This window comes from Cygnus olor, chromosome 13 (assembly GCF_009769625.2).
Source record: "Cygnus olor isolate bCygOlo1 chromosome 13, bCygOlo1.pri.v2, whole genome shotgun sequence".
Taxonomy (NCBI): Eukaryota; Metazoa; Chordata; class Aves; order Anseriformes; family Anatidae; genus Cygnus; species Cygnus olor.
Window position 1 is genome coordinate 6,735,556 of NC_049181.1, and position 113,043 is coordinate 6,848,598.

Sequence of the window (113,043 nt, forward strand, 5' to 3'; positions counted from 1 at the left end):
TAGATTAGATATTAGGAAGAAAACGTTTGCTGTGAGGGTGGTGAGGCAGTGGCACACGCTGCCCAGAGAAGCTGTGGATGCCCCATCCCTGGGAGCGTTCAAGGCCAGGTTGCACGGAGGGCACCCAGGTGCAGCAGGAGGTGTCCCTGCCCGTGGCAGGGGGCTGGAACTGGGTGGGCTCGGAGGCCCCTTCCAACCCAAACCACCTGCGGTTCTGTGATTCGTGTGGACAGGCCTCAGTTCTGCATGAGCTGTTGCAGTTTGAGGAAAACAGCATTTCTGCGGTAAGAATAAAAGAGGAATGCAGCATGTCTGTCATACCGTGCCTGTAGCCTGGCACACGGCTGTTTTATAACCACGTTTAGTGCTGTGCACGAGCTGTTTTTTTCTTGATGAGTAACTGCACATGAACTCTCCTCCCTCTTGCACAGGACATGCTTTATGACCAAAGAGAAAACTGTTCAGACTGTGAAGCTAGTGAGAATCTGCTGTGTGACAGACAAGGAGCACTGACTGAATGGGCAGTTTTTCCTTGAAAAATTCTGTATCAGTGCAAGAAGGGACAAGGTCTACCAAAAAAAGATGGTGTTTTTCACATTACCATTGTTAGGCCTTGGGTCCTAAATTAATAGCCCTGACTGCTGAAGTGTTGGAAAAAGGCTGCTATTATAGTAAGGAGCATAATTAAAAGGTTGTTTTGGAAAAACAGGAACATCCACTTCTCTGTGCTGGCTTCCTGGGCAGCTCTGGCTGCTGCTGAGAATGAGCTGGCATCGTTTGAACCTCAGCATCGGGGAGCTGAGGAGTGATGGGTCAGGCCGGCCTTGGCTGAGGTCTGGCCAGCTTTGGCCATGGCATAGTTTAACACAGTTCTCAGATACTGTTCAAGGAATTCGCTAGAATACTTCTTGCAGAGGATGAAAACACTTTTTTTTTTTTTTTTTTGGGGGGGGGGGAGGGTTGTGTCAAGCGAAAACCCGATGTATGGTTTTGTAAATGCCACCAGGCAACGCAGCAGGAACGTAATTTAGGAGCTATGACTGGAGGGACTGCGGTCGGCCTGCCTGCGCCGGTGGGTGAACTCGGGGCCACAGCACCCCTGGCCCGAGCAGGTCCCCCCAGGGGCTTCGGGGAAGCTCGCCCCCCGCAGCCCCCGCGCTCTGTCCCAGCCGGTGCCCGGGCCGGGCGAGGAACCCAGCCGCGGCCTGGGCGCCCCTCGCCGCGGGGCAGCAGGCGGCAGCCGCCGCCTCAGCCGGGCGCGGGCAGCGGGGGGGGGGGCGGGCGCGGGGCGGGCGGAGGCGGCTCCCCCCTTTCCCCGGCCCCGCCTCGGCGGCGGCGGCGGCGGCACGGGCCCGGGGCGGCGGAGCGCGGCCGGCGGCGGAGCGCTGCCGCGGGGCATGGCCCTGGCCCCGGCCCCGGCCGGCCCCCCGCCGGGGGGCACCTCGGCGGGGGAGATGGAGCGCTACTACTGCCTGCTGCGGGCCGCCGCGCTGCTGGAGGCCGCCGCCGCCGGTGAGTCCCCCAGCGGGGCCCGGGAGGGGGCGCGGGGAAGGGCCCCCGGGGGGGTGCCGGTGACCCGGGTGTCCGGGACGGGGCCGGGGCGGGGGGAGCCCGCTGGTCCCTGCCGGTGCCCGCCGGCCGTGCGGGGCGGCTCTGGGGCCGTGCCGCGCCGCGCCGCGCCGGCTCGGTGGCCCCGCGGGCCGGGGGTCCCGGGGGCTTCCCCTCGGAGTTGCGCCCCCCCCGCCCGCCTCTCCGCCGGTCCGTGCGCGGGGCTGCGCTGTTGCGCTCAGCCCGGGAGCCCCAAGGCAGCCGGGGGCGCTGGGGCCGGGCGGCGGAGCCCACAGGTGCCCGACTTCTCGCCTCGCGAAACTCGCGGTCCGGTCTCAGGCTGCGGAGCCGGCGTGCGAAGGCTGCGCGGGCTGAGCTCCACCTGCCAAGGAAGCCTCCGGTGGGGGTTGTAGCACGGTTCCTCTTGAGGGCTCTGGGCATTTATTTTATTTTATTTTATTTTATTTTGGATGGATCGCGTTAGCAGTGTGGAATGGCCTCGGTTTTTTTTTTTTAAAGGAGAGGCTGTTTCACACTGTGCTGCCGACATCCCTTTTTTGTTATTGGAAAGCGGCGCTCCAAATGAATCCAAAGCAAGAAGAGCGGTTTTGGTAAGCAATAGGGTGTTCGCCGGCGGTTGTCCCCTTCTCACATTTCCCGTGGCTACAGCTAAAGAAGCCTTCCCTGCAAAGCTGCGTGTCAGCCTGATGTCTGCGACGTGCCCTTTCCTAGTTTCCAAAGTAGAAAAGCGGTGGGTGTGTGTGAAGCGTGCGTGGCTGTGAGACAGCCCCTCTCCCTTCTCCCTGGCTCTTACAACATCGCTTAATCGCGGCGGTGCTGGGGATGCCTGGAGCTGCGGTGATGTTGCTGTGGTTATGTGGCCGCGCACCCTTAATGCAGCGCGCCGATGAGAAGCAAACGCAATCCGATCTGCTACCCTGGGGCTGCGAGCTGCTCTTGTGCCTCAACAAGGTTTCCTTTGATGGACAATGATCTGCTCATAAACTGTTCGGAGCCTTGACTTTTTCTTGTTGTTATTTTGTGCGTTTGTGGGGAGGACTGTTTTTTTTTTTTTTTTTGCAGCGAGGCCCTTAATAACCTGGGGAAGGTGGTGGCATCCTGGGTGACTCCGTCGCCACCAGAGGATGCATACCTTGTCGGAAGGCGAAGGTGCTCATTATTCCTTATTAGCTCACGGCTGGCAGCGCACCTGGAGCCACGCCAGGCGCAAGAAAGACACACTGACCCAAAAAAGCTTGCAGTCTTAATCCCCGTTTCCTTGACCTCTTTGCAAAGCACGTCTTAGGGAGCGGGAGGAATTTATCAGGGGGAAGTCGCAGGTGCGGACTTATCAGAGCATCACCTGCTTCTGGGATGCTGCTGCCCCGTGCCCACGGCCGCAGCGCCCGGGCACTTCCCGGCAGGGGCCGTACGCTGCCTGCCCACCGTGCCTGCGCTGGCCTCGTCGTTCATCCGCACCTGCAAATGGAGTAGGGAGGTGCGGAAAGAGGTGAACGTGGTCAGGCAGCAAAGGATGCTGCTTGAATATGCGTGGTTTAAGAAAATAATAATAAAAACCCTGTTCCTCCTTGCTCTGGCATCAGAACAGGGATGGGGACGCCGATGGTGAGCGTGTTCTAGGAGAGATGTTATGGAAAAGGGGCGAAACCGGGCACCGGGTTTCTCGTGAGCGTGAGCCTTGTCTTCTAACCCCTCTTGGCAGATGACCTTTGTGTAATGCTCGCACGAAATGAAAATATCTCCACAGAAGCACAAAGGCACACTTGTGTGGTTATAGCTGCGGGGTCTGGACACATGATTTGGGATATACATAGATTCTTAAAATGAAACAAAAAAATGAGTAAGGTTCTCCAAATCTTGACATGATAAATAGGTTTTTGCCTTCATCACTGATTCTGAGCGTTCAGCCCGATCTGGGGTCATGCTTTAGCAGTTTCTCTTCGCACATCAGTACTGGAAACTTGTTGGGTGTTTCCAGCACAAGGTGATTTTTCCCCTATATTTGCCTCACAGTGAGATTTACGCCTATAAACATCCCAAGACTTCTTTAGCTACTCCGACCTTCAAAAAGGCTTGGACTCCCTCAGCGAGGCGCGGCACCAGGGGACCAGCACCCTCTGAGAGCTGCACGCTGTTATGGTCCGAGCCTCTGCAGGTGCTGCAGCCGCGGGGGGACCCCAGGGGAATAGTAGCGGGGGAGCGTCGGTAGTACGTGGGACGTGCTTCCTCTTCAGCAGTCACGCTTGCTACAACTGCAGTTTAATCGTTTATCATTCATTTACGGTGACAAAAGTGAAGCGACAGCAGGGCTGTGTGGGAGGGAAGGAACTGAAGTGTGAAATACGGTGGGGGAAAGAAAGTCTTCCAAAATGCTCGCTTTGCCAGGGAGCTGCAGGATGCTTAGAGGCGCGTCGCTTCCCCGGAGCTCCTGGGGACGGGGTCACGCAGGAGCACGGAGCTCGGACGTCGCCGCCACGGGACTTGGAACGGGGCCCAATTGTTGGTTGTGGCAAGTGGGGCTTGTAGGGCAGTCTGGGAGCCAGAAGTCAAGCGAGTGCCCTCAGCCTCCTGCTGCGAGCGGGCAGCTTCGTGCCGATGCGTGTCGCGGCGAAGGTGGTCGCTTCGGCACGCGTGGCAATCGCAGCTTGGCTCCCACGCCGCTCCTCTCCCTGCTTGCTCGGCTGCCAAAGCCTCAGTCGTCTCATCTGACAGCTTCCCCAGCGCAGCCAAATTGAAGGCCGTTGCAAATTGGGGGGCAGAGGAGCAGGAGTGGGAGGACCGGCGTGCAGATTGCCGTGTTGTGGTGGAAGCGGCGGGGTGGGGCTGCCCTGGCTCCCGAGCCCCTTTTCTCCCAGGCGATGCTAGGCTTGGTTTTGCAGCGCGGCTGAGTCAGGAGCTCTGGCTGACGGCAGCTCCCGGGGCAGAGTTGTAGCTCCCTGGGAAGCTGCGCTGGCTGAGCCACCTGCAAGGTGCAATTATCCATCTGCTGCTGCCTGGACGTCTGTCCGAGGGCTGGGTGCTGTGAGGCAGGCAGCGAGCGCTGGCAGCGTCCTCCCCACCTCCATTCCCATGCCACTGACTTCTTCCTGCCCCAGGAAAGCGGCTGGCTGGATTTGGATATGTGCTTTTGCTCATCGGTGGAAGGACAAAATGGCATGTTTTCATTTTCAGCTCAGGAAAATTGTTTGTAGTTTCCTTAACTTTGCAGCAGACTTTCCAGGTTCTGCCACTGTGGGAACCTGGCCGTGCAATTTAGTTTCCTGGCTATGTGGGCAGTGAAAGGAAATAAATCTTTCCGGTGACTTCAGCGAGCTTAAATCCAGGTTTCTAAGCAGGTGTCCTTGGGCCCAAGGATTTACCGCAATTACGTGTGCGATGAGTTACTTTGTGCACGAGGCTGGAATTTGGCCGGGAAAAAGCAACACTTCAGTGGTCTTGAATGATGATGTGAAAGCTATTGACGCGTGCATGCTTTTATTTGGCTCGGCAGCAGCCTGCTTTTGAAGTCTTCTGCGCTGAAAGTGATCTGCTTTGGAGGCCGGTGGCACTGGCTGGGGAGGTGCATTCTGATGGCAGATGCTGAGCACACCTTCCTGCGCGCTGCTGGCAAGCACACCGCAGAGCTGATGTGCAAAACACCTGCATGCTCGTCCCGGAGCCTCCCAGAAGTGAGAAAGGACTGAAAGTGGGAATAGCAGAGAATTAAAAGTACATCGAGGCTCGTAAGTATTAGGAATTCAACAAACTAGATTTTCTCAGCTCCCACACTGAGTTTGAATCCACACGGGTGGGCGTTGAGAAACTTTTATTACATTTCCTGCAAGAGATGCAAATTCATGGATAGTTGAGCTGGCTTTTATCCTTCCCAATTTTTGCTTAGTTAGGGGTGATACGAGGAGCAGATTGCCTGCTCGGACGTGAGCAGATCAGAGCATCCAGTATTCTGTTCCTCGCGCTAGGAGATTAGCCGCAACGATAGCAGGAGATAGTTCGTAAGCCTTGCCGTCATTGAGTTTTCTCTAGGCTAGCCTTTTCTGAGCGAAGCTCCTGCGGTTTGCCTGCTGTCACCTCTAGGCTGGAGGAGACTCACCCACGAGAAACCCCTTGGTCCCCAGCGTGCAGGGATGCCCCGAGCTTTTCAGCGTCCCCTGAGCATCCTCCTCCTCGCTGGCAGCACGGCTCGACGTCAGCCACCAGCAACCTCTCTGGTCACTGGCTCCCAAAATTGTATCAGAGGACAGCGTTCCCGTGGGTGCCAGGTCCCGAGGTAGCTGCACCTCGCCCGAGAGCCTCAGATGGCTGCAGCCTGTCCTCACAGCGATGGCCGTGGTCAGCAGGAATGAGGTTTCGCTGGTTTCCGATGTTAATGAGCGGCTGTAGCCGGGACGTGTGGGTGTCCGGATGGACGGCGTCCCCTGCCAGAGGGCTGCCCAGGGCTCGGTGGTGCGGGATCCTTGGTGCTGCTCTGCACAGGGCGGCCTCCACACGGTGCCATCCGATCCTGTGCGGCCGAGCACCTCCTCTTGTAAGGTGATGATTCGGCTCCTCCCGTAAGGATCAGCTGCGGGGACATTCCTTGCGGGTCGGCAAGCTGCCTGCGTGCTGGTCCACAAGCCTCGGCTGTGCTGTCTTAATATTACCTCCCTATTTGTTACCTTTATTTCTTTCCCAGCGTTTTCTTTTACATTTTTACGCTTATCATCAGTCTGTATAAACCTCAGCCTTTTGAAAAGGTCATTTGAGTTTTACAGAAGCTTCCCTTTTTTTTTTTTTTTGCGCTGTATGGTTTCTTAGATACTGGTAACTGCAGATGCTTCCAGGTTTGGGTGATGGGGATCTGTGCCTGAGCTGAAGCATCGTCTGCAGAGAAACCCTGGAAGGCCCTGGAGAAGAAGCGCAGCCACCAGGTCAGAAGAGAGGACCATCTGGTGCCGTATCCTGCCTCCCACACTCTGCCGGGGTGGGTGCTTAGGGAAAGATAAAGGAACAAACTTGCAAATGGAGCAAGCCTTTCCTGAAAAAATCCTCCCCAGTCTGGCAAAAGATAATTTAAGGCGTCCTTGAACCAGGCATGGTGACCAAGGCATCCTACAGAGCAGTGCACTGACCCTCCTGGGGCTTTGTAAGGCTTTTTGAATCCCTGGGCGGTTTTGTCGTGCTCCTGCCAGATGTCACTGCCTCAGCTCCCCACCTGTGAAACGAGACAAGACTTCTGGTGAGGTCCGTCCCGTCTGCCACCCCGCGGGCTCGGAAGCAAGTGTCTCGCCCCGCAGCGCTGCGGCAGCGCTCCGCCGGCTCTGCGCCGTCCCCACTGCTGGTGCTGGACACGCGCCGGTGTGGCTCCTTCCTCCGTCAAACCCGTGGGAGCCACGTGGATCGAGAAGCTCTCTGGGGATTAGTTGCCGGCAAATTGTTTTTGAAAGGGTTTTTTTTTTTTTTTTAGAAGGGGTTTTGCAAGAGTGTCTGCTGCCTCAGGGTTTTACTGTGAGGTTCACGTGTGACGTGGAAGTTTGCCGCCAATAGCCTTATCAACAGGACTGGCCGAGGAGATGAATCCGTCACATCTTACAGAAAAACAGGCATTTAAAAATCTTACCGAACCACTAATCTTTCCCTCCAAATGACAGTCTGGTTTCGACTGGCCCTTGCCCAGGGACACGGATGCTCCCGTGGTGCCCACGGCTGCTGCAGGACACGAGCTGTCCCCACGCAGGATGGTCGTGCTGCCGGACAGCGGGGCTTGCAGCAGTCAAGGGTATTGAAGCCTTCTGCCATAAGTATTTGAATGGGTCTTTCGGGTCTCTTGCTTGGCAAGGGGAGTGGCTGCACCGCTTGGAAACTGCTGGACGTGTGTGGTTTTAGCACAGCAGCAGAAACTGCTGTACTCCCAGCTACGTGACTAGAGGTGGATTTGGTCCACGAGGCTCCCCGTTACACAACGGTGCCGCGACTGCGCAACGTTCACCCCCAGCAGCTTCCCTGGAAGAACATACGTGTGTCAGGGCAGGTCGTGAGAGCAGCTGGACGTGTTCTGCTGCTTACAAAGCTGTGTGCTGTTAGAATTGACCGGGGATTACATACATAGCTAATGCAAAGTGTCTTTGATTACTTGCAAACGCAGAAGAGGACCGCAGCAGTTCCCACCCGTTGCGGAGTCAGCTCTCTAAGTTCCTTTTGCAACTGAATTTCTGGGCTGTGGACAGAAGGAAATTTGATGCGGGCGCTGCTTTATTGCAGGGTATTCATCACATGGGGAAGAGTTTCCCATAGGTCTCAACCTGTGGTCAGGCAGTTACCTCGGGAATAAGGGTGTAATTCTGGCATCCGGCTGCTAAGCTGCGCGTGCTCTGCAGCTCCGAGGCCGTTGGTGGAACTGAGTGGAAACGTGTCTCGCTAGCAGGCCCCTCTGGTCTTTTACCCTGTGAATTTTGGAGGCCACTGCTGTACGACCCACAAGCCCTGTGGGCCTGCTTGCCACAGACCTGGTTACCAGAGGGAATGGTGCCTGGGCCTCTGGTCCCCAGGGAGGAGGCAGCAATGGCTGGTGGAATTCACGTCCGACCCCGAGAGCTTCGGTTCTCTGATGTACCCAGAAGCTGGTCCCGTGGGCTGTGGACAAGTCTTCCTACCCAGATGCCCAGGTTATCCCAAAGCCATCCCACACCTGGGCTGTTTGAAACGCTCGCCCGTTGATGCCGGTTTTTGCACGGACACGAACTCCTACATCAGCCGGCAGGACGGGGGCTGCAGCCTTTCCATTCCTGTCGCCAGCCACGCTTGTGACCCTTTGGCAGTGCCGAGTGTTGCTAGTGTGTGGCCACGGCCTGCCTGCTCCTGTCTGCAAACGAGGAACTGGAGCGGGGGGAGACGCGATTTACTCCCAGCTACTGAAGAATTTCATCTGAAAACCAGGAAGGAGCCTCGGGACCTTGGCTGTCAGTCCCCTGCTCAGACCAGGTCCTGCAAATAAGCCTTTTGTAACTACAATGGGCCTTGTGTTCCGAGGAGTACAATGTCCTATTCTTCAATATATGTTCTTTAACAGAGACATTGTGCTGAACAGCACGGGCAGAACCACCAGCTTCACGGCGGCTGGCCCGCGGCCAGGAGCCCTGGCTGCCGGGTGTGTTGGGCTCAGCCTCGCGCAGGTGCTGCTCCTCGGGGGGACGGTGGCAGTCGGGATCCTTCTCCAGGTGTAAGCCGCCTGAGGAAGCTGCCGGGAGGACTCCTCGTGCAAGCGTCTTGTTCACGGTAGGGCAGTTTGCAAACAGGATGAAGTGGTATTCTTTTTTTCTAGTAACTCCCTCTACCTTGCCTTCTGGACATGATGTGCTGGTGGAAAGAACGGCGATGGTTCTTGTCGTGTGTTGGATTGAATTCAAGGTCTTTTCAAATTATTCCGCGAGAAGGCCGAGAGCGGCTCAGCAGCTTGCTGCTGGGGCGATGGAGGCTCGGGTTTCCTGCAGCAAAGTGAGGCTCTGTCCGCTGCTGTGGCTTGGATTTTTTTCCGTTCTTCCTGATGGAGCTCTTAGCTTTTGCAGATGGTTATATTTCAAGTGAAACTTCTGCTTATCCAGAGTGAGCGCCCTGAGTGATGGGCTGCAGGCTTGCTCCTTTTGAGTGCTTCTTTATAGCTACGAAGTGGGGTAAAACAGTCCGGACTGAGTTAGAGGGGCAAATTGCAGGCTGGTGCATCGGTCTTTCTGCCCGGATGTAGGACTGTGTTTCAGTTCTTTGCCCCAGTGAATATTTAATTTTGCGAAGAGGAGAAAATTCAACAGGAAAAGCTGAAAGGGCGTTCGTTGCGTTGCATTGATTAATACTTGGGGTGCTCTGCCGTAAGGGATTTCTGTTCCGACTCCTGTGCAAAGCAGGTGAGACGAGGGTGACTTAATCCTCACGGCCCAGCTGAGCTGGTGCTCTGTCGGCTGTCCCGGGAGGCTCACGGCGATGCTGGCCGTGGAGAAGCAGTTCCCGTGTCAGCCAGGAGAAACCCAGCTCATCGCTGCTGCGCGTGCACAGTGCCTTCCTGCCGATGCTTTATGCAGGTCTGCGTTACGGGTGGTGTTGGCCTCAGAGAAAAATTTGAAGCCGGTGGGTCTTCCTGCGGTGGGGTGTCCTCTGTCAGATGCAGGCTGATGGCCCCAGTTAACCTAGAAAGTCACCGCGGGGTATGGAAGTAGGTTACAAATGTGCTCGTTTACAGGCTCCCTTGACACCAAATAACCGCTTCTTCTTTGGGTGCAGACGTCCAAATGGACAAAAAGCAGAGAACAAGCGGATCATGGAGAAGCTCAACGTGATCCTTTACGCTTTTTTCTGGCGTGGTTCGGTTTTGTTTCCTAGGCTACGGCAGCAACCCTCAAATGGAAAGCTATTATTCTTCATTCACAACAAAGCCGTCTCCAAGTGTATTTTATAGCTGCAAACAATATTTGGCCGGCGTTGTAAAATGTGAGGCACTGTTACATCAACTTGGCAGATGTGTTGCACAGCTGCTGCTGGCAGATGCAGTGAGCCTGCGAAGTTTAGAATAGAAAAGAAAACAATGGTTACCAGAGAGCAAAGCACTTCAGAGTTTAATTGAGTCCCTTGGCTGCTGCGTTTTGTGAGTGAGCTTGGACTCGGACGATAGCCGTGCTCTCTCCGAACGTCACTGCAGACCTCCACCATACGCAAGCACGCCTCTGTGCTCAAATCGCCTCGAAAGGGACAACCTCTAAGAATAAGCATCGGCCTTACACCTGCAGTCTGTGCACTGGCCGCGAGGTGCCGTGCTACGGGGAGGACCCGGCAAAACCTTCTGGTCGGTGTAAACCGAGTGATGGGACAGGATAGAGTCAGCAGGTTCCCCGCTGAGCCCACATTAGTTTTCCTCCAAAGGGCAAAGAGCTCTGCATTTTCCCCTTGTCTTCTCCCTGCTTGGCTTCACCCATCCTCTGAAACTCCGTGTCACGGTGACAATGTGCTCTGCAGAGGAGCCTTTCAGTTACGTGCCTCTGAATGTAGTAGTTGCAGCAGCATTTTGTAAATACCCGCCTTAGAGCCTATATAAAAAATGTGATTACACTGTTACGGCCATTTATTACCCAGGAGCTGTTTGTTTCATAAGACCCTAAAACCCGAGGTCACACCAGCTGTGCAGGTGTAGTTTGTGAAGTGCTCTGGGATACAGTAATGCGAGGGGTTCAGGCATGATTTGGTAACGGCACTGCTCTGTCCTACCGTAACTGATGAACACAAAGCCTCTTTTTAAGAGAAACGAGCGGACTTGCATGAAACCTTGACATCTTCCACCGCGTGTGGGCTGGCTGAGCTGTTCATAGCCACTGCTCAGCAGTGCCCTGCGGTTTTGTCTGTACTGTCAATTAAGAAATCACCGGTTTGCTAATGAACATCAACTGAAGCCTTGTTTGAGAGGCAGGTATCTTTGTTGCCCCGCTGCCTTTCACCGCTCTTTTTCCAGAGATGAATATTTGATGACGAAGGTCGCTCTTTTGTATAGGATTGTAACATCCAATCGACGTGTTGTAGGCACAGCAACGTGCTCACGAACCCGATGCCAGCACTTGCTTTTCCTTGATGTTTGTCCAGGAAGTTGAATTTGATGACAAACGCGGACCGAGCACAGGGATGAATTGGCCAAGGAGAGGCTCCAGTGAGAACACAATCAGCCTGCTGTGCTCTGACCTTACCAAAGGGCAGTGCTCCTGCTCCTCTGGCCTGCGATGAAGCCTCCTGCCCGCAGGAGATGGGGAGGGTTTGTCAGGGAAATGCTCCCCGAGCCTTCACTGCCTGAAGCAAAGTCCTCCCGCCTAGTTCTTCCTCAGATGGGTTATTTTGGGTGCTCAACTTGAGACTGCCCGCAAGGGCCTGATTTTTCTGAAGGTGCTGAGTGCCCCCTTCCAAAAATGTGGTCCCTTGAAAAGCAAGAAACTCAGATTTGTGAGGATGCTGTAGGAATCTGGGTCTCCACCTCCATGCTGAAGTCAAGGATGAAGCCTTCTGTGGACAAAGAATGTTCGGGAGCAAAGTCCTCGCTGGAAACCACGATCCCCAAAGTGGTCACTCCTGAGCGTGGAACGGCCCCCGTCCTATGATGCTTTGCACGTCAAAACCAAAACTGCTCCGTGCATTGACCTCCTTTTTTCAGCCTCTTTACTGGACACCTGTTAATAAGCCAGCATTTCCCTTCCGTGTCACTACACAACAGCAGACAAAAGCGGCATTATTGTAAACTTCGAACTGCCTTTGGTTTTACTGTTGTGCATGCGAGTCACGCGAGGGCATTGTATTACCGGGCAAAACTTTGCCCAGCTTCCCCATGGCCGCATCTTCAGGAAGGCGAACACGAGGTGTGGTCCGCAGGGGTGAGCTGGCTTTAGGGAAAGGCTTTACTGAGCTGGAAGTGTACACGTTGCTGCTGAACAGCCCCACTCCTCCTTGATGTTGTGAGGACAAACGTGTGTGCACAGCCTTGGGGCTTTTGTCTTCTGTTTTCAAAGACCGACATGTTTATTATTATATATTCCGTGTGTTGGAGCTTATTAACTTATTCATGTGATTTTTATCAGTTAGAAGGTTTTGACATGGAAAACAAATGAACAAATACAGAAGAAAGTCATCACCCCTGTTTTTCCTCCAGTTAGGTGAGGCAGTTAGTTAAGGGAGAACTATTTGAAGTGTCCTTGCTGAACAAGCTTCTTCCTTACCAAGACCAGTTCTGAGGCCTGTTAAAATCAAGAACGTTGCTGCGAATGCCAGTCCTTAATGAACAGCAATAATATTGTTATCTACAAGAGAAGAAATAACAGTGCACACATAAAAGGAGAGCAGCAGGTGGCTGGTGTGGATGGCAGAAGGCAGAGTACCGTGCACTTGGGGGCCGTCATGGTGCGGCTAACAAAATGCTTGAAAAATCCTTAGATAAAGTGTAAGTGACCAGAAAGCTTTTGGGAAAAAGTAAAATAGAATAAATATTGATTACGGTGAAGTGTTCTGAAGTATTCGCCTGTGTGATTTAGAACAGCCAACAGATTGCTCCCTAGGACTGACTCCGTAAAACAATCGGTGTTTAAAATGTAATTATCAGAAAGCAAAATGACCTTAATCTGTATAGATGTGTTTCAAAACATCTATTTGCAGGAACAAGGATGTTTAATTTTTAGCTTTCATGCCATTTATAGATAATCTAGAATAATGTCCACCAGCTATAAGCTCCCATTGTGTTTAGTGAGTCTGCTTTATGTTTGCTTCTCCCAGTGAAAGGTAAAATTATATATATTGTTCTGATGTGCATCATTGCCACTGAAATGGTAACAGTGTGCTAAATATGGTATTAAAACAGCCTCTCCCATTATTTAATTAAAAAGAAATCTAATAGTGAGCATAAGAACAACAGCCTTTCCAGTGCGTGTGGCCCCAGGCCAGCTGAAAACAGCCGGGCTGATTTCAGAAGCTTATTTACTCAGAGTTAAAGACAATCCGAAAACCCAAATTTGTTCGCAGTGCAGCAGTCCTGGCTGTTGCTGTTCCCAGCAGAAACCTCAGCCCATTATACTGCCAAGGCTGGAAAGCACTGAAGGAGTTTGCAAAATGGGGGCAAAATTCGTAACTGCAAAATATAAAAATTGTATTGGATATACACTGGTGAGGGGAGAAGGCTCAAGCTCCCCAGCAGTTCTCCCTGAGTACACCTGATAGAACACATTTACTAATGACGTAGGGCATTTGCCCTGTTGGAGTCAATAGCAATACTGGAGAGCTATATGTTCTTTGTTACTTATCTTTCACAGATAGTTCAGGGAAGGTGCGTTGGGTTTGAGTCCCACCGTTGAGTTAACACATTGCTAAATGTGTTTGCTTTGGAGTTTTGCTTCCTTTTTGACTGCTGCTTTACTTTTTTTTTTTCTTCCAGAAACTGCAATACCCATCTGTGCAAAGGACATCAGTGATGATTTGATGAAACAGTTTGCTTTTCTTTCTGGTGTGTACGATGAACTTTTCCATGTTCTCTCTCTGTGTGGTAATTAAATACTCCAGATGAACTGTTTGGCAAAACGATACTGCATACGGGATGTTATCCATCAAGTAGTCTCCATTGCCACTAGAAATGTTGTTAATAAAACATTGGGGTGGTTTGAAAGAGCATATTAAATTTCTCTCTCAAGCCATGCTGTAAAATATTCTTACCTTCAGAACACTCAACGCATTAACAATCATTTTGCTATGAAATGTGTAAGTTCAAGAATAGCTTGTTTGGATTTTCCTTGGGACTTCTTTTCTTTCTCGTGTAAAGTATGCTCAGTAAATAAAGGAAATATCTGCTACCAGATAGTTTTGCTTCTGCCACCTGTGTATGTGTGTTGTGCTTGAAATCAGTGCCAGAATCTGACCTATTTTGGCTTTTCTGGTGGTGTAAAAAGCCTCTGTAAAAAGGACAGGCTAATGGCTGCTGGGGTGGTTTTTGACCTGAATTATGCACCTGGGTGTTGCTGCTGCCCTCCTAGAAAACACATCCAAAGAAGCATTCTTGTCTTCATTCCAGGTGGCCGAGGGAAGGATAAGGCTTGGATTATCACCTTCCCCGACAACTCTCGGTTCAACGACGTGCCCGAGGAGACTGTAACTAAAGTCTTAACGTACCTAACGTCAGTCCCAAGGTATGTGGCTCCCTTCTCGCTCTCACCCATGATGGGCAGTGTCAGTCCGACCAGGGTCGGGCATGGGATCTTCAGTGCAACACCGCACGTGAGGGCAAGGGATGTCTTCAGCTCCCAGAGCAAGGGAGAAGACAAGCAATTAATTGCAAGTTCTTGAAGTGTCCAGGTGTGGTATTTAATGTGTCAGTATCTGCAGAGTCAAAACGGACATCATCCCTATTACTTTTCAGCCTGCATGTATCATAAATTCAGTTTATTAAGTTTCTAATTAGCAGCAAGCTTTCCCTAAGCTTTGACATGTGTCATCACTTAAATACGCCAGGTCTCTGCAGAGTAATATTTTGACGTCTACAAATAGAGAGTCATTACTGTGGAAAAAGAGAAATGTAACCAGAGGAAGAGAATAATTACAGGAACAAAACCATTTGGGGTCCCAATTATACACGATCGCTCAGCAGCGTGCTGCAGCTCCATTATGCTCCTGTATCTCAGGGTTAAGCAGCTGGCAATCTGTCTGTACCACATGCAGGGCTGTATACTTAGATTAATGGCCCTCCCATTTCTTGCTGCTGAGTCTGGTGACTCAGTTACCTGGAATGTTTAATTTCCTTGAATAATGCCTATTTTGGCAAATTCCTTCTTTCAGGGAGAACAGGTTGACAGCAGCTAGATGGGAGCTTTCCATCAGCAGCTGCCTTGGAAGAAGTACCATATTTTGCCACCTCTGCAGGAATAAAAAGAGCGCCCGGTTCCTCCATCCTCTTTTTTGACCAACTATGAAATTCTGTCGGCTCCTGGGTCAAGCTCGTGGCTTGCATGCACATGGTGGTGCGTGCAGGCCAGAGAGGTCTCTCCCCTCTACACACTTTGGCAGCAGCTCACCTTCTTGCTGTGCAGGTTGCCCATGTCCATGTGTGCGTGCTTCTCAGCCCTGCTTGGTTTCTTCAGGGCTTTTTATTCCGTGTGACTGTAAACAGCCCGGCATTAGCATGATTAGCAGTCTTGCTGTCCCTGTAATAGGTCAAACTCAATCAAGAAACTAATGAGAGCTGCAAGCTTGCTGGTGATTCAAACATGCTCAGCATGTTATTTGCAAAACCACTTTAATCGTGCTTCTGTGGTCCTCTACCACCATAGCAGCCTGCTTCGATGCCTGACCGTCTGAACACTGTGTGCGTTTTAACACTTTGGAGTCTGAAAGGCGGTGGTGTCAGGGAGCAAGGAGAAGCGTCACAGCAGTGATGTTGAAAGGGCTACAAGGCACGTGTCAGCTCTGCTGCCCCGGGTGATTGTCTCACAGCAGCATCGCAGCATGGCACTGGGGCTCAGGTTTTGGGCCAGAAGTTCCCTAAAGGAGGGAGATGCTTGATGTGCATGTCAGAGTCAGCTGTAGATGCACTGACACCTCCCTGATGCATACCTATGGACCGGCATGGGTTTATCAAAACCACACACACTGCCTTTCCTATGCAATCAGTAGCAAGGACTGCGAGTTGTCCTGCTGACACTGGTCTGAGGGAATCACATGGAATGCTAGGTCCATAGTATTCTGGGGACCTGAATTTCACAAAGTCCTTTTCTCCTGGAGACGACTGTAGGTACAGGAGATGGCTGCTGTAAGCTATTCACTCAGCAAGGTGAGCACGTTAATGATAGAGCCAGGAGGAAGCTGAGTCTTGTAGTCAAGCTAATTTTACTTTGGGATTCCTGGGAACCATACTGCAGGACGTGGTTGTATGGAAGAGCTGCACAGAAGAATAAGTAGGGTGTCCCCACATTCATGACCCCTGCACCCCAGTCAAAGTGCTTGTGGTGGGCTGCGTGCCGCGGGGCTGCCCGCTGGCACTCGGGTGGGCTTTGTTGAATAGCACTGCAGGGCGGCGTGCTGGAAGGAGAGGTGCAGGAGAGTGGCAGACCCTGATCTTTGCAGAAGGGAGACCCTAACGGGGATCTCAACTCTACAGTTTTTTAGGTATTTAGATAAACTTTGCCTATTTTACATCATCACATTGGAGTAAAGTGATTTACAGCCCCAGCTGGTGACACAGAGTAATGAAACAGCGATAATTCAGTCGAAGTATCCTGCTGCGAGTCCTGGGGAATACTCCGATCTCACCAGCAGCCTCCCGGCCCTGTGAAAAAGCTCACAGCTGCAGAGTCAGCGATCCGATTTCAAGTCCTCCTGCAAAACATCACAAGTCTTTATTTTTAGTCTGGTGAGTCCTGCACCATGTACAAAATTAGGGGTAAGGAAAAAAGTGACAAGAAGCACCTGGAGAGAACTAAGTCTTGATCCAGTTATCTGTCTCCATCTTTCTGCTGCCAGATGCAAATGAACTTGCCCCCTGCAAGCAATTGTGAGAACGCATTGATTTATTTTTATTGTCAGTCTAAAAGGTACATTGCGGGACTGGAAATCTGATAAACCTACAAGGCCTGATTGCAAGTAGGCATAGACTAGTTCCACTTCCCCCAAAATAAATTAAAAATTTCCCATAGTAGATTTCAAGGTTTTTGTACAGCTTGGAACTTTCTTTTTGTGACTGTAAGGGAACCAATAAAAGTAAATTAAATTGCAGAGAGGCTACTCTCTGAATGTAACCTTGTCCTGAGTAAATAACGCGCTTAGGCGTACTTTTACAAACTGACAACACATTACGATCTGGCTGCCCTTTCTAAATTGCTTGGGTTCTGGGTTTTTCTTTGGGATTTATTATAATGACAGCAGTGTGTAAATGCTGTATTTTTCTCAATTGCAGCCTGTTGTGTAATATCATGGGGAGTTGGGAACTTAATTCTCCTTGGACAGAGACCTACCTTGTAAAGTTTTAGGGTATGTTGAAAAATCGAGCAGTTTTATCCTCATTATCAAAATGATCCTCATATAAAAAGATCATTTTGACCCCCCTCTCCCACCGCCACTGTTGTTAAACTCTTGATTGGGGTTTGCTGGCAAGTCACAGAGCTGACATAAATGTGCAGAATCTTCTAATGCTGCCAAAACTGTTTTGACTGAAAAAGGCTTAGGCTGAAAAGTTGTGCCCGATTCCAGATGACAATGTGTAAGTTCACCTCAGATTTTATTATATTCAGAAGTTTTGTGTATGACCCACGTGTAAAACAGTTTTCATTTTCTCTGCTCTTTTCTGGTATGCCTCAATGACAGTACATAAATAGGCACGAAACCTTTGCTCTTTGAGTATGGCATTACAGATCCATAAGGTGTATTTGTCGGACAGGTTGGGAGCTGGATGCCTCTTCGTATTTCAGCTAATTGCTGTTGTGGGCCAAAAAGGATTTTTTCATTGTTACTGTCAGCACCACGGCTAATTTTTTTCAAATGTATTTGTAAAAGGTGTGGATAGAGTAGTAAGATGTGCACTGAATGAATACTCCTGCACTGGCTGTAAGTGTCTTTTCTCTGCACTGGAGTTGCCAAGTGTTGTCTGCCATGTGATACTTGTGAGTAATCCCTCGTGTTTGCACTTGCCAAACTCCAGGGCTGCTGAAGCCAGTGCTTGTGGCAGACTGCTTGCGTGGGGTCGTGCCCGGTGCCAGCAGCCAGCAGAGCTCTCGGGAAGAGCACGGGTACCGGAGCTTCTCTGCGGCACTGAGGTGCCCCAGTGGGGTGGCATGGGACACAGCTATCCTGTTTCAGCATCTGCCAAATAAATATTGTAAATATGGCCTAAGCGTCCTGTAAATACACTCACATCAGAGGGCTTGGTTACAAGGTGGTGTGCCTTTACCTGCGTACAACACGACTCCAGTTTGCAGCTCTGGCTGTCCTTTGTGTGTCTGTTGTTGGAGTTGTAACCAGATAGCCCGATGAGGCCGTATTTGAGTTAGAGGCAGGGTGTATTTGAGTTACTGACTCCTGCGCATTAGGTAACCTGCCAGGATGCAGATCCCTAGGGCTGCTTGCTTGCTTAGCAAGACCGGGGATTTCAAATCGACTTGGAGAATTTGGATGTCAAAAGGGGTGTCACGAAGCCTGCACTTGCAAAATGAACCAGGGCTCAGTGGGTGCCAGTGACACCCCGAAGGGCTGTTTCACCATCAACTCCCTGTCTCCATCCAGGCTGGCACAGCCCTTCCCTGGGGGTGCTGTCGCCTGCCAAAACAAACCAGGGGGCTTCGCTTGGTTGCTGTAACCCAGGCAGGTGGGTAGCAAGCTCCCTCGGAGAGAGGAGCTCAGCGGTGAGGGCAGGGACGTGTATCCTGGGCGGCTGGTCGCCTGGCACTCCTGCAGCTCCCACCGGAGCGCCAATAGCGTTGTCCGTGTCAGAGGTGATGCTTAGCCCTGGGCTAACCACGAGATGGGCTTCCCAAATTTCTTGCTGGAGTCTGCTCTAGGAAATACTTCCAAATGGATTTGACAACTGCAGAAGTGTCAGAATAGGCTTTGCTTTCTTTGTTCTTTTTTTTTTTTTTTTTTGGTTATTTGGGCGGGTGGGAGGGAGGAAGGGCAGGGAACAGAGTCACATTCCCTCAAAATGTTATCTGGCTGCTTGGTGTTTTCTTATTTCATAGTCAACATGAGCCTGACACCAAATTTATCCTAATCCTGGATAGAAGATTGGACACGTGGACATCCGTCAAAATGACTCTCCAAAAAATAGCAGTAAGTCCTCTTTAATGATAGTTTCTTTTAGTGTACTAAGTCATCGTTCCCGTTACATATCACTTTCAGAAAACATCAGGAATCAGGAACAATGATGCTCATGCTTTCTCTCTAGGTGGTATTCTGCTTTATGGCCCTAAAATTAATTCAGTCATGGCTCTGTGCCTCATTTGAATGCGTAAATGGGCTGTTTGAGCATTAACTGATTCATTTGCTTGTTTTTGTACTTCCTCTTAGCGGTCCAAATGTGTTTTGTGCCATTTTGATGGGTGGAGAATTTGGCTTCATATATGTTCTTTCTAGACACTGTTTATTAGTGTGACTATATTTTACCTAATTGTCGGTGACTGAAAGTGTTAGATTCTTAAAACAGGCTTCACAATCATTTGTTTGTGGGCATGGGTGGAAAAAAAATCTGTCTTAAAATGTATGTATGCATTCATGTTTTTTAAATATCTTTTACAAGTGTTTATTTACATCATTAGAGTCTGAGCATAACTCAAAAGTAAGGTTTTTACAACTCAACAATGCATTGTGTCTTCAGAAACTACAGCGTGGTATTACAGTAGTGTATGCATGTGTAGGAAAGTCACTGTTATGGGTGCACGAGTATATAGGAACTAACTGATAAAGGCTTTTCCACCCGGACCATGCCATGTGGGTAAGTTGATGAAAATTTTGTGGGTGTATTGTTATTGCCTTTGTTTCTTCCTGTAACTATTGAACAGCTACATGCATTGATCCATCTGACAGAGAATTAAAGTCAACAATATGTACTGAGAAAGAGGGCTCTTACCTGATTCTGCTTAGATCTGGTAGAGTTAGATCTCCTCCTAAGTTAAGAATTTGGTATTGGTCCGGCTGAACTTGGCATTAAAGATGTGTGAGCTGTAATGGCATTTTGCCATAGGCATTTTGCCATAGGCAATGCTCATAGGCATCCAGTGGAAGGAAGAGAGGATTACCTATTGCCTTTTTGCAGGGTGCATAAAATACTGCTGTCAATATTTGGGGCACTGATTTTTTTTTCCCTCAACTTTACAAAGTGAATTTCCACGTATGGTAACCATTAGAGAAAAAGCAGCATTTGAAAAGGAGTTCTTTAAAGGGATCATCAAAATTCAGTTCTGCTGCCAGTGTTTGAACCAGTATTAGTACTAAGAGCTTCCTTTAAGGATGATGTAGGTGCTTTGCATAGTTTGGAAGTTTCAAATATGAAAAATCCTGTCTGTCCTAATTTGTAGCTTCTACAGAAATGTCATTCCTTTTGTGTTTAATAAGAAAATATAATAATTGTGTGACCTTTGAGCACACACCCTGTTTGTGTACCTGTGTCCACATAGGGAAGTGACTTTGTCTGTAGTATCAGGGCTGTCCGTGTAAATAATGTGGGGGAGCTCTGTACAAAGGGGAATGAGAAGCAGGAAATGTGCCCACTGAATCTTAAGACTTGGGAATCTTGCCTTAAAACGTAGAGGGTCCAGCCCTAGAAGGCTGTCCTCGTCTGCAGGAGGTCTTCTGCTGGACTTGCCTTCGTAACACAAAAGTTTAGACCTTGATTTATTTCCAATTGTAAATCATAACCCATCCTGCAATAGAAAAATCTGTTCTTTTTTTCTGATCTTTGTATAAGTTTAGAATAGAGAAGTGCAAATAAGCTGCATTTGGAATACAGTGCCCTATTTTTTCAGTGTAAGAAAATGCAATGGCAGCTCTGCAGTCCTGCATCTGATCCAGATTTTTCTTTTTTTAAAATCAGAACACAGATTTTTGTTTAACTCCTTGTGTATGGTGCTGGTCCCTCTCAGAGCTGTACTAACAACATGGGCAAAACAGGCTCGTGCTTGTACTGTTGCTTTGGCAAGCGAGACCCCAGTGCCAGGGTCAAGCTTTGGCTTTTGCCATGGGCTTTCCTTCACACACAGAATACTGAACAACTTTAGCATGCACATTGCAGATCAAAGCAGGGGGAAAAAAGGGGGGGGGGGGAGGGAAGAAAAAAAAAGGGAGGGGGAAAAGGGGAGAAAAAAGGGGAAAGGGAAGAAAAATGGGGGGAAAAATGGGGAATAAAAAATAAAAGGGATGGGAAAAAGGGAAGAAAAAAGGGGGGAAGGGAAGAGAAATGGGGGGAAAAGGGGAAAAAAGGGGGAATAAGAAAAAATAAAGGGGAAAAAGGGGGGAAAAGAGGGAAGGGAAAAAAAAAAAAAGCGACTAGCTGTAGACTCAGTGCTCAGGCTCAGCCCTGGCGGAAAGGAGCCGGCCCCGCAGAGCGGCTGATTTTTGGCACTCCACCTTAAATCGAAGCCGGCGCTGGGGAGCGGAGCGGCGCGGAGCGGGGCTGCCAGCCGGGGGCTGCCAGCCGGGGGCTGCCGGGCCGGCCCGCTGCCTGCCCGCTGCCCGCTGCCTGCCGCCTGCCCGCTGCCAGCCCGCGGGGGGCCGGGGCTGCGGGAGCGCCTTGAGGGAGCCTCCGCAGCGCTGCCGGGGGGGGGGGGGGCACCCCGCCCGCTGCTCCCGCTGCTCCGCGGCGGGCCCGGGGCCATGGCCGAGGCGAGCCCCGCGCGGGGCGTGCGGAGGGCCCGCAGGACTGCGGTAAGGCTCCGCCCGGCGCCGCGCTGCGGCAGGGAAGCGGGCGGCCGGCGGGGGAGGCCCGGGCGGGGAGCCTCGGGGGGAGCCTCGGAGGGCAGCGGGCTCCGGGCCGCGTGCGCCGCGGTCCCGCAGTGCTGCGAGGGCGGCGAGGAGCCGCGGCGAGGGGTCTGCCCGCCGGGCGGGCTGCACGGGGGGGGCCCTGCGCCGGGAGGGGCCCTGCTCGGGCTGGCGCGCCGGCGGCTCTGGGGGTTAATTATGCAGCCAGCTGAAACGAAGGCGGCCGAAGGCCGTGGGGTTTTCCTTCTGGCTCTCGGGGAGGGGAGAGCTCAAATCAGCTATACCTGGCGTTTTGTTGTGGGACGTTGCCCTCGAGGGACGGGAGAAAGTCATGAACTTGAGCATCCCCGTAAGGACCGCTGGCGTCAATTTCCGTTGCTCGGGACCAAACTTAGAGATGCTACTTTTTCTGTAGGCCTATTGATTTCCAGCCTCACGCGTAGCCATGGGAACTGCAAAGAAGAATATTCGCTGCAAACCAAATTCCTAAAATTAGGAAAAATCGCACTGGCTATGTTAAGAAGAGGTATTCACTAAGGAGTTAACAACTGCGATGCTCTCAGTGTGTGCCCTTTCTTGTGCTGTATTAGCCCAGTTCGTCTACCTTGATTGCAGCAGGGTTGTCAATGTGGCTGTAGTTGAGCATGCATTTAAACGAGTTGCTGAGCTGGGGCCGTAAGGCACGCGCATCTGCATCCTCAGGACAGAAGGAATTTTCTGAACATGTTCTTTGGTCAGTGAATTAATAGCAGTGAAATGTTGCCAAGTGCCTGATTTAGTGGAATCGTGCCGATAGTTTTCTGTCTTCCCTAATATGCTGCAGAGGAATGCCAGAGGGCAAAGGGTTTAGAGGGTTCTTTTAGGTAGTTTATCATGCACGAGATTCTTTATAGTGTTATAAAAAATAAGATGAAACAATGCAATGTTAAGGACCCTTTTGTCTTTTCTTTCTTCGGTATATTATGGGGAAAATTGTTTGTTTTTTGTTTTTTTTTTTCCTCCCCCCAGCATTAACTTCAGTATTATTAGAGCTCAGTTTGCAGGTAACTGCTCTAGACTTCATTCCTTAGATGAACTGGAATTGTAGTAGTGATTAAAAATATATAGTCCCTTCAGGAATGCTATCCAGGGCATTACTGGTCTGTCTGAGTATCCATATTTTTAACTTTTCATCCTTTCTCTTAAGTCTGCAAGAGGGCACAGGACATGGGTTAATTGCTAGCTGTCTTTCAGCAAGATTATATTTTTGCTTGTTTGTTTTTTCCATGCTGGAAATGCATTAGGTATGATTTTCAAAGCTCTATTTCTTGTTTTTTAGCTACTTATAAAATCAAGGTCAGGACTTACATGTATAAGATCAGCTAAAAATTCCCCAGGTGCTTTCTAAACTAAATGGAAATCAAGTAACCTGTCCTGGAAACGCAGCTACCTCAGAGGCGAAGCGTATCAAGCAGCAAAAGGGATACAGCTGTGCATGCACGGGGCATAAAGTCATGTTGGGGCAGAATTTGCCCCTGTAGCGGGGATGACAGAAGGACGTGAGTGTCAGGTTATGGGCCCTTCTTGTATGTTGTACGCAACGTGCTGGCATCCTGCAGTCCTGCAGCCAAAGGCGTCCAAAGGCACCTTTGCTCTCAGAAGGGTGTTCAGTGCCCTATGCCTGTTGCAGGGTAGTTTCGGCAGGTGGCTCTGCTTGCCTCCTGGTCACCGGTCCACCTTCCTGAAGCTGTGGGTTTCCTACCCAAGGGCATGTATGAGAAGTTCAAACTCTGCAGCTTCCCATAGGGAACCACGGTTTGGAGAGCCAGACCCTTCTTCCCAGGAGTCTGCCCAGCACACGGAGGGTGTGTGTGAGAGAAGGCGAGGGAGGGAGGGCAAACCAGGCCCATCTCTGCGTGAAGTGCCAAGCAGGGCTGAAGGGGACTGGTCATCCTGGGGGATAAGGAGATGAGGCCAAGGGAGGATGCATCTGTGGCTGGTTGTTGTTCTCAGAGATATTCCTGACAGTTCAATAAGCTAGGAGCCTAAAGTTAGAGGCCTGAACGGCCTTTTGTGTTCCTGAGCTAGAAACAGTGACTGTCCTCAGACGGTGTGGGGCTTCACCGTTGGGTTCACCTATGAGGGACTGATGACCATACAGAAGGACCTAAAATTACATCCTCCAGGCTCCTTTAAAGCACTATAAGACCGCTGGCCTCACAAAGCTTTGGCTCAAATCAGTTTGGGCAATTAATGTCAGGGCCTGTCATGGACCAGAAATGTCCAGTCTTTCAGGGTTTGCAGCTCCTGGCGGCTCCTTGGTGATATCTTTGAAATTTTGTTGGTGGCTACTGCTGTTGTCTTGTCTGGAGAGGAATGCCCGTTGGGAAATCACCAGGCTGCAAAATGCAGAAAACCGGGACATGAGGGCAGAAGGGAAGGAATGCCACGATATCCTCGCAGCTCTGCAGGGATGTTGTTGCCACAAACACAGGTTGACAAGCCTCTTCCTGGGACTTCCTTGTGCCAGGGGATGTGCTGGAGCAAGAAGAGTGTCAAGGACCAGCCAGGCCAGCCACAGACCTGGACAGAGCAATAGCAGCATTGACTGGGACCAGCGGGCAGCCAGCGCAGCGGGGTGGGAGAGGCAGCCAGCTTCTCAGGGACACACTGGAGGATAAGTGTTGAGCTTGCCAGAAACTTTCCAGTGAAATATTCATGCTGTAAATTTTCAGTCCATTCAAAACGTTTACAAGGCTGTGCCAGTTCTGGTGGTGCTTTCCTCAATGAAGGTTTTCTGCATCCCAGATGGAGATTTTTCTCAATCTCAACGTGAGGAACCAGTCCAGGTCCTTGGACATATCCAAGGGATATCCAGTAGCCTGGGTATGATTTTCTCCCTAGTAATATGGGAAGCTCAGGTTTAAAAATCCCAAGCTGAGCAGGGTCTCAGAGGTGTGGCCCTCCTCAGACAGAGCTGTGTCCTCTCTAGTGGGGCCTGTCTGTGGTGGTCTTGCAGCAGAGCTGATCTTCCCTTCAGAGGTAATGAAATAGGCACTGACGCAGGGAGCTGAACCCGCATCTCCTGCAGCCTCTCAGCCACACTTCCTTAGACGAGACCTGTCTCCAAGCTGCAACGGGCTGGCCACGTTCAGACCTTAGGCCATCTGCAGGCTTGACAGGGGTGAGCACAGGTTGCTCAGGTTTCCTGTGCTGCAACCATCACTGCTCAGAGGGGGCTGGCAGCCATTTCAGAAACGCTGTGTGCTCAGCGAGTGCTGTGTGGCGGGGGTACAGCACCCAGGGCCTGGAGCCAGCACAGACTTCTTCGGTATTTAATGGTTTACTCTTGATTCTAATGCCAAGTCTTTGTCCCTGGCACAGTTCTTGTTGACTTCCAAAGGGTAATAATTTGGTGCTTCATTCACATTCATTCATTTATGGTTTTTCTGCTCCTACTCAAAATAGCTGCAGATCAATGTATTGAATGTAAGTGGCTTATTTGATCCTAAAAGTCACTGTTTCTAAGTAGAGTTGTGGGCGATCCACAACCTGACCTTTCCTACAAAAGAAAACATAGTGAGTGAGTTATAGTGCAATTCATGGATATCAGATCTCAACTGTAAATCGTGGCCTTTTTGAACACACTAATGCATGTTTATGGGAACAATCCTTGTTTTGAAGGCATAGAGTAAGTGTCCTGCAGTGCAAAATATCTAAATATGTGCAGTACTCTTGCCCTTGGTGTAGGCACTGCTACCACATCTGGCATGTAGGGACTTTGGGAGGGAGAACGTGATGTACAACAGGGTCTTGCTGTTGGAGAGCAGGAGATGGGGAATTGCCTATATGGTCTTGCTCTTGGCATGCACACGTTGCACTTGTGTAGTGGGGGGGGGGGGCTTAGAGTGCCCTTGCATGAGATTTAGGTGTTTATCTGCTCAAGGAAAACTTTTCATATGAACATACAGGGCGAGAACTCTGATATTATTTAGTGGCCAATGGATTACGTTTGCACCGTAATATGTGTGGGTCTGACAGCTTTAGTGATCTTAAATTTGAATGAAAAAATAAATGAGGAGGAACATATTGAGAAATCTAACCTGGCCTGGCTGGATCTCAGAGAAAATTGTACATCGTAATTAACTCAGCTCTTCGCATCATGTGCTTATCCATTATTTAATGATATGACTCCTAGTTTCTTAAAAATTCTTTTTCATTCTCAAGCACCCTTTTCACAGATCTATTTAAAAATGCACCTGCCAACCGTATGCTTGAAAAAGTTGCTAGCAACATAGACAGGAAATTCTGAAATCTTACCACAAATTAAATGGTGCCTGATAATGAGCAGGGACAAGCACAGCATGCTTGGTGCAGCTATGGGGTGATTAGTGAGTTTGGAAATAAATTTTGCATTCCCCATTTGTCTGTCATTCCCCTTGAAATTTCAGACCTCTGTTCTCTTCTAAGTCATAATTTCACTCCCTAAGTTATAGTCCTGACTGCAATATGTAGTTTTGGAGTGTATTATCAGCAGCCCTTCGAGGTGCATGGCCGATCACTTGCTTGTTCCAAAGGGAAGTGGGACTGCATAGATCTCCTGCAATGAAATCCTGTATCTCTAAACCACTTAAGTGTCTCCCTCTCATTTTGAAAATACATAGCTGTGAGCCTGCAGAAGCATTGCTGACATGCAGTGGGATTGCAGCCCAGCAGGCAAACTCTTGAGCTGGCCCGACATCAGTAGACGTCATGTTACACCTGTCTTAGGAAACACGTAGTCCAACCTAGTGTAGACAAGAATCAGAAAAGGCTGTCAGGGGCAAACAGAAAAAAAAACGCTAAGGTTTGAATAATTTCTCATCTTTTAAAGGTGTTTGAAAGCAGTTGTTGGACATGCTGAATGCCCAGGTTGAATGTCATCTCTGTTTTCTTGCAGGCGTCGTTCCCGGGGAACCTGCACTTAGTGATGGTTCTTCGTCCTACGGGTTTTTTCCAGCGCACCTTCACTGACATTGGATTTCGGTTTAGTCAGGAGGATTTTCTGCTCAAGTTACCGGTATGAGTATGCAGAGGCGTTTTGCCTGTGTGTGATTGGTGGCTGCCTGTGTGCCTTGGGCCAGCTCTGCAGGCACTGACTTGAAGAGTAACTGGAGCATCTCTGCCAGTAATGTCTACTACTACCAAATCTCTCCTGTAGCATTTTTCAGTTTACTTGTGCACGGTTTGTTGTTTGCCGCAGAGCACGTCAGTGGTAGTAGGTGGTGGGCTTATCAGCCCATCCTCACGCCTCAAAGAGGGTACATGCCTCTGTAAAGGATAAAGGCGTGCTCAGAAATTTTTTTGTTGTCTGAAATGTCAAGACACACATCCAGAGAAGCTTTTGCTATGAATTCCACCCGTAACCATCATTTTCATCTCAGTGTAAACACCATACCAGCTTTGTGTTGCTATTTGTGTCTAAAATAGCAACTGAAATGGTTTTATGTTCTGAAGTCAAAGTTTCCAAGACTTCTAAAGCCACCTTGATTAATGGACATAGTAAGAATAACTAAGGAAAGAAAAGTACTTTTATGGAATATAAGGCTAACACAGTTACAAACCCAAAAAGCAAACAAATGTTTTCCTTTAGGAAATAATACAATTTTTACAAACTGTGCGTTTTTCAGTCTAGAATGATTGTCACTTCCACAGTTTTGAAAATTCATGACTTATCACAGGAAAGATCAAGATGCACAGAAACTCATATTAAAAACTATGTTTTTAGGTGAAGTTGGCCAGTGCTTCATGATAGTAAAGTTTGTGTATTTTTCCAGATTACTGGTAATCTCTTGCAAAAACCTGCATTTCTTCTGCTTTCAGCTCTTATGGGCGGTTAGATACTGCAGCATCTCGCTGTACTTTTCATTTAAGGAAGAAAGCACCTGGGAGATCAGGGTTTGCTTACAAAAATGGGCAAATGTGTAAAACAAAAGCTGCGTTAAGCCATAAGCGTAAGAAGAAAGCTATGCTGTAGAACAATATATAGAGCAAACCCAATTTGTACATACATAAAATATTTCTAAGCTTGCTATGTGTATTGCCTAGGTGGAAGTGATCAGCCAACTCACAATGTTGCTTTGTTTGTAGGTGGTTATGCTGAGCTCGGTTAGCGATCTGCTGACATACATTGATGAACAGCAGCTGACCCCGGAGTTCGGAGGCACCCTGGAATACTGCCACAGCGAGTGGGTCATCTTCAGGACTGTACGTACTGGGGCTCAGCGCTGGGTGCTCGGGCTTTGGGGATCCACTGATCCTTCTGACCATGCTAAACATTTCCTATAAGGCAATGAGCATTGCGTAGCTGAAAGTAACCCCTGGAGCAATTACCTTTCCTTGATAAGATTTACAAAGGAATCAGGTGGAGTTAGACACTTAATGGATTTATAGGGGAATTGGATGGTCAACTCCCCTAGGCTCCTTCTGAAGCTGCTACTTAAAGATGTCCTCTTAAATCTTTATTAACTTTCCCTTAACGGCAGATACAAAATAGGCTTTTTTAATAATGTTTGCTTCGTGTGATTAATATCACAAATGTGTTTGGGAACTAGGGCAATAAGAATGCTGTCTGCATACTGAATTCAGACACCCCTCTCCCCCTTTTTTTCCTTTGCACGAATTTTCCTTTAATGTTGCCAGGATGTTTGTGGAATTGGTCATTTAATTCCCTGAGCTGCATCTTGCCATGCATTTCTGTCCTTCCTGTACGCTCTTAGTTTTTACTGTGAGTTTGTCTATCAGATTAATGGCAGGTCAAGTTCCCAGTTACCTTTACTGGTAATAAAACAGTAATGAAGAAAACTACTAAACTAATCCTTGTGCCCCATGTCCTGCAACAACAGGACGTAGATCTCAGTATGGAGACAAGAACCCAAGACATTGTTGCTGGAATGGTTCAAGCTATTGCTTCTGCCATTAACTTTTTGCCAAATTGCACTGACGCATTGCCACTTCCATGATTTTTTAAGATTTTTGGCTCTTAGTTTTGTTCTTTTGCACGATGTGTTACAGTGACAATGACATAGCTCTCACACTTTGAGACAGAAGTGACAAAATGAATGACAAAAATGCTAGGGTTAATCTAAGAAAAAGATGAGCTTCTAGAACATATCTGCGTGTGTTAAGATAAGTGTCCATATTAAAAACATCTTCTAAAATGTCCTTATAAGGTGCTCATAAAACATTTCCTGAAATTTCCAAGGGAAATACATGCTGTTTAAATAAAATACAAATGCAGTCACTTCTGTTTGAGTTTATTATCCTGTTTCCAAAAGCAGAGACAAAGCTGTTTGCGTGTCCCTGATGGACAAGGTTTCAAGCCCAGGGTGACCATTTGTTTTTGTAGCCATGCCACTTGTCACGTAGCATGGCTGTGGAAGGTGGGTCTCACGCAGCACGCTCCAGGCATGCCACAAAGAGGTAATTTTTTGCCAGCTGAGCAGGAGATGGGCAGCTCCTCACTGATGTAACCGTCTGGTGGCAGCTGAGGCAGCGAGAGGTTTCGCCCTCTCCTTTTAGTGTAACCAGTGGGAAGATCAGAGCAAAGAACGGGACTGGGAGCGCCCCACCTCGCCCTGCAGCGTGGGATCTGGCTGGCGTGCACAGCTCCCAGCAGCACTCATTTCCATCCCAATGTCAGTGTCTGCAGTTTGTCTCCAGTGCGCGGCTTAGCTCCCTGCCGCTGGGGCTGCGGCTCGCCAGGAGCTGGGGTTGCACAGTGTCAAACGGAGATCGGTCTCACCAGGGGGCTGGGGCAGCTCTGCCATCCTAACAGCACGTAGCTGTGGCAAGTCTGTGCCCATGCCTGAGGGAAAGCTGGGGTTGGCTGTTTGGGCAGATCTACCTTGTCTTCTTGGTGAAGCTGCGAATGAGGTGGCTGTGATGTAACTTGCTAGTTTGGCTTGCAGAGTTGGAAACATCCATCACCAGGAAGCCAAAGGCATCTCCTAAGTCCTTCTGTCTGGAAGTGGTTCCAGGTGTGGGTTAACTGGAGGAAAATGATGGTAGAAAAGGAATTTGTGAGATGGACCCTATGGTGGCTTCTGCCATAAACCTCTAAAGCATGGTAGGAAAAATCTCACAGTGCACAAGAACAGGCAGCAGAAAAAGTATGGGGTATTTGTCCCCAATATTAATTTAAGTCCCTGCTGTGGATTCAGACTGTGCTAAAAGCCATCTGGCCATGTGTTGGTGGCCACTAGCTAGCGCACCGCAGCACACAACAGCTCCATCAGCAGTGGACCTCCCACCCACCTCCTAGCAGGCTGCTAGACTCACCTGCAGCCTTGGCGCTTAGTGCACTCTTAACGAGCTGTAGGAATATCCCGAATGCCAAGCTGATTGCAGTTATTGTCTCCCACCAGGCAATAGAGAGTTTTGCACTAACTGTGAAGGAAATTGCACAGATGTTACAATCTTTTGGCACGGAGCTGGCAGAGACCGAACTACCAGACGACATGTATTCAATTGAGCGCATCCTGGCTCTGCGCACAGAAAAGTACTACCAGCTCAAGGTATGTCTCATCAGCAGCTCAGCCGCTGTTTGCATAGCACAATAGGATTTCTGGGGTTGGACTGCCTATTTGTTTGATGCCCACTCCTCCGTCCCTCCCAAGCATGTGTACGTGTTGACAGACAAAATAAAACAGCATGACTGTCTGTATATTATACGTGCATTTGCCATGCATCCAAGTAAATTACCATCCAGAAAACAGTCTCAGCTGACGCCTCCTTACTTGATACAGAAGACGATGTCTAAAATGTGCTGCTCCTCTGGGGTTTGCTTGCCCCTCTGGCAGCAAGGCAGCTGGGAGGTTTCACTGCCTGCCCCAGCTGGGGTTCCCTCCGCTTCACTCCCACTGCTGAAGAAAGTTGCAAGCAGAGATCATCAGCAGGTCTAGAGGGATGGGTTGTCCCCAGCTCCCTCCACCTTCATGCAGGGCTGCACACTTACTGCGTGTTGCTTCCCCAGGGGGACTTAAGGAAACTGTTTGAGAGCATGCAAGGTGAAGATTTTTTGTGAGTGTATAGTACAGAGCACTCCTGACATGACCCCTGTGAGCCTTCATGTTTCATATTAAACAACATTTTTTCTTTAATATTTTGATTTTTTTCAACTATTTTGACTGATTAAATTTTTTATAGGATTTAGTGGAAGCTGTAGAATATCAGCTGCTGCTATCACGCTGTTGTTTTTGCTGCTCCTGCGTCTTTCTGGGGACAGCATAGGCACGTCCCCAAGCCCTCACTTCAGAATGATTCTCGTGCTAATAGCAGTGCTGTGCAGTTGAAGAATGAGGTTCTCTGCTTTATGGCAGGATGTGTTCACGTAAATCAAAGAAGTGCATCTATTTTCATTTATAATCATTTGTCGTCCAAGTGACAGTGTTTTCCCAGGAGGCTACCAGTTAGAAATATGCAAAATGACATCTGAAGGGTTCTGTGTGTAGGTATGGGCATGTGCATATGTACAGGAAGTGAGATTATAGATAATGAGAGGTCCTTGTTCATTTCCAAAGAAGAAATAAGAGTTGTCATAAAACAGCAGCTACATGTGTTGGTGTATGACTGACTTAGACTTTGTGCTTAGGATTATGTCCAAAGTGTAGGGAGGAAATATGGATTACACAATTTAGTCCTGTATATAAACAAGTCAGTAATATATACTTTTCTCTGTGGTGAAATAAAACACGTCATGTGTTTTCATTTGCATATAAAGCACAGCAGTGCTCAATACAAAGCATCTGTTGCTTTTAATGCCTCATCTATTAATTTAAAATATAGAAAACATTCTTTGGCTTCCGACTAAAATGAGTTCCATTGACTTTTTTTCTTCTTTTGTTCCTTCTAAGACCACGAAAGATGAAAGCAGATGAGAAACTGCACAGATTGTGGTGACAGCAAGACATGGGATCTTTGTATCTCTCTTTACAACCAAAAGATTGGTACAGCTGATTCCTGAATTCAAGTAATGAGTAGATCAGGATAATTTATGTAGCTGTGATATTGAACAGAAGCTAGTTGAAAACACAATGAAGAATTGACAGAAATTAATTAAACAGAGTAACTGAGAAATTAACCTCTTTAATATACTGAATGGGACAAAATCCAGTTAACACCTGTTTGACAGTTCAGCTACTTTGTCTGAGATCTAATGAAAGGCTTTGAATCAAAAGCAGAATTTTGGTCTCTGAGAGTGAGATGTAACACGATGAAACAGCAGCTACCCATGGTCTAAAGAATACTGGGCAACTCCTCTTTGGAGTCTGCTGTACATGGTAGTGTCAAAAAGATTAGCTGTTTTTCCTTGCGGTCATCTTCCATGAAGTTTTACTGACAGGGATGGAAACTGGCAGTGGACACTTCATGTGCAGGAGAGGAGAATCTCCTGTGGCCATGGCCTTCTACTCCTGGGCTGCTGCGTTCAGAAGAAGGCTGTGCTGCCCTGAAGATGCTTGTATGTTTAGGTTGCTGTGAGCAATCTGGGGCAGGCAGAAGTTTAAGTAAGATGGTGCTTTCCGAATCTTCTCCCAAAAGTTGTTTTGCCATTGTTTCTCTTGCAATAGAAGTCTGGTCATTGTCTCCTCCTCCACGAACTAGCAATCTCAGTGGTTCCTCCAGCTCAGTTCATCAACCACATCTGTTTTCTGCTTCCTTCTCATCTCTGAGTAGATCTCTTATTTCTGAAAATAATTGAATAAATTGCCACGTTTGCTTTGGGGCTGTGCTCATGGCAGGACACAGTGCCTCATCTGATACTGATGAACACACTAAGTTTTTGAATTTTCCCTAAGAGTAGGTTACACTGAAAGTGCTGATTTGCTCTCTACATAGAGGCTCTGTCTCTGTCCCAGCATTACACCACTATGGGATGCTATTCTAGCAACCTCCTGTGAAGACCTAGATGGAAAAGCACATTCCTAACCTGCAGAAATACTTGCTTGGAAACATGAACTTGTAGATAGATAAACCCTCCTGCTCACCGAGACAGACTGGTAGTAGTGCTGCCCTCCGGCATCGTGAATCATTTTGTGGCCTCATGGTTTTATGCATGCCAGTTCCCACCCAGCATGGTGACGAGTTCATAGTTCAGCCTCCCCCCAGCTCCAAGGTTTAAGGGAACTAAAATGTTTGCTGGGAGTCCTTTGGTCTGATGGATACCAGTGCTCTGCTTTATGTCAGGGAAATGGAGGCAAGAGCAATGTGAAATGACTTACCCTTACCTCACAAAAATAACCTGAGCCAGAAATGTTTTGTATTACACAGGAAGATATTACGGCAGTCACAAAAGAAGGAAACTTGCTTTTAAGCAGTTTAGAAGAGCCTGAGGTGGGTGAATGCAGTCAGGACCAGCACCGCGAGAGGCCTGGGGACTGGGAGACTGTGAATCGGTGAGTGCAGCTTGTTGCTAATTTGCCCGTTTTTTCAATGGAAACACTCAATTTATTTGAATACAGATGTGTTGGTTAGGTAACCTATCAAAAAGGTACAGACAGAAATACCAGAGTTTTGCTCCAGACCCATTGAATTGCTGGATAACTTCTGTCAAGCACCTTTGACTTAATCTGATATTTTTTCCAATTTATATGATGGGGCTGTGGGGTAGATGAAGGGTTCTCCCATGCAAGGCTCTCGGATATTATTCTGATAAAACAGAGATAGCAACAACGTCTTCACCCAGGTACTGTTATCTGCAGGTGATTTCATGAAAAGTCTCTGAGATCTTCACAAGCCATATACGCATGTCTGTTGATTTCTCCTGAGAGATTAAGTGGGGTCCTGAATAGATGATCTTTCTATTGTTTGCCCATCTGTTTGTCCTCTTTTTGCAAACTGTTCTAATCCTGTCCTTTTTCTATACTTAAGGCTACTTGGTCAGTTGCGTGAGATGGAGACTGCTTTCGATGGTTTCTGGGAAAAACATCAGTTAAAAATGGAGCAATATTTACAACTGTGGAAGTTTGAGCAAAGTTTTCAAGAGGTACGATCAGATGCACTACTTCTGTTGGAAGAAGTAGTTGGGAAAGAAAAGGAGGGGAAAAGAGAGAGATTTTTTTTCACTTTTTATTTTGAGTGTTTAATTTATGCTGCTGCTCCTTGAGTCTGAGTAGCAGCGCTAGCTAACTTGGCAAGACCACTGTGTTTCTTCATTCAGAGCTAATTTAGGTATCACTGCCCTGCAGTCACATAGATTTAGCTGACAGAAGCATCTTTGAATTTAGAAATTAGCTCTTGGACACTAGTTTCATTACTGGATTTAACAGTCAGCTAAAGTGTGATTAATTTTGGTCTGAGAATGATTCTCTGTCTGTGCTTTGTATAATTTTGCAGCAGTCTTTTTCTTCATGTCTAGGTCAAGAATGCCATTGAATTTTTAATGGGTCAGCAGGCGGAACTGCCCGACACTGGAGACAGTGTCTCCCAAGTGAAACAGAGGCTCAAGGACTTGAGTCATTTTGATGGTATGGCTCAGGTGAGACAATCTGCCACAGAAAGATACACTAATGAAACAAAAGAGGCACATTCTATGTTTGTGGTAGGTGTTTTTCTAAAACGACCTGATTCTGGTGTAATTTGTTGGTAAGTGGCTGCAAGACAGGATTGATTTCATGTCTCTCTGTTCTGTGCAGCAACACTGTGATCACACTGAAAACCAGGAACAGGGTATTTAATTATCACAGTTAAAATAAATTGCTGAGCCACCACGAAAATCCAGAGCAGATAAATGTCTGAACATAGGGGAGGCGTGGGAGTTAATGAGCTGGAAGAAGAATTATTTATATGTTAAGTGCTTTTAGCAGTGCTAATAGGCAGACTTGTTACCAGGCACATGGAGAGGCAAAAAAGTTGCTATCTTGAAGTGTCTGCAATTTGAACGTAACATATGGATGAAGGCTAAGAGATGTAGCAGAGAGAACAGTGAAGTGAGATGATTCACAGGAGCCAAACTGAGGATGTGACTTCTGCAAAGGGCGGTGCTTGGCAAGCGGGCCGGGGCAGTGAAAATGTGAGGGATTTGGACACAACCCCCAGAGGTTCCTTTGAAAATGGGAGTCATGGGAGAGGAGGTGTCTAAGACTTTTGGCCATTTGGAAGAAATTTTGTTGAGAGAGTGAGGAGGAACAAAAGGCCTGGCAGACAGCGTGCAACAGGGAAGCAGCCTCAGCAGAAAGCCAAGCCTGGTGAAGACGTAACCATTATGCTGACCAGGAAGTGCAGACAAGACAGCATGTTCTTTGCATCAAGCTTTGCTGTAAAGAACCTGGTTTGTTTTCACCACAAACCTTAGCTGCTCAAATTCCCTTTCTTGCTTATGAGCATATTGTGCCTAAACTGGACATCAGCTACATTTTTTTTAGAATGCAGTTCCTGGAAACGGCAGCTATACGTTGCCAGCAGCCATTTGCAGCATTGCTGGCTTGGTGAAATACTGTCGTCTTCTTCATCCTCCTTTTGGATAGCAAAAGTTTTTTTTTCCCAGATGATGGGTGCCATTTTATCCTGCATAAGCCACCCATTCTGGCTACTCCTAATGGCAGTCATCTCCATGCGTACCTGAAATCTGGTAAGAAGAGCAAGTGCATGTTGTTATATGTAGGTATTTTGGCATTATTTCAGTAAGTGTGCAATCTATTCTCTCCCTTTCGCTAAAGGATCTGATAGGGAAGGCTCAGGTTGTGATACTACATGGACACCAGCTAGCAGCAAATCACCACTACGCACTCAACTTAATCTGCCAGCAATGCAACGAGCTGCGGCACCATTCTGATGTCTTGTCTGATGAAATCAAAAGGAAGCAGATGCGACTGCAGAAGACCTTGGATCTTCATACCCGCCTTCAGCAGGTAGAGCTCAGAGATTTGGTGTCTTGTGAAGTGGATGGTTAGCATCCGAAATTTGCAGCTTCGCTTCAGCAGTTCGTATTAGGAAAGTGTTCCTCCACTGTGAGACTGACAAGTGCTTTGCTCCTCGCTAAGTTAGCAAACAGGTGTCTGCTGCTCCTATGAATCGTCAATAGAAAGATGTGAGCATCTCCAGGGGGCAATTCAGAACGCCAAAAATTAGCTTTTGTTGCTCACACTTCCATGGAACATTGATGTATAAATTGACTTTCAAGGTTTCCATACCCAGTGCAATAGAGGTAATGTTTTCAGATAAACTATCCCTTTTTTATTAGCAATTTATTAAGAATGAACACAGCTGACTGTGAACTAAGATGACAGATAGGTAGATAGGCGCAGCTGCTGTCTACTAGTGTGGAAGTGGAGTCATGTGGCTCCAGCACTCTTTGATATCTTAATCAGCATAAAGAATTCATTTAAGGAAATTAATGCTAATTAGGCCAGAAGGCACACAGCTGTAGTATGCTTAAGGCCACTGAGAGAAGCAGCGACGTTTGACCCTGTTCCATTTCACTGTTTAGGGTGATTAAGGAACTTGTTTTTTCCCTGTGTTCTTCACTTCAACGTTGCATTAATCTGCAGGGATTTGTTGGCAGCCTCTCTGCCGCAGGCGGTGTCCTCTCCTGGGCTCCTTGCGCTCCCAGTTGGTGCTGGTGGTCAGTTCATGGGCCCTGCTGGAGCACAGTGTGGTTCCTGCTGCCTGCCCGCTAACAACCCTTGCACTGGGAGTCCCCTGTAGTTCCTGACTGCAGCATCTTCTCACACCAGTGTGTGCCACTGTGCGAGGGCTGGCCGAACCCCAAGCCTGGCGTTCATCTGGTACCTGCGTGTGTTACTGTGGTGGTTTTACCTTGCTAGGCAGCTGAACTGCCACACACACCACCACAGTTACATTACACGTAGAACTGTCGACCAGTTTAAAATCCCTATTTTTTCTTTTAAACGTGAATGATTTTGATTATTCCTCACAGTTCAGGTGTGCAGCCACCCTTCAGAAAAAAAACAACATGGTCTTTCTTCCTTATCAAAATGCAATAGCTGCTTAGGTTTTTATGAGTACTGATTAGCTCCATGTTGAAGATGGAGATCCAGTAAATGATATTTGTCACGAGTACCTTGATTTAGTAGGGGCTCACAGTCTCACTCCCTGTGTTTGCCCCCAGGCCCTGCAGTGCTGTGATGAGGGTGCCTACCTGCTCGCCAACCAGCAGATGGACAAGTGCCAGTCTAAAGAAGGTGCTCAGAAAGCTCTCCAGGACATAGAAAGATTTCTTGAAAGCTCTTCACCATACTTAAACTATGATCCCCAAGCACTACAATATGACTTTGAGTCAGTCTTAACACCTGAATTAAAGGTAGGCAACCCCCCCCAGATTCCTCATTACACAAGTAAAAAGTAAGATCAGACTGTGCTGTGGTGTTGTCAGTTTTATAGTTCTATGTTTTGGGTCAAAGTGCATAATAACGGTAGTTATGTGATCACAGAAGTCTTTTTCACTCTACAGTGCCAGATACAGTCAGTGCAGGTCAAGCTTGAAAATGTTCGAAGCATGTTTGAGAATCGGCAGTCTTGCTTCAAGAAGCTGTTGGATAAACACGTGCGTCCTGTCCAGTTAGTAGCCCCTCGGCCAGAAAATCCTCCACGATCAAAATCACCATTATTCTCTCCTAAACATGGTAAAATATCTTTAAGTTTATGGTGTTTTCAGATAGTAATTTTGCTTTCAGCCAGGAAGAGTAACGCAGCTTGATAAGCCAACCAGCCCTTGCTCTGGCTGATGCAGAGTTGTGCAATCATAAATGTATGAGATGGTTTATTATCTTTCCAATTTTTGTGTTTAGCTTCCCATTTCTGTGTGAGGAATGAGATGTGGAACCCAAATATTGGATGCACGGGCTAGTTGGTCATGAGCTGCTCTGTGCTGTTGTGCTAGCTTCGTTTGCACTTCCTAGCTACGAGAAGGGCTTGAGTGGTTTCTCAGGTGCTGCTTGTTTTTCCAAACTGTGAAGTATCAGAGCTTCCAAAATTCTTAGGATATTTTCTTTTTTTTATGAGATGACCACACAGAAAGGAGAAAGATGAGTGGATAAAATGAATGCAATGTTTTTTGCGCTCCATGTGTAGAAATGCGTGATGCACATTTTGCAGCTCACGTTGGCTCAGTGGGACTGGTTGCTTGGTATTTGTTTTCACTTTCTACTCAGTGAAAAAAGGCAGCTGTAAGCAGTGCATCTCCTGCTTTCTGAGCATCTTACTGGTATGAACTGGGGAATTAGTACTGCAGGACAAAAAGACAAAAAGTAGTATGAATTCTTCAGCCCATTCTGTAGCCTAAAGCCTATTTATATACCTATTCTCAGTGACAATCTCCATAATTGTCTTGAGCTGGAACTGACATAAAATTAGACTGACGTTTGCAAAGGAGCCTGGAGAAATGAGAAGCTCAAATCTCATGAACATAAATGAGAAGCTGGATGCTTAACTCCCTTTGATTCTTTGAGAATGTCTTCCTTAAATCCCAATTATGGAATAATTAATACCCATAAAGGTACCAATTCTGATTGAACTGATGTCACCGAATGTTCTGCCTTGATTTTGTTAATGGGATGTGGCACAATGTTAGATTTAATTGATAACATTAAAACCTCCATCCTTAACAGCCCTGTATGTATCAGAATTCAGAAGTATTTTAAAGTAATGTTCACATTTTAAATAAGTTATTTGGGGACATTAAATTAGGTGTTCTGACTGCATAAAACAATTAAACACTGGTGATTTGCTTTAATACAAATATGTTTATGATGAATTAATAAATATTGGTTATGGTGGATATTAGGTGCTATGAAAACAGTGAAAGTGGTTCCAATTCAGGGAGCTGCTAAGGTAAATAACCATGCTGGTGGAGGGATGGAAACAAAGCTAGATGGAGTGGGATGGAGCACAGGTCAGTGCAGCAAATAAATCTCAGATTTTCTTTTTCCCCAGCCAGTACCACATTCCCTGCCCTCTGAACCCCTTTCAAACAGGAAAAAAGTTCCAAGTCTTTAAAATGTTGCCCTAACAGAACTTTTTCAGCTTTCTAAACACAAGAAAGTATTAAGGAGGAATCCGTGGTTTAAATATTAGGGGTAAATGGATGGCCACCTCCATGGGATGCTGTGAGGCCATCGTTACTTGGCTGATCTTATTTGATGCACCTTTATGCAACGCATGCTTTTTTAGCAAAGACACTCAATCACCTGCAAAACACAGGTATCCTCCATTAATCGTATTCCTGAAAGACGTGATCAAGTATGTTGAAATGAGCATAGCCAGCAAGAGGGGAAAGACAAAAGGCCCTTCTCTGCATAGATCATGCCAAGAGAGCTTTTTAATAAGGCCTCCTCCGTTTGACACAGATCATCAAAAGGCTGCAGTCCTGCTGGTGTGATGTGCAGTGTCAAAGATGCATGCTGGGCTCCGCCGGGAGTGCTTTGAGATGTGTGGGTTTTATGGTGTGGATTGAAACCAAACCACCTCTGAGCATGTTACTTTTGCCCTCTTTTCCTTTCTTTTTATTCTTTTTTTTTTTGTCTGAAGACAGACACTTCCTCTTTCATGTTTGCCATGGATTTGAAGCCCTAGCTGATAAGTGCGGTTCTAAGTTTGAAACCTGTTTTTTTTTCTGGGGGGAGGAAATAAACCCACCCCACCCTGAGCCATAAAACATAGTGAGGTGTGTGGCAGCAGTACAGCAGGCTGCAGCAAAGCCTGAGCGCTGTAGTAAAGTCCCTCTGTTGCAGGAGGAGCTCCCCAGCCAGCCAAACAGAGCTGCAGCTGATGGCTCTCTCATCTGCCCTGTTTATCCGTGCTCCCAGAGGGTGTCTCCCAGGAGGACCGCTGGCAAATCCAGGCTTCTTTTGGGTCTTTGGGTCTGTGGTGGGACACATCCCACGCACATCTCCGACCTGCTCTCCAGCGGTCCGCTCCTTGAGCATTCAGCATGCTCACAAGTGGGGGTTTAAGTCCCCGTTGGTGTGATGATATGTAATGGTTTGTATTTAACCAGCACAATCTGAAGTTGGGGTGCCTGCTCTCCACTGCAGTTTGCGTTACGCTGTGTGCATTTCTTTCACTGCATCTTTTGCTCATTGCTTTACAAATGTGGCTCTTCTGCGTCAGCACTGTTCAAACAGTTTTTACCAGCTGAGCATCTCATCCTCTGTTAATAAAAGGGCTTTAATACAGTATCCCAGTAGGTGGTATTCTGCTAGTTGATTTGATTTTATCATTCTCTGTCACTCGCAAAAGCTTCACAGACTTTGTTAGATGTTGATTACAGTGTTCCCTTTTGGGAAAAATGTACAGTTTGTTTCTTCTGATTAGATTTTACTTTATGGCCTTTATGTCCATCCATGTGACCTGCGTTATTTGGTATTCAGTATTGTTGTTTGAGATTCCCTTTGCCTCGTCACTTTGCTTGTAGTATTAGCTAACTAATCATTCGTTCCTAAAATGTATCCCATTTTTCTTTGTGACTTATTAGTTTCTCTCTGAACCATCTCCATCACTATAAAAGTACATTACGGAATTCTTATTTTCTCTACCCAAGGTGTGGATTTTAATTCCAGTTTGAAATTTTCATTTGACCTCTCTCTTCCTGGGAAGAAAACATCAAGAAAAACTCCAAGTTCTCGCAAGGTAAAAATTATTAGTGAAATCTGAATGAATTTTATAGATTAAGATCCCAGTTGAAATCCTTCTAAAAATTGAGCTTACACTTTGGATTTGAAGGTGTTTTTTTTTTCTTAATATTATTTTTTTGTTTGTTTTTTAAATAATATTTACACTTTCATATCCGCGTGGTTTATTTTGATTTGTCCAGCATCTCAGATCTATCTTGGATTGTTTTGCCTAGTCACAGATAGTGATAAGTGCGTATATGTGTTATTGCCTGCATTTGCATAACAGTGATGTCTGTTTGGAAAACTCCACATCTGCAAATACTTCCCCTGTGGAAACTGTTCCCTGGTCTCTGCATGAATGAATGTTGCCAGTGTGTCCAGATTTTATGTAGCAGAGTAATTTCTAGGAATATTTGGCTACCCAATATAGGCTATGCCCTTTTAAAGTTCTGTGGCACAAAGGATTTCTTAAAATGCAGTGTATTTCATCCTATCCCCTCGAAGTTCCTATACATCAAGGGCTGGGCTCATCCTGCCCCTGCAGTGACTCCTCTGCAGCTTTTTCTAGTGCATCCCATTTCTTTTATCCCATTTCTTTTCCAGATTGAAGTAATGCATGACTATCAGGAAAAAAGGAATTCTTTACAATCGTTTATTTCAGACAGTGATGACAACTTAGATATACTAAAAGGGTAAGCTTTCACCATGTTTAAGTCACTCAAAATTATGGCTATTTGTGGCCAGCTCGTACACCATCCATCTGGTCCTGGATGTCACCTCTTGCCCGTTTGCCTATTCTGTCGTCCCCACATTGGTTGTTAATGAAATCACAGTACGTTTTGGGCTTGTTTAACTGCAGATTGCTTGTGCTTTTTTTTTTTTTACAGACATAGAAATAATATACTTCTATTTTTTTCTTTGCTATAGCCATGTCATAAATGAGCTTATAGAAACGGAGAGAGTTTATGTAGAGGAGCTATTCACTGTTCTGACGGTGAGTGACTTCTTCAGATTGCTCACTACTGTTCCCTGGTGATTTGTACAAAAGGGCACCTGCCACTCTGTCATACTAAGCAAAAATGTGATGGGACAGGTTTCTACCAAACTGTCAGATCCCCAGCCAGTCATGAATTTTCAAGTTTTCTCCCTTTTATGTCTGAGTTGGAGGCATCTGCAGGAACAGTTGGTGTCAGGATGAACTTTTCATCTAAAATGAGGAAGAAGCCTTCTGTTTGTACACAAATGCACTGGTAATTAGTTTTATCAGTGCTTGTAAAAATGTACAAAAAGCTGGTATTTTTAACTGCTCCCTGATTTCTTTTGCCTTTTGGAGACAAAAGAAAGAAAGTTGTATTTTTGAAAGGTTTTTTTCTCAATGCTGTGAGGTTTGAGAATGTATAAAGCACATTTCTTAGTTTAGAAACCAGATTATAATTTCTTGTACTGCCATTTTAGACACTTGTACTGTATTCCACAATGACGCTTGCTGATGACCAAAACAAATCTCTGTTAATTACCTCTTCCCCCGTACATTCCTTTGGCTCAAGAGCAAACAACATGTAAATCTGTTCAACTGCAGGTAATTGCATGTAATTGCCCTGCACTGATTGTTTTTTATTTTGTTAAACCACACTTGATGTGATAAAGCAGTTGGCAGGTATGCAGATTTATTGCTGTGTTTATCAAGTCCAGATAGAAAAAAAATTTACGGGTAGACTTAACTTTTCTGAAGATAGCATTTCCTTTAAAGAGTGAAGCCTCATTGCAGTGGTTAAATATAAATGACTACTTTTCCAGATACTTATCTTCTACTGCACCCTTAATCAACTGCAGAATGCCTGCTTAGTAGAGGGAATACTGATTCCAACCGTAATTAGTATAAGAGATTAATTAGAAAAGCCGAAGAGGATACGCTGTACATACTAAATACATTGTTGCAAACATACGCTACTTGTGTGAAATTGACCTCGCTTTTGTGCAGCACTTGGTGACTAGCATTATCTGCCTGAGCTGGAGCCAATAGCTTTTTGATGTTTTCTTTGCAGAGACAGTCCTGAGCTCTGGCTCTGCCTCCCTCCTGTTCTACATTTAGGATATTTACCACATCTGGTAACTGTTTTTGCATTGGTGTAGTAATGTGATTTTCCTGCAGGGAGCTTTGCATTGTTTCCCAGTTCCACCCAGCAGTACGTAGTGTAATAATGTCCCTTACAACTCTTCCCTGGTACGTAGCGGGGGCTGTGATTTCAAGAGGCAGGTGGAGCGAGAGGACAGGAATCCTGAGGCAGCAAGAATCAAAGAACAGTGAGATCCTGGTGTTCAGTGTGTCTTGTGCTGAAGCAAAAAGCTCATTGATTTTCGTGTAGGATCTCAAGCCATCTCTGCTTTGTAACAAATCACCTTGTAAACCAGATCTCCTGAGAGTGTCTGTAACTGCACATTCTGTACAAACAAGATACCACTTGTGTCCCATGGTCATAACAGCAGAAGCATTTAACACAGACAAGTATTCCTTCAGGACCTCTCCCGCAGTCAGGCTGTAGTGAGCAGAAAGTGGCTACAGTTTGCCTTTTGTGAACAGAGAGCATCTCTGTGGTGTTTGCCCACCCTGTGGGAGCCCTTCCTCTGCTGGTCCACAGCCCCAGATGCCCATGGACTGAGGGGTGATGTGCTAAAAGACAGGCATTTAGAGAGACAAACAAACAAAACAAAACAAAACAAACAACAACAAACAGAAATAAAAGGGATGTTGAAATTTGAAACAAAGTATATTTTACTGAAAGTCTGCTCACATCCATTTTTCATCTGCCTTCGAGTAGATTCTAATCTAAGGCCTTAAAAATGTAGTGATGAACCCCTTTTGCCTCCTGCAGGGCTACAGAGCAGAGATGGACAACCCTGCCATGGTCATTCTCTTGCCTCCCGTGTTGAGGAACAGGAAGGATGTCCTTTTTGGAAACATGCCTGAGATATATGACTTCCACAACAAGTATGATGCTGGCTCCGTTCCCCATCTTTGCCACACTGATTTCCTATAATGATTAAATACTCAAGTAGTACCTTGCTCACAGCTGCGTTTTGTCTCTTCCCCTGTCTCTTGCAGAATTTTCCTGCACAGTTTGGAAAGCTGCCTGGGAGCACCCGAGAGAGTGGGATTTTGTTTCCTAGACAGGGTTGGTGACTCATTTTCACATATAAGGCAGACTTTAAGGCCAATGTTTCTGCTGTGCTTTGCACTCTGCAACATCTCAGTTGTGTCAGTTGAGTGAGGTGCTTTTGATACGTAATACCAACAGCAAGGCAGGGAATGCAACTGTGTGGACAGCAGCAGATGGGGGAAAGCGGCAGTCATGGCTACACCGTGGTTTGCTGTGAGGAGCCTTCTGGTTCCCAGCAGTGGTTCTTTTACCCAAACTCTGTGACTTTTGGATGTTACAGTTGGCAGCAGAGAGAAAAGCAAATTTACAGTTTGGGTGCTCACCCTCTTTAGCTGCCTGGCAGATTTGCATGCCTGTCTCTAACTTGCATTTTGGTTTTCCTTACAGCGAGAGGATTTTCAGATGTATGAGAAATACTGTCAGAACAAGCCCCGGTCGGAGTCCCTGTGGAGGCAGTGCTCTGAAAGCACCTTCTTCCAGGTGAGCTGTTGGTTCCTATCAAGACAGGCATCATCCTGGGACATTTGTCCTAAACACTGTCCTCAGCATTCCACTGTTTTTGCAGCATATTCTGTTTACCATTGCATGGAAGCCTGACAAAAATAGCAGTTGGAGTTTCTTGTACACAAACAATTTAAAGCACAACCATTCATTAAATTATTTTACATGTTTTTATGAAATTTCTTTAGGACATTTTGACATGAAATCTTTGAAGTCCTCAATCTATATCCCTCATGCTGTTGGAATAAGTACTTACAGTTAGCACCTGACTTACTTAATCTGAGTCCTTTGTTCCAGGAGTGCCAAAGAAAATTAGAGCACAAACTCGGGTTGGATTCCTATTTGCTCAAGCCAGTGCAGCGCCTGACAAAATACCAGTTACTTCTGAAGGTATTCCATAAGTTGCTTGTGAAAAGACGTTGGGAGATAGATTTATTTTCCATTTTATTTTTCAATTAAAGGTTACCTGTAAATCAGCACCAATCCTTAGATTAAATATTGTGTAACTTGGCCCTCCATTGTGACATTCAGGGAGCATGAAAATTCGCATACCTGAAAAAGGAATGTGTGCTTTTAACAAGTCGTTTTCATGGGGAGAAGGACTGAATCTGTTCAGAGATGCAGAATGGCAGAAGCATTTGTAAGAAAAATGAACCAGAGATGATTGTAAGAACATGATGAATGAAATACACTATACCAATGTGTCTCCTGCTTGGGTTGTTGCAATGCCCATAATCTTTAATGCATTCATCCTTGTCCCCCTTCACCTCCCTCATAGATATGTTCCACACCTCATACTGACTGTTGTTTAGAATGAGTCTTTCTGGTGACATATGAAAAAAGAAACTCAGGGAGTGCAGCTTGCTCTTGGGCATTGGAAACTTCGTGTGAGATGGAAAAACGTGTGCTTTGTTCAAGTGCAAACATGTGCTCTTGCATTTCTATTTTCAGGAGTTGCTAAAGTACAGCACGAGCTGTGATGGAGTTCAGGAACTTCAAGAAGCTCTGGTTGCAATGTTGGATTTGCTAAAGTCAGTCAATGACTCTATGCATCAGATTTCAATAACAGGATATGATGTGAGTAGATTTGGGTAATAAGAAACCTTGTACAATGCTGGATGATGTACTGGAAGTGGATAGTGTCCCAGAATGTATGAGCTAAAAACTACTTTAGAACAGTTACAAAGTGAATAGCATCAGGAAGCTCTTACAGGTGACAGTCTTCCATTTGATTTCAGGATTTTGGAAACTATTTACATCCAAACAACACATGGAGTTGCATGTGCCCACACTTGCCACCTTGTGGTTCCTGAGAGCATTTTTCCATCATCCACCTTAGTTCTCTAATGGCTCACCTTATGATTTAGCCAGGGTATCTTCATAGCATTTCTCATTCAATCAACATTTAATTAAATACTCCCTGAGGCTGATGTTGATCCTTAGCCATTGAGGTGATTGTCTTCCCTAGAGCTTCAAAGAAGGACAAGGGTATGGCTAAGCTGCCGGTCCCAGTCCTGTCCTCCTTGAAGAGCCCTTTTCTTCCCATTCTCCAAGACCTTTGTTTAGGCCCAACTCTCATCAGTCCTCTCCCACAAAATTAGTTTATCCAGAGCTCTTGACCTGGACTTCTGTAGGAACTGCCAAGTTTCCTTAGCTTCCTGGTTCTTTCAATTATTGACTTGTATTTCTTTGCAAAGACTAACTGTAGGCCTGTGTCTGGGACCTCTTCTTTCCCCCTGGCACCACACCACTACTCCCAAAAGATCATCTGATCCTTCCAGGAAGACCTATTCTTAGAGTGGTATGCCTTGGAACAGGGCTGGCCCCATTGCCCTTCATTGCGTGGACAATCCTCTAATGTTCTAATTGTTGTCTTTTTTTTTTTTTTTTTTTTTTTTCCATATTTTCACCAGGGCGACTTGAGTGAACTAGGAAAAGTATTAATGCAAGGATCTTTCAGTGTTTGGACGGGACATCGAAAAGGTCCAACAAAAATGAAGGATCTTGCCAGGTTCAAGCCAATGCAGAGGCATCTCTTCCTGTACGAGAAAGCTTTGGTCTTCTGCAAGAAGCGAGAGGATCATGGAGATGGATATGATAAAACTTCATCTTACAGTTTTAAGCATTTTTTGAAAGTAAGGACTTTCTCGTTGGGTCCATGGCCATGTGTGTTGTAAGCTGATAACTTTGTGAGCCCAGAAAGTATTTTTTCGCTAACACAGCGTTTGGTTTATTCTGCAAAGGACTATATTGCCCCAGATGGAACTGACTTGAAAGGCTGGTGGTTATAAGGAGTTGTGAGGACTCTTGTAGCTGAAGCAGCAGCTGGGGAGCACATAGGCTCAGAATGGGATATGTGATGGCATCTGCCAGGGAAGCAGTGCTATGGGCAAGTCCCAGGGATGGGCATGTGCCTTTCTCCCTCCCCTACTCCACTTGCCAGGTCTGGGGGTGAGGGCAGGAAACTGGGGGACCCTGACATCATCCCCAGCCGTCTGAGAGAGTAAGGGGGCACCTCATGCCCCCAGTCTCCAAGGAGGCCCCTTGGGCTGGCATCCTCCTGTTGCACAGCCAGCAGGAGCCTGGCTGCTGCTGAGCCCTGTCCCCCAGCCAGGAGGATGGGGATCACTCATCTTCCTCTCCCACACCCTTCTCCTTCAGCGGGCCCTAGCTGCAGCTAAAAGTACAATTATTAGACAAAGAGGATAGCCTCTGGCAAAATATGAGCGACATAAAAAACTGTCCCAAGCCTATAAATGCCAACTGTTATCAATAAAAATCCCAAACTGCTCCTCTGAAAGAGACCTTTTGGCATATTGTGTGTGATGAGCCCTTCTAACATGAGCATTTTGTCTCAGTACTCTGCCTTATTTTTCTTGATAAATAAAAGAACAAAGTAGGTATATGAGAGAGTGGGAAAGTGGGCATTCAGAGGCTGGGCATTCAAAGGCTGAGCCTTCAGGCCCAAATGCTGCGGGTCCCCTGACCTCCATGGAGTCTGGGGAGAGAGATGGTAGGAGTAGTCAAACACCTTCAAAGGTGTTATAGTAGGTAAGTCTGTTCAGGTCCAGTGCACATCGCAAATTGTGTATTAAAAACAAATCCCAGGCCATATGTTTAGGTACTTAAATGTTTTTTTCCAAACAGCATTATTTTCTTTCTGGGAAGCTTGCTTTCCCTGTAGTACTTGTTTTGCCATACACACTTTTGAAAGAACTGAAGAGGTGGCATGGAGAAACCAGCTCAGAGGAGAAAATCACACATTCAGGAGTCCACGTGATTTGGCCAGTGTTTGTCTAGGGAGGGCTCATTTTCCAGCTGTTTGGATTGCCAAGTTGAGAAGTTGGGGTTAGAGAACACATGGATGCTGCAAGATTACATCCCCCCACACGTACATTTTCAGAATTGCTGACCTGAGGGCAAAGTCATGTTTTTGGACCTTGACATTTGTTTGATTGGTAATAGTATCAGGGAATTATTTTTAATTGCAAGAATGTTTAGCAGAGATTCAGCATGAAATAAAGCTGTTTCATGGAAGTTGTGTAGCTGGCCATCTGTAAAAAACAACAACAAAAACTTGCCCCAAAACAAGCATGCAAACAAACAAAAAATCCCAGGATAACATTTTACATGCTATATAAAATAGCCAGAAGCAAATATCTCTTCAGCTGAGATTCACTAACTTAGAACGTGCAGGTTCATAACTCACTACAGTGCAAAGTAGATCGGTCTGCCTTTTGTCACAGTGGAAGCTGATGCAGATGAATGCCATCCCAGAGCTTTAAGCTCTAACCCACCTCAATCTGCATTGCAGTGAACCACAGCTGAAGGGACAGTAAATCCTGCTCGGGGGAGGAAAAAGAACTCTAAAATACACCAACATGAATGGACAGACCTTAAATATATCTATTCCTGGCACTTTCCTTCACATCCTTGAGGTAGATAATCTGAAATTTCTAATATCTTGATGCCTGGGCGCTTTTACAGCAGGCAGCGTATGAATCACCAAGCCGGAAGAGCTGCACAGAACTGGAAATTGCAGCATCTGGATAAGGTGCTCTCTAGGGTGCCCTTTCAACATCTTAGTGTTGCATTTTCTTAAAGTCAGAATAGAGCCCGATCTGGCTTTCTGCAGCCTTACAGCACTATACTGCAGAGGCCAAAATTTTCCAAAAATTTCATACTCTCATAACAAGACCATTCTGCAGGTTTTAACCTATTCATTTTAAAATATGAGCGGATATGTGGAAAACTGTAAAAGTGTGAACAGTCTCTGGCTTTAGTCACACTCTTGCAATCAATCTCAGTCCTGAGCATCAGTGCAGATCTCTAGACTTCTGTGAAACCTGACTGTGCAGGACTGGGTTGAGAGAGAGAGCTGCAAGGCAAAGAGGGACAAGGAAATACTGATTGCTATTCAGTGCCCTTCCTTTATAAATCTGGAGGCAAAAGCTTCTCACAAGTTCAGAAGAGCTCAGTTATTTATACCAGTGAGAAACCAGGAAAGTGAATTAGCAACTTGCTTCCTTTTTCCTGAGGCTGTTCATAGTCACTAAAAATGGGTACCAGCATCTGAAAAAGTAAGTAGGAACAAAGAGTTTGCCTAGGTGAGCCCATCTGACGTTCTAGCCTTTCAGACAAAAAGCTCTGAGTATGCACATTAACAAACAGGAACAGCAGTGTTTAGCAGATGTTCTTTCTAAGGCTTTATTTGTATTTATACTGGATTTACCTAATACAGTCTAGGTGAATAATTTGTGATATATGATACCATTATTATCAGATTTGTTTTAAAACATTTGAGTGGTATACTTAGCTTTTTTTAGACCATCTGTTAATCAGTGATAAATTGCTAGCAAACTATGCTTTAAACGAGAAGTGGGTTTATGCAATATTGGGAATTAAAGTATTTTTCAGCTTACAAAGCCAATAGGGCAGTAAATGCATGGCATGCTTAGCAGATGGGTCAGAGGTCTCCTGTTACCGAAGAATTTCTTGGTCTCTAGTCATAGTCTGAGCTACTGTTTCAGTTGGGTCACATTGTGCAGGTCTTGAATTGTTTGTGCCTTTGGCACTTCCATCCGAATTATCAAAAGTGGGCTGTGATAATGGGTATCTACATACAGCAGCATTCAGCCACATCTAGCTTGAAATCTGCGTGCTTCCTCAATGCCAGATTTATGGCAGCTCAGTCTGGATATCCAAAAATTAATCCTTCTTTAGAAAACCTGGGAATAATGTGTCAACTCCATTGAAAGGTCAGAGATCAAAAGACATTGAACTGAAATTCCTGAAGGAGCTAAAGGCTTCACATACGGTTTTTAAAGATCGATGAAAGAATGAAATACTGAATTCAGCAAGCAAATAAAGAATAATGTGGCACAAGTAAAGTATGTAGAAAAATAATGCACTATGTGTTTATAAAGCTTCATATACCTCATCTGAGAAATCTTATGCTGAAAGAGGTATGACATGCCTTTCCAGTTCCATGGATTCCTGAATGAAAAGCCCCCTCAGGTTTATTGGATGATAAAAGAAAGCCTTTGCAAATACAGCAAGCTGATGGAACGTCGGGGGGGAATAAGTCAGATAATGACTTTGAGTTGCTACTGAAAGTAAGTTGATGAAATGTGTTAAATTGGATGAAAATAGGTTTGTTTAACATGTTGCAAGATGTCTGGATTCATAAGTAAGAGGGAAAGATTTGTAGCATGTGTAATTTTTTGTTCGTTTTTCTTTGCAGATGAATGCAGTTGGAATAACTGAGAATGTGAAAGGAGATCATCGAAAATTTGAAATCTGGTATAGTGGACGAGAAGAAGTATACGTTGTGCAGGTTTGTAGTTTCAAGAATCTGAATATTTGTGCATCCTTGTAATAATATTATGGAAACATCTCTCTTTGATCTTTATGGGATTTAAGATTATCAAACGTTTACCTTGTATTTCTTCTTCCTTTTTCACCATGCCTGCATGTACAGAGCTGTCCGAGTAGCTGCCCCTTAGTGTCCAAGCCAGGACTGTAAAAGTTATCTTGAAGTGGAGACAGAATTGCTCCTTGGAAATAGAGCCTTTTATTCCAGATGAAATCTCAAATAGGCCAGTAGTTGAAAAAAAAAGCATTTTACTGTGCTTAACAGCTTACATGAATTGAGCTGGGAAATGGGCCTCATTCTTTAATGAACACAACCACATGCTCCACTACAATTAGATGTCAGAACTGCTCCCAGAGCGAAAGCATGGCCTCTGTGGTGCTATTTCCAGTAGTATTTCAACTCATCTACAAAATAGGAGCCTGATTGGCCTAATTTCTTTCTGTTTATTTTTTCCCCTTTTGTAGCATTTTGAATAGAAATTTATGAAGGTGAAACGTTTGCCTAATGAGGTGTTCACAGGAAACCTGTTGTGAAAATATTGGTGGTTGACTTTTTTTGAATTAGTCGTCTGCCCAGTTTTTTTTCCTCCATGTTACAACGCAGTAGCCAACTTAAATTCATAAAGCAGATGTATGTAGCAGAGTATACATATATTCAAAAGGCAGGTCTGCCCCTTTGGGTGTTTTTAAGAAGAGACAAGATACAAGCTCAAATGTGCTTTTGCCTGCACTTCTTGTGTTGCAGTGATGTCTCCGCCATTTTCACAGTGTTGCCTGGATGTAGTGGGGGTCATCAATTTTTAAAGATTGAGAGTGTTTTAAATTTAATGGTGGCTTTGGATGAAAGAAGATTTCAGATAGTTGCAGCATTGAAAAGTAAGATTGTATTCATACAATATAATGGTGATTCATGATTCAAAATTCAGACAATTTTCTCTTTTTCCAGGCCCAAACAGTAGATCTGAAGATGGCGTGGTTAAATGAAATAAGAAAAATTTTGTTCAAGCAGCAGGAGCTTATAAAAGGTACATTTGACCAATTTCTCTGTGGCATTCACTCTGCAGCAGACCTTTCCTATTTTCACATTACTAATCTTCAAATCCACTAATTCTCACCAGAGAATTGATTTTCAGAAGAAGCCTGGTAGCAGAATACTGGAGTGAGGTCTTATATTACAGGGAAATAACATAAGTTAGAGCTGTAAAGGCCAGGTACTCGCGTAGAAATGAGTTACAGAAGTACGTTTTTTTGTCGTTACCATGGGAGGTTATTTCACATTTGTTCTCATACGCTTAATTCAACAAGATACATAGCAGGTGCCTTGTTTTAAGCATATTATAGTCCCATAGACTTCAGTGGCATGCTTGCTATTGGATTTGTGCTAACATACCGTCTTAATCATAAGTCAGTCTGTGCTTTGCAATAGTGTCTAGGTCTGGTTCTCTCTAGACAATAATAACTAGAGTTTTGCAAAAGGTCTTGCTTTTAAAATAATGCTTTGAGTGTGATGGCTGCTAATAAAAAAAAGATGTTAAACTGGTGTCTGACCTCCCTGCAGTGGAGAAGCAGCAACCGGGCTCATGCACAGACCAGCTCCACCTCTCCTCCCAGCTGAGTGACGGGTGAGTCCCAGAAATGGCCTCAGGCGGGCAGCACCATGGAGCACTTGCTGGGCAGCGTGACCTGAGCTGCAGCTTGTTTTCACATACCCTAAAAAATCAAAACTGGTCACTAAGATCCTTTACATTTATAAAAGCATATATTAGAAAGTACTATTTTTATTTATAATCCTGTTCTACAAAGCTTCATGGAGTTTGATTTAATTTATAAGTTAAAACTAAGATAGATGCATTCTACTTTTTATTTTTTTAACCTTTCAGAAAGCAGCAGAGAGCCTCCATAAGCTCAGAAGAGAATGACTCGGAGCGCACCAGCCCGGTGCCACTGGACAGCGTGCTCCTGTCTCCCCAGAGCAAGCCCCACAGAAGTATGGCATCCCCCTTCCTTTGGGGTGCTTTGCAGGCTCGGGGGTACCCCAACCTGAGCTGCATGCTATCTTGCAGGCTGGCCAGGAATGTCACAGTCCCTGGAAATCTGTGAGGGGCTAGAGGAGTGGTCCGGTAACCAGTACCTGTCCAATTGCTCGGACACCGAGGAGGAGGAGGGGAACCAATTGGTTAGTACAGAAGTGCAGTAGCACCGAAGCTGGAGGTGCTGCTGGTTTTGGTTGTCTTGCTTTGCTGAGCTTCACTGGATAATGGGTGTATCTTCTCCGTGTCTCAGTTTTTCCATATCTCAATTTGGGGAATGAGGAGATGTCTCAGACACAGTTTCTTGAAATAATTTTAATTAAGGTAGCTGTTAGTGCTCTATCTTGTTCCCTGCGGCAGTCAGAAATAATAGCTGCATGATATCAAATGTAGCTCAGTAAGATAATTTTTTCTTTCTACCACAGTCTCCAGGAAAATATAAAGCTCTTGCAGACTGCAAGAAGAGAGGATCAGAGGACCTGCTGGTGAAAAACGGGGATGAAATCCAGCTTTTGCATGAAGATGGTGAGGGACAGTGGTAGGTATTTTAGGACTACTTTGCCTTATCTCTGCGAGCCTGGAAGGCAGTGCCATGCAGCCTCGCCTGCCTGATTGTATATTCCTTGCAGCTTCTGATTAGGTTTCAGTCTATTTCAGAAAGCTAGAGAATTCATTCCCTTGCCAAGGCTAGAGGCCATACACACCGGTTTAGCCTTGGAAAACATGTCTAGACTTCCCTTGCCATGGGTGTCTGGGTGAGCCTTGTTGTATTAACTTCTTAACAACCCCGGTCATGCTCTTCTAGCTCAAAATGATGGTTTGAGTGAGAACTCTTTGCCCACTTGCTGCCTTCCCCAGCTCAGCTGTTGGCTTTGTTCATCTGGGTTTATTAATAGCAATATTGAGTAATTATGAGACAATTTCTTCCCTCAAATGGCTGTATTGAACCAGTGCTAACTGGTTAATGGCTGCAGACTATTTTTCAGTTGTATTTAAAGCTGTGGCTTGCAGGATAGCAATTCACAGCTGGTTCTCTCCTTATAGCTGGGAGCATTTCCTGGGAAATTACCATAGCCGTGTCTTGCCTGTTGAACCATTAGTTTCACTGTCTCAGAGGGCAGCATGCCCTCTTCTGATTTTTCCAGCAATTTGGCCGAGATTCTTGCCTGTTGTTTTTTTCCTGTCCATTGTTTTTTTCTGGAGATGGAAGGGCAATATCAGCAGTTACCTGAATCAGACTTGTGCAGGCACTAGCCTGGAAATGCACAGGTACAACTGCCCCATGGAGGATTCCTGGCCAACAACTACAGAACCTTACACTTCATGGGAAATTCAGTTTGTTGTTAGCAAATAAGTTTTGGTGAATGCTCGCCACCTCTCATGGCAGTTTTGGCCAGTGCCAGGCAAAGATTTCTCATATCAAGCTTTTTTGTTAGCACAGATTTCACTACATGAGTAGGAAAGTAATTGTCCTTGGCTTCATCGGCAGTCAGTGGAGGGAAACAGGCATCTCTGGGGAATGATGCCGGTTCCAGGCAGGGTAACTCATGCTCAGGAGAGACCTGTTCCCCTCAATTAACTAGAGAGGGGCCCAAGGCAACCATGTTCCCGAGGTAGGTTTTTTCATTAGGTGCCTGAATTTAGTTGGGAGGAATACTTAAATGCATGCACGGCTTCTGTTATAGTGCTCCCCTGGTTTGAACAAATTGTTGGTTGCACTGATGGTGGTGAAAAGCATGCCCAGTGCTGATACAAAACTGTTTGTGGCGTGGTTTGTTTCTTTTACTAATACCGTTGTTGTTCAAAGGTTGGTGAAAAACCTAAACAGAAGAAAAGAAGGCTGGATTCCCGTCCACAGTCTGCAGATAGTAGTCGGTGACTGTAGATTTCGGAATGCCAAAGTCGCAGGTATCATATAATATGCACAGCAGAAATATCTGAGAACTCGATTCAGGTCTCTTAAGCCATTTGTATTACACTTGATGTATTAAATCTGGCTGTGTATGCCTCTGCAGGTTAAAAAAAAAAAAACAAAGCAGCTACTCCATAAAGCCTGCAAAAAGTAGTAAATTAAGCTCCTGCTCTTTTTTTTTTTTCTTTTGTTTTTGTTAGCACCTTAAGAACTTTCTGTGACTTTGGGCACTAGTAAATTAAAAAGGAGCACTTTAAAATGTAGGTTTCATTGCAAGAGCACTGGGTAGAAGATCTAGGAGACAAAATGGAGTCTGATCAAGGATTCCTGTGACTGTTTTTGCTTTCTTGTTGCTGTAGCTCAAACCCCATGTGAATAGGATGTACCTAGTAAAAACCACCTTGTGCTGCAAAAGACGCTGTGGCCTGATCCTAAGCACGTGAAAGGCAATGCTTCGGCTCTGCACCAGGCAAAGCCTCACTCTTACACTCACTGCTGACTGCTGCAGGCCTGCTTGTTAATCCATCGTTAGAATAAAGTTTATAACAGGTTACCAGGTTTTAGCAAAAGGCTTCTAGTCTTAAAAATCGTGTTTCTCTTTTTCTAGTCATAAATGTACACATAGAAATAGAAGCATAGCAGAAAATGCCTTAAGAGCAGCCTGTCACCCTTGCCATGTATTTGGTATCACCACTCCATGCTTTTTCATCATCATGCTGGAAGTAGGGGGCTGGTGGTTGTGACTGGAACAGCTCAGAAAATACAGAGAAAACCCACATAGACTTTGAATGTTGGTTTGCTTTGCCAGGGGTCACATCCCCCAGCTCCTAGAGACTTGCAGCTCCAGGCTAGTTTACAGAGTCACTGAGTACAAAGTGAGAAGAATTTCACAAGACAAAACCACAGAAAGCTGCTGCTGTAAGTCTCACACCGCTGCCCAGATGCTTTGCAGCTGTGTCACCAGGGTCTGGTGGCGGTGCTGAGGCATTCGATTTTCCCTGTTTAGATTAACTTCGATCTTACACTCTGTTGCTGATTGTGTATGCAGTCTCTAGGCATGGTTCTAATTTTACATGCACTTCAGGCAACATTGTAGGATGATGTAGGATGTTTTCTCTCCGTTTCCTAGAGCTATTCCTAGAGCTTTTCAGTGACGTGTCCTTACAGCCATCATACACCTTGCACTCTGAAAACTGACTCTGTGGCAGCACCTTCGTATTTAGCAATGCCGTTCCCCTTGTGGATTGATCATTTTATGCTGTGGGTGACTTTGCAGCACTAACTGCTCAGGGATGTGGTGTGCGTTGGGCTGTTTTCTGCTTCTTCAGAAGATGGAGCTCTTGCTCCAGTGCTGCAAGAAGTTCTTCTAGCCAGTCTCCCATGGAGCAAGGACAGGCCAATCCCGATATAGCAGAGACAGAATTTGGCAGCCAAAGAACAAAGTAGGGGCAGGAGGGCATACTGTAGCCTTCAGATATTCTCAGCTGCCTGCGCAGAAGCGCTGTTTGGCATGTAAGGGAGTAACCTTGATAAAGGTAGTGTGGGGTCCCCAGGGTCTGAAAGCATGCGGGGCAGCCCCAGCCCTTCATGGGGCTGGTGCTTCTGTTAGTGCTTGGCTCCCAGTCCCCACAGTCAATAACAAACTTATCTCCCATCACAGAATTTCACAGTCAGCATGGAGAAGAATCTGAAGTTCATTTTTTCAGTGCCAAGTCTTTAACTGAATAGATTAAATGGTTCCCTTACCTTAATGTTTTTCCTTAGATTTACACTGTGGCCGTTACCAAAACCTCCCACCCAGTATGGCTAATTTCTTCATGCTTACATACTATTCCTCTCACTTCCTGCCAATTGGTCCAATGCTGGACCATTACAAAGCATAATGAAGTTATAGAAAACTTTTCTGCCCGTTTGAAGTTATAAGATAAGTATTTGGTAAATGTCCTACTACACTGCCATTGTCAGCTTTGCAAATACACCGTCCTCCTGCACCAGGCTTGCCAAGGGAGATCCTCTGTGCAAGGGAGAATTTCAAACATCCATATGAATCCTGAAAATGCAGATGATTTTCTTTCTTTACTTACTTGGTTGTGTAGTTATTCTGCCTTATGGATGAGTGGTTACTATTGGCAATGCCATGTCACAGTTTTTCATCATTTTCATCTAAATCTTCTATTGCAAAGGTGGGATGGAAAACCTCATTAAACTTTGTGTAAATCTTGGCCTGGACCTAACTCAGAAGGCTTGGAGGTCATTTTGAAAAACAGTTTTCCCCTCTGGCATGTCTCTAGCTATAATTTCTGAGATTAGTCCTTGCTTCTGTCTTCTGAATAGATTTATTTTGTTTCCTGTGCAACCTATGGTGTGTTTTTTTTATGTGCATGCCATAGAAACTGTTCTGTATCGCAGGTGATAATACGCAGAACTAAGAGAAAGTTTGGAGAGAACTCTGCTCAGAAAAAGCAGTATTCAGAAAATAGCTACTGTGAGATTTAACCATGTGTTGCTAGCTTAAGATGCCTTGCTGAAGCGGTCAGGTATCACCTGGTTAACTGCCTTGACTTTGGTATGAATTAAGAAGGAGTAGCCCATTGTGTAAGACACACATTCTTTTAAAGGTCACAGCTGCGGTGTTAGAATCCAAACTTCTCTTCCACAACAGGGCAGGAACCAAAATACCTCTGCAAGTTCCCAGGTTGCTAATACGCCAAAGATCACCTGCTCCTGTGATTTACAGAACTGACAGCACCTGTGTCACTGAAGGACAAACCACGTCACCTCCCAGCTGTGCTGCAGCACCCCGCTCAGCAAACTGAGAGCTGGGAGAGCAGAGACAACGAGGGCGTTGCCAAAACCCAAAGCAGATGTGTGACATGTTTTCATCTCAGTGACACAGTGCTCACTGCAGGAGCACCACAGCTCCCCTCTCATGGAGGCTAAGCTCGTGCTCTGCTCTTCTTTTCTCTCAGCAGTGGTAAAAAAATGCAAGCGAAGGAAGCATTTCATTCACTCCAGAATTTTCACGTCAGAGCAAAATGAGGCCAATAAATTTTCAGCCTTTTTCATCTGACCTTTAAAATCTGGACAGAGAGAAGGGCAGGTTTCTGATTTCCACTCACTGCATGAAGGTTGCATGAGACAGTTCTTTTAGAAGAGAGCATGAAATAGAGCAGCTTGAATTAAAAAAAAAAAAAAGATTCAAGTGAAAAACAGAAACAGTGATAAATGCCTCTACTTACTAGATTACATATAAAAAATAAATATTGCTGCAACTTTTAAGTCTTTCTAAACAGTAGAAAAAGTTATATGGCAGAATTTAATTTGAGCCCAAAACCAAGGAGCATTCAGAGCTGTGATGGGAGAATGCTCCATTGCCAGGGCAAATGCACACAGCCGCTTGTTTCAAGGAGGATGCAGGCAGCAGCAATGCTCTCCCTCTGTGGTGTGCTGTAGGTCTGGCCAGGTTCCTGCTCCTGTGTTACGCACCAGACCCTCCTCTAGTTTTATTCAACATCCCACTTGCCAAATTATCTCTTCCAAGCCTTAAGGGCGTCCCTGGGCATGTGTGTGTGTGTGTGTGGGGTGCTCTTCATGCAAAGCAGAGCAAAGCTTTCCCTCACTTCTAGCACCCGAAGGACTGAGCTCCATGCATGCTGTGCCCCGGCTGGCTGGGGCACTGGGATCATTCTCTTGATTACGGTGAGCTTGAGGCAACCCTTTACCTCGTGTCTTGGGCCACGTGGTTTTAATTAGCCTCATAAGAATATTGTACATGGCTGAACTCTTGAGTTCTTGCAAGCTGGCGTAAGCGTGCTAGCTGAAGAGTGCAAGTTTTGTGTAAGTTCTGTTTAAAATGCCACTTGTAGTTTTGCAGATGTAGCACAGCTGTTTGCACTGTTACTCATGCACTTTAATTATTGCAGCTGCAGGCTTTATGTGAGCAGAATTATTATGCAGGGTCCATTAAAGATAATGCTGATTTTTTGCCTTTGAAACATAAGACAGGGTCTACTTTCACAACTTGTGATGCCAGCCAGCTTCATAGAACAGCTATTTTGTAACTGCGTAGAAAGCCATTTTGAGCCTGACAAAATAAGGAGTCTAGAGAAGATAACCTCTGACCATGCTGTGATAATCAAGTGGTAGGTTATGGAAACGAGTCAAACCCTGTGGTCCTGCCTTAGCCAAGGCTCTCACTGAAGGTAATGGGCATTCAGCTTTTAGGGAGAACCACAGGAGTGTGCTGTTTTTAATGTTATACAGATGTTACATGATTACAGGGAACAATGTATTTCTTGGAATAAGATGCTTTAATATTAACATCATTCTTCATTACTTTATAGATGCTGCCCTGTGTAACACAAGAAAGTTTAGTTCCCCTTGAATTACGGGTGAACTAGTAGCATCCTGGTTTTGATGCTCTTGGAAGCTTTCAACTAAGTGTTACAGAGAAATAGCACAGTAGTTGGAGTTGTCCAGTACTATTCATCACATTCACAGAGCTCCACAGCTTCATCTGCACTGAACGGGACCGGGGTCCTAAGCAGCTTCTCATAGTCATAACGGAAGCCATTCTCTGCTCTTTTTTTTCCTTTTTTTTTTTTTCCTCACTATGGAAAGTACAGTATTTTATTATTTTTACCTGCTGTTTTTTCATGGCATCCATCACGTTTCATCAGAGAAGTACACTACGGTTTCCTGACACTTGGTTTAGATGCTTGAAATTTCCTCTACAGGTTGAAGGCTTTATCTCCTTACTAGCTGACAACTGCTGAAGTTGATTTCAAATAAAACAGTTGAGTTTTGGTAAACCAAAAACAAACAAAAAACATCAAAGAGCTGTATGTCCTGCTTAATTGATTTTATGGATGAATTTTTCATAAATATCTACTTCAGCTATGTGAATGTAATGTTCTGTAAGAGCATCATCTGGCTGACTCACATGCGAAGATGCAATAATGCTAAAGATCCTTTTTTTGCACTTAGGGTCTGAATCCAGCCCATTGCAGTCAGTCCCACTGATTTCAGTGAGGTTTGGATCAGGTCAAACTGACAACTCAGGGTTGTCGCCAATCGCTTAGGGTCCCAAAGCGTCCCAAGACTGAAACCTGTATCAAGCAAGTGTTGAAGTTTACATTTAATGTATGTACTTTTGGAACACGTGCCATAAATCAAAGTTAAATGTCCATGTTTGCACTAAGGATGTTCTTGTGACAAGACTACTTTTCAGCATCTTTAACGATAATGCATCAGTTGAATTTTCGGGAAAGAAAAAGAATATTGAACACTCAATTTAATTTTGTGTTTCTTTGTCTAGATTTGCTTTTGTAGATCGTAAGTACAGGTGGTTTGACTTTTAAGCAGATGTGTGCGAAGAGCATCTGACTATGTTGAGAACAGGGTTAATAGTATGCATGCGGTAGTGGACTTGCTCTGTCCTGTCAAAACAAAATGTTTTATACCATGGACTGAAGGGGGACCTTTGTGATCTGACTTTGATTTGTGAACCATGAATTCTTAGCTACAGTACCAAGTTGTTAAGTTCAAACATACTGGTTTTCTTTCTGGTGACCACTTTTGTACAAAGGACTTGTTGAACTGCTTCGTGGCTGTCGCTGCCCGGGGGTTCCCTGCCACGCTGCCACACCGCCGTGGGCATCTCTGCAGTGTGGGTGGCCAGCGTTGTGGGCAACCCCCATACACGGCCAAAAACGAGACCAGCTGAGTCTGAGCTGAACAACGCTGCAAGACCTAGAAAGAGCCCAGTATTCTTCAGCCACTGGAAATCAAACCAGGGAGGTTTTAAGTCACTGAAGTTTATTTCTGTCTGTTTTAAAGCTGGTCATGATGCACTTGCTAGGTGGAAAAGTAGGATTCTCTGAAGTTACTAAGGGGGCTGTTTATAGTGGTAGCAATTCTTGTGGTAACAGTACACATTTTGAGGTACAACTGTAAATACTTGTCTCAAGCATAGCACACATTGCATATTAAATGGTTTTAATCTTTTTGTCTTCCATAGTTTTAAATCTAAGCTTTTATTAATTTATGAGATTGATTAGTTCTGCAAATCTGAATGTACAGTCTGAGATTTTTAACATTTGAAACTTTGCACATGACATGGTATGTTACCTTAAGTATGCTGTTGAACTAGGCTCTTCATGTACATGTTATTATAAATTACAGTAGGGAATTTTCTGACTGCAAGTTTAAATGAACTATATTGTATATGTACCTGTAAAAAATGTGTTAAATCTATATTTAAAGATTAAAAGTTGTTAAATAAATTCATATGAGAATATGCAATTCATTCCAAAGACACTTCTGCTACAATTCTGAAAAAGAAAAAAATCTCACAGTGTTGCTTTTATTTAATTTCTTTGGAACAAATATAACATTCGCACATATGTTTTGATTTTAAAATAAGCAGTGGCGGATGATCTGGTTAACTCCTTGCTGGACGTGGTGGCAAGGAGACTGAAGTGGCAGCTGCTGCAGTCCTGCCTTGGCTCAGGCTGTCTCCATCACCGGCCTGCCCTGCGTCCCGTCCCGGGTACTGGCTGCGCTGGGACCATGGGGGGCACCGGCAGGCACTGACAGCCCCTTTAGGGGTGAGGGATGTGGGAGGGGAGAGGTGGGCTTGGTGCCGGTGCTGCAGCCCCGGGCTGTGTGTCAGCTGTGGGCATGCAGGGCTTGGGGATCTACCTGACCTCAGCAGCGTCGGTGTGTTCAGGAATGCAGTCACGGGTGATTAAAAAGGCTTTTTATTTCCCTGTTACCACATTTACACTGAGTTCTCTTAACTGTTGCCTTTGAAGAGCAGAAATTAGTTCATTTAGAAATGATTATTAAAACGCAACGATTTCTGAAAAACAGGCAGCGATGGCTGCGGTCTCCACCTAACCAGTCCATCCACCAGGAACGTCGCCCTGGTTAGGTAAGCCTCGTGTTTTCCTTTATCCACTTCACGTACTTGGAGACCTTGGTGTAGATGCCGTATTTGCCCGGCTTGGCGCACTCCTCGCCCCAGCTGGTGACCCCCGTCAGAAACCAGGTGCCCTCGATCTCGGTGGCGTGGGGGCCCCCGCTGTCCCCCCCGCAGGTGTCCCTGCCGCCGGCCGAGAAGCCCGCGCAGAACATGTTCTGCTGGATGGAGGTGGAGGTGCTCTTCAGGCAGGTCAGCCGGTCAACGAAGGGCACCGTGAGGACCTGGAGGACGACGGCGGGCCTGCCGCGGTAGAAGGTGCTGCCCCAGCCGCTCACCGTGCCCTGCCCGTGCTTCAGCAGCGTGTTGGTGAACTCCCGGCTGCCGATGCAGATGGGGGTGACGTAGCTGTTGAAGGTGAGGGGCTGGTCCAGCTCCAGCAGGGCGATGTCGTTGTGGTGCTTGTTGACAGAGGCGTTGTACGTGGGGTGGGGAAGAATTTTCACCACCTTACGCCACTGCTCGGTGTTGTCGTCCTCGTTCGTGTTGTATTCACCTGCGGAGGAAAACGGGCTTGGGCTGGTCCCCCAGTGTGTAGTGTGAGGGTGCTGCAGGACGCGTGCAGGCCCTGGCCAGGCTGACGTTGTGACAGTGCCGTTGCGATACAACAGCACCCCAGCCTAGCGCAGGGGGGATGAGCTCTGCACACCCTAGTCCTGGGGGCCCTCACGGAGCAGCACCTGCTGGGTCCCCACAGCCGCTGGACGTGGCACTGGACACGCAGCAGCTGAGCGAGCACCAAATCCCCTCTGCACGTGGCAGCAACCGCGGCTGCGAGACCCACAGCACCTCACAGTACAGGCGGGCTGGGGGCTTTTGCTGAGGTTTGTAGCAGCGTGGCTGTTCTCGGGATTTAGCACTTTCACAGGGGTGCAAGGCAGGCGTTGCCCTGGCATCCAAGGGGAAAGCCTCCAGAATTAAAAGTCCGTGTTTAAAAGCATCACTGATTAGCGGAAAGGAACCTGATCTTCCCTTTTCCAAACCCACGGAGCACCCCGCACCATGGCAGGGCAGCACAGGGCGCAGGGATGGCATCAGCAGCCAGCCCCAAATGCCCCCCACAGGTGCCCTGCGTCCCTGCTGCCGCCCGAGGCTCAGCTGCCGGCGGTTGCAGGGTGCCGCCGCCTCAGGCTCCCGTGATTGAGTTGCCAGCAGCTGATCGCGTCCCTTCCCAGCCCCTGTGACAACAGGTAGAGGGAGAGGGAAGCTCTGGGGGCTCTGGCTGGCGGCTGGGCTCTGCCTGGAGCTGAGTCCCTGCCTTGCCCACGACCTGGTGATGCCGAGGGCTGCGAGCAGGATGGCTTCTCCTGCAGCCCAAGAGGCGCAGGGTGCGTTTAACCCCCGCCGCAGTATTTCCACACGCTTTGCTGTAATCTCCAGAATATACGATCTCCTCTAAACAATATCTGCAGCGCCCCTGGCCCTGGCTGTGTCCTGTGTCTGCTGCGTCTGCCTGCGAGGAGCAGCGAGGACCCTGCCGAGAGAGGTGAGGCAGCTTTCTGTGTTCACGGGGAGGCTGTCGCTTGGCAAAGGCGGTTTTGGCGGCTGGTGCTGCTGCTGTGCTCTGTGAAGGGGTTTTTTTTCAGCAAAGTGTGAATGTCAGCTTCCTTGCGGGCTGTGTTTCTACAGTGTAAGTGCAAGACAGAAGTGGGGGAGAGTTTGAGAGGTTTGTTTTTTTGTGTGTGTGCTACAGCTGCTTACTATTGCTGGGGACCTGGAAATATGCTTCAGTTATGACAGTGTAGAGACAAAGAAGGACAAGGGACAGGAATGCTTCTTCCACCCCCTGCTATTGTTTTTTGGGCCTCCCAGGATGCTACAAACAAAGCTGAACACCTAGCATGAATGGAGGTGAAGGATTCAGATGTTACCCATATATTGTGTGAACACAAATTCAACAAGCCCTGCAGAATTGTGTTTTGCTTTCTTGATTTGCTGCCTGCCCCAAACCTTGCCTTGGAGACCCCGCTGTGCTGCAGAGCAGTGTGCAGGTAGTGCGAGGGGGGCTGGCTGGGAGCGGATCCTGAACAGAGGGGGGTGTGCTGTGCGTGAGCAAGCTGGAAAGGGGAAGTTGTTTGCATGCAGATGTTGCAAAAGCAAAACCTCTCTCTAGCGGAAACGTACTTTTCTGGGGGATGGTTCTTGTTGCATCGGGAATTTTGTACTTTCTCATGTTTGTGGGCTTGTGCTGGGCTCTCAAGCAGAGCTGCCTGAAAGTCAGTAGCAAAAACAAGCTGTGTGCAAGCTGTGAGCCTCATCCTGTCAGTGCGGGGGCAGGGGGTTCCCAGCCCCATGGTGAGCAACTCCGCAGGCCAACCAGGCACAGCCGAGAACTCAGCTGTGCCAGCGTGGAAGCAGATGCAGATGGAGCCCCATGATAAGTTGATTCATGTAGATATGAACTCAGTGTTTCAAGGCTCAGGTAGAATCTCGTTCTTATCGGTAGTACATTTGATAGTGTTTAAACAGAAAGTGAGATGCTTCCCCACCTCCTGCAAACATTGCCTGTAGCTATTACCAACCCTGTCAGTGTGCCTCCTATACTAGATATTCACAGAGGGGAGAAACAATTTGGGAAGATGGTTCTGGCACAGCTGTGAAACATGGCACTGCACCGCTTTGCCAAGGCCCTGCACTGAATTATCAGCAGGCAGCCTGTAGCAGCTGGGTACAAGAATCACAGGGAAATACCATTTTTCCAGCAAAGATACATTTGTTTAGCAAAGCTGTACCATTCCTTGCTGTGCGGTCTGGTCATGCTGCCCCTGCCTAACTCCCCAGAGAGCCTGCTGGAAAAGCACGCTTGCCCACATGCCAGCCTGGGTTCTCTACTTTATTCCATAATTCTATTTCCTTCTAAAAGAGTTAAGAGCAAAAGCAGTTATCTTCTCCTTGCAAGGAGTTAGTCAGGCTGCTAGTGCCACTCTTGCACCATCCACACTAAGCTGTTCTCTGAGAGTCAAGTGGAAACTCAGCATGACCCCAGGAAGAGCAGAAATCCCTGCTGAGGTCCCATGTGGGCAGCAGAGACCAAAATACACCACCCTGGCTGATGCAGCAGCATCTTCACTGATGCCTAGTGGGCTTCTAGGCAGCCTTAGTTTCTCTCTGGCTCTCTGCAGTCAGGCTGAGCTGTTGCCAGATGGACCAGCAGCCCGCGGCTCTGGTGCTGAGGCCAGTCCCTCGCCCATGCTGGCCCAGTGCCGCCTGCGGTGCTCACCTGCCACGGCCGTAACTTCGTCCCCTGGCTGCAGGCAGTGTGCCGCTGTCACCACCCATTTCTCGTTGACGATGGACCCGCCACAGAAGCCCAAGCCTTCGCTGTCCACCAGATGAACCTGCGGGAGCAGAAGGAAACCACGGCTGTGGGGTTCATGCGAATCGGCGGGGAAGAAGAGGGAGATGCACAGGGTTGGTCTGGCTGTAGGGTGGGCCGCGTTTAAACTGTGCGGAGCCAGTGCTGCCCCAGCCGCCTCACTGCGTGCCAGGCGCTGCTCCTCGAGGAGCCCCCGTGCCCCCACCTCGGTGCTGCGCAGGGGTGCCCGATGCTGGCCGGCACACGAGCTGGTGCCCTGCTCTGCTTCTCCCTGCTCCAGGCTGGGGGGGCAGATGGCCCAAACACACACCTCAGCGTAAAACACGGAGTTTCCCAAATCTGTTCGCTTCCATACCTAGCGACCGGTGAAGCTGGGGGCGAGGGGCTAACTACCCACACCGTATGAGCGTCTAGCTCCCCTGGGGCACACACAAGGCACAGGCCAGGACATCCCTTACGCCGAAACTTCTCTAATTAAATCGATCAGCCACCTCGGCGGCCCGTGTCCAAAAGACAGATTCCCCTTGCATTTCGCCCCTTTTGCCCCTTCCCCGTGGCACGGCTCGTCCCCTGCAGGCTGCCTGGTGCCCCCCAGGCCCTGACCCGTCGGCAGCCTCGGCTGTTGGAGCTCCGAGCTCCGGCGGGGCGCCGGCAGCAGCGGGCCGCGGGAGGGCAGCACCGCCCGGCGCCTGCACCCCTGCTGCCGGCACCAGGCCCGCGGGGGGCCTGGGGGGGGCGGCCCGGGGCGGGTCCTTGCCGGGCTGCTCCTTGCACAGCTCCCGAGACCCTTCTCCCAGCCCTGCGGGCAGCCCCAGCGAGCAGGCGGCAGCCCGCTGCCCGCTACCCGAATCCCCCGCAGGCTTCATCTGCCAGCTGACAAAAGGGCAAGCAGAACTGTCCTGGGGGTGCCCGGTGAGGTAAAGGTCTCCGTGAGCACGGCCAGCTAGCCCGGCTTGGTGGGCTGCTAGCACGCACGTTGACTTCTGTTACGGGGACTGATTTCTTATACTTAACTTTCTGGTTCTCCTCTTGGCTGAGCTGCACAAATGGGCCTCCCTGCATAAGCCACTTTTCTTTGCCGTCAGTACTGTCGGTCTGTGCCAGAGTTTGCAACAGAACAGAATCAGAATATTGCACTTAAATGGTATTTCCCATCCGTTCAGTGAGGCTTCACTGAAAAACTAACGGCGTTTTTCCTTGCAAAGCTGTGTTCCCCAGAGGAAACTGCTTTGACTCTGACTTCTAGGGTAGGCCTTCAGCCATGCAAGTTTTGTTGCTGTGGCATGAAACCACATACAAAAAGAAGCTGTATTCCTATTAGACTTGAGATCTATTGCTAAACTATCCTCAGAGACAGGTTTCGAGTATGTCGAAGTAAGATGATCCTGAGTTCAGAACTGCCTAGACAGAGCGACTGCTGGGGTTATGAGGGAGAGGCAGAAACAGCCAGTACCTGCCAGGGCACCTGGCCTTTCATGCTGTCTGTTCCCCCGACCACCCGGGTGTCCGTCTTATTAATCGGTATGATTTTCTTGGCGGTGGCAGTGGTGGGGGTTTCCGTGATGTTGAGAGCCTCATCCTGAGTGTCGTCCTCATCATAGGTGGTGATGTTCCAGTGCTCGAAGGTGTTTATGGTTCGGGTGAGCTTTCTCTTCACATCAGGAGCTGTGATCCTCCCGCAGGGATATGGCACTGGGAGAGAAGCGGACATGGTTATGCCTGGTTGTGTATCACACTGAGTGTGACAGCAACTGAAGGAGCAGGCGAGGAGACAGATGCTGTCTGCTCCCAGTACCCTGTTTGGGGTGAGCAGGCGTGTAAATGAACTGACCAGGGCCCAGAGCAGCAGTGCAGACAATATGCAAGAGTAGCAAAAGCATAAAGGCTTCTTGGGCCTTAGACGTGAGTTCTGAACAGCTTTTAAAAAGAAGGAAGCTTCTGAGAGAGGGGACGTGTTGGATGGGATAGTGCAGCTGTGCCTTTATTTAGCAGGATGCTGAGGAGCGTGCCCGGGAGGCTTGCTGTGCTGGGCAGCCCGGCTGTTTGGCTGACATTTCTACAGCAAGTTACTCCAGAACAATAAAAGTCCAGCTGGGAGAGGGCAGGAAATAATATCTGCCAATTGTACAGATAATCCTGCTTGGCACCAAGGTGAGGAAAAGATTAATATACTCATGCTAAAGCTGTAGATTTTCCTGTTAATGAAGACCTCATCTGTAAGCTCATTTTAGATGAGCTCTTCCCATTTCTCTCCTACGCAGTGTGTGCCGAATCCCTGCTGATAGTGGCAGTCAAAATAGTAAATAGCATCAGGCATTGTCTTTCATCTGAAAAGCTTTTGACAGCACTGTGCAAACAAACATTAGTGTAAAATCAGATGTAAGTGTGGCCTACAGAGATTTTGCATTTCCTTAAACAGTCCACTTTAGGAGTAGGGCTCAAATAAGTGCTCAGTGAGGGAAAGCACTATCGTGAAGTTAGGCTAGGAAATGAGGGTTTCAGAGCCAACAAAAGCCAAGCGTTTGCAGGAAGGGCAATTACCTAACCTGAAAGGTGATCTTGTTCCTAAAAGTAAAACTTTCTGGTCCATTGGAAGTGGGGCAACACAGGCCCTTGCTCTCAATAATCTCCATTAGCAGAAAGCATTGCAAGTGTCTCGGGCTGAGAGTCTGATCCCTGAAAGTCAGGGGGGAATACGACAAGAACTAGTTATTCCTTAGCAACCTCGAGTACTGCATTTCTCCTCCACCCCTTTTGGCTGCCTTCATTTTGCTCCTTAGCACCACAGGTGACCCACACAGCGCAATTCCTGTTGAGGGCCTTCGTGTGCGTCTCCACGCTGACGGGAGGGCAGCGCCACCAAAAAGCTTCACCCGTCTCCGCTGGGCTCAAGTATTTATGGGACACAGCACAGCTCTCAACAAAACAGAGAGACGTCCAGGAGGATATTCAGGCAGAAAGGTTGCCTGTTGCTTTAAAAAAGCCCAGAGCATCCTGGGTGCAGGGTCACTGACTAAATAGTAGTTTCTGTTGGAAGATGGTGGAGGAAGTGCGGCCTGAACGCTCACCAGCGTATGTACTGGTAAAGCTGAGCTCTGTATTTCTGTCTCCGGAAAGTTACTGATCCGTATCTGGAAATATAGAATAGCTGCAAGTGAGAGATGTGCCCATGTGAGCAGCCCTCTGAAACGGGCATTTGCCTGGTGTGCAATAGTCCCAGACACCTAGCCTCCTCCTCCATACACTTAGGCTAAAAAAAGGGTGCTTGGATCACATCTTCCCAGCGTGACCCCACATCTGCCATTGCGAAAGTGCAGCGTCAGGCTCTTTACGTTTGCTAAGCAAGAGAACAAGGTTGGTTTCCAACTGTATATAGCATTTCTGTGAGATTCGTGTGTCTAAATCCAGGAGAAGACCTTGGAATCTTTAACCCAAATCTCTTAAAAACGCTTTAAAGTTTAACCTGCAGGTTCGCAGGACTTTCCGTCTTCCTGAAGTTTATAGCCAGCGGCGCAGGAGCACACGACTTTCTGCGGTGGGTCATGCCTGCAAAAGTGCTTGCAGCCTCCATTTTTAATTGCACAAGTGAAGTCTGAAAGAAATTAAAAAGAAAATGTGAAAGCTCTTTGACATATGACTGATCAGAGTTGTTGTACCTGGGCTTTTGGGCTCAGCCTATAGCTCGCTCCAGTTGTCTTGACTATACAAAATGGATGCTTGTTCGCAAAGAGAATTTTCTTCTTTGCAAATCCCATCCCTGTTCGTATTGACAGAGGGCCAGGCACCTCTTTGAGAAGGCAGGATGAGGAAATGGCCACGGTCCTACGTGAGGTGCCTCTCAGCCCCGGCACAGCCTCTGACCTCCAGCCATCCCTGCGTGACAGACCGATGCGATTGGAGCTGCTCGGCCCTGCAGAGCTGCCTGAAATTTGGCAGCCTGACCCCCAAGGACTGCTGCAAATATTTGGTTACGAGCCATGTGATTTCCCCACCATCATGTTCCCCTCCTCCCCCCTGCCTACGGAAATCCAACCGCGGCACAGGTGCCAGCGGAGAGCACTGCATATCCAGTGGGAGCGAAGCCTGAGCCCCAGGAAGGCTTTGTCTCGGGATTATTGCTGATCTCCGAATTTAAAACCTCAAGCAAAACCACGTGCTCTTCCTGACAGACCTACAAATCATTGCAGCCTGACGTGGAGGACCCATTTCAGCAGGACTTTTGACGCAATGGTTCCCAGGGTTTGTAGGGCAACCCAAGGGTCAGGGGGAGTCCCAGCATGTTGGGTGTGCCTTCTCCCATCCCACCTCTCGCTCGGTCATGGGAACACCACCCCTTGGAAGTGGAAATCCACTAATCTGCAGGTACCCTTTTAATTCTCAGGGAGTTTTCAAATAGCTTCACAGCAGATTAACTCCACTCCTACCTCCTCAAGGACACCTCCCTTCCTGTAGCCATTTTAATGCCATCATTTACTATTTTTACTGAGATCCTTTTCACGCCTCACTTCTAGTGCTATTTTTGCTCCTGTCTCACTTCCATGAGAAATCTGCAATGAGACTATTTAAATTTGATGCAGCTTTGAAATGCTCTTTTTAACGTACGCTCCTCTCTTGCCAGAGCAGAAGCACAACTAGAAAGGGAATCTTTTATTAGTGCAGTGAGTCTAGCACATTATGTGAGTTGCACAGCCCCTGATTATATTATAAATATAAGAGCTGAATATCCCTCTTGCTTAAATTATCATCTGTTTGGTTTTCATAAACTCCTCAACCCATCAGGAAAATATTTGCCTTTTGTTTGCCTGTAGACTCAAGGTTGCTGGTGATAATCATAATTACGAATTTAGCAGAGTGCCGTTGTGAGGAGGTTGCGCTAGTCCTACCCCCTCAGCACCTGGTGTGAGAACGGGAAGGAGGAGTGAAATCGTGGGGGCCGCACCAGGGCTGGTGTAAAACTCTTGCTTTCAGTGGGCGTGTGTCGTCCCTGGCTGATGAACAGCCCTGGAAAGGCTTGTGCTGGGGAGATAAAGGAAGGTCTGTGTCAACATGTGCTCTGGCAGCTGCAGCGCGCTGAGCAGACCTTGAGCCTGAGTCTCTGCTGAGCCCTGCGTACGAGCAGGCATCGCGGGGCTCGGCGGAGGTGGAGCTGGGGCTCTGCTGGGGATGGGAGAGGAGGGACACATCCGTTCCTATATCCCAAGGTGTGTCCCCCTGCTATCCCACTGCCTGTGGGCCACATCTGCACGTTCACACAGTGTCTCACAGCAAGGCAATGTGTGTCCAAACCAGCCCTCGAGTAGGATGAAAATCTTTATGCCCGCTTTTGATGGGATTTCAAAAAGGGCAGAACAATCACGGGACGAGCCCCCCATACGTACCTATCTCACAGTTCCTGCCTTCATACCCAGCCGGGCACCAGCACACGTAGGAACTTACGGCATCCTCGCAAACAGCTCCATTTTTGCATGGATTGGGGTCGCACTGATCTCCATCTTGGCGAGAAGACAGGAGAATTAACAAACGTGAGTGTCCATCACAGCCGGTGCCAGCCAAGTGCTGGAGCCTTGCTGCGCGCAAGCCTCCCGCTAAAGACAAGCAGGAGGCTGTGTGCCTTCCATCTTCATAATGGAAAGTAAGTCAGATTCTGGCACACAAGTGCACGATAGCCAGCATCAGCGCGCGGGTAACAGCAGCAGCAGTGCTTTACAGCAGGCCCAATTACATACACTGTCTCCTATGGGTTAATTCTGCTTGTTTCATCTCCCTAAAGTGACATCTTAGCAGGATTTCGTGTCTTGGCTAGGTTGGACAGCTACGCTGGAAGACTTGCTTCCTCAAGAGTGATTAGGATTTCCTAATCTGAATTGTTTTGACGCTCCAGTCTTTCCCTGCAGGTTGGGTCTGGAGACTTTAGTTTATTAGAGCTGTGAGTCCAGGTCATTGCTCTTTCTTTCTAAATATTTTACTACTAACTGGTCTAGATTTTTCTTTGTGTCCAGGTTTTTATTTTCACAGCTGCCTACAGTTGGGTAACTGAGGCTATAGTAAAAATGCCCAGCATTGCAAAGTTGGCGCTCCAACGCTTTCAAAGAGTAAATCAGTAACGGTAAAACACAGGGGAAGGTGCTCTGAAATGGTGACGCAAAAGCAGCGAGGAAGGGGAACATCCTGATGCGTTTGTGTCCCACCAGTAAGCGTGGCTGTTTCTGATGCCTTGAGGGACAGGTTGGAACGCAGAAGGCAGTTTGCAAACAGGGACAGGATGGTTTTGTCTTGCTTAAGGCATGTCGGGGTTTGCATATAAGGTTTGGGTGGCGGCTGCTGTTGCTGCCTGCTGAGGACGATCGGGCTTTGGTACCCCAAAGTGGAAGCGGGTGAGCTCCTCTGGGCCGCACGTGTTGGGAGCAACAGTTTGTAAGCTGAACAGCAAGGCAGGTGCTCTGAAGGACCGGGAATAGATGGCGTTCGTTATTTTTGGTGGGCTAATTGGTTACAGTGACAGGGAAACAAATGCAGCATTGAGTTTCATCGGTTAGCTTTTCAGAGGACAGTCCTAAAACGCAAATTCAATGTATTTATTTATTTATTTTATAGTCTGGACTGACTAATCTGAATTATTTAAGGCTTTATAGTGAGATGTTCTGGGCGCTTCGCCAGTCTACAAAGCAGTTCATCTACCAAAATGTCCTTAAAATTTGTTTCAGAGGTTTTCGTAGTCATTGAAATCTTTCTCGTAAGGGACCAAGGAGTCGTGGGGGATCGAGGTTGAAAGGGAGGAAAGATACTAGAAGGAAAATGGTGGAGAAGTAAAGGTTTGGGACCGTTGGTGTGAATTGCAAACAACTGTTTGCTGTGATCATGTTGAGGCTCTGCTTTAATCTGGCATTTCCAAAGATTCACACTGTGCTTGCATGAAGCTGTGCCGTACCTGGAGACCTCTGCTTGAGGACAGAGCATTTACTACTTGGAGGGGTAGGGGCGGGTTAATTACTGATGTCTTGTTCTACGCTGCGCTACAGCTGAAACTGGAAGCCCAGAATGTGACCTGGGCTCATTGGATCCAGCGCTCTGTGCGAACTGGTTTTGTTCTGTGAGGTTTGGGCAGTTTGTTCCAAAAAACCCTGCTTTGACATAGAAAATGTTAAGTAAACCTGTTTTTTCCTTGCGATTTGTATACAAATGGGACAGGCACAGGCTGGGTGGCTACAGCATTTAGGGTGTGTGACTCTGACCCATTCTGTGATAAAACAATTTCCGAATTCTGAAACACATTTTGTTTCAATAAGCACCTGCTACTTATGCACTGAGGGATGAATGTTATGCATGTGAACATGAAGAAAGCAGCTCTTACCAATGTAAGTTTTCCAAAACTCCATCTGCAAAGAAAAAAAAAATAAAAAGAAATTTCCCTCAACTGCTAATTTGTGGGCTGAAGTAGTAAAGGGATGACTCCAAAGCTAAAGCAAAAATCTTGAAGGAAAACAACTGTTTCAGTAGCCTTGGTGGTGACCAAGCTTCTAAAGCTTTTCCCCAGCCCAACAGATGGATCGTGACTGAGAATCAAGGGGTGATGGACGCTGCGCCTGGCTCCTGCACCTTTCCCCCTTGCTCTTTGCTCCTCCTTCTCCCTCTGTGCCTCGCCTGAACTGTTCATGCAAGTGAGGGCTGGGGGGAAAAGGGTGTTGCCATTTTGCAGCAGCGATACTCACGGTTTTCTCTGTGTTTTCAAATACTTCTCGGGCTTCTTCAAAGCTGCATTTTTCTTCGATGCATTCTCTCTCCAGGTTCCCAGAAATAACCTCTTCCAGCCTGTTTGAATTGGCTCGCCTTTGCCTGCGCAGAACTGCGCTTGCCTCTTTGTTCTCGATGAAGACTGCAATTTGAAAAGAAATACAGGCTGCAGAGGAGCGTGCACCATGCGATGCAGCTGGGATGGGCTGTCAGGGCTCTGCTCTCCCAGAAAGCAAGCCCTTATCGTGGGTTCATCCCCCATTGCCCCACGGCCAGGGACGTTTCAGGAGTGCTGTCATCTACTTGAGGTTTCTTTGGTGTCAGACTTAACTGCGATCCAGGGGATCGGATCTGGAGAACGCGGAGTCAAAGCAGTCAATAGGCAGAAATGGCTGATGGCGAGTGAGTGGTTAGGAGCACTGAAGTTTGGTGCTTAAAATACCCTGAAGCAGATGGTGTGAATACTTCCTATCATAGATGCGCAGACTGGAATAAGCTATTCAAGAGGGGAGAATAATAGGTTTTTTCATGCTGCTGCTTAGTGAGGTCTTGTTTGAACACAGAAATTATCCTACTTTAACTCTCTGTGCCTGTGTTGGCTGTAAAAGGCCATTTACCTCCGCAAGCAGCTGTGGCTCTTGAAAGCCTGGGGCCACGTGCTTCCCACTCTGCTTCTCGCTCTTGCCCAAGTGCCCTGGCACCACTGTCCCTGTGGCTGTGCTGGCCAGAGGGTGACGCGAGCCCTCTTCACTTCAGAAGGGAGCCGGGTCATGCAGGTGAGGAGGTGTGTGCCCCACTGACTCCGACCTGCTGTCCCTGGGTCCGGAGGGGAAGTCCAGGTGGCCCCCAGCCTCCCCGTGGTGGCCACCTGGTCAAGTCCCATCATGGTGCTACCACAAATGTTCTCCCAGCTGGCACCGGCCTCGCTCCCCAAGCTGGAGGAGGCGTTTCTGTGTCTGTAACCACTGGAGGATTTCCCTGTCAAATTATGAACCTCTGTAAACTTGTGTCCCACCTCCCAGAGACACCAGCCCCTGCTGAGCACTGTTTCCCCCTACCACCGCTCCAGAAAAGACACGAATCGCCCAGAAGAGCCTACTGCTTTGCCTCTCCTGCCTCCCTTAGCACTCCCAGCCGTGTCCCTTTTTGTCACCAGATGGCACGGCAGAGCAGCTCTACTTGGAGTTGGTGGTGGCCTCCTGGGACATGGGTCTTTGTCTGTGAGCCATGTGCTGGAAGGGCTTTGGGCATGCATAGGTCATTGCTGCTCAAGCCTAACTTCTGCTCGCAATCGAGGCCAGATCCCAGCCTCTCCAAAGCCACAGAGGTTAATTGGATTCTCATGAGCCCAGGAGGGGTTGCTATTATTTATGCCATGTCACCCATGGTATAATCCTCCCCTTCTCCTAGCACTTTCTTTGCCAGAGACTGTACTAATTGTTTTTGCAATGATTTTAATCATTGTAAAGCAGGCTTGCACCTCTGCCTTCCTCATGCTTTCAGTTAAAAAAAAAAAAAAAAAGGGAGTGCATTAAACTCCTGACCTTAATCTAATTGTTTGGCAGTAGATGTTGATGGGTAAAGCGCTGGCCTCTGAAGAAGCCGGGCTTGGTTTAAACACTGCAGCCCCTGTGGAGTGGTCTGCTAAAAACCTGACCCCAGCTGCAAGTGCTGGGTTTCACGCGTGGGACATGAAGGAAGGAGGAAGTTTCCCTGGAGGAAACCCTTTTCCCTGCAAGGCGAGCCTCAACCTGAGCTGGGCAGAAAAGCCTGGGGTGAGAGGGACAGAGCAGCCCTGGTTCTGTGGCTCTGCTGGGCTCTCTGGGTGGTTAGCACCTGGGGAGCCGGGCGTGGGCACAGCTGCAGGCGGCCCAGCACGGTGCGGTACCGCTGCGTGAGGCCCGCTCCTTCAGCTCTTCCCAGGGGGATGTGCCAGGCATCTGCCCTAATTAACCCAGTTAATGCTGAGAACTTATTTTAGTGAATGCAGCTTTACCTCCGTCAGATCCCCCTAGGCTTTCTTGGTATCTTACTGATCCCACGTGCTGCTTGACAAGCAAAACTTGATTTGAACCGAAGGTGGCCGGTCCCAGGGGGTCACGGGCATTGCACGCGCCCTGGCTGGAAGCGATCCTCACACCAAGCACACGCTCACGTGTGACTTAGCAACTTCTAAACCGGTGCTGGGGAGAGTGAGATGGGTCTCTGGGCCAAGGGGCTGGGGATGAGACCTGCTCTGCCACGCGAGTGTAGTATTTTCCAGGAAATACACCTGGGCGGATGACGGTACTGGTATACTTTAAAGTCTGCTCACTTTTTTTTTTTAAGCTGTTACTTGCAATGCTTTAATGAAAGAAGAAGGACCTTGCACCAGACAAGTACTTGCACTGGATGCAAACCAGCCTCTGCTGGAAGCGTTGCTGCCGCAGATAAATCGCGCGACCGCCTGCATTACTGTGTGCGATTGCCCACATCCATCAACTCCTCTATCTTGTCTACGGTGTTGGCTGCATCTTACAGTCTTTGTTAAATTCACGCTGGGTTTGGCTTTAAACGTTTCTCACAGTGGCAAGCCCAATGGCTGTTTTATGGATGCGAGTGCTTGTTTGTATTCTGGGACAAAGCAACGGCACACAGAGGGTGTGGATGTTACTCCACCAGTGACGTGCTTCCCATTTTTCCTTTTGCCTGTGCGTGCACGTATTCCAGAATGGCTGAATCGAGCTCTGAAAGCTTAAATGCTGTACGAATTTAAGAAAAATCCCATTCTTAAAATTAATCCCTGCGACACTGTAAAATCAGCATAAAAGCCGTTATTTTATTCCTGAGGAAAGAGTCAGAGCTTTAAATAGAGAAGATATCGAATGCTGCCGTCCCTCTGACCCCTTGTCTCTCATGAGACAGCGCAGGTTGCTGCAGCGTCAAGTGACAGACTGACCCCGAACCTGTAACTCCCCCCAGCCCCCCCAAGTAAAAGTGAAAGACTCCCTAGGTTTTTAAAAGAACCCACCTGTACTTTCGGCACCAAGAAAAGCTCCCAGAAGACAAATGGAGAGTAGGAGGGGGATTTTTGCCATCGTCCTCCCAGTGCCCAAACCTCTCGTTAACAAACTGTTCAGGTGGTGGAACTCGGTCAATAGTTCCAAAGTGCAAGCTCTTGTTTATTTACGCTGGGTAACCCTTTAATTTAAGGTCCCCAGATGTGCCATTGCTGACACTTGAAATGGCAGCGTGGATGAGATTTGAGGAGGCGCATCCACGTATAAGAAACCTGTTAGGTAACTGCAGTCCTTGGGGTCATCTTCTGCCCTGTAGGATATTGCTGCTGGTTTGGAGGCTGAGCAAGGCACAAGAATACATTAACCCAGCCTCGGTGACCCTCTTCAAAGCGCTGCATTTCCCACTCATATCCAGGTGACGTTACCGGGCCTATAAAATCCATTATAGTGTTTTCGGAGGCTTCAGCAGAGTTCACTTTTCCCAAAGAGCCAGCACAGATTCACTTGGAGGCAGCCCTACAGATGCGTCCTCTCAGGGACCGGCTGTCCTTGGAGCAGAGCTGCATCAGCCGGCACAGCGAGGTCTGCTCAGGTTGTCTGATTAAAAACCTGGATGAGGTGAGGAGAGACCATCGGTCCGGTACTCACATCTGCAAACTCTGGGAACGCTGTAGGGTTTCCTAGGTGTCCCCACTTCTGCACTTGAGGCCACAGGAAAGAACCTGCTGCTTGGTGGCTCGGACAGTGCTGCCATGGGATAAAATGCCGGCTCTGGAGCAGGGGGAGTGCTCGGGCTTCTGGCTGCAGGGTTACCCAGAGGAGGTTCACAGGCTGCTCCTGATCCAAACTGCCCAAACACAAGGTTTCCGTATGAAACCATTTGTATTTAACGTTGGGTTACTTACGTCCCTTAAAGACTGTTTCTTCCTTTCTTCTGACTTTCACTTAATGTACAGAGCTATTTCAAGGTGAAGAATTTCTGTCGGGAAAATACTGAACATTGTAAAAAAAAAAAAAAAAATAAGGAAAATGAAGCATTCACTTCTGGACAGGTCAAAATAAACACACACACCCCTTTCCTCTTCTCTCCTTCCATGAGGAGTTGTAGGGAAGGTAGGCCAAAGGCATTTGTTCCACTCTGGGGAGTGAATTTCAGATTTCTGGATTTCGGAACTGAAATCCATCACTGCAACCATGCCTGACGGAGGCACGGTGTCAGTGCTGTTGCCTTTTGGCGTGGAATTCACTCTAATACCACGGTTAAAAGAAGAGCACGGAGAGGCTAGCACGCCCTGACGGCTTATTAAAGCAGAAGGACCAGAGGAGGGAAGCTGGCGGGTCTCACTAGTTTCCAGCAAAGCAAGATGGATATTGCGCTATCGTCGATGCGAGAGGATCCCACAGTGCGTTTCACAGCGCCGCAAGCGCTCGCAAACAGGCTGGCTGCGTTTGGTGAGAAGCAGAGGGCGTTCTGCGTTGGATGCGCCTGCGTCTCGCAGGCTGGAGAGCTATTAGTTGCTAAGAGGAGACAATGGCCCTTGGGTAGTTGTTAGAGAGTTTGAGCTTACGAAACGTAAATCCTGGGCGCTCAGGCCAAAAAATTGAAAACGTTCCTTCGTGCAGCAGATGTGAGAGACATTTATGGTTGCGTGGGTATTTGGAGTTACTTCTGTGTGCAGAAAGGGCCGATCAGCTGTAGGTAAATGTGAGATGCTGAATTTTGAGCTACAACCTCGTGAGATCTGTGCTGCCTAGATGGAAAAAAAAATCCTTTATTTTCCTTTTTCTTGAGTAAACAAAAGGTCTTGAAACCTATAATTCATCTTGTTTCCTCTTGCTCCGTTTGAAATGATCTTTATTCATCACTGACAGCAGCTTTTGTTATCAAATTTCTGTGGCAGATAAATGAGTTTGCATGAGGTAATGTGCTATTGATGTAAATTGAATGCAAAGCGAAGAAGGTAATGATCATCTCTCATTTTCTGTGCGTAAGAAAATGCAAATGTGAGAAAATAAATTGAGCTAAAATGCTGAAACAATACATCTCCTATCAATATAGAAGAGTGTAGAGAATGGCCTGCCATAACAAAGGATAATTAGAATCTCATTACGGTAAATATTTTACTTTAAAACATGGGTCAGTCAAATTATTTTTGTTTTATGGTGCATATTTTACTTGTAATAGTATTTGCAACATTATTGCTAATTAATCTCCACAGAAAATGCCAACATCATTAGAATAAACGCGGCTATTAATACAAATAATTTCTATTGTTTACTACTACTGCTGTCAACTTCTGGGGCACCAAACAGAAAGCAAAGTGTTCGTTCTTATTTATTTTGAAAACAAAATCCCCAGAGCTGTGATTGCCACAATGAGCACTTTGGAGATGAAAGCTTTGTTGTTTAGGTGGATGACATCAATTAAATGCCTTATCCGGGTTTGTTTTGACTTGGTGTTCTGTGTTCTCAAAAGAAGCCTATTGAAAATGCACAACCAAGTCGTGCTCCTTCCTGTTGAAAGGCTTTCTGTGGCAATGAACTCTTAGGAAACGTCCCTTCTAGTCTGAGTTGTTAGGCCTTGGGCTCTTTTTGGTTGAAATATCCTGGATTTTTGTCGGAACAGAACCTTCCCATGAATGTAGCTGCTGGGCGTGTGATTGTTTCAAAGTTGCACCTGCATCAAAATGTTTGTTTCTGCATCAAAAATGTCAGGTTTTCAGCTTGGATTCCTCATGCATTGGAAGTGACCAGAGTCAGGAACACAGAAACAGCTCCGTCTGATACGGGTAAAGCTGACATGAGTTTAAACTATTTCAGCTCTTCCCGAGTGGCGTATTTTGATGAGAAATGCACTTAGCCCAGCGTGTCCCCACCGGGACGTTTCGGTTCAGCACCTGCCGAGCTCCCCGGAACGCCTGCCGCAGTGCCTGGGCTGCGGGGAGCCCACGGTGCTGGCGTGGCTGAGGTAGCACAGCGCTTCGCTTTTCTGCCTCCCTCTTCTTTTTCGGGTCTCGTAGGCTTGTTCGTTGGAAATCGGGTTCTTTTTAGGTGTCCACAGTCGGAGAGGAAGAGGCAAAACAGTTCTTGGAAGGCAGCGTGAACTTTCTGGCCTGAAGAACTACCTACCCAAAACTGGTAGGGCTTGGTTTGGGGTCGGTGCGCTGGGCCGGACGGTGCAGCAGCGCGGGGAGGTGCAGGAGCCGGCAGGGCTGCAGGGCATCGCGTTCCCAGCAGGGCCGCCACCGCGGGCCTGGGGACTGCCTGTCTTCCAGAGTAGCTTTCCGCTGCACAGCGAAATGAAGTTTATGAGGAGTCAGAACAAAAAAGCTATTTCCATTTTAATCTGATAGATTTTTTTTTTTATTTTTATTTTTAATGGGCTCTGGCTGCACTGATCAATAATGTTAAACAGCTTGATGGCTTGAGGATCTTGTTAAAGGATTGTTCATGATCTCACTTGTCTCCAAATGCACTCTTTTAAGCAAAAAATACTCCCTCAAAACCTTAAGCAAATTACAATTTGCTTTTGCCCTCTAGACGGCTATGGTAAGTAATCTTTCCTTAACCAACAGCAAACAAGCTATTTCTGAAATAACAGTGAAAGTAATGCTTGATCTTGATTTTCTTCCTTTCTTTATTTGATTAGTTTGAAGTCCCTGGCTTTTTCTAGAGCAATGATTGTGGGAAGTTATCCAAACACGGAGGCAGCACAGCCGTCAGGCCCTTTGCAGTGCCTATCATTATGTTGCAATGATTAACGTCCTGGAGAAAGTACCAGTTGTGCTAAATGTCCTGCAGCCACTGAAGATGCTAAGGTGTATTTGGACGTCAGTGGCATTAGTGATCTACCCCAGGTGAGGGTATTACCTCGCATTTTGTAGCCACTGAAAATAAAATGTCGTCGTTTTATGGCTAGAGGCAACGTAGAGCTCTCTAATTAGTTTTGGTCATACAAAGTGAGAAGCACAGTGAAGTGTAATTTTGCCCTGTGGAAAGACCCCTGCCCCCAGTGCAAGGATTTATCATGGCTCCTCTGTAAACCCAGCGGAGACGTTCAGTTTTTGCAGGTGGGGCATGGCAGCCTTGTCCCCGGGGCAGCGGGTCTGGGCTGGAGAGGTTGCAGGCGCCGGGAGGTGCTGCCCATGACTTCGCATGTGCTGTGAGAGGGGCGTTCAGGCAAAAGGAAGAGGCTGGCTTTGGTGATGGCAACCAGCACTGACTGTTCTCTGGCAGCAGGAGGGTTTCTGAAAGCCTCTCCACTACACACCTATCCATCTTAGGGTTTTTGGTCTCTGCTGGACGTTTTTCTTCTGCTTTTATGTGGAGGCTCCAATGCTTGTGCCAAGGAACAGAGTTCCCATGCTGAATTCCCTCCAGACACATCCATTGCAGTCAGCACTTAGGCTCCGTCCCTCACATTTTATCCGGTTTTTAATTAGGCTGCTGAACAGGAGCGCAGAGCAAACTCTGCTTTCATCTGGGAGATCCTGTGGCTGTGAAATATTTACTGGAAGTAAATAACTGTCAGAAAATAAATAAGTCCCTGACTCTACATGAGTGTAAAAGTGCTTTGAAACAGTCTCATTCAAATAAAAGCTCCTCACATTGAGTGGCAGTAAGAAACAGCAACACAGGCAAAAAAATCCCAGTGTAGAAGATAAAAACAATTACTAATTCATGGAGAAGCACGTTTCACAGTAGCAGCTTTAATATCTTTCTTTTCAGTTTGATTTAAAATAGGCAAGATTAAAAGGAAATTTGGATTTGGTTTGGTCATCGTCTTTTTGGAAGATGGAATGCAAGCACGGATCGACGTACCGTGCTGCTCAAGTTATTCTAAATTTAGACTTCACCATCTCCACTTCAAACTCTGGATAAAGCAATGACAGAGAGCTCTGAGGAGGAAGCAGCTCTTGCAGATTTTGATGGGTCAGCTAGATCACCAAGCTCCGACACGTTGTGCAGGCCAAGAAATAAATTAAATGTAAGTTTGAAAGCTGGCCTGCCGCTGTCTTGGCATGAGATGACTCGAACCTTATAATAGGCTAGGCACACGTGTAGAACAGAGGCTCATCCTGCCACAGGCTTGCTGACATGAATGTGAGCTCTGGAGATATCTTTCAAACAGATCTGTGCAAGGTGTTTCTCATTCCTCCAGTACACCCACCGGTCCCATCTGCTGATGGTATCCGTAATGTGGTGTCCTAGAGAAATGTTCCTGGACCAGGACCCTGCTAACAGGGAGAGGATAACTCCAGCCGATGGCATCCAGACAAGCAGGGGGAGCTTGTTTCCGTCTGCACTCATGGGATTCGTCCCACCTTGCTCTGATGCCTGTTGTTGGATGAGAGAGGTTCCTTTCCCTCTAGTTCTCCCTTTCTGTTGGCTCGAAAATGAGCCTTTATTGACAGCTTACGCTATGTCAGACTTTATTTTTGAATAGTTAAAAAAAAAAAAAGGGGTGAAATGAATCTCAGCCAGTGCAGCCAAGCCCACCGTAGCCGAAGATCTTGCACCTAGCTCCATATTAAGCTGGAAGTAGTAACTCTAATTGTTCTCCCTTTATACATTTTCTGGGTCAATGCTTATGACTCTGTCCTTGTTCATTTTCTTTGCCTTAACGTTTTTCCATCCAATGTTTCTATCTTCTCCTTGTCGTAGGACGTCCCTGTGCCCTATTCACCTTGTCCCTCTCCCTTTCTTTCTACTATCTTTATAATTTGCTTTCTTCCCTTTTAGAACCCAAAATGTCTGCAGTGTTAACACCTAAGGGGATGGTATGCAGAGTAGAGATAAGGATATTTCTAATGTGTGTATCCCTAACTGGGACCACCAGCCAGCTCCGTGAGCCACAGGTTCTCAAAGGAGCTGCAGGAACGTCCCAGGAACGTCAGAGGTGCATGATGTGATGAACAGTTAAGTCTGAATTGACCTTTCCAACGAGTCTGACCTACTTTGTTTTTTTTCTTCAGTTCCTGTGACCTAGTGCCCTGGCATACGCTCTTGCTAACGGTGTTCACTAATGGGTGGTTGGAGGCTCTGACTAGCCAGCTCTAAAAGACCCAACAGCTTTCGGTTGTGAAGGTTGAGTTAATTTGGAGCCAAATTCACTGAGAGGTGTAGCCAAACTCTTCTGTACTACTCGGGCACTGTTTTGGAAACCCCAGGACAGTAGTTGTTCACCCAGTGGGTGCTTTGGAGGGGTGACTTTCACGGGTGTGCAGTGGATTCGCACCCCTGTGGGTGAAGGAACCTGCTGACATAAAGGTCTGCCATCGGTGTTTGCAGGTGTTTTCCAGTCCGTGGGGCAAAGAAGTCACAGAAACTTCTGCTTGTCTTTCTTATTTTAAACTCCTAACCTGAAGAACCAAATCCGGGACCACAGACTCTCCTTATAGTTTCAAGAGAGAGGTAATTCTAGGGGCTCAGAGACCCCAAAGATCAGAAACTGGGGATCTGGACGGGCTTTGAAGTGCCTGCCTCCCTAGGGAGTGTGTTCTCCAACTGGCAAATGCCACCTCGGTGTCGATATGTGGTTGGTGTCTGTACAGCTAGCGTGTCAGGCCTGTGCTTTGTTCAGAAGCTGCTGGGAGCCTTGATAGCAAGAGGATGGATGGACAGCGGGATGCAAAAGGGTAGATGAGGGCTGGAACCCAAGGTGATTGTACCGAACGCAGTGGTCTTCGTCAGAATTGCACTGGTTGAACTTTCAGTGGAATTTGATAAATGAAACTTTACTGCAGATGTCCTGAGAGTTTTGCATTTAAAATAATACCAAGTAATGTTAAAAAGGAGCATTGCTATCCTACCTTAGAAAAATTCTATGTCTTGGTCTGGTTAGCCCTCTTTGCAATTAAAGCTGTATGACTAATTATGAATGTATTGTTTGAGTTGAAGCGTATTGTAAACTTCTTAAATCAAGTGAAATGTCTTACAGGCATGGAAACACAACCAGTTAAAAGATGCTATGTCTAATATGTGACGCACTCTTTCTAAATTAGGCTCATCTCTGAAAAAATGCATGAGTTCCACAGCTCAGGCTTAGATCATAATTTGAAACTGCAGAGGATTATCTTAGAAATCACAAAAAGCATCTCCCAGCGGTTTTTGATGGGTGCTTCTTCACATCAGCTTGTTATCTTGAAAGCTGTGTCAAAGTCATGGAAACACGAAGAGCTGGTGATGTGTAGCCTCCTAAAGAGCAGCGCAGCTCCCAGCTGTGAATCCTGCTTCGACAGGTAAATGCCCCATACGCTCTTCCTGCAAATAAATACGGGCCCGGGTGTTCCTCTTTAAGGCTTTGAGCTTTCCAGCTCAGGTTGCACTGTGCAAGCAAAGCAGGGTAGGAACACGGTTCATCTTGCTCGTGCTGTCCAAGTACCAACCAAATCTTGAGCTTCTTGCAGACTAAGGGCCAGTTTCTGCCTCCCCTTCGTGGCAGCACAGCCTGATTTTAGCGGGAGCGGGGCTGTGAGCTAGGCCGTCTCTTAACAGGCTGCCTTGCTTCAAAGCTTAGCGACTGGGGGTCTGGCGCCATGATAGCGTGGCTGTCTTGGTACTCGGATAAAACCAAGCTAGTGACTGTAGCAAACCAGCAGGACTTTGCAAGCAATCATCATACCAGCCCTGTTGGTAGCTTGTGCAGTGAACCCATGAGGGTCTGTTCACCCCTCAGTAATTTAGCCAGGTCACCACCTCTGGAAGAACTCCGCTTCTTTTTTCTCCTGATATTTTCTCTGCTTTGTTCACTGTAGCGTCTGAAGCGTGCTGAGAACTTCCCAGGCGTAGAGAAGGGACTGTGCATGCTCAGGGAGAGCTCCACAGTGGGCACAGCAAATAGGGGTTGGGGAAGCGGGACTGTAGACATCAACAACCTTAATTACTAGCAGCCTGATAAAAATGAATAGAGAGATGTACTCACAGAGCAAAGACTTCATGGGGGAGTTGCAGTGCTAAAAGCCAATGAGTCTATTTGTGCCATGCCTCCCCAGGAGACCCCGGCAGTGCTCAGGGTCCCACCGATAGGGACAGCCTGTGTTGGGGCTAAATTACCAAAATGGCACCGAAACCAGCATCTACCTGCGTTATCCCACACAGCTGCTACTCTGCTCCCTTGAAGGAGATCTGTCAGCGCCCACTGTCTCATCTTTGGGAAAACGGGGGGCAACCCCTCCCCCCACTTCCCTTCCTCCCTTCTCTCCTCCCTTATAAACCTTCTCTCCTGCATTTCTCTAAGGCTATTGTAGTGCTTCTCAAGTCAGCTTTAATCGTAAGTGATCCTTAATCACAAGCAATCCTTTCAGTATTAATATAGCGGAAGACTCAGATGATGCTTCAGGTTGTTAGAGACGTTTCCACTGGTGCAAGGCCAGGAAACAATACTGCTGTATCAGCACCAACGACAATAACTACCCAGGGCTGAGGGCAAGCAGAACTGCACCTCAGGCCTCTGTATTGTCTGCTCTGGGTTTAAAATACTCCCAGGAGGTGAATATGAGGAATGAAGCTCAGTGCTGGTAACTATTTTTGACCTATGCTCTGGCTGTGGGTAATTTACAACGTGCTTGAAAATCTGATCTGGGTTGTGTCCAATTCACAGAAGTTTATTTCCAAGGCAGTTATTTATAGACTGCCTTCCTGGCTCTTGGGTTTCTTGGGGAAGTGTCTAAACATCAGCTCTGTGAGCAATCAGCATAAAATTATAATTTTCAATTCTAATGGTGAACAAACAGTTTAAGGAAAGTGCAATATTATCCAACAAATCCTTCCTTTCACTTAAAGCTGTGAGTCTTTAAATATTTATTAGCAGCATCTCTACTCTGCAGCAATGTTAAAAGGCTCAGCCCCATTGTAAGGCAGAAAACAATCCGTTTGATTAAAAATGAAGAGTGAATGCAGTTTCTGAAGAAGGCTTTCAAGCCAGATTACAGTGTTTGGACAAATGATCAGCAGTTATGTCTTCCATGTAGCACAGCTAGAAAAAGTCTTGGTTTTTGTTTCTTCCTTAAACCTCCTTTGCCCTACAAATTTTGCGGTTCTCTCAGATGGCTGCATCCTATAGGAGCAATGGCGGTGTTTCTCTGGGCGGGTCCACCCAGCTGCTGCCCAAATTGAGTTCTTCACACGCCTTTGTGAATGTGGGGTCCTTGGGTGCTCACTGCTCTATTTTAACTTCATTTTTTTTCCTTGCTTTAGCTATGTAGGAAACAGCCTGCTGTAATCTCACAGGGTGCTACCTCGAGGTTTGGAATTTCTGAGGAAACATTATCTCCCCGTGCAGCGGGAGAAAAAACTACTTCTTTCTGAAAAAATGAAAAAAACTTAAAACCTTAAAAGAATGAAATAATAATAAGAAGTCTCTACACGGTAGTAAACAGTGGTGAAGAAAGATGTAAGTGGTTCATGAATAGGACTTCACATTTAATCTGCATGAAGTTTTCAGCTGGAAAAGGACCACCTGAACGATGGGTGCACGTGGAGCTGGCACTGCTTTGCCTGAGGGGGTGCAGTGATCCTCTGGGAAGAGGGGAGTGGTGAGAAACACTCATTTAAAATGTGAGTTCCCAAAGAAAATTAGCTTATGATAGAAAATGGTCTAATTTATAAATCTCTACAAGGTTATCTTCTGTAAAGGTTGTCGGGTTAATCATAGCTAGAAGGACCGTGCTGGGTTGTTTTAGTCGCTCAGTAGTGAACGTTTAAGAAGTGATTCTTATGGGAAAGTCCTGATTATTATTATTATTATTATTATTATTATTATTATTATTATTGCACCCCGCTAATGCACGCAGGTTTCAGTGGAGTTAAGAGCTCCACAGGGGTCAGGTGTGCCAGCGTACAGGGAGGGGAAAACTCTCCACCCATCCATGCAGAGGAACCCATGGGGGGAGGAAGGAGGGATGGAGCCGATGTGATAACCTGCCTATGACAGCGCAATGAAGGCAGTGCCAGAGCCAGGACAGACAGCTCTGGTTTTCTGGAGAGCTAACCCAGCCCCCTGACAGTTCTTTTGGGCTAACTCCGTAACGCTAAGGCCAGCAGTGTTCTTGGAGGGTCTGTACAATCAAACGGGGGGATGATTTGCTGTCATGCATTAAAGCTACCCTATTTAACTGAATTCTCAGTGAAGTTATCTAGGAGATGGAGCAATAAGAAAGCTTGATAAAAGGAGATATTATCTACTAAATGAGGTAGAGCTATCCCACAAGCGTGTAATTTCCTAGATAAGCAAATATAAGGCTGCAGAATACACCTTGTCTTCAGCCGAGCCACTTAACTTGGTTTGTGCAGTGCATGTTCAACGCTCCCTCTTGAGTCTGCTAGTTCAGCCTGTGAAGTTATTCCCTCTGTCTTATCGCAAGTAATAAGAAGTATCTTCTAAATGGCCCGGCTGCTCTCTCTCTGCTGCCAGAATACAAAAGGTTCTTGGTAACTGAGTCCCAGACTGAAAGGTTTGCTGCGGTTACGCTTTGTTGCAGAGATAAGGTGTCATCAAAACTGTGGATGGCAGAATGAAGGAAAACAAATTATCATGTCTGAAATCAAAAGAGTTTTAATTAATGTCCCTAATCTGTCTAGTGAAAGTTCTAAATGCCATTTGTGTCTTCATTTTTGCTCTAAACGGTGACAAACTCATCAGAGGCAAACAAATTGCAATGTGTGCCACTAAAGCTGAAACATACCAGAACTCGTTCTCTTTGGCTGCGGAAGGAATTTAAGCCTTCCAGAAGGTAATTTATTCAGAGTTAAATCTGAGTAACATCTTTTTTTTCCAGCACAGGCTCTGTAGAAACGTAAGCAAATTGAGCTTAGTGCAGACCTTTATTTTTCTTGTCTATAACTGTTTTCCCCTCTGGTTTTGTCTTAAAAACTACAAAACTACCCACAGAAAAGAGCAAATCTACATCTTGTCAATACACACACCTCGCAGGCTGGAAATACTCTAACAGATTGAGACAAGGTATTTTTGTTGGTGGTGTTTGCTTTTGTTTTGTTTTTAAGCTGAATTTTACATCCTCCAGGAGGAAAGGAATGGAGATATAAGAAAAAAGAGTCTAAAGCACCCAGAAATAAATCTGAGCTAGAATTTAGAGAAGAGTTCCTCACCTCAGAGTAATGGAAGAGATTGGGAATTGCCCAGCAGCAAGAGGGATGGGGAACAGCTGGGGAAAAAGTGGTCTAAAAAAGCTTAAAAGGAAAACCTGATAAAAGCAAGTGGATGGAACACCAGGCAACCCGAGAGTGGGGCAGGCGGGGGGCACGGTTGTGTCTATGACCGCAAAGCAGAAGGCTTATCAAGGCTTTTTCACTCTGCTAATTAAATGAAGAGCATCTTGGGTGGAAGGACCCATTGCCAATTCTGGAAGTGGTCCAGGTGTCCCTCAAGGTGATCTGCAAAATGAAACAGAAGCAAAATGGGAACATCTCTCTTTGATTTTGCAGCTAGCCCCAGAGACCCTCAGTCCCTTACTTCCGATCTTTCAGTGAAGCTGATTGCATCTCTTTGAGGCCTTTGGTCCTCAGCTGCAGAAACAAAAGCTCAGTGAGCTGAGCTGGTTGCTGGATCACCTCTAGGAGGAGAAATAGCGTTTTGGTGTGATCAGAAACTTATTCCAGTGGGGGTCGTTCTAAAGCATTTTGGCACAGACCTGAAGGTATGTAAATGTTCTGCAGGATCTGACGTACGTGATTAATGTTAAGCATATCTCACTGCTGATGTATTCTTTCTAATAAAAGGAAGCTTAAAACTAAAAGAAGGCCTCCCGAAAAATAAGCCTATGCGGATCCGCATGTAACCATCACTTCTTTCCATTGTTTTTATCATCCTGTGAATTTTGGTGCATCCCCATTCTGCTGATGCTTAACGGTGTGAATAATCTGTCAGAAACCTCAGCCATTCCTGCTTTTTTACACAGAATGATGTAACTGCAGATCTCTGTAGTCTTCTATCCTATAGCCTCTGTGGTACACTTAATAACAGAAAACAGCTTGTATTTTAAAATAAGTGAGTTTAGCCTTGCATGCTAGATGCAGAGGGAAAGGGTTCTTTTTGTTGTTTTCTTTTTCTTTTTTTGGTTTTACCTGCTCCAAATAGGGATGCTTTTAAGTTGTTGGTGTTAATGCTTCAAGCAAATGCAGATAAAACAGTGACTAAACTAGCTGGATTTTGGATGTATGCAGAGAATCACAAATTTTATAGACTGTTGATGCTATCTGAAAAGAAACTCAAGGAATTACAGACAGCTACAGATAAAACGTTTGTGTGGTTCTTGAGCATGTATAGTCTGGGAAAGGGATATTGGCCTCTGTGCTGATCTAACTGCTCTATGAAGAGGCCAGCAGTACAAAAGGGGTTGCGGTTAATCAGGGTGCCCCTTGAGAAGATTTACCAAAACATTAGAAGGATCAGTTAACATGCTTTATCATTGGAAACGTGAGCAATTTGCTTAGGTATTAAATAACAATTTTGTGTTAGCCAAGGCAAATCTTAACTTTCCATACCTGGAGCAAACTGCTGCGAAGGGAACCTTTTCAGTATAGCAGATAAAGCTCTAATGAGATCCAGGAAATTGAAGAGAAGCTTCTTCACAGAGAAAATGCATGTGACTGGTCATTGGAACAGTAACAGAGGTTACAGTCAAGTACCATCGCTGGAGACTCTTAAATATGTTTATCATTGATGTATAATTCAGAAATGATGCATTGAGAAGACCTATGGCCCTGGCAATGAAGTGACTGGAGGCTCAAAACAGCTTTGTTCACCCTGTACCAGGGAGGAGACCCAAAAGCTCCCCGAATTCAGTCCCACAGGCTGGCCCATTTCTCTCCGAACACCTGAAATTTGACGATCTGGGGGAAATTGTGTGGCTTCAGCAGCTGCATTGAGACAGAAACCCATTTCACCACGGGGGTGTCCATGAAAGGTGATAAGCATCTCTAGGAGTCTGCAGGACCAAAGCTTTAGAAAATATTTTTTATTTTTCCCATGACTCTGCACAGGGTGAAGAACAGAGGATGCCTTTAAAACAGGAGCTCTATTTCTTATTCAACGTTCGGTCCTAAGAATTGATGGAAGCGGTGGCAATTAGAGCGGGTGAGAGTGAGTAAGGTGCCTCTGCCACTCATTTAGTAAAGAAACTGAGTTGTCTCCCCTAGGCACTTGTCTTGCAGCTTGTGTGACTGCAGATGGCTGCCACTTTGAAGGAAGCCTGTAATTCGAAAGCAACTCTGAATCATCCTGCCTGCCCTTCTTGGTATAACGCTGCTTCACTTTGCTGCTCTGCAGAGCCTGCTGCTCACGGGCTTATCCTCTTGACTTGAACACGACGCAAGCCATGCATCTGTGACTAATGGCAGGGAAAGATGAAGTCGAGTATTTTGGTCTACTGCCTCTACAGGAGGCAGCCCATTTAGCAGCTAGGATCATTTGATGCCCAGTGCTCCTACCAAAGCCTTCATGGTTAACTACCCGGAGAAGGATCTGTCTTGTACTCGTTCCGCTTGAGGTGAAAGCCATGATGTATTTAACTATTGTGGGGCAAAGCCGTGTGCGTCTTGGGAATAATACGTATGTGCAAGCTCAGCCCTAACTTGATCGCTTGGAGAGATTCAAAGCAGGTTTCTCTATGAAATGCACGAAGGTGTCTCGTTCCTACACCTCCATGCAGAGGCGCAGAAACCGGCCCTGAGGCCTTCGGGTAAGGTCCCAAATGGACCCGTTGCCACTTCAGGGTAGCAGGGCTCACTGAGGGGTGGTGAAGGCAGGGTGCCTGCAGATTTCCCTCCCGTGCGTTAGTTCCAGTTTTCCATCTGTCCTTTCCCTCTTTGCTCCTTACCCAGCTTTGCCTGCTCAGCCCTCACGTGGGGATGGGTGAGCTGGGAGCTCCCCTCGTGCAGTCTCCGGTGCCGCTGCTGTGCCCTTGCGTGCAGCGTGGGAGGAGCAGGCGGCTCCCTCCCGTGGAGCTGGAGGATGCATCTCCCTGTGAGCTCCTTCAGCAGCCGCAGGAAACCAGTTCTGTGCCCGGTGGAAGCCAGGCTGTGCTCTCTGAGGGTGTGCTGGGGCTGTTCAGTGAAACCAAATACTTGGTTGTGGAAGGAGACCTGGGGAAGTCATCTAGACCAACATCTCGTTCAAAGCAGAGTCGGCATTGAATTTGCGAGTAGTTATTGTCCAAAACTGGCTGACAGCCTGCTGATGGAGGCCAGACCCAGTGCTTTTTCCTGTGCCCTCAGGGCACCTCTCCAGTTGTTGGACTCCACATTTCTCAGACCTTGGTCTGGCTCTCCTCTGTTAAGTTGTCTGGGCCCAGAACCCCATGCGTTTCCATGCCAAATAACATCGAAGGACAGCGTCTGTACCAAGCTGTCTTCTTGTGCTGCAGACGGGAACTCTGATGGGCATCTGATGGGACTTTGGTTTCTTAGGCTAAATAATATGACCTAAACCTGGATCAAAATGAGGGGAGGTCAAAGGCCTGGGTAGGTTTTGGAGTGTTGTCTTCCAAAAGTTTGGGAAGTTTTCTGGGCTGTCTTTTTAGTGTAGCTACAAGGAGAAAAGGTTGTGTTGTTGTAGGTTAGATTTTAGCTAGTTTAAAACTGAGAAAGCAACTGGAATAAGAAAATAGAAGTCTAAACCACCCAAAGGATTGCTGTATAAATTTGTCTATCAGCTACTGTTAAGTATCGAAGCTAAGTAATTGCCATACCTGCTTCCCCAGATGTCTTTTCACCTCTGGTTTAATTATCTTTCAAAAAATTGTCTATTCCTGAGTTTGCTGGGGGTTTTTTCTTTTTTTTTTTTTTTTTTTCTGAACAAACTGCTGCCAATGTGCTTGAAAGAGATTATTTTAAAGGAAAAGCATTTTCACAAACAGATTTTATGTTCATTTTTCTTTCTGTCCCTGAGGGCTCTCTACCTATTTTTATTTCTGATGTTCCTGTATCATGCAGTGGAACCGAAGGCCCTATTTACTGGGAAATGTTTTGAAAAGCCTAAAACTTTATATTTCTATAAATAAATATGTTTGTGCTGCTCGAGTCGGAGCCCAGTTTTCAAGAGATTTTGGTTCAAGCTGGATTATTGATCGACTTCTGTTCTGCCTTGACAGGGGTGAATACAGGGGTTAGACCTGGTATTGTTTTCACGTTGCAAAATCCCGCGTGCAATGAGATTTGCCTTACTTTCTGCATCGCTCCACACCTCCTGGGTGGTTGTGAGGGAAGCAGATTACCTTCTGTGGGGAGAGCTCTCTGATTCTGAATTGCGAGGGTAGCCACCAAACTGGGCGGTGTCTCCATTACCCTTTATACGAAGCCTCATTTTACTCTCTGTGCTCCTAATCTGGCTGCACAGCTCTGACCCTAGGTGACCGTAGGGGATGACTTTTGGAAACGAACAGCAAGGCAGGAGCACGTAGAACTTTCTCCGTTGATACCAAGACACAGGAAGAAGCTTGCTTTCTGAGCGCACAAAGTCCTGTGTCAAAAACCTTGTCCGTGTCCTCACTCCGCAGGGACAGTGGAAACAAATGGTCTGGGCTGGCAGGCTGCAAAATCAGCAGTGGCAACCAAGAGGAGGAGGTGAAGCTCTTGGTGAAATGGTGCCGATGATGGCTGTTGCTGGCTTGTTTGTGTCCGTGGCTGCTGCAGCCACTGCCTGGAGGCCTTGGCCGCATCCTGAGCAGGCGGGAGCCAGAGCAAACAAGCAGCAATTTCTGTAATGAGTATCTTGATGTGGTGATGTCGAAATGATCGTGCAGAACTGCATCTCCCTGAATACTTGTCTTATAAGCACACTGCTTGGTTCTTGGCTGGGCTGATTTTCAAAATGCCAGTAACAGTCTCCTGGATAATCCTTTGCTGGAAGTTCAGCTTTGTGCAGCTTCTTGGGATTAATTTTATTTTATTTTATTTTTTAAATTTTATTTTTTTTAATTTAATTTTATTTTTTAAATCTTATTTTATTTTTTTTTAATTTTTTTAATTTTATTTTTTAAATTTTATTTTATTTTTTAAATTTAATTTTATTTTATTCATCTGCCTTGTCAGATTCCTTTTTGGACTGTGTAGACGTGAACCATGAAGTCACTGTGCAGGAGCGCTGGCTTTTCCCTGAGCACCCTGTCTGGAGGAGCCGTGCAGGCCCTGCCTGGCCGGACCCTGCACAGCGACCGCTCTCGCACTGCTCCGCAGCCCAGACCCAGCTGCGTGGAGCCAGCCAGGCCAGGCCAGACCGCTGCAGATCACCGTCGTCTTTGTTTCTCAGTAATGAAATGCATTACTTCTCAGCTGATCTCTGTGAATCCTGAAATTCTCATTGGCTCCCTGGTGCCTCTCTTATTTGCTGAATAACTTTTGAATAACATTTTTCATCTGCATCATTTTTTATTTTTTTTTCTTCCCTTCAGGGGAAGGGCTTTGGACTCCATTCTGGCTTGCAATCTTATGCGCATTTTACCCCTGCATACTGAGGATATGTGTTGTCGGCTCTTGTCCCAACAAAGAAGGGGTCCATCCATCTTACTCTGAGACAGCCTCTTCATCTCCGAAGGGTGCAGGTTGAGACTCTGAGCATTGCCACGTCAAAGACAATGTCAACTACTATTTGTACCTTGGAAAGAGGTGGCCTCTGCTATCCCTTTGATAGAGAGGGGCGTTATCCTCCCCATGTGTGGTTAACAGGGAAAACCCATCTCATGGTAGTGGTAAAGTATTGAGATTGGCAGGTTTGCCCGAGTTCATAGCCAGGCTTCCAAGAGCTCCGAGGCCTGGTGGGACAGCCATTCCTGGCAGCAACAGGGCAAATCTGCAGCACTGTCAGGAGGCAGCTCCGAGCTGTTAATGCCTCTGGTGTGTTGTGTTCTGAGGCTGCCTGGAGAAGACATTCAGGTGCTGGTGGAAGCTGCTTGGCTGCTGTCAGTGCAGATCAAACAGAGGTCTGACTCCAGTAACGTATTAGCGACTGCTGGGGAGATCCACTCCTGCCTCAACCTGCCCTCTGTAAAAAACACATTTGTGCATTCAGCAGCAGCATTTGGGCTGCCGCATCTCAGCGACCTAGTCAGTAAATAACATGTGGCACATGAAATGAGATAATGGTATTTTTATGTAGGAGAAAGACAAGCCAATCATTCATTCACAGTCATTTTTACTATTTTATTCTCTCTGATTCAAAAAAGCCTGTTTCCAGCGCCTTTTTCCTCTATTAGAGGAGCTGACTTCAAAACCCATCTGCTGTTCTCATACTTGAAAGGGAATAATGCCTTGCTCCATCGAATTCTTAAGGCAAATGTCTCTGCATCTCATTTCAACACCTCTGAGTCTGGTTGCTTACCTCAGTATTTCTAAATGTAATAATTGTGCAGTGATGATCACAAAATAATTCCTTACCTCCACCAGGCACCACAGATAGGAGAAGGAACTGTCATTTCGTCCTGTCCATCAAGAAAATGCAGTCTTGGTTGGTCTGGTCCTTGTCCAAACCCAGGAGGAAGATAGCGTGATCTCAGGAACAATTCTCTAGGCAAAAAGCTCCAATCCTGCTTATGCTACCTCCTGGAGTGTTGAAAATATTAAGCTGCTAAGGGCAGACTTCCCAAGGGACTGTGATCACAGGTGATGCAGATGGCTGGAGACTTCTGTTGGGTGCCTTTGGTCTCACCACAGCTCTTCAGGTGTCTGAAGTATAGGACTGGTTTACCACCGTCCCTGGGGCGGGGTGTGCAATTTGCCGTATCCTCTGCAAAAACTCAACCTTCTTGGCGAATACAAGGCAAAGGCGTAATTCCTGTTCCAGGGCAAGGGAAAGCAAGTTGGTGGAGATGCCCTGCCAGCACACTGAGCACTGGCATGCCTGCTCTGAGCCAGAGGCACAGCAGAGTCAGGGTGTCCTGGGAACACCAGAGGACGAGCAGAGCAGTTTTCTCTAGCATCTGAATGGTTGTACTGGCCAGATTATTTAAAAAAAAAAAAAAAAAAAGCAAACAGGATCATACTTCAATATGTATGTATTTATTAAAACATTGAGAAGTGCTTTTCCCACAAGCCTATTGCATAATATTGTGTGTCATTCCCTGCTTGGTATATGCAGCCCACTGCTTTCCAAACCGCAGTGGAAGTTCTCCAAGCACAGATAATCAGCATATATTTTTGCATTATCCGTCGCGTAGCTTTCATCTCTTTAGCCTTTCAGTTTTCACATCTTTATTTTAAAGACAGAGAATCTCTAACATAGGGACACTCCTGATTTGATGGGAACTGATGAATAGGCTAAGATAAACACTGCATAAATGTTTCTTTGAAGTAATGCACTTGGAAGCAGAGTGAATCAAATGTCTACGTTGCATGATGGTAGCTGTCACTTTATTAGACTTCTTAATTTAGCATTGAAGCCATGTTTTATGGCCAGCTATTCCTTTTCCACTTTGCAATTTGTCATCTACAGCATATTGATTGTGCACCTAAAATATTTGCACATCTTCTCAAACGTAATTTGCAGCTAGAAATTTCAGTTGGCAGAACGGCACCAGCAAAATGGAAATGTAGAGAAAGCCCTTGGATTCACTGCGGGATTCCAATGACGTGTGGGGTCACTTCTGGTGGGTGGCAATCAGACAGCTTTTTGGTGGATCATGTGGTATTTGTTTGGAGATGTGAGAGAAAAATCAGAGCTAAAATGATGAGTTGCAGGTATTAACGACTTTTTGAGCTCCTGAGCAAATAGCCTTACTGTCAGAGCTCAGGGTAGTGTGCGGACCACAGTGAAGCCAGGGATCAGTTGTAGATCCTAAAGGCAAGGAGACTTTCTGGTTCACACAGTTCTTAGGAGGTCGCTGTGTTTTTTAGTGAGTGGATAGTCAGTCCACTTACCAATGAAAAGATCTGTGCAGCTGTCCAAGGCTGGGGATTCAAAATTGTCAGACAACTTGAATGATAGCCTGACTCACTAGGATGAGTCAGGGCTTGTTCTGGAAGGAGAACGGCTATTTATTTATTTATTTATTTATTTATTTATTTATTCTTTTTTTTTTGGGTGAAGGACTGGGTATCACCAAAGTGTTGCCTTTCTTCTCAGTGAAAACAACATAGTAACGCAGGAAGAAGTAATGAACTTGCTCACAGAACTTGCACAGGTGGGGAGAGTCACCCAGATGAATTTCCTGTTCTCTGCAAACTGGTCAAGAAATCCAGTAACCTCAGAAACCGCAACTGCTCGTCTCTTCTCTGGAGTCTCTTTATAATTCACTGCAGCAAATCTCTCGGGGTGGTTTTCCTTGCATTTTCACTTGAACTGTGAAAGGCTGGAGTAAGTATTTGCAAAAAGAGAGTGTCTTAGGGCAATGTTCTCTCTAACTCACCAGTGGCTTTTCCAGATGTTGTTCTGTCTTGTTTTACGGGTATCTCTAGGCAACACTTTCTGGGCAACATATTGAAAATTGCCTTCAGCCTGGTGAGCAAAATGAAATGGGAACTCTGTCTCCTTTTTATCATGGTCCTTTAGAATGCAGTTCCCACTTCGTACCACAATCGATAACCAACAGCAAGATCTGCTGCAGTGCTGTGGTCAATCTCCTCCTGTTGGCCAAGGAGACAGGGTTGCCTTGAAGAGCATTGGAAACCCTAAGAAATGCGCTGTCTAAAAAAAATAGTACTTTAATTACTGGATTTGGTCCAGAAACAATTGGTGTAGGCACAGAATTTGGGGGTTGGGTTGCGGCTGCCATAGTTCTCCCCAGACTGGCTCTTTGTAGATGACTTCCTTTCTCGCCTGAGGAAGAGGGTGGGTGGGGTGGCAAACAGGAGGTATGCAATGGAGAGCTGAAAATCCTGAGCCCTCAGAACCTGCAACTCGAGAAATAATATCACAGTGTTAAGAACGATAAATCTTTTGATCCTGTTGGCATAAACTGTTGTTTCCCAGCTGGTCAGCCAGCTCTGGCATCCTCCAGTCACAATTGCAATTGAAAAATGACTGGGGAGCTGCTTCTGTGCTTAAATCCTCGCTGCCAGATGTACAGTTATTGCCACTGAAATAGCAAAAGATCCTAGCTTGGGAACACAGTAGGCTCCAAGTAGCTTGATTTGCTTTTCATAGATACAAAATGCAGTGTAACATCTTACCTCTAACTCTTGACCACGACTGATATATCTCAACTCTCAGCCTGTGCTGGCTGTGACCTATGTCTTTGTTTGCTTCAAATGGCTAAAATATAGAAGAAGGTTTGTCAGTTCATGTAAGATTTTGACTGTGGGGAGGTGGGAAGGGGAAAGTAATTTCTGAAGATCCGGTTTTCCTCTCCTGGATCCATGGCTTCCCTTCTTGACTGCTTTTTAGTTAGAATGAAAATGGACTAAATATTTTAAGCAAATCAGAATTTCAAGAAGCTGTTACAGCAGTGCCTCATGTTTAAGTGTGCACAGCACTGCGCACGTCGTCATTGAATAATGAATTAATAAATACCTTTGGAGGATTTTTTTTTTTTTTTTTAGCCCAGAAAGCATACGCCATTTTAGCTTCCAGTCAATTGCCCTATTTACAGCGGTTCTTTTTTAGCAACACTATCAGTCCTGGAAGTAGCCTTGTCAATATTTTAGTTGCTTTGGTGTACGGAGCCATAGCATTCAGATGAATTGTAATCCTTAAATTGGCAAGCAAATAGGTTTGCTCAGCTTGCCTGTTCCCTTTCTGGTAACAGAAACTTGGAAAACCTTCTATATAGGGTAAGGACAAAGCTTCTTGTCTGACACAGCTGTGAGATTCTATTGTTAATGGTTAAAACTCGCTCTGATGCTGCTGATTTGAAAGGTACAGAGAAATTTTGCCTACAGAAAAAATCCTATTGCATGCACATCCAACTCTTTCAAAGACAAGGCGAGTTTAATATTTAAATCTCCACTTTTCTCCTCTGCCTGGGAGAGAGTTCATCTCCTCCTCCCCGTTTTTAAAGGTGTTTGTAGCCCACAGACTCAAACCTGCTAGAACGTGAGGCTAAATTGTGATTTGGATGACAAGCATTTGGACTCAGGTTGACCCCCCAGTATGGTTTGTATGGAGCAAGTGCCCCAGCCCACAATCCTCCTCCGCATCCATATGGTCAAATGAAGGATGCTGGAGGCAAAGGGGTAATAGGGTGAGGGACGTGGGTGTGCTGCCTGGCCCTGCCTAATGTCCTCCTGGGCTGAGATAGAGGGAGGGACTCTGAGCTGGAGCATCACACTGCAATGTTCAGTGTGCAGCCCTCCATCCCCTCTCTGAGGCTGTGCCCGTGGAGAGGCAGGAGCAAGATTCAGGCGGGTTGTCTTGTGAAACACGCTGACCGAAATGCTCTTGCAGGTCCTATTGCTGCTCTGAGAGAATAGCTTTTGCATAGAAGCAGTCCTGGAGACATGCAGCAGCAGTCATTTTGTTGTCTTGTAGCTTTTGTTGTCCTTGTTCTTGAAGCTAAAGGCCGGGATGCCAGCAGCTTGGCAATGAGGGCACTGCAGGCATTTCTGTCCTTGCCTTCCCTTTCCCTAGCGCTGCCCAGGATGGTGTGCGGGCTCCCAGCATGACCAGTGACACCCACCCCAGTCAGATGAGGACCATGTCCACACCTGGAGATACACATCCCAATGGCTGCTGCTTCTACCCTGAAAGCTCCTGCAGGTTTCATGTTCATTATAGTGTTAAAAAACAAACAGTGGCATGTTTGTGTTTTAATTCTTTTCTGTGCCTCCTGCTGCTGTGCAGGAACATGCTGGTGACAAGAAAGCCTGCAGGAAAGTACTACCAGATACAGAGAGTAGGACCTGCTGCATAATGACAGGGATGACACTAATGATTGACAAGTGCATAAAATAAATGGACTGGCAAATAGTTTTCCCTGGAATCTCATTTTATGGTAGCCATATCTAGTGTTACTTCTAATAGAGGAGGTAAAAAGATAAGAGTCTGAGGAATGGGACTTTTTTTTTTTTTTTTAAAGGGTCCTATTAAGTTGCAAGAGAAACAGGATTTGGATTTAGTGTTCAGGTTGTGTGTGATGGAGAGCCACCAGCAGAGCTCGGGTGTGTTGGGAAGTAGGATATCAGGTCACACAATTCCGTAAGATGAAACCAACATTTGTTCAGGCTGTGGTTCAACTTGGCTCAAAAGTATGTGTATTAAATCCCATTGACTTCAGTGGGACTATTTATGTCCTCTTAAAGTTACTCAAGGGCTTAAATATTCTGCCATGTTAAAGCCTCCCATTAAGGCTTAAATTCATTCTTCCATTTAACTTAAAAATATCCCAATGGCAATATTTAGTTTTAGTTAGGAAAAGCCAGAGAGAAGATGAATGACACTTCTCATTGAGACATACCCAGTATTTACATAACTAGTTGCTGTGAGGTGTTTTCCAGTCAAAATTACACATGCCCGATTCAGCTAAATGTATTCTGAGGTCTATGGCTTTTAGCTTTGTTTCTCTCCAGTTTTTTAAACATATTTAAACAAATAAACACAGCCTCTGAAGACTAGTTGATCATTTAAATTATGTTATTAGCATTGATTAGCCTGACAGCATGGCGCTTCCATTTGAATGTCATTAGAAGGTAAGTGACAGCCACGATGGATCACAGAAGGAAAAGAAACACTCTTGGCAACGAGTAATGGACGTGGTTCTGAAGGCTTTGTAAGGTGGGAAAGAACCTAAGAAAGAGGCAAACAAAATGCAGTAATTCAGGACTACAGGTGAGAACAAACGGGGGGAAAACTCCCCCAGGAGAAAAGAGCACAGACAAAACTGAGTGAAAACGCAAAGCATATTAAAGCTTTGTGTAAATGGTGCCAAACGAAATAGTTCTTAAGGTATGCGCCTAGACCTCATCTGTGCCAGCAGAGCATGAAGGTAGGAACAGTCACTCTTTGCTCCCTCGTGACAAAAAGCTGCCTCTTCCTGTGGCTAAACCGATAGTCACTGAGAATAATCTCTTCATTGCAGAAGTTCTATCCCATGTAGCCGAATAATTTCTTACAAACGGTTTCTAAAACCCAGTAATAGCTTTGTGAATGTTGCATTGCAAAGAAGCTGTCAGCCCGCACGTCTCCTGCAAGCAGGAGTCAAACATACAATAAACCCTGTAAGAGCTGCCTTTAAGGGAAAAATAAATAAATAAATAAATACATCTTGCCTGTAAACCTAACAGTTGTGATGTCAGGTTGTAACATGTCTGATTCGTTGATGGTGCTAGTTGGCAGAGTAAAGCAGTCATTCTCCAGACTAAATTTCTGGAAGCTAACCCAAATAATTCTCCAACTCTGGCAGGCTTCTGGTGTCCTGAACTGTGTGTTTTTTCGGGGACTGATTTACTGAACTCTTGCCCCTTTAGTTGTCATTCCTGGTTGTGCACAGAGATTCATTTGCTAGTGCTTCATACTCGTGCTGTGCAGGAACAGCTGATAGCACCAGGTGGAGAGCAGGGGTGTGATCAGACCCAAGGAGCCTGCATGGAAATTTCAGCCAAGAACTTTTTTTTTTTTCTTTAATGACCAAGACATAAATTCTTGAAAATGGCAGTTCATAAATGGAAATGCTGACTCAATCGTAGCTATAGTCACGGTGGCCCTGCTATGATTCTGCAAGCAGAGCATACATTGTTGTCAGCAGATGACTACATTTTTCAATTTTAGGAGCAATTCTCTTGATGTGTTAACCTTATTTACACTTGTTTCAATATACTCATGTCTTTCTGCTGAATGTCAAGGACAGCTCAAGAATTAACAGAATTAACAATTTCTTCCCACAGTAATGAAATCACTTCAGCTCTGAAGCAATGGAGGGATGGTAAAAGGTTTTGGTACTGAACAGCAGTGTGTTATACAGACGGGGCACAGATTCTCATTTTGTGCATACTGATGTGTGTGGAGACAAGTCCCTTGAGGTTTACAGAGTCACCGACTTGTTTGTTTAAATTTAGGACACAGTATAAAGTCCAGTTCGAGGAATTGGTTAACTAGCCGCACAAGTTCTTCTTTGGTGTCTTAGGGTATTAGTACAGTTTGTTGAGTGGCGGTTGGTATCTCTGGAGAAGATTGATGGAGCTGGGCATAGAGTGCTGGCACCACATCGATTCTTTAGGGTCACTGAAGGTTTCAGGTATCCTTCAAAGTACTGGTCCAGCTTTTCAAAGTCCTTAACATGCTGCTGTCCAGGCACCTTCCAAGCCAAAAGTAGTTTTCACGTAAACTTATTAAGAGGCAGAGAAGGACAGAGGGGAAGGAGAAGCTTAGTGGCAGAGAGGAGAAGGATTAAAAAGAGAAAGGTAGAATGAAATGGTAGCAACAAACGCATACTAATAATGATACGATGTCCAACGACAAACTTCAAATGGCTGATTTCCAGTTGGTCATTTTTACATATGAGTTTAAGCACAGATTTGGGTGGCTAATTATAGACACTCCAATATCTATTATGTGAAATCAGTTTGAAATTATTCAACGTCTTCCTATTATATTTGGATAATCAGTGTTTTATCACACTGCAAAATCATCTGAACAAGAAAGCTTTCGGAAAGTATGTCTTTGCTGTTAGATGGATAACTCAGGAGAGATTTCCTTTATGAAAAGCAGCCGTCAGATACCCTTCAGAAGATGAGCATCCTTGCAAACTAATGAGAAAAGAGAGCCAACCAGGATGTGAGATCTCATATGCCATCTACCCTCTACAATGTTTCCTTTTTGGAAAGTTGGGCCAGAAACTGTTTTTCTTTTGTAACAGCTAAAACCTGGTTGTTAGTAGCTTTGTGCAGTTTTTTTGGAGGAAACTGCCATGTCTGATTCTTTATCTTGAGCCTGCCCAACAGCGTTTCATTTACCCACTTAAAGTGAGAGGCAAGTTATGGAATATTCACTGCACAGCCATATCATGCTTGAGATTAAACCTTGGCTGATGAATGAACCCTTCACTTCTGAATTTAATAGCTAACCATTAAAGCCTTAAACTGGCATCAATCCTATAGCACAGAGTCAATGAAATGCTAAAAAAGCTGTAATTGCAACCTGTACCTTTTCAAAATAATTCCAGTCTTGTGCCATATATAGGTTGGATGGTATACTGATATATATACTGGTATACACGGTATACTGATATAGTATATCCCTGCTTGTCTCTCCCAGCACAGACCCTGGGAGCTGCAATCCATTGAAAAATGTCTTTGAACGCTATAAATAACTCAGTGTTGCTCCCTGTTTGTAAATGAGACAATGGAAGCTAAATATATGCTGACTCCAGTGTGACAGATCCTGAAAGCGATTCTTATTCGTTCTGATTCTTGCCCAGAATATCTTTCTTGAAGTTCTGCTTCTGAAACACTGAAGAAAACAACACTGACGTCTCCCCTTTCAGCCCTGCTCCACCGACAGGAAAGGCTTGGGTAACGGTACAGAGCTCAGCTAATTGCAAAGTGAAAAGGAACGTTGGTCGCTTCCCTGGTTTCTGTACAAAATCCAGACCACCAGGATCCCTAGATGATTTAAACTGGCACCATGATGTTGATGGCATCAGCGCTATGTGGTGTTAATTGGCAAGAGACTGCAGCCTTGTAGCTTTGTTAGCCCAGCCAGCGCTGTGGGCTCTTCTGGACAGCACAACGCTGTCAGCTGCTGCTTTATTCTTGCTATCCACGCCCTGAATTCCCCTCTCCAAAGACGGTGAAATGAAAATCTCAGGCAGGGTTAAGAGGACAGGGAAGTTTCCGAGGCAAATGTGTGCTGGGACACCCCGTGGAACTGCACCTGATGCTCTGGCCAGAGGAGCTGCCCCATGGAGGGGTAAATAAGGAAGCTGCTGTTGGCAGCCAGGGGTGTGAGGACGGGGATAAAGCTGCTGAGGGTCTGTTTGAAACCAAGAGTGCAAAAAAGAGAGACTATCTAAGAAACCAAGCACCTCTAGAATATCTTTATTTGTTGGACATGATGCATACAACCTCCCAGGGAATACAACTGCATTTACACTTCAAGGTTAAAATCCAAAGCAGTAGAGAAATTGAGGTGTTATTCCTGCTGGGAAAACAATGAATATTGCAAGGGGGAAAATATAGCAGAGGCACAAGGAAACTCAGTTTGGTCCTTCGGTTCATGCCAGCTTCCCAACAGCAGCCTCAATTCTCCCCTGCTTCCGTGTATTTCAGCAGCTTTGCAAAATCCCAAAGCCCCAGAAATTATATGTTTACACCTGTAGGTTTTTGCTTCTCCAGTGCTCAGGAAAGGGAGGTAGGGGTGCAAAAACAGATGGAAGCTGTCAGCCAGCTTCCAACCAACATGCCTCAGAAGGTGTTTTATTTATGGAGACATTCAGATCAAACAGTCACAGAAGATCCTTGATGTCAATTGGAGAAGAGGAATTTATTTCCTGTGGCCCAGTTTCGCCTTTTCTTTCAAACATTTGCATTAAGCTTGGGGGTGGACACGAGGGCAGTGGGGACATCCAAGCTCCCACTCTCCCTTGAGAAGCCTGGGCTAGGGGAAGGCATCCTTGGTACATGATGTTAATGTAGGAAGGAAGGGGCAAGGCACTCTTCTTCTTACAGTAGAAATGGAGCAGGTTTAATTTTGAGATTTCAGAACTACGTGTAAAATGTTAATGTCAGAAGCCCAAAATATTGTTAAACACAAGTGATTTATGATTTAAAATATTACAAGCCTGCTATTTTTAGTGCAGTGGAACCTTTAGTCATTCTACATTTAGATGACTTATCGGAATTAAATAAATAACAGCAATGGTTACTGCTCAAATTAGGTCTGTCTCGGTTTCCATGGCATCCAATCTGTTATCTCCAATATTCTTGCCAGGATTTGTACTGGGGCTCTGGGACAGCAACATTTCTTATAAGGCTTATAAGGAATTATCCTGTAGCAATTTCAGCTATATGGTTTCTATGAAACCCTGGAATAAATGGATTTATTTAAGATGTGTTGAGTTTTTTCTTTTTTTTTCCTTCCTTTTTTTTTTTTTGAACCGTTGTCTATTTTTAGCACTGCTGCCTGCTTTTATGTGGTGCTGCTTTAACTCTTTTGTGGATGCATCGATGTGCTGTGTGCGAACCTGTGCGGTGGCTGTGCCTGTTGCACTACCCTGCAGGAGCAGCAGAGGACTTTGACACTTTGATGCCACCGACAGCATATTTGAAAACCAGGAACATGGGATAACATGAGTCTCTGCTTCTGATTTTTCAGGTACCTTACAGTCTTTTGAAAGCAGCTACACAGGAGCGTTTCCACTCGTTCTGAGACACCAATCGTCCTCAGAGAAAAGGTAGTAAAGCTTTGGCTGAGCTTGAGAACTTTTCTCTGAGGTCAAGACAAAAAATGCTGCCTCTGTCAAGTTACTGAGTTCTGTGCAAAGGTAGATGGGTGAAAAGCAAAGACCCGTGTTCTGGGGAAAGCCAGGCTAGATGATTTAATGATTCCCTTTGACCTAAGACTCTGTGAAACCGTGCTTTAAAAAGACAGCTATAATCCCAACTTAGAATACGAACGTGGTGTGCACAGCAAGCTGTGCAGCTGCAGAGGGGAGGAAAATATATTCGTGCTGTAAGAACCGCGTATTTCCCCATAGATCTTCAATTAATATTACCTTTTATGGGTAAATTTTTTTCTTCCTTGGCCATTAGAGGTTTCAAGTGAGGTTTCCATTAATCTTTTGTTTGGTAATGTTACCTAGGATATAGATCCTGTTTTCTTTTCCCCTCTGGTAAACACTAATTTATTTTGAGTTTATTTGCATCCTGTTGTGAAGAAATCTTGGATCCACAGAGTTTTAAAAATCGATGGCTCTCTGTATTTGTAATTTCCAGGTAATATTCCTAATCAAAATGTACTGTTACATAGCATTGAGATTTATGGCAAATCATAACTAGTTTTAACCAACAGCCTTCTCATATTTTTATGGGAGTGAATGATGTAGGAGAGGATAAACACTTTTACAGTGTTTTTTTTTTTGTTTTTTTTCTTAATAGATCTTAGGAGGATAGTGAGGACCGTAGTGAGCAATATTGTGTTCAGTGTTTACTTACTTGTGTCTCAGTCTTAAGAGAATGATACTAACGTTGCCCTGCAGATCTTCAGCTGGCATAAATTGGCATCCTTTCCCCAGGCATCAACGGAGCTGTGCTGATTTATATGAGCTTAGGGTGCATCTCTGGTTCATACAGCATTTCTACCATACCTGACATAGAATTTGATTTACTCTGAATCATGATTGAAGTATAGCTATGTGTTTAAAGTAGGCAAGAAATGATAAAGTACTTACTATTTATAGAGTCATAGCTACTTTTCAGAGCCAACAGAGCAATTCCCAAGTACAACCACAATGCAAAGACTTCTATATTTTAGTGCTCTGTCACCCTGTGGTCACTGTAAATTTGCCGTGGCTGGGCATGCAGCCCCAGCACAAATCTGTTTGAAAAACACTTACCTAGGCAACTGCATTAGTGCAGAGACCATCTATTTGTGTTTGCGCACACCGTCTCTTGGCCTGCTCTGCAGTGAATTCAAAAAGGCTAAGGCAAACCTGTGAAATGCCATGTGGCACCTCACGGTGGCTGAGTTCATGTTCGTGGACCTGGGAGGTGCAGAAGCACTCTGCTGAGGCTTTTTGCTTGAGAAGAAGGGTTAATGGTTGACATGTTAATGGCATGTGAGCTTTTGCAGTAGCTATTTCAACATTACTCGTTACTCAAACCCTGCTGATTAAAGTACTGCGGGCTCTCCTCTCCACTCTGACTGGAGTTTCTTTTGTTCCCATGCTCAATGTTCTGGTGCAATAGTTTACTTCTTCTGTCTTTTTTCCTCCTTAATATTATTCTCACATGAGAATGCTCCGTGCCAAAGCCAGAACTGCTTCCTGCGTTCAACTTGTCTGACTTTGGAGGTGGCTTGAGGTTAAGGCTTGCAGCTGTGGCACTGGAAACAAGAGTTAGTAAGCTTATTACCTCTTCAGGTACATAGCACTGGCTGTTACTACTGCGATGTTACTGCAATAAGAAAATAATGTCAGTTGTGGCATCTCTGTGTCCACTGTCTGACCTTCCTTCAGAGGGCTCCAAAAAGTGTGCTGCTGTGGTTGCACCCAGGCAGCGCTGCCCCAGGCCGGTGTTCTCTGCTCTGAAGAACGAGAGCAATAACATTTTCATGCAGATGACATACCTGGGAAGATTTTCCCATAGCTACTGCAAGAAGTGTCCGATCTGTTCCTACCTTCTCTGTGCTACTTATTAAATCTTGAAGCTTTTCCTGTCGTGTCCTCAGGGATGCAACATATTGAGAGGAAAATAATGCGGAAATTGTGTAACATTTACTATGGCGTTGGGTTCCTCTGAGCTGAAAATAAACACAGGGTGAGCCACTTCTGAAAAAGAAGCAGATGCTCTTGAAAAAGCTCACCCATTGCAGAAAGCCCGAGGGACTGGGCTGTGTACCCTGCAGCTCTCGGGAAGCTATGGCGTGCACGTTTGCTGCTGCCAACCAGCACCGAGAGCTGTTGGTGGAGCTGCTTCCAGCCGCGGAGACCCCCACGTTGTACGGGAGGCAGGTCGATGACTTTTTGCAGGTGGTTTTTGTTCATTCTGAGACTAGAGGAGCCCTGCAGGAGTCAAACCTGCCTGTTTGTGTGTTGATAGCAGATCTCAGCAGTGGGTTTTGTCCTAAGCAGAACGCAAGTGTCTTGTGGGAAGTGCTGTGAGATAAACGGCATCTTTAGATACCAGACCAGAGCATCCCATGCAACAGAAAATGCTGTGGTTCCTTGCTACGTGGAGATAACTGGGAGATGGTTTTCTTCACCTAGAAAACAAACAGATCTCCCTTGCTAGGGAGAGGACAAAACAGGAGGACTGCAATTTGACTGGTGGCCATCCCTAAGATAAAGACATCAAGCCATGGTTAAAAGAAAGCGAAAAGTAGGTTCAAAAGGGACTGGTGTGCCCTGAGGCTGGTGTCTTGTGGACATAAACTGATGAAGGCCCACTAGCAGCCTTTTATAAGGGAAACCCAAATTCTTTGCTTATTTTCCAGCCTAGGCTCCAGCCCTGCCAGTCTGCTTCCCTTGGAGGTATTTGTTCCATTTAATGAAGAGCTCTTTGGCTCATTCAGTGTAAATAAGGAAAGAAATAAATGGAAATTGGTTTCCTCTGGAGCCACAGTTCTTAAATGTGACTGAAGAATAGTTGTCCTGTATCAGAGTGCCATCAGCTCTATTTCCCATCTCCAGCAGCGATGAAAAACAATTATGAGGAAGAAAGTAAGAATAAGCTAGATGTATAACGGTATTTACCTATTTCCTTTCCCAATCTCCATTTATCTGTGACTCAAGCATTTCCTGAGCCAGAGGCTTCTGCTTTATATGTTCCCGATGGAGTCCTCCTCCGTGGATTTTGTTGGGTTTGAGCTTTCTATCTGTGAAGTCCATTCGGTGTTCCTTGGTTCTTGTACAGAAAGAGTGAGAAAGTGTCATATCATCCCCCGACAACATGATAACCTCTGTCCCCATGTGCTTACAGTCAAGTTCGTTGACCAACCGTAAGAAGTACATGAAAGAAAGAGGGGGCATGAAAAAGGGTTTGGAAACCATGATCTCAGCACATTGCTGCGCTGGCTGCATCTGCACACAAGGTAACAAACCACCTGCGTAGCCATTAGCAGGGGAAGGATGCTCCCCTTGCTCTGGGAATTACTCTGCTGCTCCTCTTCACTCTGCTCTTCTGAATACATTGCTCTTGCCTCTGCTGAGAGCAGGTTCTTGTTTGTCAGTGTCTTTGCTGCCGCAAATATCAATATCGTTGCAGCATTTGGCGCCTTCCAGTTAATGTGCTGAGCGCTGGCAGAGCGAAAATTGATGTGTGGATTATATAAACCACCATCCCATTTGTGTACTGGAAGTAAAGGTGTTAACTCTTTCTGACTTAATTCATTCAGTTTGAGGGGCATCGGGGGATTGAACCTGAAATACAGCAAATCAATAATATAAACTCTTTGAGCTTTGTGAGCTAAGAATAAACACCAACCACAGATCGAGTCCAATGAACCTGTGCAGGAGGCACAGGGGAAATGTAGCAGTGGTGTTCTGTTGTTGCAGGTCAATAAAGGCTAGATAACGTTTGGCTTTCATCGCTGATTAAAAAGATATCCTTGCAAATGTTACGCAATTAACACTGAGCTTTCTGTGTGCACTGAAAGGGTAACGTTTAGAAATGGTCATCCTGCGTTATCCCAGTGGAAACATGAATAATGGTGCTGCAAGCATTGCTGCCTTGGCAAGAGGCGGAGCAGGTCCTTCTGCCTGAGTTGTGGATGGAGTGGGCAAATGCAGTGGTCATGGTGATGACTTTCAGCTTGTGTGACAGCCGGTCTGAGGGAGACCCTGGGCTGGTGATGCCCCGTGCCCTCCAACACCAACAGGAGCCTTCCTCCTGCTCAGCGAGAGCAGGAGAGGACGTAGGGACAGGCAGGCAGTGGCACAGGGGATGCGGGACCCCAGCAGCCTTCAGGAGAGCGTGGTGCATTACACCTCTATACCACTAGTTATGGCTGAGGAGGCAATTTCATTACACGCACCTATTTTTAGGTGCTTATAACTCAAAAACATTACCCTCTTGGTGGGAATTTATCACACTTGTTCTCAGCTCGGAGCTGGTATATGAGACTTGGCAGGTCTCCAGATAGCTGAAGAACAGCTGGTGGGATGTTTCCCAACTGTGGTTTTCACCAATTAAGAAATTTGTTTTCACACAGTTTGGAGTTTTTTTTTTTTTCCTTTAGGATCTTAACTCGGTAACACGCTATGTGCAGACAGAGCGCGCTGTGCAACCTCATAACTTTGGTCCTAAAGTATATTTATTCAGAGGCCTCAAAGACATTTGTTCTCCTTGAGGAGCAATCGGGAGATATATTGAATCTATCAACATTTAGTCTATCTAAATCTAATCTATAGCTCTATAAAATCAGGAGCTGCACACCCTGAAATAAAAATTGCTTGCCTTTATTTCCAGGAGTGTATGGTGAGGGGAAGGCAGCACAGACTGCCAAAGACTGCGGGGTGGGGAAGCTGCGGATGTGCCGGTGCCAAAAAGGGCTGCCTTGTGTCTTGCACTTTTTGCTTTCCTCTTCCCCACTGCCTGAATGGTAACTAGTGCTGCTCTGCTGGGCAGACTGCTACAGCTCTTTTTTTCCAGCGTTACGGCATGTGAGGCCCCATCACCTCAAATGCCATTTACGATTCACATCATTTTTCCCCCGTTGCTGTGACATGGGCACGTCAGCGAATGGGAGCTTCTAGCTGGCTGAAAAGCTAGGGATGCAGGAACTCTGTCAGCCTGGAAGCTGTGTGTTAAAGTTGTTTATTTCGAGAGGAAAACTTTGCTCTGGATTGAGCCCATCATGGGTCAGAGAAACAGAAATATTTCTTAGCACATGGTAGTAACGCTATTAGGCAGAAATTTGATTTTATTTTGGAAACTGTCTGCCTGGACTTGGAAATTTGCATCCTCCTCTGCAGAGGGGTAGATAGCAGAGGTGTTCTACAGCTGAATATTTCCTTTAAACATTGTTTAAAGCTGGCCTATATTTATCTGAATGTTTTGAAGCAAAATCTGCAGGCTGGGAAATACCTTGTCCAAGGCAGAGCGGCTAAGCCTCTACGAATGGTGCCGGGAAGTTATAAAACCATTTTCCTTTAACGCCCTCAAAATGCCGGGTTGATGCTGGCCGCTTCCCAGCTGCACACACCCGGTGGCTTGGCCAAGGATGCTGGGCCAAGGAGATTCCACCACCACGGAGCTGCTGGTGAGCGTGGGCCGGGCTCGCTGCCCTGCAGGAAGGTGCCAACAAGCAGCTGATGTCCCCACCGCATCCGGACGGGACAGGACAGGGCAGCAACACGGGGATGCTGTGCAGGACGTGCCTGCGTTTAGTGGATCGGGGGTCCCTGTTGCTGGGGCCGCTTGTCATCTCAGCAGCAAAGAGCAGGGGGAGGTGAAGGCCTCCTTTCCTTCCCTGCACTGTATGGCAGAGGCTGACGGGCATGTCCGTGGGGGCACACACTTCTCATCTCACCACTCATGGAGCAGAGAGTGAGGAGCAGGACAGTCCTTGCTGTTGCCAGCCCATGCCATAGGCTTGCTTTTCCTCGTGCTTTTATTCTGGAGAATGTTTCTTTTCTCTTACTTATTCATTGTCATTTGTGCAATATCTACCTACGTTATATGTGGCTGTATTTTAATAGCAACCCCTCGAAGTGCCACAGAGCTTCCCATCGCTTCAGTCAGATGCAAAAAGGGTGTAACAGGCTGTAATGGGCTTTCTGGAAACGCAGACCATTGTTCCTTTTAAAGACCAGCTATGAAATAAATCTGAAAATTTGCTCGGAAATGAATATCGTGGGTTGCAGAAAGAAACCTTGCCAGGCTGGCTGACATTTGGAAGTCAGTAAAAGTTTGAAACCCGCACGCTGGCGCTCACCGTGAGAAGTTACTCCTTGCCATTTTTTCCCTCTGCTATGTGGGAAGTTTAGCCTGTTACATCAATTTCCCAGCATATGAAATTGCAGCTGGCTGTAGGGGAGCAAGAGGGAAAGTTTTGGGGAAGCTTTTGCAAAATCCCATCCCTGTCTTGAACCACAGAGGTGCAGTGTGAAACTTCCACCGGGAGGTTTAAAAAGTATCTCTCTGTATTGGTTTGGTTTCAGTTGTCGTAGACTCAGGCCCTAGTTCAAGCAGTTATTTCTGGGTACCGGGACCATGCGGTAATTTCCCATTTGATGTATCTTTCACTGCTTTTTCTCCATTAAACCGGCACAGTTTATTGTTTGGTTTAAATAGATGTAAAAGTCCCAGTTTGCATTTAGCGCAAGCCCAGGCACAGCCAAACATTTCTGACAGGATTGGTTCTTCGCCACTGAAGTTTCTGGGACCAACACAACGTATTTTTCATTTTTAATCATGACCTGTCTTCCTTTGGCAGTCGTGATTTCCCTTCCTCCCGTGAATGAAACTTGAAGGTAAGATTTGCGTGGCTCCCTGCAGCAGAAATCTGTGCGTTTACAGCACCACAGAAAAATGCAAATCTCACTTTTTCTGCTTGAAGTGGTTCTTTGCAGATGGCTTGGGTTTTATTATCCTTACTCCCATCCTTCTCCCCTTCCCACCTAGATCATAACATTCAGGCCATTAGCCATCTCAGCATTTTCTATGCAGTTCTGCTAGATATTTTTGTCAGTCTCAAATCAAAACGGTACCAGATGGAAGCCCCATGCTCTTCATCGATGATCATTTCCAGCATTCTTCTGTGAGGTTGTATAACATATGTCCACAAGCAATTAAAAATGCTGCTTCCTTGTATGAACTGTGTATGCTCAAGGGCACAGGGAAGGTTAAGAAAATAGCTGAGTTGGGACTGTTCTGTACTTTTAAAATAAATTAGTTTCCTAAAGAGAAGTTATGTTAATACTTAGATTGGTTGCTGATTTGTTGAAGATGTTCTTTTTGCTAAAATCACCTGTATCGAGCTAAAGTGGTCATGAAATACACTGGTAAAAAGAAATATCTTTATGTTGAAATCATAGTCTCTACTATCAGGAGGATGCTGGGTGTTTTTTTCCCCATCCCAAGCATGTTCAGTGTTAACTTAATGTTATTCACATTGATACTTTTAGGAGCTGACCATTGACTTCCTCAGGAGCTGCAGGAATTACCACACTTTAGGCAGGACTTTTGAAAACAGTTTCTGTTCTGACGTGGTCTTTAGTTTGAGCTTTCCAATGCTGGTACTTGGATGTTCAGTTCACATTGAATGAATAGGAACAGGACTTCCAAAGCCCTTGCTAGCTCCGAGGAGGTCTCCTGGGGCCGGCTGCCCCCAGGTGCTATTGTGGCTGCTAGCCGTGTTCTCCTGCTTCAGCACCCACCTTCCCTGCAAGCTTGCCCCCTTTTTTTTTAAACATCTCTGTTATGTAAGTACAATCATTTTGCTTCTCAGTATGCTTTTCTGTGCACAGTGCTACATATGTTTGTGAGAGATATAAAAAACACTAGTATTTAAGTTACTGAAAGGAACGGGGGTTGCGAGTAACTGCAATGAATGACAAGAAAAATGGCCACGCGTCCCTGCTGTTTTGTAGTGTGGGGCCGATCATTTTATGACCCTAAGAAGATTAACAAGCTTGTATTTATGCACGTACAGAAAACACTTAACTTTGTTTATTGTAAGCGTTTGGCAAAATGAATCAGATCTTGGTTAAAACCAATGTCGTCGTGCTCATATAAGCAAGCCACTTCATTCTTCTTTCGGGGCAGGCAAGGGAAGCACGTGGCATCAATTACTGTGGGTTACCTGATGGGTGGTAGCTTGATCAGGAGAGGTAATTAGGTTGCTTGCAAACACGCTATGCAAATTTTCAGTCTGCTTTCCTAAGGAGAAAAGCCTTGTTGTGATCCTGCTGTCCTTCTCTGTTGAATTATTTGGTCGGCTCCAAGAAAACTGGAGAAAAGAGCAGAGGTTGCAAAATATTGACTTTCTCTAGGTTTCACAGAAAGCGTAGCTAGGCAGAAAGCAGACATTCCCACGGAAGAGGCTGCAATGGGAGTTTAAGTCTTCTTAGACAACGAAGTGCACAAATAGCCATGCTGTCGTCTTGGACCAGCCACCGCTGCAATGGGTGCCACTCACCTGGGCTGGGAGGAGACAGCTTCAAGCCCTGCGCTGGCAAGGGACCTGGAGCTGAAGGTTTTTAGTGTTGGGCGATCTGACAGCGAAGCTGTCTCTTTTTCTTCCCTGTTGGTACATCTGACTGGTATAAACCATGGAGCTCTCCCTGGGAAGAGTACGTGAATCCGGAAGGGGTGGCAGTGTCCTATGGACACTGCTTGTTGGCATTGTCCTCACCCCTTTCCTGATGTAATGCGTGCTGTCACTTGGGAAGGCATAGGGGCTTGGGGAGGAGGGGATTGCTTGTTGGGCAAGTGATTTTTATTTTATTTTTTATTTTATTTTTTATTTTATTTTTTATTATTTTATTTTTATTTTTATTTTATTTTTATTTTATTTTTTCAGATGTGGCTTATTTTTATACCCCTGTGCTTTCCTGAGCTGCTTGCTGGCTCCTGAGCAGTGAAGTGTCAGGTCAGGTGTTGTGGGGCTGAGTCAAACACCCCAGGAAGGAATTGCAAGAAGACAACTGGTTTTTCAGTGTGTATTTGGAAGCTCCTCCAAGAAGGTGGGAGATGGGGCCCTCTGTGGATTCTATGAAAATTAGCTTATTACTTGACTGTTAAGCATATTGTATATGCCAAGTAATTAATTTTTACAGCAAACTTGTCTAGGACTTGGGCAAAGGAGCAATTAATTCTCTCGAAATAGGTCCATTATCATAATTGCTAATGGATGCAAAACTCCCTCAGACACAGATGGACAAAAAAAGCCTTTTATCTCTGCGGTTAGGGTACCTGAAAGTCAGGTCCAGCATGTGACGTGTAGTTCGCCCATTAAAAACCCCAGCCAGGGCTAGTCGTGGTGTGTTAGATGGGGGAGAGTGCACAGGTGAGTCCTGCTCTCTCTCAGCAGCTGGCACAAGAGCAGCCTTCCCATCACCTTTTCCTCTCCGTAGGGATGTTCTTCCCCTTGTGGGCATACTTGGGATTTTCCTGCTGACAGCAGGAACCAGTGAAAGTAACTCTAGGAGTATCTCCAGCTAGAGGCATCCACAGCCAGAGCCGCCGTGTCCTGTGCTGGGGGGAGCGTGGTCGCTGCCACAGAGACGCACCAGTCGCTGGGTACAGAAGATGGGTCTGGCTCTCTGCTGTCCAGCAAAATGGAGGAGATCAATATCAAAGGAAATGCTGCCACATGTCCGCCAATAAAGCCTGGTATAATGCTCCAGTTCCCACCATGGCACTAGGATCAAGACAACACCTTTGCTCCCTTCATTGCTTAATGACGGTTTTGCTGTGTCATTCCACAACAGGTCTTATAGCTTCATCTTGATTTGGGGTTGAAAAGGCTTTCGGGGACTTGCGGAATCGGCATTAATGTTTCGCACAACCCAGTCCTTGAAAACCAATGACCAAAGAGCGCTCAGTGCCAGACAGCTACCACAAGCAGCCCAGGTGCTCTCGTGCTCAGCACCACGAACCTCCCCTGCCCCCAGCAGCATCCTCAGGGCCCCGGCTCTGCTGCCCAGCAAAACGAGCTGGCATCTGCAGCTGGCTAAGGCACCACAGGCAGAGGACAGGGAGGGGAGAAGGGGAAAGAACAAGAGGCTTTTAAGAGAGTTGATCTGTTGGTATTTAATCTATAATGAAAAAGACGTCGCTAATAGAACATGGCGAGGTTGATGAGATGGGCAAGACCTCGGGCCTAAACACCTGTGGGAATTGCAGGTGGTGCCCTTCTGATCTGCTCAGCATCTCGTGAGCACCGATACTGGGCTTCCAGAGCATCTTCCAGGTTGGCACTGGGTGACATAACATTTCTGTTTAATTGAAATTCTAAGATTCAGACTTAGCACAGGTCCAGCCCTGCTTTTTCTAGCATCTCATTAAATTGTAGGAGAAAGAAGATAGATGGGAGAAAAGAGAAAAACACAGAATTTGTAAAAAACAAAAATTTTTGGATGGAATTTTGTTGCCTTTGTGCTTACATAACAGCACATAGTATAGCTACAGTCTAGGATGGAGATATGGAGTTTTGGCATGAAGTCATGAAAGTAAGCAACAAGTAATGTTAACCACTGAATTCTGCCCTCCCCTCCCCTAAATAGGGATAATCAGACCTCTAATTATGGCCAGTGGGAGACAAACCCGCAAGGCTGCTTCATGCACAGGTATAGTAGGAACAGCTGTGCAAACACTGCAGGATTTCGATCCTGTATGACAAATGAGTTACAACGATAATAGCTGTCCAAAAGCCAGCGTTCGGTGTCAGAGGCCACCAGGTAATTAAAATGAATCCCAGCCCGGCGAGGGCACTTATGGCCTGTACGTTACCACTAGCAGAGGAAGAGCCATTTGCATTTCAAATGCATTGCACCTCTTTCCAGCAACCACAACGCAGCGATGAGCTGGCTCAGGAGCACTCCCATGGAGGACAGGCAGCCAGCAAAGTATCGATTGAACCAGGTGATGGTATTTGATGAATTGTATTCTGTAACTTGGCATGGCCACGGAGGCTCAGGGGGGAAGGAGAGCTTCATCTTGGTCTTCCTGCGCCGTGGTGGAGGTAAGAGAAGAAGGGCATATGCAGAGGCATGCGCCTTTTTAACTACCAAACCATGTTTCTGTTCATTGAAACTGTGAAGCTCCCTTCTGGTAGCAATGAGTATGGGTGGTGCTGGGGGATTGCAACCCTTTGAGATGTGGCAGAATTTGGCAATCAGTTATGACATACTCATTGCAGAAGGTAAGAACTCCATCCCTGAAGCACAGCTCACTGTTTGTAAGCAACCTC

The 113,043-nt window shown here is 46.4% G+C and overlaps 2 protein-coding genes and 1 long non-coding RNA gene across 8 annotated transcripts; 2 read left to right on the forward strand and 1 right to left on the reverse strand.

Annotated features, from left to right (window-relative positions):
• Window positions 1-1,365: 1,365 nt before the first annotated feature.
• MCF2 (MCF.2 cell line derived transforming sequence) lies at window positions 1,366-59,844 on the forward strand. 6 transcript variants are annotated; one of them, XM_040571862.1, is made up of 31 exons: window positions 1,366-1,512; window positions 13,487-13,555; window positions 14,117-14,231; window positions 16,991-17,064; window positions 18,765-18,855; window positions 26,417-26,536; window positions 27,607-27,723; window positions 29,883-30,032; window positions 32,785-32,909; window positions 33,385-33,499; window positions 33,872-33,991; window positions 35,172-35,363; window positions 36,584-36,775; window positions 36,926-37,097; window positions 40,013-40,101; window positions 40,689-40,777; window positions 41,013-41,079; window positions 42,959-43,074; window positions 43,189-43,258; window positions 43,631-43,723; window positions 44,042-44,134; window positions 44,696-44,821; window positions 45,658-45,879; window positions 49,488-49,580; window positions 50,565-50,643; window positions 51,177-51,240; window positions 51,499-51,605; window positions 51,682-51,794; window positions 52,074-52,186; window positions 53,456-53,556; window positions 57,904-59,844. In XM_040571862.1, exons 5-31 carry the CDS (start codon window positions 18,835-18,837, stop codon window positions 57,942-57,944), a joined length of 3,000 nt encoding a protein of 999 aa, XP_040427796.1. In that variant the 5' UTR covers window positions 1,366-1,512; window positions 13,487-13,555; window positions 14,117-14,231; window positions 16,991-17,064; window positions 18,765-18,834; the 3' UTR covers window positions 57,945-59,844. The 6 variants fall into 6 exon arrangements, with proteins under 6 accessions (XP_040427796.1, XP_040427790.1, XP_040427791.1 ...); XM_040571860.1 differs by lacking the exon at window positions 16,991-17,064 and adding an exon at window positions 6,364-6,529 and having other exon boundaries at window positions 1,371-1,512; XM_040571856.1 differs by lacking the exon at window positions 16,991-17,064.
• A 459-nt stretch (window positions 59,845-60,303) lies between these two features.
• F9 (coagulation factor IX) lies at window positions 60,304-74,886 on the reverse strand. The gene is made up of 8 exons (XM_040571863.1): window positions 74,600-74,886; window positions 71,568-71,731; window positions 71,210-71,234; window positions 69,237-69,350; window positions 67,322-67,450; window positions 65,312-65,550; window positions 63,763-63,880; window positions 60,304-61,038 (listed from the first exon to the last, which is right to left on the reverse strand). Exons 1-8 carry the CDS (start codon window positions 74,664-74,666, stop codon window positions 60,491-60,493), a joined length of 1,404 nt encoding a protein of 467 aa, XP_040427797.1. The 5' UTR covers window positions 74,667-74,886; the 3' UTR covers window positions 60,304-60,490.
• On the forward strand, window positions 61,740-75,064 carry LOC121077071. The gene is made up of 2 exons (XR_005823882.1): window positions 61,740-62,028; window positions 73,918-75,064. It is a non-coding gene; the product is annotated as an uncharacterized LOC121077071 (long non-coding RNA).
• The last annotated feature ends 37,979 nt before the right edge of the window (window positions 75,065-113,043 follow it).

What these genes read in the sequence shown, in the direction of transcription:
- MCF2 (XM_040571856.1), top strand. Translation starts at nt 1,398, where the DNA reads ATGGCCCTGGCCCCGGCCCCGGCCGGCCCCCCGCCGGGGGGCACCTCG. An exon ending in TTCATACCCGCCTTCAGCAG is followed by an intron (nt 35,364 to 36,583) that starts GTAGAGCTCAGA and finishes GTTTGCCCCCAG; the next exon opens with GCCCTGCAGTGCTGTGATGA. An exon ending in TCTTAACACCTGAATTAAAG is followed by an intron (nt 36,776 to 36,925) that starts GTAGGCAACCCC and finishes TTCACTCTACAG; the next exon opens with TGCCAGATACAGTCAGTGCA.
- F9 (XM_040571863.1), bottom strand. Translation starts at nt 74,666, where the DNA reads ATGGCAAAAATCCCCCTCCTACTCTCCATTTGTCTTCTGGGAGCTTTT. An exon ending in AGGCAGGAACTGTGAGATAG is followed by an intron (nt 67,451 to 69,236) that starts GTACGTATGGGG and finishes AATTTCTTTCAG; the next exon opens with ACTTCACTTGTGCAATTAAA. An exon ending in CGAAGTTACGGCCGTGGCAG is followed by an intron (nt 61,039 to 63,762) that starts GTGAGCACCGCA and finishes TTTCCTCCGCAG; the next exon opens with GTGAATACAACACGAACGAG.